This window comes from Aythya fuligula, chromosome 7 (genome assembly GCF_009819795.1).
Source record: "Aythya fuligula isolate bAytFul2 chromosome 7, bAytFul2.pri, whole genome shotgun sequence".
In the NCBI taxonomy this organism is placed as follows: Eukaryota; Metazoa; Chordata; class Aves; order Anseriformes; family Anatidae; genus Aythya; species Aythya fuligula.
In genome coordinates, this window is record NC_045565.1 from 32,650,090 (window position 1) to 32,794,268 (window position 144,179).

The window sequence follows — 144,179 nt, forward strand, 5'->3', positions numbered from 1 at the left end:
GCTTGCTCTGTAGTGAACAGGAGTCTTTCTCCTGTCCTTTAATGAACAGGAGACTTTTTGAACAGGGTCCTTTTTCACCCAGCTCAATGACTTGCTATGAGTAAGAACATTACATCTTCTTTTAAGCATATTTGGTCACTGTTGACTTTTCCAATATTGGTGCCAGCATTTCTCATCTTGTTGGAAAAATTTTAAAAACCACAGTGAAGACCCTGGCAATGCTAGAATGGAGGTTTCATGGTTGTAAGAAACCTAAAACTATCATGTATTCTTCTAACACGTGTGTTTGGGAGTGCTGAAACACTGATTTCACCCACAAGTAGATGAGCTTTTTACTAAATTCCACTCCCCTGCCCTCAGGAGTTTTCTATCTTAAATGACAAAAACAAAAGAAGCAAAAAGAACAGAGTAGAACTAAAGGGAGAAAAAAAAAAGACTTCCTTTGTCCCATTATTTTGTCAGCAATTGTAAACAACTTTTATTGTGACAGTAAAGTACCATGAAAGAGCACTGAAGAACTTTATATAATATCCTAATTTAACACTAACTTGTTTTACTTCTCAGTAATAAAATCTTTCTTCTGACCTTCAACAAATGCTGAAAATGCCTTGCAGTTGCTCTATAGCCTCTTACGGGAGCCTCCGTAAGGCTGGGGAATGATATATAACCCTAGAGTACTGGTAGACTGAAAAAGCTTTTATTCTTATTTTTAATAAATATACTGGTAAATATTAACCCTGGCTCTACTCAAATTAATATTAAGAAAAATATCTTGCTAAATGAAGTGTATGGAAATACTTGAGACTTTTGCATTTATTCATTAAAACAAATACACTTTGGAGTGCCAGTATTAAAATAAGGGATGTGTTTTTGTTGGTGAATAGGACCGGCCGTCCTGCTTAGTGCTATAGATAAGTTTGAAAAGAAATGATCCAAAAGTTATAAAGACATTCAGAGGCCAGCAACAGAAAGCTCAGTACACACAAACCTCAGCTCCTGAGAGTAGACTTATCATCCAGCCAGCTGAACTACTACTGGGAAGAGTTGAGAATGAGCAAGTAAAACCACTGCAGTGGACCAAGCAGGGGTTCTGGGGTGGTTTTTGTTCTCTGACTTGGAACAGTAGGTTTTGAAAGCATTTTTCCATTACAAATACACAAAACAACAACAAAGAGGCCCAGCTTTCAAGTCAATGTATAAATATCAGCACTTGGTTTTGAAGCTTGTGGTCCTTAAAACCTTATATTTTATTTTCAAACAGCATACCCCCTGCCAAGAAGTTACATTTTTTCCCTCTTTAAATAAGCAGCTAGGGTAATGGCATGATGAACAAATTTCATTTCTTTCTGCTCAGTTTTTTCCATCTTTAATACAGCCTCCAGCAGGCCAGATGGCACCAATGCAATTGCTAGTAAGTCAATACATCTGGCTGCATTCCTGAAATGACAAATCTGATGGATAGAGCCCCAGCTCCTATACAAAGCCTCTTTTCAGAACGCTCTCCCTGGTACTTGTCTGCTCTAAGCAAAACCTAATGTGTGAAAACAAAATAAAATTGAGCTCTTTCACCACCCCACGCTAACGTTTCGTTTGCAGTGTTTTCATTAGCGCTGCTCGCTCGCTGCCCTGCTCCTGCTCCTCAGCCCACGTCAGCAGGGAGCTCTGCTCTGGGCACGGGACAGGGCTGGTCGGTGGCCCCCATGCTCTGCCTGCACTGGAGCTGCTCACGGTTCAAAGCAGGTTACAATAAACACTCTGGGCTTTTCTCATGAAAAGCAGCAAGATTGTTTAGGAAGTCAGCCTCGAAGAGAGAACACGCTGGGAAAGGCAGGAATGAAGCAATTGCTTCTTTCAGCCTCTGTAATCTCTCATCAGGCGAATTATGAGGTAGAAATACACGCGACCTCTTCCCATCATCAGGGCAGCAATCTGTCAGCAAGGCGCTGCGCCCAGGCAGCATATATAAGGCATCCACAGAAGGTACAAGGACTCCTTAGCCTTGCACAGCATCTCTGGATTATTTACACATCCACTAGTACCTGGAGGTGGCCAGTGTGACCAGCAGAAGGATCCATAACAGAAAGCTACAGGCCACTGTGTAGCAGGTGTTCGCCAGCAATTAGGCAGCATTTGGTCTTTTTTTTTTTTTTTTTTTTTTCTCTCCTTAAATATAATTTGGGAAAGCAACTACCACTGAATAAAATGCAAAGGCACAAAGTGTGTCACTGCTCCCAAAGAAGAGCTACTCTTCCCCCATAGCTATTTTGCAAAATAAAGTACCACATGAGGAGCAGGGCTCCTAATTTGTGTCGTGCCATGTTTATTAATCACTGATGCATGACAGAAGTTATTTCTACGTTCATGAAGTCACTGCCATGATAAATATCAAACAACTGACAGTTTCAAGTCCCAAAGTCCAGGTTACTTAAACAAGAAGTGGCTGAAATTCTGCTCTCTAGAGCAGTCTGTGAAACATTCGCCCTTAAAAATGAGTGCCTTGCCTCCTGAGTAAGCCTGCTGAGGTCATTGAGATGGCTCAAGGAGTAATGAAGGCTCAAGAAATCAAAATACACCATCAAGAATCTAGAATCTGTAAACATGAATCACAGTAATTAGCAGCTAGTGGAGACCCACGACATCCAAGTGGGTTAATCTGAAATGGTTCCATCCCAAATACAAATCATGCTTACGATCCTCAGCAACCCCATTGAGAGCATTTCTGTCTGCAACCTGAGCTGAATGCAGTCTCGATCCAGAAAGTTAAGAGTGCAACAGACAAAAAAGCCTGATTTATTTGGTACAGTCTTCGGGCATAAGAACAAAAATGACGACAGCGAAGCTTTTCCAACCTTTCTACTACGCACCCCAGCTATGATTCCTTCAGAATTAGACTTTATTCTTAAAGGAGCAAAGCAATCCAGGCTGAGCATGTCAACACGCCTGATGCAGCTCTGCTCTCCTCTCTGGACAGATAGCACTGGGCATCCACGTGCAGATCCTCTTTAAATACTCCTGCTTTATTCCATATAGCAGGCAGCTTTCAGGATTTATTCTACTTCAGCTATACCCCACTTAGAGAATGAAACTACTTGCACAGGGACATTTTGTGTAGGTCAGTATTGTCAACATTAAATCTCTTCTTAAGTTGATGTCATTGTGTCAGCTTTTTCTACAAATAAAAGTGATTGCAGCCACAGCTTGCACTCAGCATCAAGGATGTGCAGCATGGATACAGCACTCATCCACATGATTCTGTCCACAGGCTGGCAAAATATATCACAGTATCCTCAGTCCATTTCCCATATGTGACTGGGGAAGACAGGAGTAGATTTTCTTTTTGTTTTTAATTTCTTACTAGATAACATGTCTAGTTCTATCAGATTCACGTTTTTCAGCAAGCAGTGAAAATAAGATCCTTGGCCTTATCAGTAAATTATGTGTAAACAAATTCAGCATTACTTTAAAAAAAGCAGTGCAAAGAATACTTCAAATACCTCAAGTATGTGCAGCCAACAACAGAAAGAACAAAGCATTTTTCTTTATCATACAAACTGAAATATGAATATCTACACATAAATACACATATGTAAACATCCAGGCAATTGGTTGCTGTATGCTTTTATCAGAAACAGAAAGGATATCTCAAAGTTTTCACCTTATGATAAAAAAACACAGAAGCCACCACAGACATATCACAGCCTTGTTTGCTCTAGTGAAGATTTTCAGACTTATGTGCATACCTTTTCTTTTTTCCCCTTAATCTGATCTGAAAAGGCTCATGCTTGGATATCACCTCCATACTCTCACCTTGAGCTTTTAGCTTTCACCTCTGAAGGTGGACTCTAAAGTAGCAGAAATTACCGGGAACTTCTGCTGCTTCTGAAGTATCTACCATGGTGCAATCAATAAGAGAGTCCCACTTCCATAACCTGTTATACTAAATACCACCAACCATCAGAGATCTGTACGACAGCCTGGAAACATTTTCACCTAAAACATTAAAATGAAACACTGGTGATTATGGAGAGAGCATTTAGAAGAGGGAAGAATCAATGGGCAGTAAGGGAGACGTATTCAAGTGATGGCCTCTAGGAATGAAAGAATAAAACCAGAGACTGAAGAGGCCTTATTTATTCTTAATGGCTTTGCATCACACTTCTTTCACTGGCTCACTGTTTGGGGATCTCATCTATTAATCATTATTTCACCTTGCAACCTACTGTGACTATTAATTCCTTGACTTTTAGATTCCTTTAATCTCCCTGGGTTGCTTCTCTGGTTGTCCTTTCAGAATATATTAAATATGGATAATATATAACTTTTATTTATTTTTCCATTCATACCAAATGATACATTTTAAATTGCTTTATTTTCCTGTGCAACTTTTATTTACCAGTGTAATTGTTCCATGGATTTACACCATGTAACACTAGGGCATTCGAGAATAGCATTAATCCATAAAACTAAAAATAGAGAACATTTCAGAAAAAGGTTTCAGTTCTGAAGAATCCAAGTTCTTCTAATTTCCAAATATATTTCAGTAAACTGTAGATATGTTGTGGAGTCTGTCTAAGCAATTTTTCAGCACCACCTTCACATTGCACAGGCTAGCCACACATTCCACTTTGATCTTCTGAAATCAAAACTTCACTGGCCTCATCACCCCACTTAACTAACCTAGTGAAAACAGTGAAAACACACTGAGAAATTGCTTTGTTTTTGAATATTTATCTGTTGAGTCATATATCGAGGCTTAGTTCTGCAGAAGGACTCTCAACTGATTAAGTCACCTTTCAGGATTTGGCACAGATCAGACAGAAAAGGACAGCTATATTTTGAAAGAGATTCAAACAAAAAAAAAAAATAAAGAAATGACTTGGATGTGTTAATAGCAAGATGAGTATGAAAAATACAAGTTTTATAAAATCCCATTACCCTCCTTGCCCCCCCCCCCCCCCCCCCCCTTTTTTTTTTGTTACATTTAACGTGCCATATTAGGGTGATATGAACTGTGGAAAACAGATGGTACCCAGCCCTTGGTGTTCTAATTACTGGAAAATTTGCATAGCTGAAAGTGACATAATCCAGGTGAAGAGCTATTGTACATTACCATTCGAACATTATTCAAAATAATAAACATACTGAACAGGATTGTCTTCCGATTAAGTAACTAGACAGGAACTCAGGAGAGCATTACTGCTCTTCCCAGATCTGACACAGGCACCTTGTATCACTGGGCTTGCTAAACTTTCCTGTGTTCTACCAAGCATGGTGCAGCCCCAACCATCAGATCAATGTGGGCACTGATGCTTTATAATTAGCATATCACAGGGATTCAACATCATTAGCAAAGGTAACGACCATATTGACATGCAAAATCACCAACCACCTCCAAAAGCTTCACATCTCTTATTTTCTAGTCTGAGTTGTGTTAGAAAAGTATTGAGGGAGGCTATGTGATTTGGAAGGTAGCTCCTTAGCAAATATTTTGACTGTGCTCAGTAAGCAGATGCACAGACACAGCTGATGCAGGTGTGTGTCTGTTTTTCTGTGTTTTAAAATCTAAAGTCTGACTCACAAGCCTTTATTTCAACAGAGGAAATGTTGCTGAAATCAGAGTTTGGGGCATTGCTCTGTTGGGTTCATTTTCTTAAAGCCCTGTGTCCTAGATACTTTTATTCCTGGATCTCAGCACGTAACACAAGGCAGATAACCAGCTTTGACTCACATAGGCTGATATTTTGAGCACTTCTGAGCTCTTTTGTATTCGCTACGTTTTGCTGCACAGAATGCTATCTCTTGCTCTCGTTGCACCTCCTCAGGTGCAAAGTGTCCTGGACTCAGATGTCCTCCTTCATGAAAATGCTTCTTGGCATCTGATACCTCAGTGTATCTGTGTAATGGACACCGTGTTATCAGTACTGTTCAGCATAAAGAAGCCCATTGTTTTGACATAAACGACATTATATATAAATTATTCTCCAAAGAAGGTGGCTCCAAAAAAAAGTAGTATATATGAACATAGTAACAAAGTACACATCCCATTATTTGGGGGTTTGTTTCAAGAGAAAACAGAAAATTGAAGATCATATCTAGACAAGAGTAAACTCTGGCTCTTATTATTGCCATAATCTCTGGCAATTATTAAAGAAAGGGAGGGGGGACTTTTCAGGGTCCATTAAGCTCTAATCATACCTTAGATTAAGGGGAGAAGGGAAAACCACAAGTCTAAGATTATTTAAAGGGTAGATTTCATACTATTAAGAAATTTAAGACAGACAGGTCAGGCTGAATTCTATTTAATTTAGAAGATATTCATCTCTTAAGTGTTAGTCAGAGGTCTCAGGGTACTGTGTACCCTTCTTATACCTACACACAGAAAAGTGAGCAGAAAAAAAATCAGAAGAGGAATACAGTCCTGATTAAGGCCTTGTTTCTTCCAATCCTCCTCTCCCCCAACCTCAACTTAATAGTCGAATTTACAAGTTGCTCATCCAAAACATGCATTTAAAATATATTTAACTTCCCCTAACTTGCCAGCTGACTATGCCAACAAACAATACATGCTGGGAAAACATTTACTTGAAACAGCATGGCTTTCCAGAGAACAGATAAGTTTTAAGAAATTATTTTAATGCCAGCTGCTGGGGAAAGGCAGAAATCATGTGGTCTTACATTGGTGCTCTGTGCTACTCCTCCAGAGAAAAATGTTTGTTTTCTTGCAGAGGGAAGAACCTCTGTCCGAATTCAGATTTATGACAGACAGAGAGTTATGCTTCAGTGCCCCATGTAACATTAGTCTGGGCAAGTTTTGCGGCTCCGTAGGAGTATTTGTCTTGCATTACTTCAGCACTTGTGGAGCTCAACCAGGCAGTGGCCATCTGCATAGGTACACGCTGCACCAGTGCCTGCGGACATGACCATGATCTGCTCCCCAGGGCCTCCTCTAGTATAAGATACATTGCTGTGCTGTTGAAGTATTGCCTCCTACTGAAAATAAACCTTTCAACTACTCAAAATTTTTTGCAATAACTTGCAGCGATGAAGTTCTTTGATCAATTTTTGTTGAACGAGATAAGCAGGAAAGTGTTAGAATTAGCCTGAGGGATTTAATGATTTAGTGTAAAAGGCTGGCAGCCTTTTCAGAGCACAGGTAGGTTACCCAAGGGCTAACAAGCTGACTGGCACCCTTCTCTTACCAGCCTCAGCACCAAGTGATCCCTTGGTCAGGCACCATCAGGTGCAATCCCTTGGTCAGGCACCAGCCCACACCACCTCTCCTGTAGGCAGAGTATTTAATGGCCTGAACCAACCCTCAGGCAGACCCACAGGTCTCTCTCCCCAACTCCCAGCCATGCCAGACCAGGCTTTGCTGCCACTTATCAAATCCCCCTTCTGTGTAAAGACCCAACCAACACACACCAGTGCTGGGACAATTACAGCTTTCCGTTCTGTGGGCTTGTTGAAATCATCTCAAGACAAGGTCAGAGAGGGAAATGTCGCCTCTGAAATGGAAGGAGGTTTCTGTAGCACATTATCACATAATGTAGACAACAATGACGGCACAGGCAGCAAAAGTTTGCAGCTGCGTTATAAACTCACTTCCATCCCCCCTGCCTAAGAATAAGTCATCCAAACAAGTCCTGGCAGTTTTGACTGCTCAAGAAACTTTATGGCTGAGAGCTGCACAGATGATTTACTGCTAGGTCCCCTTTCCCCCTTCAGCTTGCATTAAACTAGAAATTCACAATTGTTTAATGGACAACAGCATACTTGCCTTTACTTTTTTTTTCCCCCCTTCTCATGAGAAAACTTGTTTTATAGTGCTTGTGAAAGAATTTGTGATGCCCGATTACAACACAGAGCTATAAATTCAAGTCTTAAAAAAAAAAAAAAAAAAAAAAAAAGCACAGTGTCTGTCTTTTTGTGCTCAGCAGTAACACTTGTTTTAATGAGCCAATCGTCTAGGTATGAAAACACATGACTGCTGAGAAGATAAGACAAACCACCCCACTGCATCCCTGACGTCGTCGTGATGGATGCTGTTCTAACAAAGCACATAGCTGATGCTCAAAGCTGTTTCTAAACTTCAGGGCAGCTAGCTTCTGCTTGTGAAACAGCCTGGAGTATAAAGCCAAAAGTAGGCCATGATGCACTAGGGTACTTCAGAAGATAACTGACTTCAAGAACACAAGTGCAATGCTTTCAGTGGTCAGAGATTTAATTATGGAATTATTATAAGGTTCTCTCTTACTTTATCATTCATTTAGCCAATAAAGACAATACAAGAAAAAAAAAATATTTCTTTGTTGACCTGAGTACAAGACAAAGGTAATGCAACCATCACTTTTATGGAAACAGGCACAAACAGTGAGAATCAAAATGTCACAAGGGAACATTAACATCTATTCAAAGGGAAGTCTGCAGGCTATGTACAGACCACCAGTTACAGACCCTTCTGTCACACAGGCAAGCTTTTATAGCAAGCACACTTCCAGAGAAGCCAACAAAAGCCAGCCAGGGTCAGCCCACAAAGAACTGAGTAAAGGCACGAGATTGATATTTAACACCATCTAGTAGGCATATCATTTCTGCTTTGGTTTCCTAAATCAATATCTTTTTCTTTAAGCCAGTTGTCAAAATAAGATTTAGCAATGACAGACTTAGGAAAAAAATCCCTTCCTACATTGTTATACAACAGAAACCTTGATAAACGTGTTTTAGGTGTTTTAGATTGAATATTAGGAAGAACTTTTTTACTGAGAGGGTTGTGAGGTATTGGAATGGGCTGCCGAGGGAAGTGGTGGAGTCACCATCCCTGGAGGTCTTTAAAAGATGTTTAGATACTGAACTTAGCGATATGGTTTAGTGGAGGACTTGTTAGTGTTAGGCCAGAGGTTGGACTCGATGATCTTGAGGTCTCTTCCAACCTAGACAATTCTGTGATTCTGTAAAAATTATATTGACATGTTTCCTCACAGGCATGGCAGGAATGAGCGTCCGGCAGTGCCGGGCACCTCCCCTCCCGCACAGCCTCATCCCCATCCAAAAATGTCTCCTCCCAAGCACTGTGCCGTCGTGGCACACGAGGAGCACAGTGTCCACAGGCTCCATCACCCAAATTTCTCTCCGCAGACGGCTCTGGGGGCTCCCACAGGCCGTGCAAGGGGAGCCCGAGGAACTCCGGCACTCAGGCAATACCAGAGGTTGTGTGGGGACTGAGGGCAGGGCCGGGGGGCTGTGGCAGGGCGGGGGTGCGGGTGCCAGCACATAGCATATGTTACAATAGGGGGACTGCTTTTAAGGCAGCCACGGGCAGCGCTGCTTCACTTTGTCCTGAGCCATTGGCGAGGTGAGTGAAGCAGCGGGGGGAAGGCTGGGCTGGGCCAGGGCCGGGGCACAAACACCAGCCCCCCGAGGGCTGCTGAGCCTGCAGCGAGGGCCCAGCCATTCAGGGCAGGGCTCGTGGCTGTCACCGCCAGCCCCGGGGGTCTGCGGCTCCTGCCCCGCCTCCCTCAGCCGCCAGCCAGCTCCCACCCAGCTGACCCCCTTCTCTCTCAACTCTTGCAGACCATGGTTTCGGAACTCTTATTCGTGTTGACTTTCCTGGGCTTAATTCAGAGCACACAGAAAGTTGGCGATGAACTGGATGAGGCTACAACCGCGCACTTCCAGCAGCGTGCAGAGGAGCTGCAGGCTCGCATGATGCAGCTGCTGCTGGAAATCGAGCAGATGGAGCAGGAGAACGGCTGGGCGCGTGTGGGAACCCTGCTCCTGTCGCTGCTGCAGCACTGGCAGTTCTGGGTTGTGACCGGAGAGATCATCCTGTTCTTTGTGCTCTGCCGCACGCTCATGAAGTTCTGCCGTGAGCGGCGCAGTGCAACCAGGAAAGACACCTCTGGAAGGAAGGACGATGACGACTCCGAGGAAGACCCCAATGACATTCTGGATGCCCGGAACACCTCCAATGAAAGCCTCTCCATCGAGCTCGTGCTTGGGGTGAAGCAGGACGATTCGGACACCTACCTAAGCTTCGAGTAGTCAGAGGCCAGCGTTCGCAGCAGCACGAGGTGGCCCCAGAGCTGCGCTGTGCCAGAGATGCTGTTCTTCAGGAAACACCTCGGCATGCTCGGCACACCTTCCACCTCTGACATCTGCAGCTCTGTGTCTGTATGCTGGTAGGCACCAAATTTGCCACCCATGCCTCAACGACCGCTGTCACCCACCTCCTGACCTAACCACCATCATCATGGCAAGCACGCACAGGAGGGATTTCACCAGCGATGATTTCGGTGGCTGCCAAGCTGAAGGAGTGACACCCTGCTTGCCACATGCCCCAGAGCTGAGCACACTGCCCATGGAGACGATGCTGATCAATTGGGAATTGCTCCTCCATGTCCTCTCCGCAGTAAAACCACCCCTGGGGGAGGCACACCCCATGCAGCTGAAGACACCGCTGCAGGGAAGCTTAAAGCAGAGACTCCTCTTTCCACCTGGACAGTGACCATCTGGGCTCCTGGGGAGCGTCCACTCACTCCAGGAGCTCTGAGCTCTGCAAAAATTGCAATATATGTTGTAATTTGTATTATATTGTTTATTATTTATTGTAATATTGTTAATATTGTTATATTGTTGTAATATTGTTAATATTGTAATATTGTTATTTGAACAAACGCTTTGTCTGTGAGTGTCTGTACCACACCGGGTCAGTAAACACGGGCGTGAGGTGCTGACAGCTGGGCTGCCACAGCCCCGGGGAGCATTTAGCTGAGGAGCTGATTCCGTGGGCTCCAATTGCACTCCTGGAGCTACAGCTCTGCTGCCTGTCCTGGATCCTCCAGCAGGGCAAGGAGAACAGCTCAGCGCACTCCTCAGTGCCACGTGTAGCCGGTGTGCTGCATGGAGTCTGAAGGGGAGACTTGTGCAACGCGAGGCGAACCATGCCCTGGGAGCCCAACGGCTCCCATCGCAGTCCAAACGCTTCTTAAACTCCTGTCCCAGTGTGTGACCACCCTCTTGGTGAAGAGCCTCTTCCTGATGTCCAGCCCGAACCCCCCCCACCTCAGCTTGACCCCATTCCCTTGGGTCCTGTCACTGGTCACTAAAGAGAAGAGATCTCACTAAAGAGAAGAGATCTGCCCCTCTGATCCCCGTCGTGAGGAAGCTGTAGGTCGCCATGAGGCCTCCCCTCAGCCTCCTCTTCTCCAGGCTGAACAGGCCCAGTGGCCTCAGCCGCTCCTCGTACGTCTTCCCCTCTGGGCCCTTCACCATCCTGTAGCCCTCCTCTGGACAGTCTCCAACAGTTTCACGTCCTTTTTGTGCTGTGGTGCCCAGAACCGCACACAGTGCTCCAGGTGAGGCCGCACAGCACAGAGCAGGGCGGGACAATCCCTTGACTTCTCTTGATGGACTGCATGGGTGATCTGATCAAAAAACAAAACCAAGTTTGTTAAACAGGACCCACCCCTCCTGAACCCATGTTGGTTGGGACCTATGACTGCACTGTCCCCCAGCTGTGCACCAGATAACTCCCAGGAGAATGTTCTCCATAATTTGACCAGGCACTGAGGTGAGACTGACAGGCCTGGAGTTGCCAGGGTCTTCGTTCTTGCCCTCCTAGAAAACTGGCACAACTTTTGCCAGCTTCCAGTTGACTGGGACCTCTCCAGATTCCCAAGACTGTTGAAAAATAATTGCGGGAGGTCCCGCGAATAGGGAACACAAGGTTATGACAGACTTCTGCTGGGTGCTCCTGCAGGCAGGACACTCAACATTGCAATCGCGAATAAAACAGCTTCACAGAAGATCCGGTCTGAAAAGTCGATGGGGCCAGATGGGATCTACCCGAGGATACTGAGAGAACTGGCAGAAGAGCTGTTCAAGCCTCTTTCCATCATTTATCAACAGTCCTGGCTATCGGGGGAGGTCCCAGTTGACTGGCAGCTAGCAAACGTGAAGCCCATCTACAAGAAGGGCCGGAGTGTAGACCCAGGGAACTGTAGGCCTGTCAGTTTGACCTCAGTGCCAGGGAAGCTCATGGAGCAGATTGTCTTGAGTGTCATCACGCGGCACTTACAGGGCAAGCAGGGGATCAGGCCCAGTCAGCATGGGTTTATGAAAGGCAGCTCCTGCTTGACAAACCTGACCTCCTTCTATGACAAAGTGACGCGCTTGGTGGATGAGACTTTCTAGACTCTAGTCCACCCAACTTCCTGGAAGCACTGCACAAGAGCAGTGGTTGTCCTAACAGTGTATCTGATATCGCACAGACTGAGGCATCCCACAGTCTTCCTCTCTGTAAGATTTCCAATCCACATTTTCTGAAGTATTGATGTACGAGAGTTATGAGTAATATTTTACAGTATAATATTCTTCTGAAGTTGTATGACCGAAGTATATATCAACAAAAAGCTAAGATGCAAAGACTCATCACACCACATATTACTAATAGCAGAATATTCCACCACCACCCCCAAACCCCAGAAGAGGTGCAGAAAGAATACACTCAAAATGAGGCAGTTGAATGAAAGTTCCATCTTACAAAATATTTTTCTCTATTAGGAGAAAATAAAAGAAGAAAAAGTATTGCTGTACCCATAGCAGACAGAGCTGCAAGAGAAAGAAGTTGGCAAACACCTACAGAACTGCTTTGAAATTTTTCCCCTTCATTTTTCACTTAATAAAATGCTTCAATTTCAGCTCAAAATATTTCAGCTTGGCTTCTTAGAACTGAGAAATGTTATTTTTCCCATTTTCTGGTTTCAGGTTTTCTTCTCCCTCCTGTTATTACTTTCCCTTCTCCAGAAAGGGTAAAGAGGTATGAGATACTAGGAATACAAAGTCAGACTTTTTAATTTGTGTAAGATTTTAAAGCTAGAAATATATATTTTATATATTATATATATATATATTAAGCCAGTGTAAAATTAGGATTAAAGAAAAGGAGGTTTTAACTGTTAATCTCTAGATTTTTATTAAAAAAAAAAAAAAAAAAAAAAAAAAACCACACTATGTACAGATGCCTTTCTGGAAAAGGGAAGATATAACCTAATCAATAGCATTCCCACCCAAAAAGAGTCAAATTGATTAATTTAGTTGATGAATATTTTATTCAAGTCTAAATATCTCAGAGGTCTTGGGGGAAACAACTTGTTTCTTTTTCTATTCATTGTGACAAATGCTTGGCTACATCTGAGTTTTTGCTGTTGATATTAACAATTTCTGTTTCAGACTCATATGCTACCGCTTTAAAAACAACGGGGTCTTTTCGGTCAAAAAATATCAGTGGAACAGTAATACTTATTTACAACCTCTTCTCAAATTTGGTTTACTCAAGATAGAATGGGACATCAGCAATCATTCACAAACTGTAGGTATGGATAAGCCTAAATGATTTTGAACAGCAGTGAGGTGTTCAGAGCAGAGATGATGCATCAGAGATGATTACTCCAGTAATTAAGATAGTAGTAGACTGTTTTCCTCTTACAGATAAGCCATTAGAGGCTGCATGGTCATATGCATGTAATTTTGGATCTGCATTCAAAACAGACTTTTGGCTGTGGTACCCCATATTTGCCCATATGCAGGAGTGACTGTAAGGATGCACAACAACATTGTCTCACACCTACAAGGTCAGGATGCTCAGACACTGTACTTTGCTCTTACCTTTTTATTCCCTCTCACACACATTGTAAATACACATACTAGATCTGCACTACCTACTGGTCTCCCAAGCCAGCTGTACATGAAGTTAAGTCTTCTGTACTAACAGAGTTAGCATTAGTTGAAATAAAATCTAGGACTTCCAAGTCTTATTACCTCTCAAAAAATTTCAAAGAATTAAATATTCAAGGAAACAGAGAATGCCCTTTTTAGAAATGCATGAAGAAAGAAGAATCATGGCATGGTGGAGGAAAAATAGCATGCCTATTTGGAAGGGAAGCCATTAAAGTAAACAAGATACTCTCATTACAAAAGTATGCGAACAATGGTTAGTTTCACTTTAGTGAACTTTCAAAAGACTGCCTGTACTCATAATACAAGGTGTACCAGCCTTAGAAAGCCATCCATCAAACAAAGCAAGCTCAAGATCAAGCTCAAGCATTTGTTAGTCGAGCTTTTTGACTTCAGCTGCACGCTTCTGAACTAGAATCTGGTTTTAGCCTGGATCTACAACCTTTAAGGTTGAATATAATGTCCTGCAACCCACCACTCCATCCCCCCCACACCTCCTGCTTTCATAATACAGGCTTCACTTTTACTTGCGACTGGACAAATACTCTGCAGCACACATTTCTGGCTCCTAAGGAAAACATTAGGGAGTGGGCGTGCTTCCTTAAGATTGTATTGTGCTTAAAGATAAGCCAAGCAGAAAACAAAGAGCACATTATAAGCAACTGGAATAGTGGCTTCTGAAGTTTCCAACACTTAAATAAGTTTAAAGTATAGTGGATATTAATGACAAACTTTTTTGGTTAACAACTGTACCATTGCTTTTCACTGGATGAATTGGCAGGGGACAGACCTTTCTGATAATGATGCATTTAGCCAAGACTGTGCTTATGATACTAAGCAGTGAGGTGAAAATCAGTGATATTGTAGCACATGTCTACTGTAGGAAATACAACCTAGAATAGAGATAATACAGATACGTTTACTTCGGTAAGCGAGACACCAAGTTTATTACTTTCCAATGCAGACCAGAGCTCCAGAAAGCCTTCCAAGAAGCCGATCCATTGAAATGGAACAGTAGATAGATAAAATGGGTTAGACAAGGCATGCTCTAAAACTGAAGCACATCATTTACTTATTGCATAGTCATTATTAAGGAAGCCTAGCAAGCCCTTTTCAAAAAAAAAAAAAAAAAACACACACAGAACTCTGATGTTTGCGAAAAGCTTCTGACAGCTGGCAAGCAGAGCATCTTTCTAACTCAAAGAGCCCTTTTCTTTGTCTCAAATTCTTTTCTGTTCACATTGATATGAAATTCTTAAAAATCTCCATTTCCTTTCTCTAGTCTGCCAAAATAGCTATTAAATGCAAAGGTGGCTGATTAAGGTCTCAAAGGAACACAAAGTTTGGCATGATTTTAGTTTTAAGTGATAGACTCTGCAAGTTAAACCATTTGTTTTAAATTCCATTATCTGAAATATACTACCTTAGAACAGCTTGTAACACACAGGGAAGATAAAGAGCAGAGATTTTGGGAAAAAAAAAAAAAAAAAAAGAATTCTCCACCTACGAAGACTACATTCAGATCTGCTATTTGGAAAAGGAAAAATCTCCTCTATCTCCTCCTACCTTTCCACTGTACTGGTTTGTTTTTGTTGTTTTTTTTGTTTGTTTGTTTGTTTAAAGTTCACAAATGGAAACCATGAGGGACAAAATGGAGGACAAAAAATGTAGCTTCATAATTTGGTTACATGCCTTTGAAATGTTTAAAATACATCTTGTAATTCAGGTAATTATACATCAGATAATCCACACGGACTCTGTTTTGGGCATGTTATGGGGGTACTATTGTCAAAAGAAAGATTGAGAACAACTGACATGGTGTAATAGGTGGTTCTTTGCAGCCTCCCAATAAGCAGAGCAGGAAAAGACTCAAAAAAAAAGTCACATTTTAAAATTAATGGCAAAGGAAATTTAAAGTGTCATGGATTTAACTGTATTAGAAGGAAAAAAAAAAAAAAAAAAAAAAACATTTCTTAAAACTTATGTTTCAAATGTCCACTAGACAGAGACAAATACTGATTTTGAGAGACAAGACATCACAGAGAACATGCAAAGGAAAGCACTGTGATTAGAAGCAAGACAGTTTTCCCTACTCCACCAAAACTGCATTGAGTCCAAACATTTATCACAGGCAATCTAGGAAGAATCTTTCTTGTCACCATACATCAATTCTTTTACAAAGGTCAAAATCACTGACAGGATACTGGATGTTGGATCTATCATTTTCAGCAGAAAATCCTGAAGAAAAGGTTTTAGATCTTTAAGTATAATAAAAAGGATCTAAGACTTCAGCTGGTCTAACACCTGGCTAAATGTTAGAGATAGGGGGGATGGACAAGGTGTTTTATACATTCATGTTGAGCAGTACTGAACTGCAGTATTCATTTTTATCCTCAGAGGAGATAATGCTAACTACTACGCTGAGCACTTTAGATCCTTATCATGCCATAAGGCAACGTCCTGGCAAAATAAATAGTACCCTTTCAATAAGTACTCCTTCTGGGAACACACATAAGAATTGAAGTGATTATAAAGTAATTAAATATTTAAATCTAGTGTTCTGGGATTGTTTTGGCATTTCTTGTGTCAGTAAGAATTGCTCTGAGCTACTGAAAAATCTGGATTAGAAACAGGATATGAAAGAAAATCTATTTTGCAAACAAAGGCCAGGCTGGGATTTGCCACAGCTTGAAACTAGCCAAAACACTTCCAAATCTCACCTTGAAAGAAAATTGAGATTTGTCTGTCTGAGGAGAAGGATGAAAACTGTTGGTTTGCTTGCTACACACAGCCCAAACTCTCACCCTACCTCTCCCTGCATTTTTGTGCACCATGACAGCAATTCAGACCCCAGACACTCTTCTGAGTAACAGACATTCCCAATTTCCCTCTGCAGGGCCTTGTGTCCTCCAGATCTATGGGCAAGTTCCAAGTCCAGTTTCTGCAACAAGCCTGGTCAGATATGGCAGAGAATTTAAAGGCATGGCATGTGTGCACCTCCTCTGCAGAGAAAAAGTTCTTTGTTCAAAGCGTGCTGCCTCTTCTTCCTCTCTTCAGTTATCTTCATGTAGCTTTAAGTTATGGCGTATGTGCTCTTTGCACATTTCTTCAGCTTAAATATGTATTTATATCTGGCTGTAAGACAGGTCTTTAATAATGAGATTTGTATTAAAAGCATCAGCCTGCCATCTAGAATCTAGTTTCTATGGCCCTGCAATGCGTAGTATAACCATAAGTAAGCTACTTTTGGTTTGCACTGTTGTCTTATTTCATCGAACTAAGACACAAAGTGAAGATCTCTTTTGTGCCTTGATACATGGGCTTCATTTTGCTGCCTATTTATTCCATGCCCCAGAGCAACACAAAAATGGTGAAAAGCAGATACATGGATTAAACTCACAGTATGGAAAGAAACGTTTGAAGCAAGATCCACTCAAGGGATGCTTTAAGGAAGCAAAAAGGAATGATCAAAGTACGTAACTTCCTCAAGTGTTATTTTGTTAATATTGTCATGGGTTGGAGAACTCAAGGTATTAAAAAGAAACAGCCCTTTTTAACGTATGAACAGATTCCAGGCAAAATTATCCTAACTGAGCCTCTGCACATTGCAGGCTTCACAGCTCCATGCTGCTGCTCCTCCCATGGGAAGCTTCAATAAAAAAAAATTAAAAAAAAAAAAAAAAAGCTTTATAACCTCCTCCTTAATTGCCACTGCAAAGTTTTTTAAGGTGTTACAGTAACAGCATGGCATCTTCTACCACACTAGGGATCAGGCCTTTAGTCTAAAACCTGCTGTTTTACATGTTTAAGTGACAACTGCTTCTAGGAAGAGCCTCTGAGACTGGGGTAGAGAGAAACAACAGTGGTGATTTCTGTGTGTAAATCAGGGCAGCTTCATTCTTTCTCCCAAGCATGCTTACAGAAGTCTCTGTCCACATTCTCAGCTTTTTACAGAGTGATGAGGAGGAAAGGAGAGAGAATTTCATTAGCAAATCTACTCTGCAGAAGAATTTTAGGAGTTCAGACAAATATCCATTAGAAACCAGCCAATAGTTTAATTTGCCTCTTCATTAGAAAGGGAAAGAAATTGAAGTGTCCTAGATCTTTGTGAGGTCTCAACATCTCTCGAGCTTTCCAAATAACTGAACCTGAAAGACATGGGTGTCAAAATAGCTTGCATATTTTTCTGTTTACTCATAGTAAGTACAGACCACAGGAGCAAGTTGAAGTCCTGCTTTTTCTTTACCCAGTTTTTCAAACGAAGCAAAAATTCTCTTTCCAAGGTGAATAAACTTAAGCCATAAGTAAAGTCCTGCTTAAATATTGACACAGAACAGTATATTCTCTACTACCCACTGTTTAGTTAGCAATTAAAGTATTAGATAACAAGGCACATGTACACAGCTGGATGGAGAACCCTCAAATTTCTGAACAGTGTCCCAGTTTCAAGAGTCGGCATGGAATCAAAATGACCCGTATCTTGCCACTGCTAACCTATTTAGATTAAGTACACAGATACTAAATTCCTCACATGATTTATTGACTATGTAATGCTAATTTTCATACCCACTCAATTTGTGCAGTCTCATTTTTTTGCTAGGTACTGTGTGAAGCAATTTATCCAGCATATGACAATATTGAAGACGAACAGGGTCATTGACTTATTCTTGGTTTCTCCCCAGCCCCAAGAATAACCTGTGAATGTCCCAGTAACTGGACAAAGCACGTGCTTTACTTTGCAGATCGATAGGCAGAGGACTTGACCAACATGTTGGACTACAGAGCAAGGCCTCAGTCCCAGGGCACCTTCCAAAACCAAAGCCCTTTTCAGAGGTTCTTACTTTCGTGCCCCACACATGCACAGGCCTTCCCTATGCCCCTTGTTCATTGCTCACCACTTGCACTGGTGCAGCAACTTGCGATGCTATGCTGACAATTGTGTTAGCACAGTGATTAAAGTTAGAAAACTGAAAGCAAAATAAGGGGCAACTGTTGTACAGAGCTATTTCTGTTGAATGGGATTCTTAAGGAACAGGAGAGAGGTATCTATATTCCACTCAAATGCAAAGGGAACAGTTGATCTGATGCTTCATTACAACATAAAAAAGAACACAAATTTCAGCATAATTCACCCAATACTCTCATAATTGAAGTATTTGAGACTCAACATCAGAATATAACAATGCACTGAAGCTTTATTTCATGAGATATTACTCAAAGAATGGCAGCAAAGTTATAGTTAAAAAATGACATATTTAGCCATAGTCACACTGATGAGGAGAGACAGTCGTAAATAACATTTATGCCCTGACAAAAATAAGGTTCTTAAATAATGTTCTTTCAGTGCTATTGAAAAAGCTAGCTTGCAGCTTGGAACGCACCAGGTTTCTGACTCATTCCTGTGAAAACTCAATAATTATTTTAAAAAATAACCAAACACAGGTTGTATAACAGAAATCATTGAAGTATACAATTCCCCAAATACAGCTGTGAGGTCAGGAGGTCAGACCCGCTCCCACTCACTTCCCTAGCTATATACTGAAATATCTTTACCAAATTACACAGCAAACCAAGCACATAAGACTGTTTGATTATCAGTTGAGCATTTCACCAGAATTGCAGTGTTTAATAGGCTTGCGCAAGGGATATGAGGAGAAGCTGAGAGACTTGCTTAACATGCTTGTGTGGTGCACAAGTCTCTGAACTATGGGGTAGGCTTAGGGGACAGAATGACTGACTGCATGGGCCTTGCTGCCTCCAGCAGAAACGTCTGGTCCTCAAGGGAACATAAATTTACTGTTCTTGTTTTCATATCCATTTGTCACAGCAAAGAATGTATGTGGCCTCCTCCCAGTGCAGTTCAAAGCTACATGGACTGAGCGTGGTGTACTGGGGCTGCTACAATAAAGTTGGAATTGTTCATTCTCTGAACTCTGTGTTCACTTAAATAATTTGTGAAAAAGAGATCCATCACAGAAGAAGTCACAGTGTATGGTCCTATTTAACAGTGGGTCTTCCTTAGGATAGCATGAATTTCACAAAGCAGCACTTCAGGTATAACCAGGAACCAAAGGTAACACAGCACAGGATCAAAACCTGGTTTCTTCAGAACAAGAATTTGGCTTTCTGATGAGGAAATTACCTTGCAGCAGTGGGGGAGAACTTGAAAAGGGACAGCAAATGCTCCTCTACAGCTACGAAGGACATACTTTTGTTCTGCCCCTCCAGGAGCCCTGAAGCTCAGGGGCAGCCCTCTCACAGTTTGCTCACCCTCAATCTTCCTTCAGTGCGGCAACACTTATTACACTTAATTAAAATCATCTACAAGCTACAGGGGTAGTCAGAGCAGATCTTTCAAGGCCCTGTGTGAGCTCTTTTCTGGCAAAGCCCCCATCCCAGGATACAGGGCTGAATGCTACTTTGACCTGGTAGCTCTTCACAGGACCACAGCTCTGAGAGCAACCCTGCTCCCTTGTCACCTACCAAGGGGACCTGTGAAGCAGCAGAATGAGCATTTCAAGCATGGCCCACATTCATGAATGGCTCTTCCCAACAGCAGTGGCCCCGGCCTGGCTTTGGCAAGCTTCCTTTGCTGTGACAAAGCAGCAAAGTTAAACACTTTGTAAGAGCCCAGCCAAGAAAGCCACTTGCAGATACGTGCCCTAGCAGTGAATCCCTAGCCCTCCATGCCCCCATACCTCCAGTCTCCAGCAGGGACAAACCCCCACACTGCACAAAGCCCTGGGGATGCAGTCTGTCACACTGACACAGAGAACACTGAGTTTACCTCTAGATGCTGCGTTGGCAGGAATAGTCAATACAAAGGGTTTGAATCTGCTCTCCCTCCTCCCAGTGAGAATCAATAGTAATTTAATTGGAATATAATGAGCCATTAAAGCCAGGATCAGGATGACAGGATGTATACAACAGAAAAAGCATAACATAAATTGTAGACAGTATTTAATTTCATAATTGTTTGACAGGTCATCTTTGAATGAGCTCTAGGCACCCTAACCTGTGAAAACATATTTGTATGTATTACTAGAGAGCATGTCACAGCATTAGGTGCAAGCTTATAACAGAACACAACTGTAAAATAAAAAGAGATGGATAAAAAACTGACTTAACAAAGAAACAGATCCAAACGATACCTGGCTACTTGTAAATTCTGACTAGCTGCAATGACGCTTATCTGGCCATATCAACATCTATAACCCCATCCCTCAGAGAGGGATCAGATGAGCTATTCCCAAAGATCACTTGTTGTCTATCACGGTTTCACAGAACAGCTTGGTGACTAAACTATAGCCACTGCTATTGCAGTATTACGCCAGTTGCCACAGTGACCAACCTTCAGCGACTATCAAACACAAAATTCAGTTTTACTTCAGCACTAGTTAAAGGAATAAACTGATAGGAGCTTAGAAACATCATACTATTGCTACGCAAGAATAAAAAACCTATATTTATATAGCTGTTGTAAGAAAACATATTTACATAGCTTGCTTAAGTTTTCGTTCAAGAGGAAAACAGGTGGGACAAGAGGGTTTGATCACTTCACCGATATGAATATATAAGATTATCAGACATTAAAATTTTTACTTTCACATTCCAGAGTACTTATTTTCCAGCCCTGGACCTCAGCAATATCTCCCGCTTTTACAGAAATAAGTACTTCTACACAAGGCTTCAAGGGTCCTTCCCAAACAGGCGCCACAAAGCCAAGCTACTCAGTCCCCCAAACGAGCCCCCTACCAAGCACCCACTCGGTGCCAACAAAGCAACACAAGATAAAAGCATCACGGCATGGAGCCAGCAGCCCAGCAGAAAGAGCACCTTAGGCAAACAGAGACCAAGCTCTCCAGAGCTGAAGCACCACCTCAAGCACGCAGAGACTTGCAGCACGCTCACGTGAGGATCTAGGGACCGGTGGGCACACTCACCTCACAGGCAGGTGGACGTGGTCCAGTATGAAGCAAAGCCAGTCCCAGGGCAGATGTGAGTCAGCCGTCCAGAGCCCCCTCCTCCAGGTGACCCCCTCCAATGTGAGGTCCTGCTTTCATCCCTGTTGGCATACAGCCACCACGCTTTAAATCTTGCAGCCCACGAGGCCAAGGCCAAGTTCCACTGTTACAAAGAAGAAAACAAAAACAAAAGAGACTGATCAGCTCAAGGAGAAAGCTCAGGTACATATATTACCACTCCTCAAGAGCTACTACTGCACCTTACCTCCTGTGTCCTAGCACCACAGCAAGACAACGACCCCACAGAGGCAGCCCTTAGCCAGCAACAACCAACTGCAGCCCTTTTGCAATCACCAAACCATGCAACGCAGTGCACCTGCTCAACCTTATTGCCAAAACCCCCACCAAGGGGTGGCTGCTCTCTGCAGAGGCTTTTCACCCAAAATAAATAAATAAATAAATAGCTTTCATTTGTTCTTTATTTTACGTTTTTAAGAAAGTAGCTGAGAAGTGCTTCTTCTGAATAATAAATGAAGTAAAAGTAGACCTCTTTGTTTCTCTCTGGAATTTCAAGTTTACTACATAAAAGCATCAGCAAAGCAGCTGCAACACAGAAAAATGAAAGACACCCCAACCTCTAAGTATTCCTAATTACACAACAGACCCTATTAAAGACACTAGGAACAAGCATCTGTTCTGAACACAACCTCATCCTGCTTTCAGCAAATACTTTTGATATCCATGTTGCTTTGGAGCTCCACATTGAGCTGGTGTTTTTCATTTGATTAATAGTAATAGATGCAACAACAGCTTTAGCATGTGAAAGATAGGTATAAATAGGATAAAAATCTAATCATGAGGAGAAATAAAGGGGTGTGACAAGGAGTTCACAAAATCACTTTTAATAATGGTTTAAAGCTCATATAGGGGAATATTATCAAACACTACAGCATGGCATCTGCAGTCCCTGAATATACAGATTGCCTCTGAGAGCACTGACTCAGACTGGCACTGAGGCCTGCTTATACCATCTGGAAGACATCAGTAGATTGGCACTTGTTGGTTTTGATCTTTTTTTTCTCCCAATTAGCCATTTCCAGGAAAGACATCAACATGATTTTGCTTATAGAATCATAGATGCAAGAAAGACTTTACATGTAATCTAACATTAGTAAATGCTGAACTCTTCCTCAAACCCTGCACATTTAAAAGCTAGGTTAAAAATGTCTCTAAAAATAATCTCACCTCCCTTGAACTGTTTCAAAATGTACAGGCCTCCTGTTAGGCTGTCTTCCAAAAGCAAAAGCTTAGAGAAGATCTTGAAATCTATTGTGCTCAAGGTTATATTCAAAACTATGAAGTAATGATTTGCTTACTACTTGATATTTTCACAACAGAAGAAAATCCTGAACACCAAATACAGAATTTGTGTTAAAGACAGCTTTTTTTAAAGATGGAATTAGTTTATAATCAAGTGGCCACAGACAGAAACCATAACAGCAACTTAAGCCTGCTTTAGACACAGAATGTAGGAGGTACAGCTGGTACTAAGTACTTTTCACAGATTCAGCATGCATGCATTGATGCAGCCTTCTTTGTTATTCATTTATATTACTTTATTCATTCATATCTGCTGAAGCTCTCATTTACCTTGATAATTCAGACACTTAAATTGTTAGGCTTCCAGAGATTCCTTCCAACCCCAACCATTCTGTGATTCTCTAATTTTAATATGACCTCAGGATCCATGCCTTGCACATCCAATAGCTGATCAATACAATGATAACATGTGCATACATATTTCAACAGAGTACAGGTGAAGGCTTGTTCTTTGGCTCTGGGATACATTTGGTAAAGTTTGTGGGGTTTTTAATTTTTCTCCTCTGAAATATATACCTAATCTGGCAATTTGTGATTCTTGCTTCTCCAAAAGGATAAAGGAACACAGATTTACCAGACTGGAATTGGGATCCCAGCTTTTGGCCATTTGACAGTTAACTAGCTTTGAAAAGAATGCATATTTAGGAGTAGAACAAATTCACTGATTGCCCAAATGAATGCTTCAGATAATAAAGTATTTGACAGATTTAATTCACCTGAATTTAGAGAACCCATGGGCAGATTACAACCTGACTGGATGTTCTCATTATTAAAAACAGGACAGGATTTCTATTCTGACATTTCTCTTTTTCTCTTCTTTCACCAACTGTTTATAGAGCTGCTCAATGCTCTGTCCTAAAGCTGTTTCATCTGGCACTGACTTGTAAACACAGAGCTGCTCCCCACCCCATCTCCCCACCAATATTTTCCAGACACTGCGACCAGTTCTTCTGCCCCTCTCAGACCAATACCTCCAGGTGTTTGGGAGCAACCTTGGGAACCAGCCCTCCCCATGGCTTGAGACCAAGCACACAAAGGTTATCTACAGTAACCTTCTCCAGTGGCAGCAAAACTGTTGTCAAGGCCCTCTTTTCCAGTTGTGTGCCTGACATCTCCCACCCCTTTGATAGCACCTACTGATTTAAAAATTGACGCAACTGCTCTCTGAGTTGTTCATATTCAGCAAAAGAAAGGAGCAATTATAATTCTCTATAGTTTTCTTTTTTTTTTTTTTTTTTCAAAATTAATCTTGTGTTATTATTACAAGGGAAAATTATTGACATTAATCCCTTCCTCGTTATCACTTCAACACCTGTTGCAGTCAGGCAGGAGTGCTGCATTCACATTTTTCTCTCTTCTTTTTAGGGAGCTGGGCAAGCATCCGCAATGCAAGCATGGCAAATGCAAAGCATAGCTTCTGCTGAAGCCACTGACTTTAAAGGTTGTTTTTCTAAATGTTCAGAGATGGTAAGAATTGAGCTCTCTTAGTGTGTGAGTGCCAAAGAGGTGGAAGCAAGGCCAAAGTGAATTCTATTCAAAATCCAAATAAATAATCCTGGAATATTTTGGCAAACAGTTGCCATGTCTAGTTCATATCTACATTTCACATTGCCAAACTGATGAGGGACTCCTGCTGTCTACAACATTGTCCAGGAAGACATCTTCATATATACTATGAAGATAGGAATATTCATATATTCCTATATATATATATAATATATATTCATAGGAATTCACATATATTATGAATATATATTATGAAGATGTCTTCCTAGACAATGTTGAATTTGGAAGGTGACTTGAAATTTACCAAAAAAAATAAAATAAAAATAAAAAAGGAAAAAATATCCAGAATTAATTGACAACCATTAAAATTTATTTCTCTATATTTGCTATGGAGCTTTTCCTCCTTGGGACAATTTTGGCATGAGCATCATTTGCATTGGCGTGGAGATGGGCCCAGGCAGGTAATCTAGGGCTGCAGGATGTCCTGCTTGCACTGGATTCATTCCTGTTCACAAGAAGATAACCCATTCCATGGCTATGGGTGGGCGGGGGGTTGCTTGACATAGGGCAGTCAAGATACCTAAAACCCCTTTCCCACAAGCCATCTCCTCCTCATTTACACAGAAGACACTAAAATAATACTGCTGATAAAGAATAAGCTAGATGTGTATACAGAACATACCTTATCCTCCAAAGAATGATTTATAGTACAGATAGGGTGTAGTGACTCAGAGCAAGGAGATAACCTTTCCCCTTCTACTTTAAAACATGCTAGCTCCAACTCATTCTCATAGCCATGGTTACCTTAGAATAATTAAATTGTTCTGTAATAGTTAAAATAAGGACAACTTCTTCAAGCTGGAAATCTGCTTTATATCCTTAACCACTTAGTTTTGCAACTACAGTCAGCTGGCATCACTTGTTTTACTTGTTAACACCACCTGATCTCAGTGTGTATGCCAGGTTATCAAAAAAAATAATAAATAAAATAAATAAAAATGCAGTCATGACTAAATTGCTTTGGATGTCTATTTAAACTTGCAGAGTCCTCAGCAGAGTTACTGCATTGTTGCTGGCAGAGAGCAGGATGCCTCATCCAGGAGCTGTGCACTGGCTCCTTTTAGGCTCATGAGGTTGCTGACATTTTTGCTGCACTATGTTCCAAGTTCATATTATTATATCTGTATTTTTTTTAAAAAAAGTCATAGGTATCCAGATATCCTGCTAGTCACTATTTGAAAGTGAACATCCCATGAGAAGAATTTATCTAAAGGCTGTTCTAATAACTTAGCAATCATTTAAAAATTTTGGAGTGTTTTTTGCATGTTCCTCTTACAACATCAGTGTTGAAACTACATTTTTTTATAAACTCATTTTCCTCTTTATCTAAAACAAAATGTTCTATGCTGATCAAATTGAAGAGCCAGTCTTTTCAGATACAAACAAGATGCTTCTATGCTGTGTGTGAAGATTACCTCCATGCAGAGAAGGCAATGCCTCCAGACAATTAATTCCATCCTTATCAATTAGCTGGTGGGGTGGAAGGAATTTTATCTGGTAGAATTGGAAAGGGAGCTGCTCTGAAAACTGGAATATTTTGCTAATTGACCTGACAGTAGGGACACTACTGTGTGTATACAAGATCTCAAACCATTTGAATAACTCCTCTGCCCAAATGTAAATAAAGCACAACAAAAAATGTCTAACAAGTCCATGAATGTTTATATTAATTTAATTAGATCTCAGTTTTAGGATGAAGTTAAGAGCCTAACAACACAGATAAAAGTATAAGCCCTCATCCAATGAAAAAGTCATCCAAAATATTTCTTTACACCATATCTTTCAGTAAGTCTCATTAGAGGAGCTGAGAAGAAAATAACTTCTCTAATAAAGCAATTATTCAGATATGGCAGTAATGGTAATGGTGTTCTGGTAACACATCGTATTCTTGAGGACCTTGTAGACCTTAGGAAAAGATGGAGAATTTCTTTTGCTCTTTGGCTATCTGCAGATCGAAGTGACAGATGTAACAGCAGCATATGATATTGGTCAAAGAAAACTAGCCTCAAGTGGGTGCTTTTCACTGACTGCCAAAATGCAGCAGCCTTGAAATGTTCCTGTAAGAAGAGGAAGATTTAGAAGTGTCTCTCTGATTCCCACTGTTCCAGCTGCTTCTCAGACTTATGGCTTCAAACTACAATCCAGCTGCTGGTATTTTCATTCCAATTAAGTTCTGAGTGTTTTTTAAACAAAATATTTTCATAGAGTGACTATTAAGAGATTTCATCATGGTCTGATTTCAAACAGCAAACGCTTACTGAATTGCTGAGACTGAGTCTGAGAGATGAAGAAACGTATGTTTGGAGATTATAAAAATGCTAAAAGGATTTAACTTGGCAGGCAGAAGCCTGAGAGCTAAATTTGACTCAAGGGATGCCAAAGTATTGAGGGCTGTGATAAACAGTAACCCAGACCTCGTCTGTAAGCTGTCCATTAATAAGGGACCTGAGGGACACATTATGAAATTAATAATTGACAAATTTAAAACATGCATGCAGAGCCCAGGTTATATGGTCAACACAGTAGCAGTCTTTAGAAGATCATATTGCAGAGGCACTGGAAGGTGGTTATTTGTTCTAAAACAAAATTGAGATTCATTTTTAAGGAGGCCAAGTGGCAGCCAGTCTGGCCAGGAGGAAAGCTGCGTGCTCCTGCAGCCAGCAGCACTGACATGGGTCAGGTACATGTGACTTAGGGAGCTTCAACAAGAACAGGGGTCCCTTTGGGGGAAAAGAGCAAATGTGAGAGAATGCACTTCTACCCCATCAGCTGCTTCTTCCTCTGCTGCTGCTGCCGTAGGAAGAGCAGCTGTGGGTGGCTGGTGCTGGACCAGGGAACAGAGAAGGTGTTCACAGAGAAGGTGTATATTATAAACATTCTTCCAAAGGACTTGGTTTTGGACTTTTAGTGCCTTTTTCCAAATCCTCTCAGCAGCCTCTCTGTGGAGAGACAGCAGACATGCTTACCATATCATACCAGTTACCACAAGATTCCAGGAGAAACCAACTCTTAAATCTATTAAATCTGAGAGCCAATAACTGCTGCAGCAAGGCAGCTCCTTTCTGTAACTCCTGACTGTGATGCCCAGAGCCACGTTAGCTAGGACACAGCATGGCTGTCAGCTCTGGAGCATCTTCCACACAGCTGGGGGCATTGTGTTTCTGTAGGAGTGGCTGAATGTTTAAAAGAGGTCGTTCCTTTCATGTGAAGCTTCTCTGTAACTAATTATTATCATGAAATGGCCAAGAACATGGGTGATAAATACACAGTGATAATTTCCTGCAGATTGATGGTCTCAGTATTTAAGATGGCTCACAGCCATCTACATGCACATGGCCATTCCACCTTCAGGAGAAGTTTACTGGTATGTGATGCATGTTTTTCAAAATAGTGTGGTAAGAACCAAGCATCGCACCCTTCAAATCTTCTTTGCCTTTCAAAGAATAGCACAAAATGGGGATTTTGAGATGGAGACAACTTCCTTACTGCGTCATTCCAGCACCATAAAAAGCTTAACCATTGAGCTACTGGCAAAAGGCCGACTTCCAGTGGCATCAAACATACTGAGATTTTGCTGAGTGAGATCCTTATTACTTTTTGAAGTTGTCTTGATTACTTGCTTCATAGCAGATTCAAAACAGGAGTTCAGATAAAGATGGGATTATAATGAATAATACATTTTCAAGCATAACTACTGATCTTTCATGACTATCAACCACAGAACTAGGTGCCAGAAACACCAAAAGATTTATTAAGTGACCTAACACACAGATCAAGAAAAAGGCAAAGGTGTTTTGTCATTGTTGTTTTCTAACTTTCCTTGTTCGTTTTGGAAGTTGAGCCTGACCTTTCATTGTCAGAAAAGCACTGGTTTATTCCCATTGGGTTTAAAACCTCTTGGGATATCCCTTTCCCAGTGTGTGCACAGATATATTCTTGATCTCCTATATAAATTCAACTCAGTATATGTAGCCAGCATAAGGTTCACAGGCACTAATATTTCAGTATCTTTCCCTTTTGTACTATATGAGGAGTACATTTTAATTTATACATGCTTCTAACTGCAACAGATATAGCAACAGCAACAACGCTATTGACACTGCATTTGTTAATGCGTCTAACCTGAAGGAATACCAAGCATTTCTCCTCAAAGGTTGTATAATGGATGGAAGAATATAACCTAAAAATGCTTGGAAATCATTACATGACTATTGCAGCTAATTTGAGGAAAAATAATTGCATTCACTACTAGTAGTAGTAGTAGTGAAAGTAGTGAAAGTAGTAATTCTAATACTAATGTTACTTTCACTCTTCGGTATTTTTCTGGAAGTCTGTTGCTGGGGTATGGCTGTACACGGAAACACTGTGGAAATCAAGAAATCCAAAGCTATTTAAGAAAGTGTTTACAAATTCAGCGTGCTGCTTTGACATGTTGGGATCATATCTTTGCTATGAATTAATTAGGTAGGAATGTTCCCCCCCAAAAGGAACATGCCATTCATGCTTGCTGTTCCACTCAGAGTGAAAGCAGACATTGTGCCTGCAGAAACCATAAAAACGTAGTGACTTCCCACTTTGTCATTTGGTGTTCCTTTTACCCCCACTTTTACCCCAGGAGGGAAAGCAAACCCCTAGCTCTGAAATGGCGAAGAGATTCTTGGCCCTTTATTGCCTAAATAATACTGTTAGAACCATTTTATTTTATTTTATTTTATTTTATTTGGAGTGACTGAAACAATCTGGAAAAACTTCCATCTTTTGTTTTCACTCCATGCTTCTCGAAGCCCCTGCTCCAATGATGTTTGTCAAAGATTTCACTCGCAGTATCTGGAAACTTCAGCCGAAGCGGCTGATTGTGCTTAATTGCATTTTGGTTTCATAAACGCGGTGCCATAAATCTACCGACTGTCAAACAGAGGGGGCTGATGAACGGAGCAGCGGCTGTCTGTAGTCGAGTTACAAAGAAGTCTCAACACATACGCAAGCCTTTGAGGCCGTATGTTCCCCAACTACTGATGTGGCGTGCACTCTGGCAAGGGCTGGGCCTGCGGGTGTGAGGGCGGCAGGAGGAGGCTCCGCAGGAGACAGCAGGCCCAGGGCTGCGGCCAGCAGCTAAGCACTGCTGCCGTACTTCTCATCTGCCTGCAACCGGCGAAACAAAGCACGAGGAAAACCACAGCAGATTTTCTCTTCTTGTTTATTGCCCTAGTAAAAGGGAGTTCAGCTCTGGTATCATGAAGCTGCGAAGCCAGGTTGTATACGTGGAAAAATACCGATCGCAGGCTTTTAGAGAGGCCGGGGAAGCGATGGTTTCCTCAAGCCTGGATCCGAGTGGCATCCTTTGTCTTTAGGACAGTGGGGATTGAAAGGGAGACGAGGCACGAAATTCTGGGGTGATTTTAAGACTGGTTGGAACTGCCCTGTGTGTAACTGTTGTTTCCCAATTACTAAGCCAGATGAGGATCCGCAGAGTATTTGTGAACAATGATGCAAAAAGTCAAATGAGAGGAGCAAGCAAAGCACTGCCAAATAGTAAGGGAAAAACTGCTTTTAACTTGCATAATAAAAACATTTCTCCTTCGGAATTTCTTCTGGTTAGTTACATTTTTATTGAATCTTCCAAAACCCTGTCATGATTACATCTATTATATGACTACCGAACATTTAAATGACATTAACATCATGATTTAGCAATCTATAGGGCTGGACCCACAAAAATTCTTATACAGATCCAGTCTTTACAGATAATTAGAGATAAATAATCCATTTCTACTGGAAAATAGCCCCAAAAGGCTACAGAATATTAAAAAACAAACTAATGGATCACACTTCATTGAACAGCTGATAAATAAGTAGTACATCTCCTCTCCAGTGAGTAAAGGCTTAGATTACATCAGCTGAAGAAGTCTGCCATTTGCTATAACATCAATCAGGAAAAAAAGCCTTGGAAATTTTAAATGAGAAAAATAGAAATTTAGGAAGACAGGCATATTTTTTGAATTTACAGTTCTTAGAGAAATTCAATTTCTTAGCAGAAACCCTTGTTTTTCCCACAAATCTGTGATCTGAGAAATGCAAATACTTTTTCAAAAATCTTACTGAAGAATAAAGATAGCTACTAAAGCTTGAAAGAAGAACGTGGATTCATGAAAGAAAATGCTTCAGAAAAGTTGGATACAACAGGCAAGTTATATGCTTATTTCAACCCTGTTGGCAGTTCCACAGGAGATGAGCACAGAGGCACTCAGGTTGGTGGCTTCCCAGAGCTGGTGAGGAGGAAATGAGCAGTTTCACAGGGAAACACTTTGAATTAAGAGCCAGTAGCAGCTGTGCAAGGTTTCTTCCCTCACCTCATAACGTATTAGCTTTTTGCTTGCTTGTTGCTGACTATCACTCTCCTTCTAGTTGAAAGCCTCCGCATGTATCTTCTGCACCACTGGTATGATGCCTGCACCAAAACCATCCCTCATCTCCCAACTAGTTTTGTGCACGTGGAAATCACACACTGTGGGCCCTGTCTTCTCCAGAAATAACAGCAGTACTTGTAATAATTTTGGTGGCAGGAGGCAGCTGCTATTGAGAAAGCTGCTACAGAAAGCTTGGGTGGAGGAAATTTATAAGAAGTCAGCGAATGCATTTTGTGCGAAGAAATTCAGTTCTCTTTCAAGGACTCCAGGTATGATCCAGCCATTCAGAGTGAAGAATAAAGGTGTCCTCCTGCTGCTGTGCCCGTTTGCTCTCTGGGAAGCCTCAGCAGAGGCAGGCTGCAGGGCCACGTGGCCAGCGTTTCCTCAGATGCACTGGCACGAAGCCTCTACCATGATAAACTGTTCCCAAGTGCGACTGGCACTTAGGGCTTAACACATCACACTTGAAATCTTTAGGAATGATTGTCAGGGATGATGTAAGAAGATGCAACTCCATTTTCTCCAGTGGTGTCACGCCCTCTCCTTCCAGACGTGGATGTAGCCCTGACCGTCAATCCCATCTCAGATCCCCTACCTTCTGAATTTAGTAATATAGTAAATTCGGCTTTCAGTTTGTGCATCTCTGTGGCAACAAACCTTTGGAAAGGAAAGTAATGTATGCTGCTGAATAGACCAAAAAAATAAAAATAAAAATTACAGCTGTGGCAGGGAAACATGTCTAGACAAAATACTGCACCTTGGCTACCTTTTCCTGAGATCTCTTTAAAACTGTCCTTGGCAGTATTGATTTTTTTTTTCCCCATAAATTTTAATTCACTTTGGTTCCAGTATAACAGGCCATAGATTTCTCCAGAAAGCAGTGACACCAGGGCTCTTATTTGCTGCTCTGTGTCTCCATTCTCTCCCTATTGCCTCAGACAATTCAAAGGCACGATGCCATAGCAGAAGAGATGAGTTGCTCCACTGCCTCAGGGAAATATTAGTCCTCCTTGGAAAGCCTCTGTGTCTTTGGAAAAGCTTGTCCAGTAACACAGCTCTGCCAGGGCACATGGTGATGGTACCAGGCTCCTCACAAACCCTCCTGAGGCACTGGCTGCTGCCCTCACTTCCATCAGGGGTACTGGGTATATTGTGCCACACCTGGTGCATCAGAAATTTCCTCAAGAAATTCTGGTACTTGGAGGGGGGAAGGGGGAACAACAACAACAACAACAAAACCGATCTTCAGCCTGAACTGGAAAGAAAACATTTTAAAAGCAAAATTACTTGCAGGACTTGCATGTCACTTTGAGTTAGTCTTACCATTCTGTTTGGACAAAAATCAAAATACTAAATTTTTACTTTGGCTTTATATATTATCATCTCCTATTAAATAATTTCAACATAAAGTGACATCATTTCCTTCTGACAAGATAACTCTGATAGAGTCATGCCATTCTGATAAGGTCAAAATACTTTATCTTTCTCAAGACACTCATACTTTAAAGTTTTTGACAAAAACTGTGCAGTTTTCCACTGCACAGGAATTCAGTCAGAAAGTCTTTGGCCTGCTGTAATAATCAAAGGCAAGCCAGGATCTGACTCTTAAAATTCAAGTGCCTTGATAGAGGACAATCTCAGTTTCATTAAGTGCATAACTACATTGAATGTACTGAACAATACATCCCCCTGACAAATTCAACACGAGCCATTCCAGCTTTCAAGAATTCCCCTGCAGACCTGGGCTACCTGTAGCCAATAATGCAGATTTGCAGAATCAGAGAAAAGGCTAACCTGGAAGAGACCCTGGAAATCATCTTGGCCAACCTTGTGTTGAAAGCGGGGCCTTAGATGAGATTATCAAAGCCCTGTCAAGCCAAGTCTTGAAAATCTACATCAAGGCAGAATTCATCACTTCTCCAGACAGCTCATCCCAACGTTACATTGCTCCCACCGTGAATCTTTTGTTTTATAGCACCAGACAGAAATTCCCTGAACCAACTGGTACTTCTTAACCCTTGTTGTATCTCCAGGCACACCTGTAAAGGAAACACCTCAATCTTCTCTCGTTTTAGGAGTTTCATGGAAAACATGGTTAATAGGAGCGTTGTGTGGGAGGCGTGCTCTATAGAGTCTACCGCATTTAAGCTGCACGTGACATTCAGGACACACATTGGTGAACGTTCAGAAATATACAGACATGTTTACAGGCACAGAAGGGCTGACAGCCTCTCCAAGCACAAACTGTTGGAGGTAATTTATGCTTTATGTCTCATCACAGCAAATTTATTACATTTACTGTGGGGGGGAAAAAAAAAAATCAATGAAATATTTTTATTATAATTAGATGAATTTATGCAGATAGAGAAAACCTCCTGACTACAGAATGGACAGATGACCTGCTGAAAGTACATGTTGGCTGGCTTTTTTTTTTTTCCTTCTGTAAAAAGCAAATTGCTTTTTTTCTGTAAAAAGTAAATTGCAGCCAGCTCATCCAATTTCTGGATTCTGCTCACTGTGGAACCACACGGGACCATGGGACAAGCTCAATGGCACCCATTGGTACACTGCTCCTACCACTAATTACTTTTGCCATCAAAGTTATGCCATCCACCTAGCCAGAAGGTGCCTTGTTCCACACTCCAGGCACTGGATCTGGAGCTTTTTATGGGAGAGTTCTTTATTATTAAAATATGTTTTACTCTAACAGCAGTTAATCTACTTTGATCAAGACAACTCAATATTCTTTTGGATTAACTAATTACAGTGAGATCACCGAATCTTTCCCTAGAAAGATGCCCTCCAGATCTCAGAACCTTGCGGTGCTCTTTTCTGAATACCCTTTCGTGGATAAATGGAAATTACTGGCTTTCTACAGTTTTACACATGTTACTTCCAGAAATAAAATGATAAACCTACTTGCCCTTTGACAACTTTGAAACACACACATTTCAACTTACTCTTGTAAAAGCTAAACATAAAACAGATACTGAATGATATCACATCAACAGATAGCATGACAGAAGTTGTCTTATCTACTGAATATAGCCCATGGTACTTGCTGTAGTACAGTAAAACAGTGAAACAAAAACAAAACAGGCAACAGGAACTTATTCATGGACTTAAGCCAAAATAAACCTGGCTTCTACGTCTATATATTCTCATACAAAAACAGAGTTGATTTGAATCAATACCTAAATGAGAGACAAGACACAATTAGATGCTGCAGGAAGCAGTAATTATACACTGAACATAATCCTTACTACCCACATCAATATAAACTCATTTTCTAACATAGAACTATTCTTCATTGTTGCTCCTATGTCATCAATGGCAACTATTTTTAGATGAGACAGCAATCCAAATTCCTAACCTCTCCTTCTCATGAAAGAGCCAAAGGTAGTCGTGGTAATAAAGAATGTATCTTCTTTGGATAAGCACAAATGCTGGGGTTTATTTTCTGCTGCTTAGTTTCCTCTTGCAACTCCATGTTCAATTTTCTGCTTTTCCAGCAGAAACTGAGTGCTTCTGTGCCCTACACTCCAACCAGTGTATTCATAGAAGGAAATTAATCAGCAGGCAACAGAGAAGAAAATCTTTAGATAACAGAAAAGAATAAAAGCTTAATCCAGGGATTACACTATAAAATTGGAAAAGGCAAATGGTGTAATACACTTCAGCCAACGTTTGCAAAATTGTGGTCTATCTCCAAGGTGAAAATCTAACACTTTGAGAGCTAAAACAAATATGAACAAGCAAAAAAAAAAAAAAAAAAAAAAAGCCTATAACTAAACCAGCTCAACTACACAAACTTCCATTATTTAACAGCTCATTTCCATTAGGTTTGTCTTTACATACTTTTATTTTTAAAAGATATGGAAATAGTAAGCTGCTTTAAAATTCATCTCAATATGAGCACAGCAAGATTTATGATCTCCTCATGCCCTGTAAGAGAACCTTAAAAACACCGTGTCATTAAGAATACTGAGGTTTCTGTTGGACAGTAGCTACCACTGCTGCTAATAAGGCTACAGCTGACTAAATAAACAAGGGAATATATTTTGTCTACACCACGAACACTTCCAACCTTTCAAAGCATTTTCCAGCAAATGCTGCCTCACCTCACAAATGCCAGAGATTGTACATATATTTACTCAAATAAGCCATGTTATTAATAAGTCGACATTTTATAAGGCAGAAGCAGAAATATTATTCCAGAAGGAATTGCTTGGCAATGGAAGATCTATGATAAGGACAGAAGGAAGCATTTCTGGATGTGTTCCATCACTTGGTGCTCAGGAAACCACTTTGTATGACACAAACGATTAGGAAAAATAAGCTGCATGACATTTATTTTGTAATTTTAACATTAATATTTGTAGAAACATTTTATTGTCAGTACAAAAGTTAACAGATTTTAATACTTTTTACCCAATTAAAAAAAAAAAAAAAAAAACCATAAAACAGTGTAATTTGCATTCATATTGCATGGCCGTATCAGTGTAAGTGTTCTGAAAGTAAAAACACAAGACTTCCGTACAAAGATACAAACAACAGTGATATTTTAGCAGAGGCCAGTGCTATACCTACTGTTATGGAATGGATCAGAAGGAAATACTGGAGTCAGCATGAATTAATCCCTTAAAAAGATGCTGATATTCTATGGCAAATTGTCATTATAAACAACTTCTCTCTTTTTAACTTAAGTTACAATAGAGGGATAGTCTAAAATGCAAAAGATCCAGGCCAAAAGATCTGGAACCTATTATTCAACCCAGAGAAGAGAAATCTAGTTAATTTGATGCATGTGCAACTCAGGGTAGAAGCTCAGCTCCTTTTAGAGCAGTATGTTCTGCTATGGTTATAGACAAATTAATGACTTTCATTGCTTTAAAAACCCATTTTAAGTTTTTCTTTCTTTCTTTTTTTTTTTTTTTTGGTGAAATGATTCTTTTTTTTTTTTGTCATTGCCTAAAGAGTTAAGTTGTTAAAGTGACAGGTTTTGAGAATAAAAGACATTCTTGTTAAAGGATTTGGTTCTGATAATAATCATTTGACACTGCAGTTTTTAAACACAAATAAATCAAAAGTTTAATTTCCCCAAATTAGTTATATACTGTAAATATTTCTTTAAAAAAAAAAAAAAAAAGATCTGAAAACTAGTAAAGTCTGAGCAATATATCTACTAGTTCTCTGTGCTGCCTGCATAGAAATGCCATTTAAATTACAAAAACACAACAACCCTATAAACGATTAATTGTTTTGTACATTACCAATTAGTTAATAAATTAATGATATACCATTTTCCCTGAAAGCAAAGTATTTTCCACCTTTGGATGGTGAAAATTAAGAAATTCTGTGTAAGAACAGCATTTAGCAAATAGCTGTTAAAAAAAGAGACTAATTTGCTAGGTGGATTGGGACATCCATTTTTAAATCAATACAAAAAATAATTCATTGTAAATATATATAATATATATTTATACATATTTTGAATATATTTACATACATCCAGCACCTATATACTGCATTTGTGCTCTGTAAGTGTGTGCCAACATATATTTTCTCCAAATATTACAAAATAAACAAGAAAGGCAGACACAGAGTTTGCCTCAAGTCCAACTTGTCCATTGTACAAAGTCTGTTGCAGCTTATGGTAAGCCAGAAAATTGAGAGGGATGAGGATCTAGATATAGCTCATAAACATTCTTCTTTGTTGGGAATATTTATTAAAAGTTGCAAATTTTGAGATTCTTCTGTAGGATCTGACTGCTTTCCTCCAAGTTTTCTTTTTTCCTTTTTTTTTTTTCTTCCATATTTCATATGTACAAGCAGAAACATTAAGGTCCTGGAGAAAAGGTTTTGTTTAGTATATGGTAGGTAGCTTGATGTTCTTGTTCCTTTATTCCTCTGTATGATTCCTTTTCATGTTTTAACACTTCCGTTCATGTGTTGGTACTTGGGAAGACAAGGTTCGTAAGGCATTGGATCGGGAGAAAAAACAGAGTCATCACCTGAAGAACACGAACTCCTTGTGTCAGGGTAGCTAGGTGAATACTGCTCGAGAGGTCCACTGAGGTCCAGATACTCCTGCAACAAAATAAATTGCATTTTTAAACAGTGCATAAAACTGGCAAAAGCATGTAACTACTGCTCAGATTTGGCTTGATCACACAGTGGGTAAAAGAACAGTTTAAAAATGACAGACATTTCCTTAAAGCAATTGCATTCAAAACTGCCTGTTGCTCAAATATCTAATGAAACAAGGAGCTCGAACAAAGAAAGAAAACACAAACCAATAACACAGTACTTTTGTGAAGTCCAACATCACCCGCATTAGCCGCGTCAGTGGAATAAACATGCCAACCACATCAAAAGAGGACTTCTCACTTACAATGATAAAAATGAAATTTCATCCTAAATAGAACCATTTTTCTTTAGCACATGGTAATGATTTGGAGAGGGAAAGATACTTCCAACTTTATATTCCTTTGGTCAGTTTAAATATCTGTTTTATATTCTGTGATATTAAATTTGTGTTTAAACATGCAGTGGCATATGTGCAAAAAAGAATTAAAAGGAAAAGAAAATTAAATTCTCTAGATCTGCCTTCTTCTTGCTACATTTTCTTCTGTGTGTGCGCACACGCCTGCGTCCAAGAGTAGCCATCACCAAAGCAGTCATTAAAAAAGGAAATAATATCTGCTGAATCCAAGTTTTGGGTTAAGGCTCTTTTGCTAGAAACAACAGTTTTGGCAGGAGAATAAAGTTATTTTTCCCCTTGAAATGTTCCTTCTCTTTCAACTTCTAAAGGCAGCTGCATTCATTTAAATGCAATCTCTTCATTTGCTAAACCGCAAGTTATGATCATACAGACGAGACAAGTCTTCCACCTCAGTCACTGTTTTATGCTGCTGTGCTTAGGTTTGGGGTAATTTTGTTCTTCGGTTAACTTTTTTTTTCCCTAAGTCAGAAATTCAATCATTACCATATTACTCCCTAAATATGGGCATCATTTTAAAAGGGAGGAAAAATAGAAGTTTAAAAATGCTCACAAAAAAACAGTCAGCAGCAAGGGAAAGCAGTTCGGATCGATGATTACTTCTATCTTGCTGCCTAGACATTCAGAGATCCACAAAGCCAATCTTGGCATACATTTATGTATAAGCAGCCCAGTCTTATGTGACCAGAAATGATCGAGCACTTTCTAGACAGAAGAAAGTATTCCAGCATTTAAAGAAACAGCTTTCTCTTGGGCTCGCAGACACAGCTTGTCGTATCAAAAGACTTAATATAATCCAGCCATGAGTTCAGAACTCACAATGGGACCCTTATCTCATCTCCAGCCTCTCCATCCCATGTAAATGGCCACAGTCCCATTCAGGGGCATACGAAGTCCCCAACATCAGGATGGTTCCTGGTGCTGATACAAAAACACAGCCATGAGGCTGACTCTTGGTGACTTCTGCTTATGCAGCTCTTGGAAACGGTGGGTGCTACTCTGGAAACATGGGGAAGAGGGAAAGATTCAGCAGGGTGAAGAGCAAGACTCTTAAGCAAAAATAATCACTTTCAGAAATTCAGAAGATGCTGTTGGGTGACCAGTTTCAGAGTTGATGAGAGTTTTTCAGGCTGATGCTGTATCAACAGTGTCATTTGGTGGTGGGGTGGGATGCAATTGTGGAGTGGATAGGCAGTACGGTCACACCAAGGCATGAAGGAGCTGCCCTTCAGCAAAACTGCAGATTACTCAAAATCAGTGGTATCAAAACCGCAAAAGCTATAGACAATGGGACACACTGGAGCTCTCGTCAGACACAGTCAGAACATGACAAGGTTTCAGGAACATCAAGTGTGCTGCAAAGAAAAGTGAAGTTGTTTGCTTTCTTTATCCAGCATAAACAGGACAAAAACAATATCTTAAGTTGAAGGCTTAGATATTAGGAAAAAGACTTCAAAAGGTAAAGCTAATGAAACAGAGCAAGGGACTGTCACGGGGTGATGCACAAACACAGCACTGGAGATCTTTAAGGACAGGTTACACAAACATGTCAGGGATGACAAACGTATAGTGCGTCCTGCTGCACTCTGATCAGATGGACTGGATATGTTCCTGAGGTTTTTCCAGTCTGTTTTCCTATGATTTGAGCCCAAACTAATTTACATAACCTTAAAGGCCTTTTCAGGTTACCTTTGAGATCTTTCCAGGTCTACAAGCAGTGCAAAATTGGGAAGGCAAGATGGTTAAACACACAAGAGGAAGAAATATCCTCTCCCAGGCTTAGAATTGCAGCCCAGAACCTCCCTCTTGAATTCACAAACGCAGATCCAGTCCAAGCCACCAAGCACTCTGCAGTGGCAGCCAGCCCACCGCCAACTGCCCTTGTGAAATCGTGTATAAATTAGGCAGAAAAAGATTCAGCTGGTATTGGATGAAGGGAAAATAAACTGTAATGGTACACAAGCTACAGGACTGGCTCAGTCAGGAGTATGTACTCCTGCCTCATGCCTGAGCCACTGCTGAAGGTGACACTTTTTGGAGTAAGCCTTAAAACAGAACCCAAATAAATTTATAGCTGCTACTGAAGCCAAAGAATCTTTTCAAACAGAAACATAAGCCTACTACACTAGGCTAATGATGTTCATACAAAACGGCATCTTCTTACTCAGGTTCTCCTGTCACGTCTATAGCATAAAGGCTTTCCTAAAGCCTCTTATTTTATTGTTGTTGTTGTTATTTTCTGACAATTCTGAAAAATCAGAAATTAATATTGGTGACATATATCATGTGATCCAAACCTTCTTTTCCCCTTTTTTCCCCTACATAAAGAAGTGCTATAATCACAGCAAATACGAAAAATTTGTTCTGAAATGGTCAAAGAATTTGTTGCAGTGCCTTGTCCCCCTCCTTCTCATTATCTGTCATTATCATTTGTCAGAAATCACAGGAATTTGTAACGCATTTCTGGGACACCAGGATTTTCTCTCAAAAAGTATCCACCAAAAGAATCAACATTTCCATTACTTGTGATCTTCCTCAAAGGTGCGTGTGATTTAGCGGTACGAGAGCCAATTCCTGTGTGAATACACTAATCAGCATGTTCATTGCTAAAACTAATAATATTCCAGACCTCTGTAAGAATGCCATTCAAATGAAACCTTTCTGCATTCATATATCCCAACCTGAAGCAGTGTGAGGCAGGACCTTTGGATAATTGGATGGCTGTTCACATGCTCCCTGTGGGTTCTTGTTCCCTCCGCTGAGAGCTATCTCAGTGAACCTAATTCACTCTCAGACACACAATCTGAAATCTACCATTGACGATTTCTTCTCTTCTGACCTAGATATCATGGCCGGGAATCAGACTGAGCAGATAAATGAAAAACACCATGAACAACTCTCCTCTCCGTCACATGAAACTCATGTTGAAGTATAAACATTGCCTCTCAATCTGCCACGTGTATTCCTTGGATACTGCTCCACTAAAAACATCAAAAGATGCAAAGAGAAATAAACAAAAACATTTTAAAGATGTGTTTGTTTTGTTACATAAACCAAGGCATAATGGCAAGAGACTGAGTATTTCATAGGATGCATAGTTTAGCTGCGTGTAACCTCGGAGGACAGCAACAAACAGAACAAGAAGAGAACTTGAGCAGGATTTCATAACTGAATAAATTCCATCTGTCTCCTGAACCGTTCATCCTGATCAGCAGCTTATGGAGGGAAACAATTTACCTACCTCGTTAGTTGTGAGAGTGAGAATCCGATCCAAGTCTTCTACCAACTGTTTAAAAGTTGGTCTCTGTGAAGGCACAGCATGCCAGCAATCTCTCATCATCATATAGCTGTAAGAAACGCACATTTTCTTGGGTTAATTAAAATCACACGTCCTTCTCATAAGCCTTTTCATATGCAGCCAGTGTTCTTCATCACAAGTAAGGCAGTGAGCAGCCCGCAGCCCTACACATGGACCACTGTCTTTCCCAAAACCATGCAATGCTGTCACTTCCCTTGAAGGTGCATTTCTATTTCTGTTTCTCTACTTGGCTCAGTGTCTAAATTTCCTCTTTGTGGACCCAATTCCATAGTCTTCTGTGACATTTCAATGGTATTAAATTACATGTGCTTAAATATTTTGTCACATTAGGGATTGCAGCCTTTGTGAAGAAATTAAAATGAGGGGGGAAAAAAAGTAAAAACAGTCAAGGGCTATACTGAAATAAGAGAAAGGGAAAGCTCTCTCACATTAGCACTGGTAAATAATGCAATGTTAATGCAGTTCCCAAATGCATTTTGTTAAGTAAAAAAACCAGCCTGATGTAGCTTACACAGGATTAGTGGTGTGTGCGCCATTTCAGAATTTTCATATGTTATGAACTAAAACCAAAAATAAGGGTGTAAAACCACTGACGAAGTTTAGATGATCTCTTCTCTTTTCGAAGGGATACAGAAGGGTGTGTAAAGAATTGTCCTCTATCAGAGATTGCCTGGAGACCCTTCCACGCCGTTTCTTTATGTATTTATACACATGCACATATATCTACATGTATATGCTCATATATCCACAATTTCAGAGGCAACAATTCTGAAAATGCTAGGGGTGTGAAATGTGTGATTGCAGGACAGTTTGCACCCCTCGGTCCTTGTACAGCAAATAAGGGTCCTTACAGTTCATTGGTGCAGTTGGCAGGTTTATCCATTCGATGCCCTTCTTTCAGCAGCTTAAAAAGTTCCTCCACTGGGATTCCTGGGTAGGGCGATCCTCCTAACGTGAAGATCTCCCACATTAACACACCAAATGACCATCTACAAAACAAAGACAAAACTGCATTAGTCCATCTGCCTTACTGCTGAAAACAGAGAGGTTTTTTGCAATGGCTGCAATGACGGTCAAGACCTCTTCAAAAAGATCTAAGCTTCTCTTCATGCATCTGCTCAGCTCTGAACATCACGGATGGGACATCAACGTGTAAGCATATCAGGTGCATCGGCAGCACACAGGATAGAGACTGACCTGGGCACATTCTCAAACACATCCTTAGCCTCTGTCCGGTGTGCTCTGGGCACTCAAGTTTCCAGGCCTACTGCAAAGAACTACATCTTCACAGCTCAGCTATTACAGAACATCCATACTGTCGAGCTGGTTTGCAAGTATAAGGCGGGATATTTTGGAAAAAGCAAGCTGTTCAAAACTAAAATATTTTGCATTATTCTGCTCTTAAAAAACAACTTATTAATTTTAGTCAGGAAACAAGGGAGGGTTAATTTCAGAAAGTTTTCCTGCCTGCTTGCCACCTCCTCCACGCCTGCCCCATCACGTCGCGCTGGCAGCCAGGGGCTCTCTGGCAGGCTGCTTTGCCAGGTGAGCACAGCACAAAGCCTGCCCTGGCTCCCGAGCTCTGCAGCTCTGCTAGCTTTGCAGCAGTATTTTAGTAAACTGTTTGCACACACTTACAATAATATTATCCTTAGCTGCCTTCAAAGCCACCATGGGGCCAAAAGCCTCCCAGCTCCAGCCCTGAAATCCTTGTGCTCGGTGCCTGTTGTGTGCTTCAAGTCCTGAACCAGTGAAGCAGTTTACTTCACATTCACTTAAATATTTTGTCAAGATGTTATTTTAAAGCAAAAGTTTGATCCACCCTTAACGTGTGTATATAGTTCCCTTTATAAATAACATAAAGATGGCAGGAAAAGGCTCAGTAAATGCTTTTCTTAAGGAGAGAACAGCTTAGGAAGAACATCCAAGTTAAAGGCGGAGGAGACACCTCTTATTTTCTCCTTGCTGCTCTTTTCTATTTTAACTCTGTGCTGACTTACATAAGCTTTTACACCTGTGCTGGGCTGCATCCAGCCCTTTACGGTTAACAGCTTCTCTCAGAGAAATAAAAAACGTAAGATCTTCATCTGCACTGCATAAAGAAATACACATCTTAGAGCGTAACGCGTGCAAGCAGCGAGGATGGGCCTAGGGAACTTTAATGGGAAGCAGAATAAATCTGAGCTGTTGCATCAGCCAGCTACACCGCACACTTTAAAAGATTTTGGAGCAACAGAGTCCAATGATTTCCTACTACATGTGAAGCACTGCTGGGAAGCAACGACGTCTCTAAAATCAGGGAAAACTCTTCTGGAAAACCCAGCCTATGTGTTACTGTAACTAGTCTTAGCACAAAGTTTGACAAGAAATGTTCAGGATCTTCTTTCTTTATTTTTTTCTTTTCCTTTTTTTTCCCTTTATTTCTTTCTTTCCTCTCTCTCCCTCCCTCTCTCTCTTTTTTTAACCTGTAGGAAGTGCAGACTATGTCAAAAGCCAAGCAAATTAGATAGACTCTTTGTAGCTGCACATCCGTAAATAAGTTCAAGGGGGGAAACTTCCGCACTGACAGAAGGAGGTTAGCATTTTCCACCTTTCATGTGCTTTGAAGCTGGGCAGATTAGTAACAGAGCACTGGTTAGCAGTCTACCATAAAATCCTCACTTTCTAAGGGCAAGTCCTGTTCCATCTATTAATATGTGAAACAGAATGAAAACACTTAAAGGTAAAGGACAGCAGGGAAATATATTTTCAAAATATCCCAAACTTTAACAAATACAAACCAGCTTCCCCTTCTGCCCCCCAAAAGGCACTCAAATAAAACCACTTACACATCACTTTGATGCGTGTAAACTCTGTCAAACAGAGCTTCTGGAGCCATCCACTTTACTGGAAGTCGTCCCTGTACATTTGGAGGGGAAGGGAAGAAAAAGTAAAATTAAAGCAATTTGCTGGATGATTTTAACACTGATTTAAAAATATATATATATTAATCTATTCTCAGGGATTAGTTTACTGATGCAAACAGTACATAGTTTACCTTTAAAATTTCCAGGGGAAAAGGAATAAAATAAAATGGGCAAAAAAAGGGCAGATCATTAAGAAAAATGGATATGACACTGAAAATAAAATTAAAAGCACTGAAAGCTCCAAAAATGTTCCCATACTGTTTGCAAGTAGAATTATAGGATAAGCAGATCTAAGAGGAAAAATCATTCAATTCCATTCCACATTAAAGTACAACACAATAAACCTCTGAAGAACAAGAAGCTGATTATTGAACCCAAGAATTTCATTTTCATTTCCACCTTCTGTAGTGGCCCAAAGCTTGCAGCCACAACTACCTGTTGCTTTACATAAAAAACTCTGCTCAGAACCCAGAAGTCACACCAAATTTGATATGAAGTGGGTTCAAATTTCCTCCAGCACCAACAAACCCATACCTGGTTGCTCTGCCTTTTGGAATTATGCAGACAGATATCACCATTAATAGCTGACTGCTTATTTTTCATAAATGAAACACGTAAGATGATTAAGTAGTGTTCTATATAAACACTATATACTATTAACAAAGTCTGAAGAACTGAAAGAGTTCTGCAAAGTTCCCATCTGAAACTTTGTCTCCTTAATTTGGTACAATAGTTAAAAGGTTAAAAATAGTGACAGAGGGGGATAGTAAAAATCCATTTTCTCAACCTCTAGCCCCAGTTTGATACTACTGCCATAAGTATTTTTACAGCAAGTACAGCATTACCACACATAAATAGGATTTTTATTACAGTTACTACTATCACTGTTTATACAGTGATTTTCAAGATCCAAGAGCTGGTGCAAAACAAGCTAGATTCAATTTTCCACTTATTTCAAGTGATTGAAGGCAGGGACACAGAAAATTAATACTTATATTCTAGCAATTATAATAAATCATAAAAAATAAAGCCTATTTGTTTATCTTTTAGCTATCCATCACTGTAGGAGAGGGACAGAAATGCTTGTCCTTGATCCCTGTTTTCTGTCTGTGATTAAAAGTGAGTCTGCCGGGCAAGAAGCCCATTAAGATTATAACCATAGTTTTAAAGTGAAACATTGAAAGAAACACTTGTTTCCAGAGATAAGAAAACCATCCACTTACATTAGTAGTCTTTTTATAATAATCTATATTGTTGATGTCTCTGGCTAAACCAAAGTCTGCTATTTTCATGACATTGTTTTCAGTTACCAAAACATTTCTCGCAGCTAGGTCTCGATGGATACACTGGAAGGAAAGAAAGACAAGACAAAAATGCGTACTGAAATAAACTGTTGTAAAAATTTAATTATTTCTACACCACAACTCTGTCTCCTTTATGGATTTTAACCCAAATCCCAAGGTGTGAATGCCACATTTACTGTAAGTCCATGCAATATGTATATTGTAGTTATTCCACTGCAACCCATCCACATCCATCCAAGTGCTTCCAGGTGGAACAACTGACCAAAAGTCTCTTTGAAAAGTCTAATTTTTAAAACCTTGTATTTTACTAAGGCTTTTGGACGGCAATCCAAAATGTTTCAAACTGTTTGTGATTCACTTTTTATTACACATGCCCAGGTACAGGTACCATAGCATTTTCATTACAGTTTCTTCTTTTAAATTACATTGGATCAACAGGGTTAAAACCTGATAGTCTGGGTAGGTACAACCATTTTTAATATAAAAGGTCTTAATAAGAGATATATCTACATATAGAATTTAAAGCCAGATGTCTAGGGTGTGTATATTTACTTCAACCATGAGACTACAACAATTTCATTTGGAAAAAAAAATACAATACGGGTTGGACTGTTTGCTTTTTAAACAGCTCTGATACTGAAAGCAAAACCAGTATCTGCTCAGATTTTTTCCTTCATGTCAGCATTATCCTGAAAACTTGCAACTGATATTCCTGACACTGAAAGGAAGTTGTGACTGCTTTACATACTACTCCTATGTTTTAGCAGCTTTAATGGGGTTGATACAGGGTGGCACAGCACGGGCATTGTGAGAAACATTGCATTTGGAGTTCTCCCAGGACATTTCACTTCTTTTTAAGTTAAATAGCCTTTTCTCTCTCTTTTTTTTTTTTTTATTCCCCTGCTCAATTTTGGTTTATTCTTTGTATTCTTTGTGTTCTCCTCATTTCAGGATGTGCACAGACATGCTGGACTGAACCACTACAAGAAGAAAACAACAACAAAAAAAAACTAAAAAAAAAAAAAAAAAAAAAAAAAAAAAAACACCACAACATTTTACAACACTCGATGTTTTTCTCACATTATACCTTGCCCCAGCAATTTTCTGAGATCTCTCAGCCTGTACAGGGGTAAAATGAGTCTACAACGTTTCTGCTCCTTGCTGGGACAGCCTAGGGCAGATGCCAGGAAAAAACTGCTTCATCAGTGCCTTCATGTACATAGGACCAGACAACAGCACGTGCTTTCAGTGTCAAATTGAGCTTCTAATTCAGCATCAACAATGCTACGGTAGCAGAAATAACACAGGCTTCCTGCTTCCCTGCCCCAGTTCGTAAACCCTACAAGAACATCCTCCAAGATACCAGAAACTCAATGCACTTGCCCAGATACAAGAAGCCAACATCCTCTGAGATGCCAAGGCATCTTGCCAATACTGCCTGGTGTGGCAAAGGATCTAGAGCACATCTTCCTGTTCCAGAATAGCAGACAGAGCATCTCAAACACAGTGCAACATTTCTGCATGAGTCCAATGAGGGAGCCAAACACCAGTATCTCCTCTCAGGGTATCTCTGCCTTCTCACACCCCGCAATTTTGCAAGTGAGTCTCCTCCCGTCTTCAAAACGGTGCCATTATTGATTGCCATGCCTGGCAGGCTTCACAGCCAGCTTTCTGGCCCCAGTGATTTGCTGTCTTTTTTGCAGTGGTCTGGGTGAGCCCCTGCATCTTAAGTTTCCCTGTGGCTCTTGCACTCTACCGGCATGTCAGACAAGACACATCAACAGAATTTTAAAAAGCATTCATCCAACTTAGAAACAATACCCCATTTGCAACGTACAACTACTTGCAAGGCAAAAACTGGAGTAGGCACCCACATATCTTTTTCATATATTAAAACTATATTCTGAGAGATTACTGTGTGTTTTTTAGGTTTTGTTCTTTTTTAAAAGGGTCAGTGAGCAATTTATTAGATTGAAATAACAAGAACACTGCCCTTCTCACAGTTCCTGCATGGTGGAAATACCGTGAGAAGACCAGCTCTCTTATTATTCCAGCTCAGTAAATGGATCCCTAAGGGGAAAAAAATTGAGAAATACAAACAGAAATGGTGGGATATCTGAAGAACTGGAATGCACAGTTTTTCTATGTGCTGCCTTTGTTTTCCCTCTTCCCCGTGCCTTGTGCAATGCCTTAACACTTTGTCAAGTTCAACACAGCACCAATCAGGTGTTTTTGCAAAGGAACTGGACCACAGATGAAATGATTCTGCCATGTGCACCTGTGGGAGAACACACCTTGAAGTGTCCTTCAACAGCACTTCAAAGCTTCTCAAGTTTTGCCAAAAATATATTTTATTCCTTTCACAACAATTTTTTTTTCCTTGGGACATGGTTCATTTCCAGCCAAATGTTTCACTAACCTTTGGAAAAGATATCCTAAGGTGCTTTACCTAATACAATACTCATGCTAACTCTATTAGAGGGTCTTGTCCTGGAGTCACACATCTCCATGTTTACCCTACTGCACTGAGAATTAGTTTCCAAACAAAAGAATAAAAGCAAAATTGGACTTTTCTCACCCTCAGTCTCTACAAGCGCAGAAAAACAGTAAAAACTCATGACTGGAGGCTCACGATCAGCTCTACTCTTTGGTTAAAAACAGCCCCATGTTTGGGAGTGGACTCACCTGGAAATTGGTATAAATCCCACTAACCTTGCAGGAGGTGCTTAGCATCAACATCTGATGCTCTGGTTTAGACACTGGGTCCAAACTCAACCCAGGGTGCGTGTGGTTGCCTGCCCACCAACCCACAGCATGCTTAGATGGTCATACAGGGCTAGTTAAGGTTCCATGACTGTAATTTAATCAAGGTACTCGTTGAAAAAACTGTTTGAAGAAAAGCTGAAGCAATAAGTGTCTAGGGACATGACAGGATAAATAAACTCTTTTGACAAGCTTTTTATCCTGACAAAGGCCAGCTTCAAGTACAGTGCATAATTTACAGTGACTAGTTCACTCCACTTATTTTTGTCTCTTCTGTTCACAATTTCTGCCTGGTCACCTTGTGATCTTCTGCACTCTGCCTGTTATCATTCTGTAAACCCTTTCAGTAACTGAATTAATTTATTTTACATCGTTGTGTGAGCCTATTTGATAGGTCTGATTGCAAACAGAATGCAAACGATGCCTTACTGTCTCATGGGTGGAGTAATGTGACTTTATAACCAAGTGATTACCTGTGCTTATGAACTCAAAGTGCAGATAGATATGCGATATTTACTTTAAATGATTGAATCCAGACCTCATTTTAGCAATGTTGTTAAACATTTGTATAAAACTAAGCGTATGAATTTTCCCACTGATCTTCTGTATGGATTATGCAACCTGTTTGAGAAAGGTCCTTCTCCCCACGAATTCTTGACCGTACGCAACACAAGAACAAAACCAAACTTAAAAACAAATACGCACCAAGTACTTTGCATGCTATTTACTGAGTTCTACCTACTTTTTGTGAAGCCAAGTACTCCATGCCTCTTGCCAGCTGGTAAGTGCAGGATACCAAGTCCTTGAATGTCATCTGTTCCTCTGGCACCCTGTTAATATCAAAGGAATACTCCATCCCAGGGGGGCGGCGTGCTCGCAGGTACTCACGCAGGTTTCCTTTTGAAGCATATTCCACAATCACATAGAGTGGACCTTTGGGTAAACAGAGCCATGGAAAAACCGGTGTAAGGTCGAAAGGTAAAACGATTTTCTGTAAAAAATCTTCCAGTGTTCTATGATAAATGAACTGGATTAAGAAATGTTTAACTGCAAAACCAGTAAGCACAACTTGAATGAAAAGGAAGTCCAGTGTTTGCTAAGTGGCTGGCCAAAGCTACATAGCAGCATAGTGGTAGAGCTACAATTAGCAACTGAAGGCACCTTAATCCTGACCCACTCAGCATCTATTCCCTCCAGACCATGCCATGGAAAGCAGACATTTCCAGACGCAAAATATCACTAGATCTCAAACAAGGTGAAAGTGTTACATTAAATTTTCTAATTTCCAGATTTTTCATGCCTTTCTGCATGACTTTATTTACATTACATAATTACAGTTTAACAAAAACACTGTGGTCTACAGAGAGTAAAATTACTCATTTCAAATTCAAGGGACACAAAAGCAGAACTGACAGTTCAGAATGACAGATGTGGGTAAAGCCACTGGAAAATGCCATTTTTCCCTACAGCAAGGGATTAGAGTTTTCATATGATATAGTACCCTTTCTCATATTAAAGCTGCAAATATAATGAGACACAGAAGTTAAAATATCGCTGCTAAGCTAGGGAAATATCTAAAAATCCCATCACGGCATGACTGTTTCCTTAAAAACTCTTGGAAATGATGATTAATGAGTTTCAGAGACCTGTGTGAAAGTTCTGGCTTACTTTCTTTTCTCTACTCACCATCCTGCGTACAGGCGCCAAGAAGATTGATGATATTTTTATGCTTTCCAATCATCTTCATCATCTCCATCTCTGATACCAGGTCCGACAGATCCTTTTCTGTAGCATCATCTGCACAAGACACAGGTGCAGTTCATATTTTCTATCGTGCCAGCTTCTCTAAGGCTCACCAGCTGCTATAAAGTGTGTGCTTCAAAATGTAGAATATGCGATCTGTTTCCTGCTATACATTGTGCATTATACAAAGTCATGTGTTATGCCCTAATGAAAAATCTCTGCCTCTTTGATGGACTGACTGCCTCTTCAGTCATATGTTAAGAGTCAGTAATACAAGACATAAAAATGCTGTCTTTAACTATCAACCCTTAATAACCGTGCCTTTCCTAAAAGCTAGCTTTATAATTAAATTCAAAGCAAACAGACCCCAACCACCTACTCTAGGATCTACGCGAGGACTGCTGCTGAACTGAGCTCAGCTAAAAGCAGGGAGACCCACGCGATGCCAATACATCCAAATACTCGCGGCTAAAGATAAACAGGCTGTCAAGAGCCCAGATTTACACCGCAAACCACCGAAGGCTGAGGTCAGCTATGTGCACTTTGACCCCCCTACACTGACAGAGCTCAGATGCCGCAAAGGAAACTTTTCGTGGCTAAAAGCAGCCTCGGACCCTGCTCGGCCAATTTTCTTACCTTTCAGCATCTTCACGGCCACAGTCACCGCTTCTTTCGGCCGGTCTTTGTCAATCCCCACCGCTTCGGCCATGACCACTTGCCCAAAGCAGCCTTCCCCCAGGGGTTTACCCAGCGTCAGCCTGGAGGTGTAAACAGGAGATTAACACACAGCATCTGGGGCAGGGGCGCAGGCAGTGAAATTCCAGAGCTAAATATAAAAACCTTTCAACAACTTGCTGCGGCACGAAGCGCTTATCATATGGAACTAATGAGACGCGCGGCGCGCATCGGCTTTCACGCACGCTGCGGTCTGTTTTCTTAGGGACAGAGCAGGGAGTGTCTAATACAGGCAGATCAGTTGCTAAACCCAGCTTTTAAGCTGCCCTTGTGCTTGTAACGGGAGAGGCCGTGCTCAATGGCTGGCTGGAGGGATGCACTGCTTGCAGGGGAAGAGCTTGCAGAGAGCATCGGGCTGCAGCCGAAACTGAGGATGCAGGAACAGGCAGCAGCACCCCTGCCTCTCGTGTCATCGTGGCCCGTTTTCTTCTTTGTATGTAGCCCACAAGGAGATGGAAGAAAGGTTTCTTTGCGCACGCTGCCATGTGTTTGCTGTCAGGCAGCTGATGGTTCGTATGGCAAAGGGTGGTATCAAAACCGGGTGGATGTTTTAGGTTTTACAAACTCCTGTGGTACAACAGCAGAGAGGAAACACTCAAATGTACTTCCAGATAGCCTAATTTTAGCTCAAACTTCACATCCTTGCTTTCTGTTTGGGCATGCAAACCACACACATTTGCTTAACAATGTCCTGTGCTGAAGGGATCACGCAGGGCAGCAAGAGCAGTGCAGCAGGCAGCAGCTGCAGGCAGTTATCACACACAGTTATCACCCCGCTCCTCTCCCCAAAACTGAGGAGGAGGTCAGGGGCCGCCTTCTTGGGAGAAAGAGGAGGGAGGACGATGGTGAGCGGGGAAACGAGGCCGGGGATGGGCGTGCAGGGAGGGGTTTGTCCCTGGGGGATGCTGCCGTGAAGGCACTTGGCAGGGCTCGGCGTCCCCTACACGCTGCCGTCTCCGCATCCACCCCGTCCACAGCAAGATCGCTCTTCTTACATCTTCACGCATTTCCCCAGCACTTTGATCCTTTAAGGGGCGAGACGGGAGCCTTTATCCGCCCACAGCTGGCTCTGGTACAGTCTATTTCTTGGCTGCAGGCTCGCTGCTGCCACGGATGTCATGGCTGAGGGTAGCAGAAGACGCCTCCTCCCTGCAGCACCCGGGCTCTGCTCAGAGCGGGAAGCAGACTGGGGGAAAGTGGAGCCCCGTTATCATCCTGTGTTGATGTAAAGACCCTTTTAAGAGGAGCAGTCACTAACTGGGCCAGCTGCCTATGCCACTGCACTTTGTGGAGCACATCCCCGGTTGCAAAACTCAGCTCTAACAGACAGGCTTCAATCCCAACTCGAGGAGGATAAAAAGATAAAATACAAAAAATACAATATACAAAAAACGTCTGAGCCTCTAGGCAAGATCTATTTTTTGTTCCAGCACAATGCTCACAGATTCTGTCTCCTTTTGCCACAAAGAACATTGTTTAACTCCAGAAGCAGGGCTGAAGCAGATGTCATGGAGAATGCTGAGTGAACTTGATCCAGTTAATGTTATCCAGTGCTGGGGCCAGACTTGGACAAGCACTTTCATATCCAAGTTCTTACGGTCGTGGCTTCCCATAGCCAAAAGCAGGATTCACAGATCCAATGCAGGTAGGGGCTGGTTGCCAAAAGCACAGACTTCTGTCCTCGCCCATGAATCCCAGGGGGTTGTCATACCATCAGCAGAAGGCTGTTAGACCGAGGCTAAGTGGTTTGCAAACCCTCCTTGCTTATCTGCTCAGGGAAGAGAGAGGAGCGAAGGACGATTCCTCCCCAGGGCAGCCCACGGACACTTTGTCAAGCACGGTCTCAGCCGTGGTGAGAACTCCTCAATCTGTTTTGGATTGGTTTCTAAAGCAAACGCTGGTTTAAAAAGGTGCAAAGACTGAAGGGCAGCATATGCTATGCTGAGGTCATCCTGCACTTTATCCAGAACTGAAATTGAATTTAGGATCTTGGCAGAGAACAAACATTTGCATTGGAAACTGGTTAATTTATGTGCTATTGCCCTGCTAGGACTAAAGTAACAAACCCCTCATTGTGTGCCTCTTGCCCCCCAACCTAATAAACTGCCTCTAAATAGCCTCCTTTCATTGGAAATCTGCTCCACCTACATTTGTGCTGAATGTCGGTTTTTAATGTTTAGCACTCTAAAATTTTCCGCATTTAGTGTATCCCCCAAGGGTATGGGCTGACAGAAGTATGTATACAGGCCCCCACTGTTGACTAGAATCCTGCAGGTGGCAATTACTGCTTTTTGCACTAATTTTCAGCTACATAATTAAAATAATTTCCAGAACAGTTGTCAGGAGGTTCAAAATTACGGCTCTGCTATCCAAAAGTTACAGTGCTGAGCTTTCAAAGAAAACTGTTCATGATAAAAGGTGTTAGTTTCTCAAATCCACCTAAAGACTTCTTAAAATTAGCATCAGGTTTCATATATAATCCTGGCTCTACCTGTATTACTATTATCTATTTTACATGCCAACTTTATATTAAGCAATATGATCATAGCTCTGATTATTCGGCAGCTCATTTTGTATGTTATTCAACAGACTTCAAAGAATTATTTAGCCCTGTTAATTTAAATGTATCAAAATTCAGTACATTCTGCTTGAAACCTAGCCCTTTTAAACCACAGAAATTGTACACACAAGTACATAATATGCAAAATGCCCTGCTAAATCAAAAATGATCACCACTAATATAGGTTAATACTAAAGCACCAGAAAAACCTTTCCATAAGATCTAAGTGAAAGAAAAGTTTTCTAATACCATATTCCAGACTTTTGTCTATCTCCTATTTGACATTCTATTACATATTTTATAAACATTGACCAATAATGTACCAAACTAAAAAACATGGTTTAATGTACAGAGGTAATGCTTGGGCAAATCTGCCCTTTAACTACGGTTGCACACTGATATCTCTCCCAGTCTAGATCATATACATGCATATTTTAAAATAAAGTTTCAGATTCACTCCTAACTGAGGAGTTAGATTTCAGCAGAGTATCTGAAAGCCTTTAAGAACTCAGAAAATAAATCAGAGCAACAGGCAGAGAAAATTCATCTTCCATTTAAAAAAATAATAATTCAGATAATTGAATTGGATCTTGATCCTCATAGAAGGTTCAGGTAATTGAGATTTTCTTTCAGCTAAAGAAACCCTGAGAGACTTTGGAAAGAAGCTCCCTCTCATACTGAGTCAAGTTGTATAGATACACGTAGGTAGCACTAAGGGAAACGGGCAACATACTTATCTCTCGGAAACTCCCATTTCGGGTCTTCTGGCAATTCGTATTCCGAGACTCCTGCCAGCATTGGGGCATCAGCAGTAGAGGAGAGGCGAGTAGTTATCCTCACCAGAGGTGTGTTGGAGTTCATGGAGGAGCTCGAGTCGGCCGACACCTGTTGTTGCAATGCAAGATACAAAAAACAAAAAGAGGAAGAGATGTAATCTTGGACCAAAAGCTGAAAAACAGCAGTACATGAAAACCAAGCCAGCTAAGAACAGTGGTATGAGGGACTGAACCTCCAGTCTTGTTTGGAGTGAACTCTTCTCCTACATTTACACCGCCCCGTAGGCACAAAACTGATTGCAATCGCTGCCCTGTCAGTCTGTCCCATGAGCTGTAAACCACTGAACAAAATTCTAAAATACATTCAACTCAGAAGGGAATTTAAATGTATGTTTCTTATAATTTGATGAATTATTTTTTTATTTTTAATCAAGTGAGTATTTACATCACCACCCTCAGATACGTAGTGGGCAGCTTCTACTGTGAGCAGATAAGCTCTCTCCTACTCATTTCTAGCTTCCCACATCATCATTCCTTTTTTCCAAATCAGTACAAAATTTAATAGCAACACCTAGAAATACTAGAGTGAAATTTTCATTTTTTAATTTAAAAATGGCATTTTTACAAAGACTCCCCTGATTTTTTCCACCAGTGCCAGTGACCACGGTCACAGGCATGTTACTATGTAGAAAATGGAGGATATCCCTTCACATGTTTTCTAAATGTTTAATATTGAAAGTATCAAAAAAAGCTATCACAACAGTTGGGGTACCTCAGTTTTCAATGAACTACATTCTTAAGTGAATATTCTGTAAGTGAGGCAGAAAAGAGTTCATAAAAAAAACTTTCACGTCCAACACTTCAAAATGTAATTCACTTTGGAGAATTACTTGTCATCGTCCTTAACAAAAATACATTTTCCTGAGAGCATCAAAGGTAATTAATGATAGCTGCTTTGAAAGCAGAAGCACGAGCTATTCCATCCATGTAATAAAAATTCTGTTGGTGAAAATGGTGCATTGTCCATAAGGTTCTTCTCTTAAACCTGCCAACAGCCCGCTGCCTGCAAAAACGCATACAAAAAATGCTTGTATTGCCACCATGTCCCCTCTTGTAAGAGCAAATCCTCCTTCTTTCTTCAGGTCAGGAGAATCTGTGCCAAGCCTGTAGCTGGTGGCCACAGTGGGATGAAGGTCACGTTGCGATGCAGTTGGTGGTACCCATCCTCACGTCAGGTGGCAGAAGATGCTTCTTGTCCAGCATTGTCAGGACCTCGCCCCCAAGCTGGAAGCCTAGACCATCATCAGTATAACCACCCCTCTTGACCTTTCTCCTTGTCATCTGGAGTCAACTTTCACACCAAGTTTGCTTATGTAAAGTGTCACCAGGTCACAATTTAGTTTCAGAGGTCGTAGAGCTAGGTAATAAAAGCTGTTATAGGCAAACAGATCCTAATAGCGTTAAAGTGCAAGTCAGCGATATACAGTGATACGAACACAAAATCCTCTTGTCTCTGTGACACCTGGTAATTTAAGGGAGCACGATGTTGCACTCACATCCAACTAACAATTACAAACCACCGAGTTACTCGAGCTTCTCAGCATGGGGCTGAAAGGCTGTTGCAACCACATCGTGCTCTTACACAATGCATTTTGACAGGAGGAGGATATGGCTCTCAGACTTCTCATCATGATTTTGACAAACGTTTGGCTTAGAGGTCTTTTTCCAGGTAGACAACTCCAAGCCCATCCCATCAAACAGGTTTGGGTTCTCGGCGCATTTTCCTTGGACCACAGATTAAGACTGGAAAGGGGTTTCAGAAAGTACAACGTGTTAAGGACTGCTTTCAAAAGATTAACATTGGTAACCAGTTTTGCAGCTGACTGACAGACTTTCCTTGACACCAGAAACTCCACCTTCTGCTTGCATGGAGATGTATGTCTAGGAACGAGCAAGTACAACCGCACAAATAAAGCATCCATTCAAACACGAGAGCTGGACCGCCTTCCCCCTCGCCCATCCCACTGTCGTTAGCATTAGTGTTTGCTTTCTGCAAATATAAGTACCTGGCACATTCCTCTAGCATAATAAATACAGTGACCACTTGGGATACAAACAGAAAACAGCTATTAATGTAGACTGTGTAGCCATAAATAAACCAGTAAATGAATACTGAACAGAGCCCTTAGAGAGGGGCGCTGCTGTGCCCAGCCCACGGAGAAACACACCTGCAGAAGCTGAGTTGCTTGCTCAGAGCTGCACGGCAAGTCAGCAGGAGAACCAGGCCCATAGTTGCATTTTGACTTCTTTTTTTTCCCCTCATTTTCATGATTTCAGCTTTAAAATGATGCTGAATGAAATGAACCACCAATAAATGTACAAACAGCTTTGCAACTCCTCTCTCCCTGAAGTCTTCCCCTGAAGTCCAGTTCTCCTATTTCCAAGATTTTTATTCAAGATTTATTATTTATTATTTTAAACTTCATGTTTATGTTCTTGCCTTCCTTTGTCATCACAGACAATGTTTTTGTGGGACAATATGAAGGCATGGAATTGAAACTGCAAAATTTAGATGATACCCCTTGGGCACCAGAAACAGACCAAAATGTCCCGGGGTCTTTTTCTTCAGGGATATAATATTTTTATTAGACATTGTCCAGATCTCTGCAAAAGCTCCATCTTTCCACTAGCTCTTACACTCACAATTCAGAACCTTAGAGTAGTAAAAACTGGTAAATGTAAACATGCAATAAACCGAAATACTCCAGTGATGCATTTCAAACACAGAAGTTAAATAATAATAATGCTATAGGAAAATAAATGAAAGACTTTGCCAATTTCCCTTTCAACGCAATTGAACATGTTTACTTCACATAATAAATGGACAGTTGGCTGGAGAGGCTGCAGCTAACCGAAGTACATTAGCTTGGAGAGGAACGATGAGAAATCCAGAGGAACTACTCAATGTCTGGGAGAATTAAAATGGACTGCACTCCCAGGGAATATTCTTCTGATTGACTAACTGGAGCAGTGCAAGTGGTTACAGGAGCTGAAGGGCTATAAAAGTCTGCTCCAGAAAAGACTAAGCCAACCCAGGCTGGACTTCAGTTGGAGGAGATTTTCTGTTTTCAAATGGCCTTTTCCCTTTTATGCAATAGTAAAGAATTAACCTTTGAACTCATCCTTTAAGCATCTCTTTTCATTGCTTTAGAGTGCACTATAAAACAATGAGGAAAGCCCTACATATTTGAAGGTCAGTAGATGTGGTCAACTTTAATCTGCAAGTGTACACATAAGTAATAGCACGTAGAAAGCCTTTTTCCAGCCTGCAACTTTCCCCTTTCCACCTGCAGCACCACCCTCCAGACCCTTACCATGCAGGTTCAAGAAGCAGTGATGGTCCTGCGAGGAACCCCACATCTCTTTCTTCTTGCTTTCAAGTATGTGAGTGCTTTTTTTTGGTTTCAATGCAACAATTCAAGGCACGTAGGACTCAGGGGTAACAAAGGTCATACTGAGATTTTAGAGCAAGCTTTTAGTTATACAATATACAGACCCATGGCCACTTTGGGGTCTACCAGGTGCCATGAAGCAGCAGGTCAAAATTTGGTCAAAATGCACAACCTTTGTGGGCAATCTCCCAGCCCACCAAAACATGCCACTATGCTGTTATGTTGGGATGTGACAAGGGAACAAAGCAGAACTGGGACAGAGAAGTAAAGGTTCACCTTGATGTGGGCGAATGAGCCATCCGCATGCTCTACTCACTGCATTGGTAACGCCTGTTTTAAGCAATGATGCTACACTGAGAAGACATTTTGGGAGCTTGATTAAAGCAAGGAGGGCAGAAGTCAGCTCGACAGAAGCAGAACGCTGAACGGGCCGTTGTGCTATATGTCAACCTCAACAGGAGGGTAGCTCTCCAACATAAAATGTTTCTTGTGTGCTTTCTTTCCACTTCTAGGAGGTCAGAACCAAGAAGAATATCAGCCTCAGCCAGATCCTCAGCCCCATTCCTGGACTGTGGAAGGAGAAAAGCCCACTGTCTCCAAACCTCATGTACCAAGGCATTGTTACATCCCCATTTTAACTATATATTTGTTCTTCAGCCAACATGCTGTATTTAATCAGCTTTGAGATAATACTTCGCAAGCATTTCTAAGCAGTGGAGCATTTAAAACTTAAATGAATCTTTAAATGCCATGTGGCAAAATCAGCTGCAGAGCAGTGTGTAATTGTCTGTAATTGATTATGAAGGGTGTTTTCCTCCACTGATGATTTATACCATATCCTGAAGCTTAGATCTGTCAGTTCTGGCACTCATGCTGTGAGTTTTTAGCAGCCATGCAGTGATTTCCTATAATTGTCAGTCTTTTTGAAGGCTCTGCTATAAAAGTTAATTTGAAGTCATATGCATATATGTATATAAATATAGCTGGTAAGAAATGCAATTAGCTGTTGATAGAAATGCCCCATCTCAGCGACAGGATCTAGGAAAATGTAAGCTAAATTCACTAGATGGAATCTAAAGATTCGTGATATAAGTACTAGCATTTGAAACACTTGCACATGCACAATCCTTTCATGAAAAGATTGACTTTCAAAGCACTTGCATAACAGCAATAACAGCAATATAACAAAGAGTACAACTAGGCAAGTCAACAGTCTCTATATAGAGAAACCCAAGGATAAAGCAAGAAACTAAAGTACATACTGCAGTAAATCCCTTGAAACACCTCCTACTACAAGTTATCTATTAATCTTTGCATTTCAGAGGCTATTCCTTGAAATGAATGATACTTTTACAGCTCAACACTACATGCAATACTATGGTTCTTTACTTGTTCCAGATTACTCTTCTTTTTCTCAGGCTCCAGATGCCACCATCATTTTGAATACAGATATCTGGGTTGGTGAACCTCAGTCTTACTTTAGACCAACCAGTCCTTGCTCATCACAAACATGTTCACTGTGTGTTTATGAACAACCACAGTACGTATAAATTAACGTGAATGTATTTAAAATACTAAGCAAAAAAGATCATTCCTCCTTTCTAAGACAAACACACACAGATAGTATGAGCAGTATGTATGAGTGGTCCAAAGTTCACAAAATCATCCTATCAACAACTATTCTTTACCCTTCAGTTGGAAAAACCTCTCACATAAAGCCCATGGTGCAAACCAGCCCGCAATGCTCACTCCTGCAAATCTCTCTTCCCACCACCTCGCGAGCTGGTGCTCCCATGCAGAGCATGGCTAATCCCAAGGGAGCACTGCAGCTCTCTGCTTGCTAGATTTCCCTGTAAGTGGTTTCTGTTTCAAAAACCAAGTACCAGATCCGAGTGAGGCACAGGACTGCAGGGGGAGGGAACTGATAATTCCTGACTTCATCATGACCCTTCCTATGAATGCGGAGAGAACCACATTTTGGCAGGAAAAAATGCCTGCATGTGGGGAATGATAAAATCCTGTAGTAGCTCAGACTAAATAGTCAGTGTACGAGAATCCAGGCCTGCAAATCAAACCATATGTTACTCAGCAAGACTCTTATCCCACTTAGACGAGATGGCATCATGGCCATGCAAATGCCTCCTCTTGAACTGGTATTATTTTAATATCCAGATCCTTAGGGAACTTGACCTCGAAGTGGCGAGCTTCCAAAACAATATCACAAATACCCCAATACATGGCCTCATTTCCCTGGAATCCCAAGAAATCACATCCACTGGCCCCGGCTCTCTGCCACGCTCACACCATCTACCTGTCACAAGCACTTCCCCTGCTCACTCGCACTTATCCTCCCAACAACTTGGCCACTTTTTCTGCTCTTCCTCTGTACAGCACAGCACGCAGCCAAACGAGAGCCCTCTGCACCCACGCCTCTAAATATAGGGTCTGTGACAAAGCCCTACAAGGCTGTAAATACAGTTATCTGAAATACAAATAAACTCCAACCAAAAAGCAAGCCTGGTGATACAACAAACCAATCTGAACTACCCAGAAGAACACACCCATTAAATAAAACGCCTCCTGGATTACTTTTTCTTTTAATTATTGATTTGTGACAATGGTTCTGAAACTGAAAACCATCTTTTAAAAGATGCAGAAACTAAACTGCTGCAGCCTTACAGGCTGGCAAGACTGATAACTGAAAATCTACGAAATCTTCATGGTTGATGAGCAAGTTTCCAGGGATTGCTGGTCTCATCCTGCCTTTATAATCCAGAACAATCAGTGAGATGACCAGTGAAATCATAGAAACAGAAATACAGATTTCTTCTTAATATTTATAGTAGCTGTTTTCCTCTGTAAAAATATGACAGCAGAGAGCCCTTAAATGAAAGGGCCTGTAAATGAAAGGATAGTCAGGAGAATTGAGAGTGATGGAATTTTTGCTCCTGGGTTGAAATAGGATTCTCACTTTCAAACGTGTATTGTTTTTCAAACAAATAGTCCCACTTTTAAAAGCAAAATGCCTTTTTTCCTGCTAAGAAGTTTGAGGAAAACAAAGTTAACCGATAAAAACTGACCTGACAAGCATGTTATAAGACAGAGATGTTTCCCTCTGTGAAAACAATAGCTTTGGAGAAGTTCCATATTGCATCATTTAATGATAAACAGCAAAACTGTGGGCAGTGGTTGGCACTGGAGTCACACGCACTGAAATAACACTTTCCCCTCAAGGAACCATTTTCAACGGACACAACTGAGCTCACACCAAACCCTGGGCATTTTTTAAGCCATCAACTTATCTCCGGGTTATGATGATGCTTTTATTTTCAGGCAGAAGTCTAACACATGCCTTTTATCTAAGCAGCTAATATTTATCTTTCTCTTTCTACTTAAGCATACAACATTTGAAAAGCCGCCTTTGTCCAGAAATCTACATTGAATTTTAGCCACGGAGATGTGTAAGCTGAGCTGAGGGCTTCTCACTCTTTGCAATATACTCAGAGTACCTCTCCTCTCCAGTGATTTTCAAGCAAATGCGTAAAATCACAGAATAAATTTAAAATATGGCAAAGCAAGTAAAACAAAATAAGAATTTTTTGCTAAAATATATATATATTTATTATTTTTTTTTCATATTGGACAAAGCTCCTGTCCCCCACCTCAAGGCTTTGTGAGACACCACCCCTTAGAGGATGACAGCTGATGCATTACAGGAGGGATTCCTCTGCTGTATTTCTAACCAAGTAGATTCAGAAAACAAAAACACCGTTTGAAATCCCAACACCAAGCTCCACCCTAACTCTAAGCACATCCAAACTTTCATATACCCACCTCTACTGAAGAACTAGTTTTAAGGTAGGGTATTACTGCGACAGCGCTAACGTGCTGGACAGGCTACAAGAACCACCTGCAGAAATGTCACCCCACTCATTAATGTTGCAGATGAACCAAACCCTCAGATCCACACTGCCCTGACCAGATCCAAACCCCACAAAAGGTCCCTGTTGTTAATAACGAGGTGAACCAAAGCCTCAGCTGCAGACTGCCCTCAGCCTCGCAGCGCTGGCGGTCTGGGTGTGGGTCTGGCTGTCTATTCTGAAGACTCACTGCAAGACAATCAAAACATATTAAAAGAAGTCTTTAGGAGACGATAGTATGTGGGAATCAGGGCTGTTTTGGCAAGCGATGGCCTGTGACAATGCCAAAGGCCTGTTACTTGTTCAACTGGTTTGTTGTTCGTGGCGCTGCCCTCTCCAGAAATGCTTGCTGCCAGTGACAAGCGATTGCAAAATCTACTTCGTGCAATCCTGTTGTGTGCATCTTACATCTGGCATTCGCTTTTGTTTCTCACTCAGAAACGTCAGAATCTTAACCAACTGCCTGAGATCTGATTTAGTGTTTCCCCTATTTTTATTTTATTACAGTCTTTCTATTTTGAGGTGGATTCTGGATGCTGAGCTATGAAATTCTCTCCCCTCCGTTCTTAAAATTTTTTCCCGAAAAACACCTCTCCGTATCTGGTACCTAGTTACTACAATAATAGTCACCTTAGAAACATTATAAATACACAATTAAATAGGATTCTGTTCCAAAGTCCATTTAAGTCACTAAAAAATTTTCCATTGACTTCAAAAAGCTGTGGGATCAGGCCCCAAAATACTTCAAATAGATTTTTTTTTCCATCTATAGACTGCTAATACAGAATGTATTCCTTTTTTTTTCACATTTCTGCTCTGACATCCCTGATTTCCTTGCCTTGAGACACACACTGCTGCACTGAGACGTGCTTTCTTCCCATGCCAGCCTCCTAGGTGCCAGCCTAAAACCATCCCTAAATGCGGTTTGGTTTAACGCTCATTTATGCCCCTTCCAAACAAAGCTCCCATCAGAAGGATGTGCTGGCTTGGTGCTTTGGTAAAAGTTCTTCAAACTCTTTATCTACTTTCTGTTACCTGTCTGCGCAGAGGGATTCGCTTTGTCAGCTTGTGGACAGCCGGCTGGCTGCTGAAGTCGGGCTTCTTGGTGGTGTTCTTCATGCGGCACAGGATGACCGTCAGCACCATGCAGGCGATCAGGAAGACCCCTATGCAGTAAATTGCTATTTCCAGGTAGTCTGGAGATGTCGGATATTCCTTCTCTTTTTCAGGAGCTGGATCGCAGGTTTTCGGGAGGGAACAATCACACCACAGAGTTAGCACACAGCACAAGTATAGTTCAGCACAGTGCTTGGAACAACATGACATGGTAAAATATCAGCAGTTCTTGCTGTGACTTCGTGACACTCAGAATACTGTGGATATTTAGGCTATTTTGCAATCTGGGAACAATGCGTCTCTCCAGATCACTGGTTTAACTTCTCATTTTGCCATCGTGTGTGCCTGTGTACCTAAGTAGGCATAAATAGACACGTACTTGTGTCTGCCTGCTCAGGTAGACAAACACACATCAAAATATTGAATGATCAAGTCTAATTTCAGGGGAAAAGAAGGAACTGAAGTATTCAAACTAGGTTCAGGTTCATTTTGTTGCTCAAGTCAAACTTCAAAAGCACTGTAATTATTTTTAACCACATAAAGGCACGTTTAAAGATGTAATACTGAATTTGCCAGCCTGAAAGAATGTCTCAACTCGCAAACAGAAGTTGGGGCTTGAGTCTGCATTGCTTGTCTATCCAAAATTCTCTCTGGGAGCTTATAACACAGAAGGAAGGTGGGATGGTCCCTCACCATGTTTCTAAAATTTCACTGAATTGCTAACAGCATGTCTTAGTGAGTGCTCCTTTGTCAGCCACGCTACGGCTGGGTATTTTAAGGAACTTCAACAGCAGTTGCTAGTCTATGAGATTAGGTTTTAGTGGGAGTGGTTCTACCTAGCTGTTACTGTGACTGAAACCATTTTGAAATCGTCTTTGAGACAGTTATATGTGCAAACACAGTCCCCTAATCCCTTATCTGGGATTTACCCCCCAGATAAACAGCATTCCACAGCAATCAGCAGTCACTCCACAAGCAATGCACGTTCAAGCTGAAATTTTCTTGTGCTTTGTTTGAGGCTTATAAAATATTCCATTCAAGAAAGTCGGTTAAAGTATGCTGTTCAAGCACTTGCAAAATGCAAACACTGCTAGCAAAGCAAGCTTTACACTGGTACTGCCTGCCTGCTTGGTGACAGACCACGCAGGCTTGGTGTTCACGTATGAGTGAAATGTAGTAATGTTGCCTCATTCAGCGTATTTTAAAAAGGGGTAAGAAATTATCTGCAGAAAGTTTCACTCATGTACAATGAATCTCAGCAATATGCACATGCAGGTTTTGTACTTCTTACTCAGGATTAACAATTAATAAATGGTAAGCACAAGATGACCCAGCAAACCTCAGGTGGTTCACATTTTTTCAAAGGAACTCTTAAGGCAGCTGCCAACAGTTATAAACAAGAACATTTGACTAGTGTCAAAACCAACTATGGTTACATCTTCTAACAGCTGATAACAATTTTCAGGCAATAAAGCACATTGATGTTTGTTTCTTTTAAGGACAGAAACATCATCAACCCCAGAACAGCAAGACATGCTTTGCAGTAAAAGCAAATGACTACTTGTTTTCTTAGTGCATGCAATGTTTAAAGATGCATGGAGCTGATTCCCAAGATATGGAAGGCACTGCTTCTGTACATAATCCATCGACATTAAAATTAGAATTTTCATTTAAAATTTGGATGATAGGTAAAAGTGAATTTCAGCATATTGAATAGCTTAGGTACTTTGACAAATTAGTACACGATTATGGCCAAATCAGTCCCAAAGCTTCTTAAGAAACTCTGAATTTCCTCCTCTTGAAGTTTACAATGATTGATGTGGTGATTTTCAGTTATCACACTTAAGTGAGAAGGAAGCGCAGCTTCCTATTGTTTTTGATGAACATTTAACAGATGTAAAAAATAATTAACTGCAATAGCATTTTACTTTTTAAATGTTTTTGTAGTTGCAAATTACAATGTCACAAGACAATCCATTGGCTCGAGACAAGTGTCTTTAAATAAATATTCATATAAAATCATTGTAAAAACATTGAGGAAACCTGAAGTCATTTTCTGAGACAGAAGCTGTGCTAATTCTGCAGCAATCAACAAGGGAAAAAAAGAGGAAAAACCACTGAAAGAGAGCAGTGTATACCTGGCAGAACTGTCAACCATGCAGTGTGAAAGGATATCCCAATAGAATTACCCGCCAAGCATGTATACTCCCCAGCATCCTCAAAAGTTACATTCCGTATATAGAGAACCTCAATTTCTTTGTCCGTGGTGTTAACACCGGCAGCCTAGAAAAAAAAAAGAGGGAAGCAAGAGAAAAAGCTAGACATTGAGAGAATTCTTGTGGACAGGGAGATGAAGCCACAGGGCTTTGCACTTTGGAAAGGCAGAGGTGGAGAGATGCAAAGCTCCTTCCCCATCCACAGTCCCTCATCCAAAAGGCGTTTACCAACAGGTCCCAGCTCACCTCAGAAAGTCATCAACACCCTTCACCAGACCTAGACTCACCACCTAGACATGCATGCAATCAAATGACATGGAAAAATTAACCCACAAAAGTTTTTTTTTTCTTCTTTTTCAATAAAAGAGTTGAAAGAAAAACAGAGAGAAAACACAGTAGGACAGAACGTGGCATCCTTCACATGTAGTTGCCTGTTTCAGAGGAATAAAAATATATTCTGAAAGGATGAAAGAAGGTAAATTCTGCTCCCAAGGCTACCACTTAACAAATGTCTCCAGCAATCTGTGGTACTTGCATCATCCACTGCACTAAAATGCTGTACATTTTGCAGTGTTGCCAGATCTCAGAGTTCAATCTGAAATCCAGTAATATTTGATGGTTTGCTTAGGACCACAGTGGACAGGTCACGTAGGAAGGTATCTATGCTCGTGTTCAGAGAGGATCAGTTGTGGCTCTCAGATGTAGAGAGAAACTGGATCCCAATGGTGCAAGAACCAGGGAGGAGAAATATATATTTTTCTAAATCTTAAAGAGAGAGAGAGAGAGAGAGAGAGAGAGAGAGAGAGAGAGAGAGAGAGAGAGAGAGAGGAAAAAAAATAGACTTTCTTTCTGCTCTTATTCTGGACTTGCTAGATCTCTGTCGTGACAGGTCATTACATGGCTAACCAGTGAGTGTATCAGTCTTTATCCAAACTTTTACAAATAGATTGAATCCAAAATCCAGAGGCTTTTAGACCTGGGACTTTCCAGCTGTCCCAGGATGTGCACAGCAGGGCATCAGTGCCAATGACTCTCTTATGGAGACTTAGGGAAATTATTTTAAAAAGAGATGCTGTTGGGTTTTGTCTCTGTTCCATTGCAAAACATCACTTTGAAGTATGTGATGAGAGAATAAGCAAATTTTTACTAAATCATTTTCAAGTAAATTTAGTTGTGAGTCGTAGACACATCATTGCCAATCTGTATTGTTCGCGAAGGATTATAATCCAAGCAATAATGGGCAAATACAACTGGGAAACACTCCCAGCCCTGCAGCATTGCAGGTGATGTAGGAGGCCATAAGTGACTCAACTGACCTGGCCTATGCTTCAGTGGCTACTTACGTGAATGTTTCATATCTATATATATATACACACACACACATACACCCGTATGTGTGTAAAATAGGTAAATACACCAATTAGACTGTAATTATATTTCCAACAAGTACCCTGTATGTGAATTGCAGAAGTATGCAGAATTAAGAACAAAACTGAACATAAATGTGTACACACAGAGAAAGCAGATACAAGACAGAATGAAGATCAACATCAGAAACCACAGCTTGTGGTGCACACAGAATATTGTGGGAATTTTTCCATGGCTGCTGGTTTAATACCAGTTGCATCACCAAAGGAGGATTACAAATATACCACAAGGCCAAGGAGTTATCCTACAAGCTGCCTGCAGTTTCCCAAATCACCATTTTTTCCAGCTTCTACATCCAGCTTTCTTTAAAAAACATTGTTACCTTGTATACTCGGCAGAACAGAGAGCCAGGCAGACTGGTTGGCCTCCCCTATATAATTGGAGACCTTACAAATATATTCTCCAGCGTCCGCCTCTGTCACATTGTACAGTGTCAGCACTTCAGCATTGGAACTATTTATCCCCGAATGCTAGAATAGACCAATAACACAGGAGAACAATGTAACTGCTGCCCAAAAAGGACACAAATCTGTCTACGGTCCCACCACCAACACATCATATGAACACGCCTTCCACTTCACGCAAGCATCAGGGTCAAAACGTTGAGGGTTTGGGTTTTGCTTGTTTTCTGCTTATTTTTTTTTGTTTGTTTGTTTTGTTTTTAAATCCAAAGCCACACCAACCAGCTCAGAAAACTCCACAGTGCAGAACAACCCGGTGCCACTGATATGCCACATCACACTGGGGAAAAACAGACATCTTTGAAGGCTCAGCATGCGGAAAACCCAACCCTCCAACAAACTTTTGGCAGCAGGTGTCACGTAACTACAGTCTTTGAAATAAATAGGCTGAGGGAACATGAAAGAAATGGAGCACATACTCCCAGTATGTTATGGATGCACTCTAACAATATATAAACGTCAATAAAGATCCTCAAGAGGGTTTTTGTTATTATTTTTTTCTCAATAAGTCATTCCTGGAATGTTTAGATACAGGACTTCAAGGAAGTGTAAAAAAATGTGTCTATAAGCTGCATAATTAGCATTTAGACTACCAAACGTTTATCTAACTTATTTTGTTTCTGACAAACACTTCCACTTTCAAAAGAGGTTCAGATCTCGGAATTCTTGGATTCACATCAACTAAATACAATGCTTTATAGAAGTTGTCACCACCGCTAGCATCTGCAATGCCTCACCTTTAAAACCTGGAGATACGGCAGTCCATCTGGTCCGTATTTACTGCCATTCTTCTCTACATGCTTTATCCACTGAATATGAGGTTGAGCATCACTGTAGACTTTGCAGACAAACTCGACGTCACCTCCGACTACTGCAGAGGCGTTTGCAGGAAGGCCAGCTTGGAGGATAGGCCTGTGCGGTGATCGCTCTGCTCAGATGGGGAGGGCGAGTGAGAGGGAGCAAGGGAGAGAAAGAGAGAGAAATAAAGATGCATAAATAAGCAGAGCTGCCAAGAAAACTGTAAGTGAACTCGAGCCAAAAAGCCCTGTAAGCCTGTTGGCTGACTCCTCCGAAATAACACTGCAGCCAAAACGTATAACAAAAACTGCAGTTCAAAGGAGATGACTTGAGCACTACACTTGTAATATAAAGAATAGCTATTTGGGGGGAGGGGAAAAACCTTGCCTAAAAGGTTTACGCGTTTTTCATAGTCCAATCAAGCAAGAAATAAGTAAAATGCCTTCTTTTCTTTTTCAAGAGTTACTGTAATAAGTACCTCAGAGTTTTGAAACATACTAACTGGACTAAATCTCCACAAGTTAGGAAGGAAGATTAATATATATATATTTTAAAATGAATCAACAAGGTATTGAAATAAGAAGGAATTTCTCAAAACTAGCAGAAGCCTCAGCACTGGAAGGCACCATGGAGGACACATACCAGATAGCTCAGCTTCTCAAAGCACTGATCCATAAAACAGCGACAGTAAAGCATGAGCAAAGCATGGATGGGAGGGAGCCTTGCCCTCAGCTATGATGATGAGGCAGCTTTCCACTACCCTCACCAAGCCTGAAAGCTGCTCAGATCTCCTGGGTGGTAAGCAGGGCACCAGCCCAGCTCCCAGTTCTCCAGGGCCACCAGCAGCCTTTTTTCTGAACAAGGCAAGTGGGCAAAGCAGAAGGACTTTTCATTTGACCATCACATAAGGGAAAGCCCTCCAAATGACAGCACTAATTACCAAATCTTTTTATTATCCAGTGAGCAGTATGGACAACACCACTGGCCCCCCAAAAAAACCTTCAGAAAGATGTGGCTTTCCATCATCTAAGTGGGAACTCCCTCTTCATGAAAACTTAACTCTGCCTTTTCCTTTTACAAGAATAAAAAGTTAATAATGTCCTATGTACACATTCAACCTATGAATCTAAAGTGAAGATCCCATTGCTCATCACTGCCTGAGCTTCTCTCCTGCTCCAGGAATTCTTTCGAAGATCAGGAAAAAAAGAGAGTGAATCTAAATATTTATTTTTAGAGGCTGTACACTGGAAAAGCTTTGACGTTAAGAGCCAAATCAACTGAATTTCAAATCAAGCACTCCTTAAACATACTAGTTTCCAATAAACTGTTTCACAAGCAAACATTGCGAGTGTAATAGCAAATAATGATGCCCTTGGAACAATGGGATCTTTCATACAGTCCAATATATTTGGCATGCAGCAAACATCTACTGGGAATTTATTCACCGAGGCTACGCTGGCAGCATACTACAAAGCAGCAGTCTTATTTTACTTGTGGCAAAAGTGCATTTGTATTGCATTTATTAAATTATTCCATGGCTATGCATGTCATTTTCAAAAGATCTAGGAATGATTTAACCTTTTTTTTTAATTTGTAAATTACAGTAGAACATATAAATTGCTATTTTACAGTTCTGGAGAAACCTTTTTAAAGTTTCTCACCTTATGCTAAATAAGCTCTAATTTCACCTCCCTCGCTCCTTCATTTGGGTACAAAAACAGCAAGCAAAATCTCTCTTTAATAGAAACCTTACACCATCTTCCAAAACTTATTACAGCTGCCTTCAGTATAAAATGAAACCTTAGAGAATGTTATTTAAAATGTTTTTTAGAAGTCAGTAGGCCTCATGTTTCATTTCTCCACATCAGGGTTTGATTTCCTTTGTGACCTTACTTGCTGCCCTTAAACAAACCAGAGAATGAGGCCCGAAACATCTTGGAAAAGTTCCTACTATGCCAGCATCAACACACGAAATGTGTTTAGTTTATCCCGATAGCCATCAATGATTTAATCTTTTATTGATGACTGTCAAACGTTTCCTCTACCAAAAAAAATAAAAGGTCAAGCAAAGAAGTAAAAGGAAAGTTCTTGCATTCTTGTCCCAAATTCCTTAAAGTCTAAAGAGAGTGGGTGCACATACAGGTAAAACACTTGTGAAATTTCTTCTGAGGGTAAGAATTTAAAAAAAAAAAAAAAAAAGTTAAAAAATGAGCTTTAGTTACCCTCCAACATGTAGAGCATTGACTACTGATTGCTCAACTCCCCCACTTCAGCAGAAGGGAGTATTCCTGCATGCACACAAGCAAGCACAAAAGACCATAACATCATGATGCAAACTCAGTGGGGTTTCATGACAAACCTGAAGTCCAAGGACCCCAAGAAAGGCCATCAGCATCAGGGAAAATAATAAAATATGGACAAACTTCCACTAATTACAAACAACCAATGATAATTCTGTACAGAACCATTTCATGGCAAGTCATTTCAGAATGTTATCCTGTCTTCACTATTTCTCAGCAAACCATACACATTTAAGGACTCTGTTTAAGTATAGGTACTGTCACAAACCATATCCATAAATCTCACATCACTATTTCACTTTTAAAATACAACTCTTACATTTGTAAGCAGCTATCACCACTCAAACAACTGGCTACACTAATATTGGATGGAAGCAGCGTTTTCCTTTTTATTACATACTAACCCAAGAGTTAACGTTGCCTAAAAATATCTTAAAAGCCAGTAACATTGATTTTATCACTTGCCTTAAATAATACAATGATCATAATTAGGATCATCATGAAACTACAGTGACTACATACGTCTCTAGTCATTTCACTCAGTTAATTTTTTGATATGAAACAAGTTGACAACCAAGCTTGCAACTCTATCACTCTATTGATCTCAATATTCCCCTTCACTCACTGCTGTTGAATTGAATCCGAACCTCAAGAAATAAATATTTGCTATCTGACCGCTCAAAATTTAGCGTTCTACTTTCACTGCTAACACAACGCATTTCAAAAATAAGTCAACAGCATAAGCTATAACACGGAAAATTGCCCCATAGATTAGCTGTTTTCAAGCATAATGAACACTACATCGCAAAGACCATAAAAAGTAGTAGATAATAATTTTACTACCATAAATATTAGTTACTTAGTGAACTACAAACAGATTACAAGATTTTTCATAGATATGCTCTGCTTGCTTAAACAGTCTTTTCTGGTTCAACTGAAAAGTTATGGATGTTTAAAAATGAAGTATATTTTCTGTATATTGACCTGAAAGTGAACCAAACTAATAATTATGCATACATCTCAACACATTATATTTCATTTTTGTTAGCATTCTTCCCAAAGAGTAACTTTGTAAGACTTTTAGACAGAAAGCATGCTCGATTTTGGATCCCACTTTAACAAGCAGACACCAGTTTGCTTTCTCCAGTTTGCAGTTTGACGACAAAAAAAAGGACAGCTCCGTTTGAGGAGTCAATTATCTACAAAAGGCAGAGTGGAACTGATTGTTCATGGGAGGAATATCACATTCAAGGCTACAAATATCTAACTAAATTTTACACCACCATAAAAGTATCCAGGACTTGAGCATTTCTGCTCAGAATTGCTTTGGCAATTCTGCTTGCTTATCTATAGGCAAACAGACTTGCTATCGGAAAAGACGACTGACAAAGAGAACTGCTCAATGACTCAGAAGAAACTGCTGTTTAGGCTGTTAATGGCAAAACTTCAGAATACCTTCCTCCAGGAAAGGAAGCTACAAGGAATCCAAGAAAGCTGGAAAATACCAAGTTTCTTAGAAATGCTCACAATGGAGGGAGCTGCAGAGGAATCTGCAAGCCCTGTAGGACACGTGGAGATGGGTGGGAAGGAGCTCATCCTGCCACCAATGGTGGAAGAAGAGGATGGAAGAGCCACCCTTGATGTGACTCCTGAAGCCCACACACTTCCCAAGGAGGTCCTGAAAATGTTTAAAGATCCATCTCTAAAGCCCCAAGAGAGGTGGTTCCTACAGAAGCTCCTCATCTTTGATGGTTGGTTTCATCTTCCCCAATTGTTTTGCTGACCAACTGCAGGCAACACAGAGGGAAATCAAGGAGGTGAGAGACAGGAACGGCACGATGCAGACGCATGAGATGAAGATGCCAGGGGAGGGAAGACAGTGAAAGGGGCCAAAAGAATTTCACAGCCAACAGCAAACGGAAGGCCAGATCCCACCACCCCAGTCCTAGGGCAGAGGGGTACAGGGATGGAAACACAGAGGGAAGAGAGGCTGCCTGTCGAGCGTGCCAGCTGAAGGAAGATGTAGGACAGGACTTGTGGCTGCCAGAGGCTGAAGGGGAGCGTATTGTGACTGAAAAATTGCCACTGCCGCTACTGGAGTGCGCTGGCAGGGAGAGGAGACAATAACCCCGGAAGGGGTGAACTCCGGGTCCTATCCAGAGGCCAAGTCTCCTTAGCAACCTGGCTGTGCCAAGGGCTGAGAAGAGCTCTGGTAATTGTCTATCCAAGCCTCCCTGTCACCCCAGGACAGACAGTTCAGGACCTTTCATGGGAGCTAAAAGCCAGAACCAAAGCCCATTGAAGTCAGGGGAATAACTCACATGGAATTCAATGGGCTTTGGAGGCTTTGGATAAGGCAATTGATTCATTTCAAAAAAATGAAAACTACTCTTATTTTCTCCTTTTGAATGTGCCTGTTTCCTCTCCTTGCAAATGTGTGATTCAAGTGCAAGCTAAGGAAATAAAAGCTGAATAGCAAATGCAAGAGTTCTGGGGACAATGGAGAGACCCTCCATTAAAATGGGAAAATAAAAGAAAAAGTAATCCGATTCTTTTCCACAATTTTTCATTGGACAGACACATTCTCCAGAGCCTTTAATATCAATTTTGAAATGTTACTGAAAGCTAAGGAGTCATGACAGCTGACACTGTCAGAGCTCCCTCCAAGGATGCCTCCAAGTGTGGCATCACCGACCACTGTGGCGTCAGTAACCACTGTGGATCAATAGCCTTTGGTAGAGGTTCTGCATATCCAGCCATCATGCAACATCTATTGCTTTGGAAAATGTCAATTATCCTTTAAATGATGCGTGTCAAAAATCATCCTATAGTCTTTTATGCTAGACTGCAATCACATGCACTTGCCATGGCTTTGGCTTCCCAAACTCGCAGGACTGACTCTTCAGCCTTTTCATCACAGGCTTTTCTACCATACATTTGGACTGAAATATTTCTCCCAAGTTTCATTTTCACCCTGTAGGCAGATGTCTCCCAGTGCTCCCACTGAGCCATGTACCTAACATGGGAGGTGCCAGAAGGCAACCTTCAGCCACAGTTTGAGGGAACAATTCTCTCTACCTACACAAGTCACTCGTCCCTATGCTCATTCAATTTTTGGCATCCCTGGTGAGACTGTACACATGCAAACTGTTACTGCTGGCTCTGATGATTTTTTTTTTGGAGGTGTGGATACCTACCATCAGGTGAGGGCATATAGTAAAGCCATTGGGCTGAGCACAGTAATGCCTGTCTGTGATCACTACCAATATGGGTTAAATAGCAACCATTAAAAAAGATAAATTCTTATGAATCTCTCACCATTCAGTGAGCAGAGACCATTCATGTTTCTGTCCTCTTCTGCCTGACAGACAAGGAACTGGTTTGGAAGGAGAGGCATGAGCGTCACTGTCCTTCAGGAAAGACTCCTCCTAAACAAGCTGCTAATCCGGCCTCAGTTCACCAACACTTGGAGCCTGGATTAACTATTGCTCTCTGAATTACAGAGCGCCTTTGAGGAGAGTTCCAGAAGCAGCCAAGGCCTGAGGAACTGCAAAACAAGTTTCCCTATAAATCCAGCATTATCCAAGTTCATGTGAAGGACCTGCCTTTAAACGACACTTGCTTTCCATACCTCTAGGTGGAGTGGCATAGGAGGGGTCTAACCAAACAGATGTCAGAGTCCCCACAGGAATTTCCTCCTTTGGGGTAGTTTTCTACACACAGGCCAAGCCAAACCTTCACTTCCCTTCTCCAGCAATAAGCAATTGCGTATGGGGGCCTGTGCTCTATGAAGGGCTGGAAGGAAAACACTGCTACCTCCACTATTTGCTCAGCGGTGCGGAGGAGTAAGGTTGGGCGCTGGCTGCTCTTGCAGAAGATCAGAAACAACCGAGCAGGTGTAGGCAAAATGCCTCTACTAATGAATGTCATACACGGCGTATATGTGAGCCAGGAGCTGAGTAGCTTCTACCAGATGCACGTCAGTTTGGTTTCCCTTCTGCATAATATGAAGCGCGGCGTGTTGTTTATAGCCAATTCAGAAGTGCTGCTGAACTGTCATGTTCCATTTATATGAACATACATACACACCCCTCAAATCACCACCCCGGCGGTAATTTATACACACCAAGGTATCATCCACAGTGTGTCAGGGACCATGCTCTCTTCACAAGCTCTCTGCAAAACCAGAAGATGCTTTAAGGCTACAAGGAGTAACAGATCACTGTCATTAAGAGATAAAGACCATCCCTGGCAAGAGCACTTGACAAAGAGCAGGAGCCCTTCAGACAGACGAGCAGAACAGCCTGTGGATCAGACCAGCATTACCAGTGCTGATGAAATCATGCCTTACAAATTTTGGCATCTTTCACCAATAGGTACTAGCCAACAAGCATTTGTGCTATCCAGCATTCCTGTGCAGCAGGAGTCTCCCTGTGTAGCATTTCCTATCAGGCCAACGCTACTCAAAGAAGCAGCCGCAGAGCCAAGAGCTCCAAGGGGTGTCACTGCAGCTGGAGCTCCTGGCCCTCACACGTCAACCCAGCTAGGCCCAGAGCAGCACAGGGATCTCGCCATGGGGCTAGTGATGGGGCTAACCCCCTCAACCACTTTCTATTCTCCCTCTCTGCTCTAATTTAGGTGCCTTTATATAAAGTTCTTTCCACAACTGTGTCACACACTTCGTCAGTGCTAATTACAGGGCCCAAACGTCCATCAGGGACCAGAATCAGAAATCAGCCTGAAGTAAGATACCTAGGGATCAGGCCCCGTATATTCCCTGCTGTCACTGAACAATATTTTCTCATTAAATTAAACATTTTAACAGTCATTATTAAACAACTTGCATCCTAAAGGCTAACATTTTGTCACAGACACCACAAGCAGGCATCTTCCTACCGTTAGCAAAGCGTTTACCATCCCATCCAACCTCCTGTGCTACCTAAACCCTCCTTCTAACCAAGAGCAGTCGAGTAGAAGGCAGTGCCTTTTTAAATCTTTGCAGAAACAAATCATGTATTTTCAAACTCTTTGTCCTTGGCTTTACCACCTTCACCTCCAACTGGAAGTAATGGCAGTGTTTTTCCAGCAGGCAAAGCTCCCGCTGACGTTCTCCCATCTGTCTCTTTGGATAGCTCTACAGCGTAGCTTTCACTTGCTGTCCTATGTGCTTTTTAGCTAAAATTCATCTCTGCATAACACCTTTACAGCATCGGTTCATCTGCACACCTTTTCTCATATGGCAGCAAGCCGGGAGGAAAAAAAAAAAAAGCTGCAGCAAGATTGATTTGGCTCGGCACAAAGCTTGATGTCGGTGGAAACAGTAGAAAAATCACAATCAGGACTAGCTAAAAACTATCCCTTCAGCTCACACATATATGGGGGGGAGTTAAATGAGACAGAGGAATCCCCAGCAAGACGAGGGCTAAGGCAGACGACATGAACGATCTTGTTGTAAAATATGAAACCATCAAAAGGGCTTTAGGACCAGTTTGTCCTTGTTGTCAGGCTGACACAGCATGAGTTTCACCAAAACTGTGGGACAAAAAAAGTCACAGCAGAAAATTGTACAGTGCTAATCCTGGGGCTCCCTTTCAATACCCCTCACATAGCACATGCATAAGCAAAAGCTTCATGCGTGTCTGAACAAAGAGGGGAGAGTCCTCACTTTGGTGTGAGAAAAGCATGGGAAATGGAACAACGAGGAGCTGAAATTTTCATTGAAATTCTTTCCAATGTGACCTAAAAGAGACTACAAGAGAAAATGAAAAACTATTTGTAACTTTCTCACAGACAAGTGGTAAAATTTTATTGCTCTGGCCATTTCCAGAGATTGCATTAATTTTTATGTGTGGAGATATCCTTCGTACTGTGCACAGCTCCCAGCACTCAGATGGTCCACCACAACCACAGAGACAACGCTGGGGTTCAGCACGGCTGCTCTGGGCTCCCCAGCAGGCTCTGCCAAAGGTTTACCATATGCCTGGCAAATAGCATCTCTCCTACAGGGATGATGCCCTCTCCCAGCTGCAGTGGGTTTAACTCATCAGTGCACCCACTGATGCCATAAAGCATGCAGCAGGAGTGACTTTTGCTGCTGTTATTGTGACTTGACTGCATAGTTTTTCATCTTCCAAATTTCCTTTCCTGCAAGCAGGTCTGCCTTTAAAGTAAAAACGAAAAAGATTATGTAAACCTTCCAAAACTTTTTTTTTTTTCCCTGCAGCACACTCACTATATTGAGGTACAGAGGTTTGAAATTATCACAAGGACATCACAAGGGATTTTACCATCACATGGATGAATGTCCCACCACAAGAATGGCAAAAATGGTAAAAATGGCAAAAAACAATTCTATTCCAACTACTATAAAGTTGTATTGAGTTCTTCATTCAGATCAAACTCTGATAGTATTAGTATTTTTTCTTCCATGAACACAAACAGTCAAATTTTTTAACACATTCATGCAACCTTTTAAATAGCAACCTGAAAAAATAATCATAATATTTTATATTTACAGAGCAGTTCAATATTCAAAAGTGCTTAACAAACTATGATTTTTAATGTGGCTTTTAAATTATATTTGCATTATATTTTACTTCATTTTTATGTTTAAATGCAGCAATTGCTGTTAAAGCTGCACCATGGGAGCACGAGTAACCCAAAGATGACCTAATGACTCAAAATCCAGAAAAGCTATAAAATCCAGCCACCTCTGGAATTCAAGTGGCACAGTGGTTTGCACAGCAGCAAGAGGAGAGGACACCCGCGTGCAGGCTGTCAGGACAACCTTTTCTGTACCAGCCACAGAATTCCACATTTCACTGATTTGTGCACCCTTTGGTACTCCCAGGTGTCTCACACTCTTATCTATCTCCCTCCGGTACCTTTTCATCAAGGTCTTTTCTCTCCTGCACTGTGAAACTCTGGGAAGAGCCCTCCCACCTTGTCACTGTAGCATTTTTCCAGTCCCGTTGTCCCCAGCCTCACTGCAGCCATACACAACTCTTGATAACTATCACTTCAATCTACAGTTCAGTGCCATCTCCATCCACTTCCACCACTGCTACACCTCTTTTACCCTTAGTTTAATCCCCCAAACCCAACCTTGGGGGTGAGTGTCCCTGGAAACACTCGCCCCCTAGGGCGAGCATCCCAGTTAAAATTCGTCTCACCAGTGGTGAGTGGCAGTGGGATTATCTGCAGGCACAGATGTGGCTTTCGACACGTGCCAACTGCACGTTGAAAAACACAAGTCTGCCTAGCATCTTCAGGCAGCCCCTGCGAATTCCTACTTGTATTTCCACGAGTGTGATGCTGCATGAATTAGGAGGCATGATTAAAAATGATAATAGCAGGGCTGAAACAATATCCTGTTCATCATTCATCAAAAGGAAGAGAAATACCTGCCTTGGGGCTGCAATAACAGAAAGTGGGACAGGGAGACCAGTCCTCCCACAGCAGGCTCCGCAGGAAGCGCTCCAAACATGACAAATGCAGTGCTCACCCAGCAGATGAAGTAATGACACCAGTATTTGTCCATAAAATGTAATTTAGCCAGACTACTCCAATGAAATCAGAAGCTCTAGCGCTATAAAACTAGGGTTTGGGAGTATTTTTGCCTTATTAAGGAAGGCGGGCGGAGGGAGGCGCGAGCTTGCCTTTTCCCTCAGCTGAACCATCACACTGCGGCCTTTGTTTTCGGGAGTGAACCGCACAGCCTCCAGCACTGAACAATTTGCGTAATTTCGTCTCAGCTACGCGCACCTTGCCAAAAGCCTAGTGCCAGGTGTAAAGTCCACACTCAGGCTTATCAGTACATGAAACAAAATCTTCTTCCCTCTCGGCCTAACCAAACACCTAAGGGCAAGCATCGGCGTGGATGCCTTCACGCTTGCAGCCCCTGTCTCGTCATGTCCTGGGCCGCAGGCACCTGGGTGAGGATGTCAAGCCGAAGCTTGTCTGTGCTAGGATCGTCAACAACTACAGCCCCATCTGCTAGAAACACAAGCTGAGGCTTGGTAGCAATACCTGCATTTAACTCCTGACAGGCACCAAGTGATGCAATGCACAGTGCAGGTATCTAGCTGGTGTCAGTGTCTTTTCCAGATGTAACCTGAATCCTAAAAACAATCTCTGGAAATTAATGTTCTGTGGTTAAGGCAAACTAATTCTGAATTTTGACAAAACAACGTCTTGGCAAAACCAAATGAATGAATTCAGGAATGACAAAGTGGAAACTTCTTTAAAAATAATATTTATATATATATATGTATCCATATCATGGTCACAGCTAGAGATTCTGAGAGCATAGGAAAACCCAGAAATAAAAACTAACTAGAAATAAATGCAAGCCAAGTTTTTCTTATGCCTATACTAAAGGAAATACAAACAGTGAATAAGTGTCAAAATCAAAAAGAAGATTCCATTTTAATGAAATCTTGTTTGTTTAATAACATGCTGTAAAAAGCATGAGTAAAATTCACCCTTAAGCCCCCTAAACCTCCAAGAGTTCAGAATACAAGTGCTTTTCTGCACACCCACCAGGAAAACCACTCATATGCAGAATTTCTAGGGCACAAGCTTTAAGTTGAGAGTCATTTAAAATGCTTCCTGGGCTAGAATTTATCCTTACCATGTTTTTATAAGAAAATACGAACTACTGCTAAGGGACAACTGCATGGTACTATTCTACATCTGGAGCTCATTCCTGAGTGACGTGAACCGAAGGCATGGCTATCAGGTGAAATAGAAACTCAATGTACAGCTAAACTGGTTGCAAAAGGACTTTATATATATATATGTATGTATGTATATTATATACATAGTATATCTTATATATTATCATGTGTATTATATATATATATATTATTTGTGACACGTTATGTTCGGTTTTATAGTAAACATTAGAGTCTCCTCACTCCACATTCTTGAGAGATGTGTCGTGCCATGGCAGCTGCGTGCAAGACCCAGTAAATGAGGTAATGTGCAGAACTCCATCTGAAACCAAACCAATCTTTTGTTTCCCTGGATGATGACATTAAATAGGACAGAAATGGCTACCTGCACCATGCGTGTTAAAGACTAACCTTTTTTGCTGTTAAAATATAAATTCAATTAGTTACTTCCATGCTCAAACAGAACTGCCGCTGCTGAAACAGTACTCTAGCGATAATTGCAATCCAAGAGTGATCTAATTATGTACAAGTCTCAGTGGCTACATTCCCACGTTGCTTCCTACAACCCGGATTCACTACAATACGACTCATAAGTGCAAACCACATAGTTTTCAATCATTCTCCCTTAAGACTGTATGACTTTATATATGTTTAATGAGAACCGAGTTAGTCTATTAGCAAGCTTACTATAAAAATGTGAGCTTCTACCTGCCATTAAACGCACACACAAAAAAAGAAAAAGGCACTTGAGCTGCATGTAAAAACCAGCTGATGGGCTGAACTTTACAAAGGAAATAATTCTTTTAATTAAAGAGTTGGAGGAGGATCCAAATACTAGCTTTCTTTTTTGTTCTGCCACCAGCTTCCTGTGTGACCCAGGGCTAAAAATTTCATCGCTCCACAGCTGGTTTTTCATCTATAAAATGGACAGTGACGTTTCCTTCCCCCCAGTCTCTGCATTTAGGTTGTAAGTAATTACTGTGCACTGGCACAATGCCTTGGGAAACAAATATCTGATATTAATTGAAGCCTCTGGGTAGTACTGCAATGAATAGCTGGAGACCACTCCTCTCCCTTCCCAACAGCGTTTTGCATGGCCACAGTTCGCCACTGGTACCATCAGCACATCTGCAGAACCTGCAGCCTGCTCCAGTCCTTGTTTAGGGCAGGAGGGGCGAAGAGAAGGCAGCCCATGCAGGTGTCCTGAACTTTTAAAGAATAACATCGTCCAGCACAGAATATCCTGTCCAACTTCTCTGGACTGTTCCCTGCTCACGCTGTCAATGCAGACAAGTATTTGGTGTTACACAGAGGAGCTGCTTTATTCGGCAGTATTTTCTACTCCCATTGTAAAAAATTCAGTATGACTCTTTTGCCAGGTTTGTAAATTTGAATGAGACCATCTGAGCAGAGCTGACTGTTTTAAGAGAGTTATTGCAAGTAATTACAAGGTAAAAACGAGAATACTTCACACCTAACATTAGGGCTGAAAAACTTCTCAGCCCTGCTGGCTCCAGGCTTTTAACTGTCGAAAGAGCTCAAGGTTTGGAAAGTAATTGGCATCAAGTAATACTGGATATTCCTAACTAGCATTGTGTCATTATTTGGCACGATTTTTGCTGGGATACCTCCCAAATCTGTGACATAATCAGAGGGTTCTCTACATTACACCATATAGTCAGATGCTCGTGTATAATACATTACCATGTTTAATACCATTTGCTATTACTTACACTTAATCAACTCTGGAATCAGTTAAACCATGTAGGAAAAGCAATTGCAGAGGCTTTCAACTGACAGTTTTCCACACACAACCTGGCCTAAAATTAACGACCTGAAGTTTGTAAGATGCGGTCTACATATGCAATAGCCTCTAAACAAACATCCATAACTCTGCACAACCCTATGGGAATGGAAAAATCATATGAAGAAAAAAAAATAAAAAATAAAATAAAAAAGGCAGAAAATTAACTTCTGTAGAACTGTCTTAACTAGAAAAAACAGTCAGAGTTTCCCCTTCTGGCCTGTTGTAATTTACTGCTTCAGCAATTTCTTGCCCAACCTCCACAATTATTGAAAGCTTTCAGCAACAGAAATGGACAAGCTCTCTAGCATCAATGCCCCTTTCAGATTAAAGTCCCTGCGCAGCATCTCTTGAGAGACTCTCAGTAAATTCAATGCATGGTATTAGTTATCTTAGGGTGCACAATCCCATGTGTGTGTTTTCAAAGTAAACTAACAATTACACCCTTTCACTCAAACTAAATGCAAAAAGGGAATAAAACGATGAAGCATGCTGAGCTCCAAAACACCAGCTGTGCTTCGCAGAAGTGACTTCTGGACATTTGCTTTCCCATTTCCTAGGGTCTAAGTATCAGAAAATGCTGAATATTCCCCCAGGGAAAATCAGGTCTCCCTTGGGTGCCATGAGTAAGACATGGGTACCCAGCACCCCAAGTCGCCAGTTGCTTTTGAAGAACTTGACCTCACTATTTACTTTTCTGCTTCCCTATAGGAAAGGAATAGACATTTAAATAAATGACATAATCCTTATTGCCATTCCATTCATTCATGCAGGTCGCTATAATTTACTGCCAGGAAAAATAAACTCCTGCATAATATTCCTCAATGTAAGGCATTCAAAAGGCTCAAAGGGAGAAGAGGTGAGAGGGCTTCTGACAAATATTTGCTCAAGTGACTGCATCATCCACGAACACATTTGCTAGAAAGAAAAACTGGGTACAGAAATTTACAGTCACCATGACTGGGACCTCAAAGGCAACAAAGAGAAGGATCAACGGACAGAAGGAAAGGGGGATTTTTAACTATTTTTGTTTGAGCAAGGTAAAATCCCAATATTGCAAGAGACTTCTTCATCTCATGCACCCTACTAAAAGCATCTTTTAGCAAAAACAAAATTGAATCAATCTAGGATCCTCTAAAGGATTAAGCAAATAGCAAAAAACCTCCACAAATCCCTCAGCTAGCCACTCCCTTACATTCTTCCCCTGTAAGTCCAGCCAGGGCAAGCAGCTCCACACCACAGCGGGGCACACAGGGAGCTGTGTATTCCCAGCTCTGGCAGCCACTACTGTACCATCAACAAATGGTATTGAACAAGTGTTCAAACAAGAACACTTGTTTGACCTCAACAACACGCATGGCTCATCCTACTGAGGGATGACAAAATATTGCTAATGCTATAAAAATCCTCAGTCTGTTTTTGGTGTTATCTACCTAAAGAACAGGGATAGGAGGGTTGGGCGGTTCAGACCGTCTTTGAAGATTTCAATGTACAGGTAGGGCTGCAGTCTCACAGCATCCCCATCACAAAATTCTCTCCCTCCTGCTCTGCTGCACAAATCCCCTTTAGATTTGGGCGTTTCTGGAGATTTAAGTGGTCCAGGACAAAGTAAGGTACTAGCAAAGAGCATCTAAAACAACTCGAGGGAGGCATTTTCATTCATGTAAAGAAACAATCTACAGAATGCAAAATGAAAATTTTGTCACTGCTTTGTCCAAATGCACCCAAACTTACGATAAGATTTGCTCTAGAAAACAAGTTGGGCTTCCAATCACCAGACAAAAATCATTTACAATAATCAAATTTATTTTTGTTTTCAGTACTGATTGACCAAAGCTTTATTCCCAGAGACAGTGAAGATCAGATCATCCCACAAGCCTGGGGAGACCAAAGTCCATTCAGACACACTTCAGAAACTGCAGCTCAGGTCCCCAAAATTACTACAGTCCTGTTATAATAGAAATTACTACTAGTCCTGTTATAATAGACAACTGATTACTGTGGATAGCAATCCCTGCAGATTCCATAAAACTACTCACACCCATCCAGGCTAATCAGCAAGACTAGGGGTGAATGGAATTAGCTCCTGAGATTTCAAGCCCTAATTTAGCTAAGCACTTTAATAAATGTGTAAGCCTTATTAAAGTCAACAGGATTTTGGTATTAAGTTAATATTACTAAGCATGTGCTTAGTAGTGCTGCTAAATCACAACACTGCTGGCTCCTAAGAACTCACACAGCTTTTTAGAATTTGTCCTCAGGTGAAACACGTCTTCCCAATTTTTGCTGTCTGTGTTTCGGGAACGGCCCATAGCCCACATAACAGGCTGCATTCAGATCTGCTGCAAATGCCAAGTACCTTCTCTGCAACTCCAGATCTGCTTTGGCTTCCCCAAAGTCAATATCTAGCTTTCCTAAGAGGATTATTTCAGCTGTAGTAACCAGCCATCTCAAGGATCACTTGACAGTTTTCACAACTGCAGTTATTAAAATTGGTGCCAATACAATCGTACCAGTAATAATTAAGTTGTAATACTAATAATTAAAATTGCATTAGTATTTACTATTTGTTCTTCAGGAATACGCCTTTAGGTGTATCCCAGCAATGAGCAATTAACAAGAGCTTACTTGCACACACAGATATTACAGCTTTGCCTAGGTACGGGCAGATTGGTCATACAGACACAAATGAGACAAATGAATACATTAAGTTACACAGGAATTGTTATGCAATGGATTCCTACCTTCAGACTACCATCAAATCATCTTCAAAACTGACACAAAATGTATCAGCCTAGTCCTAAATGTTTTCTTGAAGAAATGCAGCCATTAATTAAAAACATCCCCACGCATTTGACAGGTTACTTACCGACAACGTCAAGGTGGTACGTGTGATTGATGGAGCCGTACTGGTTTTCCACGATGCACGTATAATTTCCTTTGTCGGACGGGACTACGCTCTCCATGATGAGACTCCAGTGCTGGTTGCGGACCTGGTGGGGTTGCAGACAGAAATTGAGATCTCCCCTAGCACCGTGTCCCCATTTCACCCTCCAAAACAACAGTTTTTGCAAATAAGTCCATCTTTTGTAGTCCAAGTTTAAAATTAGTCTCTTTGCTGCTCGTTTTACAGTTCCAGATATTTGAATGCTTTATTTATGCCTGATCAGGTACAGCACAAGTACAGCAGTTTTCATGTACCCCATTATAAACATATCCCCTCCCTAATTTGAGCACTTCAGACTTCAGTGCACATCCAGTCCTACCAGGCTTACGACGATGGCACCAATTAGCAGCAGTCGTTGTACCAGGCTTACCTCTCAATCCACTCCAATGTGAATTCATACCCTCCAGATATTTCTCATCTGTCTCCAAACAATCATCCTGTAATATTAACTACCCACAAGCAATATGGGATGGATATGATCCCCTAACATCCCAGTCTGCTTTGTGCTCTAATAGCTCAATTACACAGCCCGCATTTTGGAGAAACCAAGTACAAAGAGGGGCAACGCCTGGGCTCCCTCCTAAAGAAACAGCGGGGCCACATCTCTTACTGCTATAGGGCTGAAAGAAATGAAGGCCTCCTGAAAAAATGCTTGAAGGAAACCCTCACTGAAACAGAATATAAGGATATATGCTTATTTCATACAATCCTTCTCGGACACAATGTATTAAAGGTGCTGATTCCTTTCCCATTTGAACTCAAAAGGAGCGTTGGCAACGGCCTCGCAGAAAATAGGATCCGGCCCAATACTGGAAGGATATAGAGTCATCCAGTACACATATATATTCTCTGCATCATAAATTGGCTCCCAGAATGACCTCTTGCTGGCTATCCATTAATCCCTTGTTTCAGCATTACATTTTTGACAAAGTGCTCAAAAATCTTAACATCATGTAGCTGTAATGTACAGCTTTTAAACTGTGAAGTACATGTTTTAGCAAATGGAATAAAATACAATCTGGTACAGTAATTTTAATCATCCAAATGGAAAGTAGTAATTCAGTGCCGTATACCAGAAAAATTTATTGACCATACAGTGACACTTCCAGTAACTACATGTTCATGAAAGTTTATTACAACCACAGGTTTGAAACCCTGTTTCGTGCTCGCCTATTGTATAGGTCTTCCTCCAGCAGGAACAGGCTGCTAGGGCTGCATCCACGCTGCCAGCAGCCCTCACACCTGCTGTAGTAAAAACACCTTCAGCCCAAAGCTGAGAAGAGCCCTCTCTAAGGGTCTCCTGCTAGCTAACAATTGCCCATGGGGGCTTTGAAAAACAAAGAAAATGTGGGTGAGCCCCCAGCAGTAGGGGGAGGGCATGGATGGTGACCAAATGTCAAATAAATGTTTGACAACAGGACCCCAAAATCTCCAGCCCAAACTTAAGAGTCCCTCTCCCCAGCTCCCCCTTTTGGTGGTATGCATCAGACCAATACATTGGTGTTTTTTTGTTTTTTTTTTCCACAGCATCAGGAGCTCAGAGAGAAGTTTACAAAGCCAGAGTTTATCAATACTATTTTATTATCTCCTTATTCTACTAAACGACACTCAAAGACAGCATTTGGTCAGGAATAACTACTATCATAAAGCGCTGGCAAATAAGAAATACAACAGCTATATATATTGCATATTTTACTGTATGAGCTCTTTTGGCAAAGACTTGGTCAAAGTTACCTGAACTTCTACAATTTGTAACTTGTAATGGCAAAAAATCAGAATTAGACCATTTTTTAACATATTTGATTGCAAAACAGGAGAAACCGAAGACGGATCCAGAAAAGCTACAGTTTTTGTTGCACTTTAAGACATCAACTGACAGGAAAACGCAAGAAATTGTGTGGCATTCAATAAGAAAACATAACTTACAGCCACAAGTGGATACACTGGATGGCAACATTAAAAACTATTTGTGTAATTTCCCTTCTTGCAACTCCAACGAGAAAGAGATAATATCTTTATAATAAAACAACAGCTTAGGCCTCTTTAGTTTTGAGCTAAACAACTGCTGCGAAGGCCCAAAGCATTTATGACACATCGTCACACAACTGGATTTATGTCACGAGTCTGGATTCAACTAGATTCAGCCTGCTGGCTTGCTGCTTTCTGGTTACAACTGCAGAGCCCAGCTGAAGGCGCCTTTTCTTCCCCTGCTGACAGCTCCCAGGCTGAGCCCCTCAGTCCAAGATCCTGCCACATCCCTGCAGCCACCCCGTAGGTGACACCGTGACCACGCAGGCTGTGTTAATGGGGCCTTGTAGAATAAGCAGCCCTAACCACCTAGCCCCAGCAAGGGCTCTCTTCGGTGCCGTTACTGAAAAGCATCACCAAAACCACACCAGGTCATGTAAAAGCTCGTTTCAAAGCAGTGCTTCAGCAGCACCCAGACCCTGCTTTCTGCATCTGGATGAGCTGCAGCAGGGATGGTCTTTTTGGGAAAAGCAACCCAAAAGAGCCCCGTGCCTGATGTTGCAGAGGTTAGAGGTACCTGAAAGGTGCTCTCTTAGGGAAGGCAGGTTAAAGCCCTCCTGCTGATTTCCCTGGGTAATAGCAGCTGGGTCCATTTAAAAAAAGATGACATGAGCTAGTCTGGAAGGCAGAACATATTGGGGAGTTTGTGTGAACCAATCCACTAGCAAGGGGAGGAAAAAAAAAAAAAAAAAAAAAAAAGACAACACACACATGAGAACAGAAACAAATCACTGAAGGTGGGAGCATCCTCACCAGGCAGATGGACTCCGGGAAAGTACAAGTGCCCACAGCCAGGGATTTGTCACTTTTAGAAAACTTCTCCAGTTCTTCAACCTGACTAAGCCAGTTATTATCCAGTTATTTCTGCTACTTTGTTTCCTGAAGCCCTGCTATTAAGTTTGTTCAAAACCCTTGAGAATACCCACACAGCCCATCACATAGCCTTCAGAGTAACCCTTCCAATTTGTCATGGCCTTTTCTTTAAATAGGGCAAAATTCGGGGAACAACTGCATTCCAAGTATCGTGAATCATAGCTTGACCCTCCAAATGCTTCGTTGCCATAGTGTAATAACTGTTTTTGCACTGTCTTAACAAAAAGAAAAAAAAACATGGTATTTGCAATACCATTTTCATGTTGCGTCCGTGCTTCACAATACTTAACCCCACTCCCCAAGAGGGCACTTTCTCCACAAAAGCGTTAGGATAGTAAATATAATCTCAGTATGGGTTTTGCTTGATCAGGCGTTGACACTGCTAGCATATTACTGAGATGCTTTTTGGGGCAATTTCCTGCACAAATCTTTTTTTTAACCAAGCCTTCCAGACAATCTCTCCAAACAATTTAATTTTTAAACTAAATCATCAGTATCAAATCTATACAACTGTATCCTTTACACAGAGCTCGGCAGTGAGCAAATCCAAACTAGAAACAAAACGTAAAAGGGTGAGGAAAATCTCATAGAAATACTTGGCTTTTGGAGTATCATATAAAAAAATGTGGAAAGTTCTGCTTAATTTTAAGAACACAAAACATCCCTAGTAACTGCATATATGATGAAAAGTTATCATTTAGCAAAAAAAGTAATAATAATAATGGTACAAATGGATCAATTTTAAATGAATTTTTAAAAAAATCAACACAATGGCAGAAATCAAAATCTGATACCCCACAAGAATCAGCACGGTTCAGGTAAGCTGGTACAGCTCAGGCAAAGAGTACACGTGCAGAACATCCACACAAAAGCCCCAGGTTTCTGCGGTTCCTATAGAGTCACCTTTCTTCCCTTTTCTCTGTATTTGCCTGGCTGAATTTAAACGTGTTAAAGACCACTGCAGTGATGAAGCTTATCAAAATGCATATGTGAAAACACCCACCTGTTAATACTTAAACAGTAGCCACTGACACAAGTACATTTGCTTTCTGGGTGGTGTACAGAAAAGCGAAGGCTGCTGTGGTCTCACATAGATTATGTGGTCTCACGTAGAATATACACCCTAACAAATCTTAAAATGCCTTAAAACACACAAGCAAGAATTATCACCACTTTTGAGAAGGCATAAAAAAAATCTAAAAAGGGTTTGGAAATTCAGTAACCATTCCCCTTCTCCTCACTGGGGGAACTTCAGATATGCCTTGAAAAATCATAAGAGGTTCGATTTTGAATTTCACCACCCAGAATTAGTCACAGCGGAGGAATTTCACTCTGGGAGCTATCTTGGCCAGCGCATACGCCCTTCTGCTAGCCTGCCTGAATGTAAATTGACTCAAGACATTCCCCAGTCAGAGGGACAAAGTGCTACAGGCCACTATCTGATTGCGATAAAGAGCATACAAGGAAGAGATTTCCTAGCAGCAGGAGAGAGGTGGCTGGAGGATTACGGGAAAACTTTGCATTTTCTTTCCCTTTCTTTGCTCTTAAAGTCATGACCATCTCTTCTGAAAGGACCGGACAGTGTTAGGTCAGCTGGTAATGGCAGCATGACTCAGGACAAGCCGGTGTACAGGAATTATCGTGGGTTGCCATTACAGCTGGCTGAACATGGGCCAAGAAGGGAAGACTCACTCCTTTCTGAGGATTCCTTCACTGCAAGTTTGTTGGTAGGCGGTTAACAAGAAAATATAATTCTCCCCATTCCACAATAATTTTGGCTAAGCCCGAAGAGACCACACACAGCCCCTCCATTAAATAGAGGACACAGCCTCTAGAAGCTCTGGAGACCTCATTCTTTAACAGACATCCATTGAAAAAAAAAAAAAAATCCACCTTAAAAACACAGGTATTCAAGACACCAACTGAATCTGGAACATACTTGGGTTTGGTAAGCAGAATGACAATAAGTAAATGCTTCCCGATCATTTTAAATGTGATGCATTTACAAGCAACAAAAAAGCCTAAAATCCACAGCTGTTCTCCCTCTTTTTTTTTCCTCTAAATAGATGTTAGAAGTTTTATGATTTAGAATTATAGGTATATACTTCACTTATCCAGCTGGCTTTAAAAATTGGCATCTGTTGTTTCTTCCCAGAGCACATACATAGCTAGGAAATTGTACACATTTCATATACAAAACCAAAATTTAATTTGTGCCACTTTGTGTGTGTCTGTAGCAGAGTCTGAATGAGCTTACCCAGGTGCCTGACACAGGCTAGCGGTGGCAGTAGGTTTACCCCACCACAAATCAGTCTCCCAAACCAGAGAGAGATCAGGTATCTCCATCCTGTCTTGCAAGACACTGATTTTCCTTCACGGTTTTCAAGAGTAATATCTGCATTTCCCCTTCATGAGACGTAAAGAGTGCAAACAATGTCTCTGTCAGTACTGAAACAGTTACTATTATTTTCCAAGACAGGATTAAGGGTTTTTTTAATTGGCCTTTTTTTTATTTTTTTTTAAATAAGCACTGTGAGAAAGGTGAAAACCACTGAATTGTAGCCAATTCGTTAACACTCCATAGCATTATGAAAGGCAGAAGGTGCTGCCAGGTGTACACTCATAAGCAACAGCAATTTATGGTGTAAGCAAACAGATGGAAAAGTCTACTTAGATAATTAGTGTTCACGCGGGGAGATTTTCTGGGCTTCGTTCTCTGCTAACACAAATGTTGGAAAAATTGACACTTTCTACAGTAAATCTAGTTAGAGAGGAAAGGAGGCTATGGCTTGTCCTCCTCTGCACTGGAAAACATATTTTTTGTACCAAGCAGGATCTGAGTCAACAGCACATGAAGCAACATCCACGTTCCCTCCATCAGGGCACCAGGGGCATGAGGAGCCATGGATGGAAAGCTCCCAGAAGAGATCCAGGTAGCTCAGAAATCTGGGACAGGATGGTGAGGGGCATGTATGAACAGCAATCTGACATCCAAAGCCATGCACTGCCATTCCAGGGATAAGATGACCCAGTTCTGACTTCTGACCTGCCCTAGGCAGATACCTGGAGGTTAAAGGTCCGTGCACTAAGCTAGAGAAAGAGCTGGCCTCCCCGAACCTCTCTCTTAATCAGTAACCACCAACTTCGAATGAAGCGTCTAATCTGAAGCTATTTAAAATTCAAACAAACCCCTGTAAGTAATTGCTGTTACTTTCCCTCAAATTCTGCTTCCCATTTCAGTTTCACAGACCATAAACTCTATAGAAAATAATAACTTTTGACTTCCGACCCTTCCGTTATTAAACTGCCTATAATCACCACTGCAGATAGTCATGGTTTTAACAATGCAGCTGAAAACAAATGGAGTAAAGCCTTCACGTTGTACTGTGTTTTGCAGTGTCAGTCTTTAGTTTTCCAAATAAGTCTTTATAAATAATCCTTAGCTGAACTGGTATTGAATTTAAGAAAAAAAATAAGTTAAAGCTCACCAACAGCCAGAGAAACCACCCACCCTTCCCCAGAAGAAAACAATTACTTTTTTTTTTGCTTCTAAATTTGATCCAAGCCCATTAAAAAAGATTTTCTGTTGACTTCAGCAACTTTTTTTGATTTCTTATTCAAGCCCTGGTCAAGAACAGCAATTGCAAAATAACATAATGAGATCTTACCTTATAGCCGCCAATACGATGTTCTTGTTTAAATTCTTTCCCATTTTTCAGCCATCGCATGGTTGGTGTTGGGTTTCCCATGGCTGGGCAACGAAACTTGACAGTGTTGGCCGCTGGCACTGCGTGTAACCTTTTCTCCATTTTGTCCGTATGAGTCCAATAGGGTGCCCCTGTCGGAAAGAGAAGCATCCAGAAACGTCAGTGCTCAGCACCCGAGCTCCCTTTCCAGCCCCTTCCACAGATGGGAAGAGCTGTCCGTACTTGTTTTAGTGGGGACAGTGTGGTTTAGGAATGGAATATTTAGGAACAGGAACGGAAATCACATGCTGCAAGTGTCGACCAGAATCTTGCAAATGGCTCAGTCTGCAGCTTGGAATGGATAATTTATGACAAAACTCCAATAACTAACCACAGATATCCTTTGTTTTGTGGATGTCGAGTAAGGCAGTTTTCAGCAGACCCCACTGATCAGGGAGGCTTGAGACCTCAAATTGAGTTACTGAGAGAACTCAGCAAACTTTGAATTCTTCGACCCCAGTTTTGAAGAGAGACAAAGGCAGAAGACCAAAACGAAGCTTCAGTCCTAACCCTCTCCCCACATGTTTGAAGGGAGATCAGCACACCAACCTGCCTAGGAGCCTGCTAAAGCTTACAGACCAACACGGCGAACCTAACTGTGCTGGTGAGAAGCCATTAAAATTTATTTCCAAAAGGAATATACTCTGAAATACTCTTAACCAAAGAGGAGGAAACCAAACCAGAAAGAGCAAAACTCAGCAACTGATTTTGTCATTTTTGTCAACGCAGCGCATCAAAATACACATCTGCCCATCTCCTTTTACCCAATAAACTTTCACTCAAAATATCCAAGATCGCCCCACGCTCCGGAGCCACGCACCACTTTGGCTACATTGCACGGTACCTTCCTGGCATTGCTTTGGTTGTATCCCCATAACAGCTGAAAAAAGTTAAATATTCAAGATCCGTTTAATACTAGGAAACATTAATTCCTTCTACAATGGCATTTTCCTGAAGCAAATCAGATTAGCGTGGAATTTTTAGGACTAGAGGGGTCCAGAAAAATAACTCCATTTCTCTCAGCCCTGTTTCATTTCCTTCATTAGCAGCCTTACACTCCACTATAAATAAACTCTTCCGCTCCTCAAATATTTATTGCCGTTCTTACAATCAGCGCAAACCCAGAAATCCTGCCACCCTCCTCCCTAAATAAAAATACAGCTGGATAGAAAATACAGGAATAAATCCTTTAACAACATCTCTCTCTGTATAAAGAAAACATTCCAAAAGCAAGCCTTAAAATGATGCTAAGAACGATAAGTGATTTTTTTTTTGCCCGAAGTAGCAATTAGTGTTAAAATTAATGAAGTAGAAAAGCAAAGCAAATTTGTGCATGTAATCAAAACAGAAAATCAGGTAACTATTGGAAATTTAACTACCGCGCTAAGAAATTGTTACATGGACTAAAGTGAATTAAGAGATGCAAGGAAATTCACCGTTAATGCTATTTGCTAAAACCAGGATCGCATTAAAACAACAGAAGCCTTTAAACAAAGCCAACCAAAGGAATTACCAACTACACGCGAAGACCAAATTGCATTAGGTCTGTACCAGGTGAAGGCAATTACAGGTTCCTACTGATACATTACAAGGGTATTTTCCCTGGATGGCTAAAAACATATCACAGGGCCTACCCATGGTGTCCATAAAGCCAACCGAGGCAGCTCAGGTCATCAACCACCCCAAACTGGTTATACTGGAGTCTCAGAGAGCCCAGTACAAGAAAGACACGGGCCCAGCTCAGTGGGAAGCTCCCAGCAGAGCACAGCCCAGGGCCAGGGCATGCGAGTTGGTCAGGATCTGGCCACCAACAAGCAGCTCCCACAGCCAGGCCACTCCACGCAGCCAGGTTTTATACAAATAGTATAAAAGTACCAGCTTGCAGTGAATTTGTGAATCAGCTTTCAGTGACAAGGAACGCACAGAGAAACACTTTGCTCCATGGAAGAGGAGGGAGCAGAGAAAAGGCTGGGAAGGTGCAGGCGGGGATGAAGAGAAACGGACAGAGAGAAACAGGAGGGAAACTCAGGGCTGGGAGGAAGGACCGTGCTTGGAAAGCTTGCACAAGGCTCACATCAGCAGGCCCTGTAATGTTCCTGAATTACAGGGGAACTCTGAGGAAAAACATGCGGACATCACATGCCGAAACCACGGCCTGCAAGCGCGTCAGGATACCCTGCCATTTTTCACCGGGTAGCAGCAACGCGTACTGGCAGCTCACCAGGGTGGTTAAGGAAAAAAGAGAAAGGCAGTGATATCTGCAAGCCCTAACGCTCACACCCCTTTCGTGACACGTGGCATTTCTCCTCACAGATTAACTTCTCAGTGCCTAAAAGCACCTTTTCTGCTTTTATTTCTCTTGAGGGCAAAACCACCCATATTTGGTAAAACGAAGAATAAACGTAGTTTACCAGCACACACCAACCGCTGCTGACCCCATACAGACCATCTCCATCCCCCCTTTGCCTATGGGATGGGTGAAGGGCGGCAGCACCCCTGGTAGGAGTTCCCACTAACATCGGGGCCAAGCCCGGCACAGCAGCAGCGAGCAGCAGGGGAAGGGGTGGGAATTCCTGATGGCTTTTCGAGCTCTCATTAGGGAAGAAAATATCCTGCTGACCCGCACCGCGCTCCGCTGCAAATGCATTACATCTAATCAGGCAAATCTCCTGCTTGTGAAATTGAAATTAGGCAGCCCAGGGGACCACTTCACTTCAGGATTCCCTGATTATTATTTTTTTTTTCTGCACATATCTAATACGAAGAAATACAGGAGAAGCCAAACCCCAGCCTGCCTGAGAAGCACCTTGAGCACGTCAGTGCACCTGAAATGACCACCCCAAGCCACCCCAAGGTTTTCGGTACACTTTTGTTTGACCTTTAATTAAAAACCACTTCTAGGCAGCATCCAGTTTTTGCTGCTCCCTTGAGTGGGTTTCCACTCTGCAGGATCTGATGAATTCGAACCTTGTTTTATCCTTTCTGAAATTCTTCAAGGCATGAAAAGCACAGCATGTGGATTACATTTAGATACTTTTTGTTCTCAGTGCCAATTTACCGTTGCTTGGCCCAGAAGAAATTGTTTAAAGGGTGATAAGGAGAAAAAAAAATCCGCCAAGCTTCCAGTCGCCTGAGCAGAGTTCAAGGCGGAATAGCAGCATCTTCAGGGCTGCTCTCTAGAAAATTCCTGTCGGTCTGAGCAGCTCAGCCTGAGCGCAGCCATCATGACAGCTGTTGCCTTGCCAGCAGTGAGCACAGAGAGCCAGGACAGCAGCATCCTTAAAGTCAGGTCATGATGACGATGAGGCAACAAGTACAAACACAGCTTTCTTCACTGCCACCAGCAGGAACTGACGGCCAGGCTTTTAATAGGTCAACATCCATAGAGGTGAACCCCCAGCACCAAGCTAAAGCACATCTTTAGGGCAACGAAGGTAAAAACTGAGTTGCCAGCAAAGCCGTTTTGGGGAGAGAGAGGCCTGTTTTGCAGGGGAACCAACCCTGCACCTTTGCCACGAGCGCTAATCACTCCAACAAAAGCTGGAAGTAATAAAAAGCTATTCAGGATGCAGTCTGGAACACATCTAGCACGGTGTTTTTTCAGACAGCTGAAATCTCTGTCAAGCTAGGAGGACACCAAACGCAGAGTGAAGTCTTCTGTGAACGCCTTTTACTTAAAAACACACACAGGCCGAACGGGCACGTGTACGTGCTAATGCTCTCGCCTCCCTGGAGCAGGCTGCTGCTGAGCCACCTCCAGCCTCCATCCTTCGGGAGCACTTTTATTTTTGGGGCAGCCTTGAAAAGCAGCCTAGATTTCCTCCTTGGTCCCTCTGCCTGCCTTTGAAAACCTTGGCCTCAGAAAACAAAACATGTTTGTAACGGAGGCAAAGCAAATTAAAAAAAAGCTTAAAAGAATACTTCCACTCGTAAATAACACAGCTCTAAAAGGTTTGCTTTGGTTTTAAATATGCAGGAATGAGAATGCCAAGGTTGAGTTTCCTGTGGAAGGCACTACAGCCATTTCCTGCCTCATCACATCATAATTAACATGCCAAGACAGCTGGACTTTATCAGAATTGTTTCATCAAAAAGCAACAACCTTTGAAGACTATGGCCTTTTGTTTCCGTCACTGAAGACATAACCAGGCCAATTTCCACCGCTTATCCTTAATGATCACAGCTGTAATTTGCATGTAAATTATCAGTTAAACGGTTTTAGATCTGCGATGCTCAAACTGTGATTCGGGAAACCCTCCAAGAGCTCTCCTCTCAAAGAGTAGCAACCAGGGACTGGTGGGACTCTGAGGTCCCCAGGCTCTGCCCAGGAAGGTAGTAAGGGATCTTTGACCATTTCACACCACTGCCACCCCACAGCACTCTCAGGATGGACTTAGACCACTCCTCAGCTCCACCTTCACTCTGCAACCTGTCCTGAAGTTCAGCTTCCCAAATTAGATCAGACCTTCTGGACACGGCATAAAACCTAGAAGGGGAATGGCCAGGAATACTGGTGGGAAGGCTTACAGGATATCAAGCTCACAAGCTTCAGCAGCTTGCAAAGGCACCAAACCAAGTCCCACCCCAAACTATCATGCGCCTCTGATCTTGCCAAATCACAACCATCTTTCAGTAAAGTCGTATTAATCCCAGTTACAGCAATGCAAGCTTTCATGGAAAACTGACTGTTTGCAGGGCTGTGGTGCCACAACCCTTCCTCTGGCTCCCGCTCTCACCGCTGAGAGCTCAGACCCCAAAAGGCCAGTGGTGCTGTGCCCTGCGTACATCTGCAGCCTGAAAGAAGAGCCAAAGCCTGTGGACACCTTACTGAAGGGCACTCTCAGCAGGATTTGCTTCCTTAGTTCTACAATACAAGGGTTTTTTGCACGCTCACCGCCCCCCAAGATGTTTGAACACACACGTTTCTGAGGCATCTTTCATTCTGAGCAGGGAAAGTGTGTCTGAGCCCTGCTAAAGCACACAGCCCATCCCCGGCAAACAGAGGCAGTCAAAGGCTTTTCACCAGCTCCTGACTACGGATGGATTAACAGTAGCTTGAAATGATGCTTGTATTACAAGAGCACAACCGGTGTTACAGCAGATACTGCAGGATAGCTCTCCCCGTTCAGCAAAAGGCAAGGAAGTTACCATGATGTCACACAGCAGCTGCCTTGAAATCAGGTCCTCGTCTTTTTTCTCCCACTATATGCACTTTAAAATCTGTTTGCTCACTGTTCATCCCCATTAGCACAGCTTGGAAGCACAGCAGTATTCCCTTGCACACCAGAAATATTGTAAGCCCTTTTCTGACAAGCACCAACGAAACTCCGAAGCCACAACAGATACAGGGATGTTTCCTAAAAGGAATGAACCCATGAACCCTTTTCAGGGGAACACTAACGCTGCCTGGGCTTGGGGGTTTTGCCTATACAACTCCTTTTAAAAGCACTGTCCCTTTTCCAAACTCGCCAATTATCTCTGCCACCGCATTCCTTTGTCCGAGCAGCCTCCAGCTGCTTAATCTCAGCCACTTCAGGCTGCACCTGTGAATCGGGCTGGGTTAATCACACTAACAGATGGCGGGGCCACGCCGGCAGCTAACTACTTCTATCATTTTAAAGAGCATCTAATGTTTCACAGCTTCAGAGCAGGGGCAGTCGTATACAACAGTAACTAACTAGGGTGGCTGAAACGAGGCTCGTGCTCCATCATCCGAACAAGTGGCTCAAGTCCCGAGGATCGCCGCCGATCGCTACCTGGCTGAGGAGCAAACGCACTGCAGCCAGCTGACATCTCTAACGAAGGCTTTCTGTGCTCACGTTATCGACTTTCCAAAGCACGAGCAACAGCAAACGATCAGCCAACCAAGGGGATTTTGCAATAGCGCATGGGGGCATAAGGAACCAATATGAATTTTACTTTTCTTTCCTTAGTGACTGTTCCATTTAGAGCCTATTAATAGCTTTCTAAATTCTCCAAAGGGACTGAAGTTTAACATCCAGCTAGGTTTAAGACTCTTTTAGCCCATTTTCATCATGCGTAAGTAACACTAAATGTATTTTTAGTGCTGGATTGCTTTATTTGTGACAAACCTTGAGGTCCTTTTTTAGACAAAAGAATCCCATTGTCTCCAAATCCATCCTCCCCAATGAGATTTCTGCTTAGGTTAAAGACTGAGGGATTTGCCTCGGTGCAACTTAATTTTTAAAGTTTCCATGCTACCTTTTAACGAAGTGAGTTGGATCTTTGTTTCTTCTGTTAGATTTCAGTCCAGGTTCAGGGAAAGGGAAAGTCAGATTTCTCAAAGATCAGCTAAAACAGACAAAGACTGAACTTCTATTTAGGAAGATGGGAAACTTCAGAAATGCTAGCAAGAAGGGAGACAGAAAGTACAGACCAGTAAAGCATGTTTAGAAGAATATTAGTTTATTTTTTTCTTTTCTTTTCCAAGTTATGAACCATGTGAAACAGAAAACAGGAAAGGACAAAGATACCACTACTTGACAGCACATGCAGCTAACAATCGAGAAGCTCTGAAGGCAGGAGAGCAAGCAACTGGACGTTATTTTCCACGTGGATCTTGCTAGTCACCTCCGGCAGTTTGCTGTTACTTACTCATCTGGTTGCTGTCATTCACAAAGTCTTCAGACCCATCATTGTCATCTTCATCGTCCCCAGAGGAAAGAGCATCTGCACATTAAAAATAACCAAAACTTTAAAACAGCATATTTTACAGACAAACCAACATGCTACATCTTAGTTTATCTATCAAGGAGAACAGATGTCATGTTAGTTGCACAGGTGCTATAGTAAAAGAAAATGCATAAATTTATGTTATTGTTATAAAATTCTAACCAAACTAGCTAATAATCCTTACATGCTACAAAGCTTTGAAAGAGAGCTTAATTCCAAAAAATCTTTCAACTAAAAAATCTTTCTTCTTCCTTAAGACATTCAGCTGACCAAAACTGAGCGACTCTAGAGTAATTTGTCTCTAAACTTAAAGCAGTGCAAAAGGATGTAGGACACCCCTTTTCCTCTTCTGATGGAGGGAAGAAAGCTGACATTCATTTTAGTGGCTTTATCATCATCGTCACCACAGTGACCATCATTTAATCCTGTCCACAGAGGCATAGAGTCAGGGGGCTACTCATCAGTAGCATTAGTCAGCACAGACCCCATTAAATAGAAGGGGTATATACAAACGGATGCCATTTCAGAATCAGGACAAAGGGGAAAATACCCAAAATACCACAACTACAGATCCAGCTGGGCACATTGGGTTTAGCTGAGTTTGTTTCAAGTTATATCACAACGTGTCTTTACATCACATTTTACAGCTTCTACATGCAAAACCTACGTTTAGCTCACTCACCTGTAACATTTACAATGAAGTACAGAGTATCACTGTCTAGGGTCCTAACAGCAGTGCAAGCATAGAGGCCCGAATCTCTGGGTGAAGCATCCTTAATTTGTAAGTACTCCCCAATAATCACTGTCCTATTGTCAGGCCCCAAAGGGACCCCATCCTTAGTCCAACTGATCATGACGGCGTCTTTCAATTGACAGCGCAACTCAAGTGGTTCTCCTGGAAGTGCTGAGTGTACATCTGGCTGAGAGATTTGGTATTTGGTTGGCGGCTCTGCGAAGGTGGAAGGAAAGGAGGAAAAAAAGAAGAAAGAGGGAAAGGAGAGAATTTCCAACACAAGTCAGTGACGACCCTTTTTATCCACAGCAATCAAGTTACGTTAAATAAAGTTTCATCCAGATTAGCCCAGGCATCTGTCTTGTAAAACTGAACCGCATGCAGGTAGAGGTAGGCTTTATTTTCAAAAGGTTAACCACACAGAAAGCTCATTCTCCTTTGAACGGTGTCTGGTAGTGTCCCTTGTCCCAAATGCCACACAAAGTCACAACTCTTCCTGCCAGCCACAGCGAGCCAGCCCCAGAGAGACGAGAGCTGCTGGGCCTGAGGGCTCCACAGGAGCTTGGAGGAGGCAGGAAGAGTTCAATAAGCAAATTCAGTTCTATATCACAGCGTTTGTGTCTGAAATTCAGTATTTATCCTCCCTCATCTGACTGTAGATATAGGGTTTTCTTAAACTTGGAAAGAGCTGTTTTAGAAGAAAAGAGTAGCCAAAAAAAACACAAGGCCTCACTGAGCCCGTAAACGTGAGGTCCTATACACAGCATATACGATGTCCTTTATTTTTCTCCCTGCACCTTTTCCAAAGCCTCTACACTTGCCTTCTGCACTGCCAACTCTGCTCCAAGCGACAGTAATTTTTTCCTTTATTTTTTCCCTCTTTTCTTATTTCACAGCCTCTCCTGAGCAGGCACAGCAGACGCCCAGGAACACAAATGAAGCTTTCAGAGGCATTGTGTACCAGACATTCAGAATGAAACGGCTCATCCATCAGGTCCCCTTTGTAGCCAAGTGTCAGGAAGGATGTCAAACCACAGTCTTTTTCCAGAAAAAAAAAAAAAAAAATCCTTGGAAAATGACATCTGCCTGTAGTTACCACAGCTTCATCATCCCCATAGGGCAGTGGGATGGCTTGGTATGGGGTGGAGGGACTCCCCCAAGCCACCCCCATGAAGCAGCCAGGCTGTGCCACACATAAGGACTGTTTTTTTCACTGGTTTCTCCTCAAAACCGCAACAGCCCTCTCCCAATATCCTCCTTCCAAGGCTGGCATGAAAAGTAAATAGAGGAGAGAAGCAGGAACACACTTTGTTTGCTCCTGGGGAGGGTCACATCACCCAGCCAGCTGCTGCCCAGCTCTCACCCCCACACAAATCCTGCCACAGACACCAGCTGTGCAGCCGTGTGTGCACACAAAAATAAAACACACTGCTTTCTGTATGTTGCCCAGAGTCTGAGGGAACACTAAAATAGGCAACTCCTTGGTGCCCACCCTTGCTTCTAAGAATACCGAACCCAGAAAGCCACGTCCCTCCTCAGCGTGCTTGTTCCTTGCATCACACCTCCAACAGAAGACTGAAACAAATATCATGTCTGGGGTAGCCTTTAGGTGAGAGTTTGGTCATGCTGAAGTTGTCCAAACAAGCAGCAGCCACCAAATGGGACACTTGGGCACTTAAATATTTTGCTGATCTTGAAGTTCGCTGCACTTGAAACCAGGGAGCCCAATTTCTCCTCCCACTCATTTGGGAATCACATAATTTCAGGGAGCTCAGAGGTAGCTTCCCTGAAGCAAAGAGAGAACAGATCCAGGGATGTGTCCCTACAAAGCCAGCAAAGCTTCTCAAGCCTCCTTCCCTACGGCGAGTTTTGTCAGACAGACCTGGAACACATCGCACTCAGACGATGGCCAGGAGAGTCCTTTAAGCAAAACCTGAGCAGGACCATTGGTGGAAACTGTAATGCTTCTCAGATTCAGGTTTTATAACTGGATCTCTACGTTTTCTGGAGTGCAAAATTCCATCTCGAAGCCCAGGACAAGCTACAACACAGCTTTACACATTTTACAAACTCATTGAGCCTCGCCGATGCAGTCAGGAATCCACGGATCTGTGGTGCAGGTGTTTTACCGAGAACCACGCTGTGCTGGTCCAAATCTCATTTCCAGCAGGAGCACGGCCCATTGCTACATATATTTCATATCAGTAAGGAGTATGCTGGAGAATATTTTTAATTCATATTCCACTGTCAGATTAAAGTTAAAAAAAAAACAAAGGAGCTGAAACCAGCTTGCTAATTTACTCAGAAGTTTATAAGACTTCTTTGCAAGCACTCTGCCTGCAAAGTACATTTCTTTTACAGAGTTTACACTGTGCCAACAATGTACAGGAGTCTTTTAAAATGTCTTTGTTTAAACTTTTTAAAAGCCACCATGGGTGAAGATAGCTCAGCCCTCCTTCAGGTGCTTTAAAGGCTTTGCTGAGCAGCCCCAGGACACTTGTAGGGTGCTCACATGGGTTGCAGCGGCCTCCTGTGCAGTCTGCCCTTCTTCCCATACAATCACAAGGAAAACTATTTTGTACCTACCACACTTGACTTCATCTCTTTTTAAATTACTAACCCCAGGTTTACTCTTTCAACACAAATCCAAATCCAAACTCAAATGCAGCTTTAAAAGGAAAATTACTTGCAAACCAAAAAAAAAAAAAAAAATTAAAAAGTCAAGCGGGTATTAGAGTTTGGTAAACATTATCCTCCTGCATTTCTTTCTCTTTGGAGGATCAGGGAAGATCCAGCGCTAAGTGTTGTCATGAAATAATGAAGTCATGTTTGGAAATAGTGAGCTCTTTCAGGTGAGCATTTGTGTTGCCAAACTCGAATGTAGTAGCACTTAAGACTGTCACTTTTTATAATGTTTGCCTATAAACTTTTCCAGTGCGGGTTTGAAATGGTGCCCAAATGCAAACAGAGAACAGGTGGGATTCGGAGGCATTAGCCCGTCCAATAGCTTCACAAAGCAAACCAACGAGTTGAAACTGTTCACAAATTCCCTGCAGCACATAAATGCCTAACCCTGCAAGGCAGCTCCCCACAGGACCCTGCACCCGTTCACAAGCATTTGCACACTGGTCTGGGATTTAGGGTCAAGTCCTGCCTCACTTGCACCTATATAATCCCAGCAGTGCTGCCCCTGAGGCTTACATGAGGATTATTCCCCCATTTCCACATCTTCTGAGCATAACCAAGAAGCTCAGCCTGCACTTGTACCCATCCTCTGGCATTTGCAGAAGCATCCCCTGAAGTCTTCCCAAACTGTAGGATCCTAAGTGCAAACAACCAGCTATGTCTGAGGAGCAGAAGGAGATGGCCCAGCAGAGGCCAAGCAAGGCCTGACAACCCAGCACCACTTTCATGCTCCTCCTGCCTAAAGCCATCCCTGAGCCATCACCGTAAACCTTAAGCCATCATCCAACACGTTGGGCTCCCCACAGCCCCAGGACAGCAGGGCACAATTCCTCAAAGGGGCTCCTGCAAATCCTATAATTGTGGCATTAGTTCCTACCACCAAGGTGCTTTAACTCCTGCGAATAACACCTGCCTATCACCCTACGAAAACAATCAAACAACAAAGGCATGTGTAAAATTTCTGTTGATGTTCTTAAACACTGGAGGAGGGAACCTTGCTTCTGCTGCTGTTTACTCTCAGCTACATCCTTGTTTGCAATAGTGCTGCACACAATGTGAGCATATTTAAACTTTAGAGGTGGAGCTATCAAACAACACCCCATGGAAACCCAAGCCACTGTTAAATAAGCAGACGAACTTTTTCTTTGCCTGGTCATACGGTCTCGCAGAATGGTTTATGCCATCCAGCCATCAAACGGAGTAAATATTATTTGTATAAAAGCCATGACCACAATAAGGGACTGGGACATTCTGAAAGCTGTATTTCATGTTATTATGAGGTTCACAGTTATACTCCAAATCACGACTCTATTCACAACTGGTCACTGAAACGAGAGATTTATACTTCCTTAGGTTTTAAATTATTATTATTTGTTTCCATTTATTAAAATGTTAACAAAGAGCTACTTATCTCAAGGCTCAAGGCATTTAGTTACTTAGTTACAGAGCCAAATAATTAAACAATCAGCTAATAGCTAACCCCAGCAAAGATTCTCACACAACTCTCCATAACACAAAAGCCTCAGACCCCATCAAGCCACTTTCACTTCAAAAGGCTTTAGTAAATAACTAAACGCTCACTACAGCATGCCCAGAAGGGTCAACAAACCTGACCTGTCAGGAATCCAAGAGGTTCATTGCACAACTGAATGTCCCCATGGGGGATGCCAGGCTGCCAACCACTCCTGCTGCTTCTCCTACCCCTTCTCCTGTACCGGTTTGTCCTGGAATTGAGGAAGATCCAGCAAGACCATGCTGGATGAGCATCACAGAATGGGATGTTGAACTAGGAGAACAGCCACAGGCCCCAAACCACACTCTCCCCAAGAGAGGACAAGGAAGCTCAGGTGTTGATCTGGTTAGCAACTTTCTCATCTGTGGTACAAGCTTCGCCATCATTAAATCGGCAGCCTAATATGAACAGTAGATTCGTGTCTTCTGGTAGGATGATAGATGGTAAACTCAACCTACAAAGGCAAAATCCACTGGTTCAAAACTGCAAAGAGTCATTCCTGGCTGCTGTGACTATCTCTTGTTAGCTAGCAGCAAACTGAAGTCACAAAGGCTGAGCACGTCTCCTTACACAAAAGGGGACAAAATAGTGTTTGCAATTCATCCATCTGTTCCTCCAAAGTCACTGGATTCCTGCTGTCTCATTTGTGTGGCGTTTCCGTCAGCTAGCTGCCAGCTATGCCCAGCTCTGCCTCGGCCAGGCACAATCAGGAAGCCTCTGTGCTCTGATAAAGTACTTTCCTTTCAAAGTTACTCAAGTTCCTTCCATAGTTTTAAAGCACAAAAATCCCTTGTCATTATGAACAACGCTCCAAAGAGTGGGAACCATTCCCCCTCTGATGCTTACAAATGTTAATTTTATGCCTGACGAAAACGATCCAGGCCTTGCAAAAAACCTTCACCAAACACACGGCACCAACAAGCAGGAGGTACTTGTGACAGCCACAGGTGGTGGGGTCTAAGTCTTCAGACCTTTCTCTAAAACAAGTTCCCAGCTTGCTCTATTTGAAAACACAGTGACTTCCACAAAATGTTAAGCAGCAGACTCTCCAAAATAAACTGAGGTATTTTTTCCTGGCATCTTCTTTAACCCTATTACCCTCGCTCTATAAGGACCGAGTCCTCTGATGGCTGCACAAAGATGAAACCAGGAGACAGACAGGGGAGATCTGAGAAGCAGGAGGAATCCTTTAGCCCTGGAAGTGAAAATTTGCAACCTGAAGCAAGCATTGCCACATCACATATGCGTGGTACTCTAGCAAGTGTAGAGCTTCCAGCTACCCTGACCTGCTCCAGGCCTACAGCATCATGTCAACTCCTATCTAGTGTTACATATACTAAGACCATTAAAAAAAAAAAAAGAATCTCCTCCAATTGAAACACTTGCCAATGTCATCACTGGTGAGGGAAAACATTACACCACACTAACGTGTTTTCCAAAGCTTTGAAGACTTAGAAAAATAAATAATTCTGGTGAGCAACGAGGAGTTCCGTCCCTTGCGGATCCCCCGGTCATGAGAGAAGCTCTGCAGATGCACAGACAGGAGTTACCCCCACGTGCTTACATCTATCTGCTGTGTGTCATGCCCTTTAGCAGGTCAACAATTACAGAACTGTGGCTCCTCTAGGTAACCACCCCTGGTGGGCCTACATCAGAACAAAGCAGTGGAAGCAAAAACGGGCCGCAGGCGGTGCCCTGGGGCAGGCCCCACTCTCTCGGTGTGTTGGCTGATGTGGCACCAGGTCCACGAGGCATTACAGCACAGTACCGATGGCTGCAGAGCAGCTGGGTTGATGTCTCACACCCCATTTCCATGTTTACAGAAAGTAGGCTCCTTCTCAAAAGCAAAAAAAAAATAAAATAAAAATTGTACATGTCTAGGCTTCATGCAGAGATTAAAATTCCTACGGCTTGTTGCCTGCTTGCTCCTACCTGTCTTTATAGCTGTGATCCTTGAGTTACGGCTGCACAGCCACGCAACACACGTCAAAAATGCCAACTATCACATGCTCATGGGCTTGGCTGTGTGCTTTATGCTTGTGGAAGCCAAGCCAGGGAAGACTCGGAGCATGCCAAGTTCAAAGTAAACAGCAGAGAGACCAGCACGGCCACCTCCTGCTGCTGGGAACTGCCCTGCGATTTCTTCCTGTTTGTCCCCATTCTTCACGGTCTGCTCCTTACAGGATGAAGACTTTTTTTACACAATAGACACCGTAGGACTTGTCTCCAGATACGGGACAAAGCAAGAAGCAGGGTAGCATCAGTACATCTTCTGCGTAAAGGCTTTGTAACAGGGAGGGGGAAACCACCCCCAAGTGGGAGTTGCCACACCAAAAACCCTAAAATCATTGCACTGCATCTAATACATCACTGGTACAGTGAGAAGCCAGGGGCCATCTTCAGGACTTGAACCTTTGGTTCCAAACATGAAATCTTTGCAATTTCTGTTCAAGTCAGAAACTCCATTAGCTGCACAAAGCAACAGAGTGCTGGCCCCTGTGCTAAGTAACTGTACTGGGGAGTACACTATAAACCTAACACATGTAACACAATCTCAAAAATAATTAACTAATCTTCAGACTCATTACAGAAGATTCTTCATGTAATCTATTATACAATACAAGGGGGAAATGTATCACTTTTTTTTTTTGCCAGAAATTCAAATGAAGAGCTAAGGAAAAAAAAAAAAAAAAAAAAAAAAAAAAAACACTTCTATATCTTAAAGGTAGATTCTAAGAAGAGACTGGGATCATTTCCTCACTGTTTTTACTTTCAGCAACAGCAGAATATCAAATCATCCTGCCCATGTTCTGCATATACCCAAGTAGCAGATCAATTTAACCAACTCCACTGTCCAGCTTAGTATTAGAGTCTGCTGGGAAAGGCTCTGTATAGGATAGGAAGCCTTGGGAAAGGTATGAACATGTATGTTTAGCTGCACAGGGTTTACTATTTTCCATATTTTCTTGCATCTGTTCCAAAGTATAGCTTTTTTTTCCAGGTCCCTTATTTGCATTTCAAGAACAACATAAAAACATGACAGAACAAAGCACAAATCCAAACAGAAAAACACAACACTTTTTTCTTTTCCAGGTTTGCCAAAGGCTGTGCTTGGGACTATTACTACTCAACATGCAAAAGGAATAAATTACAACTGAGAGGTTAAAAATTGCACAATTTCATGTTCAAGTGCTAGTTCTGGATGCAGAGAACATCCATCCAGATTCCCTATAAGCAAGTCAGCAGTTGTTTCTTTTGTACGCGGTCCCATTTTTACTTGACTATACAAATCCTCTTAATTTTAGCAGCTTGTCTGGAAGTCTCATCTTGCTTATTCCCCCCTCTGCCTCTGAAATCCATCTTCCCCCGCTTCCTAAAGTGAGATTTGGAAAAAGAGCCACTGGAAACAATATCCCCAAAACATCCCCTCAGCGCTTGTATAAGTCCTCTCCTCATCACGTATAAACCGTAGGATGTTCTCCAAACACTTCAAAATGACCAAGCTTCAAGGCATACCAGGCTCCCTTTGAACTGAAAGCAGTATTTAGTCAAAAGGCATCCCAAAGCAGCTCGGGGGTCCCTGGCAGCTCGGAGGAGAAGCCAAACAAGCCCCGAAGTGAAAGGCAGGCTGGTGATGTGCGCTTCCAGGTGGCCGCAGCCATTTAGGTGACAAGGGTTATTTTTAACTTGCAGGCACCTCGGCCGCTCGTTGTTGCAGCAGTCACTCCTGGGCGCTCTGCCACGCTAATGGAAGATGGTTCGGCTCTTTCTGAATTGTTAGGAGAAGGGCTATTAGCGAGCAGCGGCATGCTGCAGATTTATTACGAAGCCTCCACGCTCAGTCCTGCACATCTGAAACACCTGTGCTCCCCTGCGAGTAAACAGTATCAGCTAAATCTGGATACTTTCACACTAATACCTAAGCGTGATTGTTTTGCATGATTAAACAACACTTAACACAACCGAGCTCGAGAATTGCTCAAAATTAAACTTTTTTTTTTTTTAATTATTATTTTTTAAAATGGCTGTGTGGCCTAAAGCAACGCTCAGAATTATAAATGTTACTTTCCTTGAAACGAATTAAACATTGCAACACAGAGACACTGCACAGGGCTCTGCGCAAACTGGCAAAGCCGGTCCCATGCAGCGCCAGCTGCTCACCACGCACCTCTCCGGGCCATCCCAAAGAATATAATGAACCTTAAGCAGTTTTTCTGCACCACATCTTTCCGTTATGTGCAAGAACTAAGTCGCAGCACGGTGCTCGGACCAAGTTCTCTTCCAGCCAACCATGATTTAACCTCCTACGGACTTGTCCTGGTCAGCACAGACTGCATGAGAACGCCTGGCTCCGGCTCCAAATTCCAGCCCAACTTGGCCACAACGTGGACGAGCCCCCCGGGAGAAAGCCTGAGGTGATAACTACTACGTCTACTATGTCACAAAACTCTCTTCCAAACAAACTCATGAAAAGCTAGGAGGGGAAATAAAAAGAACAAAAAAATCCGGATTTTCTCCTGCCATCTCATCCTCCCTTTCCTCCTCTCCAGTCGCCCAGCGCGTCGCAGTGCCCATCCTAGCAAACCCTCCTAAATGAAAGCTATTTCCCTCGTACAAATGGATTTTCCCCTCCTCTTGGTCCACGTGGGTTTGCGAGAAGGCTGAAAATCGGTCGATGTCCCAAACCGATGAGCCAGTTCTTTTGCGGGGGAGGAAAAGCAATAATTACACAGAACTTGCAACAACACGCGAGGCAGGGAATTAAAGTAGGTCACATCTATGAGCTCCTCAGCTTCTCTGAGGTTCACCAAATATGCTTGCACTACAGTGATTTTAAGAATACAATTAAAATAAAAATAGCATGACAGCTGAAGGAAGCCACACGGTAGAATTCAGCCGGCGCTGAGCTTGCCCTCCTGTCCCTCTCTCTGATACGGATATTGTCATTTGTGAGGAGACGAGCAGCAAAAGGACCTGAGCCAGCAGAAAGTGAAGTCCATGGGGCACGGCTCCGTACCAGCTGCTGACTGCTCCGAGGCTCTGAAGCAGAACCAGGAAAACCAAAGCTCAAATACTCCCGAATAAAAGGGTTTCTTCTTACCAAAACAGATACTTAAGAGATGGGATGGGACACACCGCAGATGTATGTTAATCAGTAAGTGATTTATAGCCTGTTTTTAGAAGTTTTAAAAATATATATATCTACATAAATATTTACTCCTGGTCCTTTTACCGAGCATCTCACCCAGCAGCTGGCACTCGTCAGAGGCGCAGCCCCCAGTGCCCCGTGCCTGCACCCCCAGCCCCGCTCCCACAGCAGCTCCCCGTGCACCCCTCCTCATCATAACAGGAGCCTCAGATCTGCTCTCATTTTAGGATGTGCCTCTATTCAAAGTCGCTCCAACTTCACTGGAAATCAGCTTAAAAGCCAGCTCTGCTCAAAGGTAGCTCTGATTCTCGGGTACACGGTGACAAATTTAAAAGAAAAAGCCACAGTCAAGGGGCACAGTGTGTGCTGAACCTCACCTCCAGCCTGTTCAGATCGCATCCCAAATTGCCGTAAGGATAATTTTACCCCGCAGGCTCCGTGCCAGGTCGAGCACTATCTGGCTCCCCACTGCCATCACAAGCACACGTTAGGGTACTGTGACCACCTGCACCAGAACTGCTCACGCCTGACCCCAGCCAGCAGCACAGCACAGCCAACACCAATAACCAGGGATCCAGGCCCTCATTCATGTTGGCGCAGCCCCCTTCATCATTTCAGACGTGCTTTGGGTTCCTGCTGTCTTTTCCGCAGAGATTTTGCACTTAACTCCACCGATATAAGGATGTAAGTGTTCTCTTCTGGTTAAACCAGGTGCACCACCGCAAGGAGACAAGACAAAACTTGCCTAAGTGGGAGATGGCTCTTTGAAAATCCAGATTTATGCTGCTGCAGAGTGCTGCTTCCAAGAAGTCTGTTTTCACTGCAAAGCTTCAATCTTGAGGTCTCACAAAACATTTAACAGTTTAAAAGCTGACAGCTAAGGGTAGTTAATTAGTTCTCTCACGTTTCCATCTCTACCTGAACTTGATAGTTACTCTAAGAAAATGCTCGTCTTTGAATTTAATTCCTGAAAGGCAAGTGAGCATTTCTACTGAAGCTGGATACAGAGACACACTCATTAAGAGCTACACCATGGTTGTTATTACAACACCAAACAGTCCATCATCGCATGCATACACAACCTTGCATAACTGGAGTTGTCAGCATTTTCATGGCTAATTCTGCTTTCGAAGGCTTGCAACTTGCCTGTAAAAAGTTACTACAGCCTGAAATTCACCACGTGCTCTCTGCCAAGGAAGAGTTATTACTAAATTAGAAAACCATGCTGCCATTGGGTCAGTCACTGGTTAGGGGTTTTATCAATACCTGTGTTTAAATAAAAAATAAAATAAAAATAAAAGAGGTAAAAACTCAGCAGGTTTGAAAATCTTCAGGCTCCAAAAATCACTCAAGGAACCCAGTTCTTCAGCCTTAGCTACCCCCTGCTGCCCTGTCCCCAGAAAAAGAAAAAGCTGTGATTTTAAAACATGGCAGATAGGCCTGAAATGTCCAGTTATTTGTGCTAGTTTACCAAACTGTTACCATGCTGACACATCATGAGCTTGCACCAACACCACTGGTAAATAACAACCCTACCCACGCCTCATTAGTCTCCAGCCCGTGGAGCTGCTGAAGGATGGTGGATTGGACCGATTTAATCTGGCTGCTTGTCCAGTTCCCCACGATCTCAGCTAGCAGTTCCCGCACTGGGCCAAATAACTTAGTGAGATGTAAGCTGTGGAGGGCATCCAACCCGAATCTGTGCGGGTGTCACATTCCTCCGTAATGGGCTGTGATAATTGCCCTTCCTTACAAAAGGAGGAAAAAAAACACCCTCTGATTTAACTAATCAGTTTGAGTTGTTACTCATAACTCGGGCAGATATCAAAGCCACTGCTCTTTAAAAAAAAAAAAAAAAAGTAACATTGCACAAGAATCTTGGGTGGATTTTTCGCTTTATTTGCCCTACCAAAGTGGAGAAAGCACCCTGGTTCCTCCCAGCTCTGCGACCTCATGGCAGGGGCAGGGAGAGGACCTGGGGTGGGCACACCTGCTGTAGCCCTGCAGGGTCCCTGGGAGCCTGAGAAACACCTCGCAAGACCCCACAGCCTCATCCAGGTGGCTCATGATGGTTAACGAAGCATCTCCGACCAGCCTGTGCTGGGACCACGTGAGACATTAGCCTTTGAGCACTCTCCTGTGGATAAAGCAACTTTTTTTTTTTTTTAATGAAGACGTGTGCACTGCTCTGGGTATGGCACTGAACGTGTTTGTATGTTGTTCCGTGTCCACAAACGGAGGTAAAGCTTGGGTGACAGAGCATTACTCGCTTTGGAGCCCAGCATAAGCACGCCACACCACTCATTACGGAAGGTCTCACTCGCTGCAGCTCCTAGGAGCCTCCCAAACACGCATTTAAGGCCACTTCAAACTACCGTGTTTTTTCACAGGACGCGGAATTAGGCTGTCCCTTGTGGAAAGCTTAAATGAGTCCTTTGAAATTTGACCTAAATTAAAAGAACTGAAACACATTGTTATTGCACAAGGCGAGGGCTCCGAGCGGGTGCTCCAAGGACAGCGTCAAGGCACTGGATGGGGGAAGAGACTAAATTAGCTGCCCAGCAGAACGATAACACACAGCCTGGGCAAGGGAAGGTCAAGGGAGAGCTTGCTATTTATCAAATATATGTCTAAACTAATTATTCAGTTCACAAAGTAACCCTTCAACCTATGTGTGCGGTCAAAGCCCTTGTGAAACGTTGGCTGTCAAAGGCCTTCGCGGGCTGGGTACACAGAAAGAGAATGGCTCCTTTATACACGCCGGGGTAGACTTATTTCTAAATATTTAAAAGCAGAAAGTCTTTATGCTCCCTGGGATAAAAAACCAGTGCTGTAAACACTTGATGCGAGACAGAATTTGATAGCTGACAGTCCCCAAACCAGCTCCTGCAGGCCCTGTTTCTGCTCTGGCTGCCCACCAGCCTTGGGTTTTCCTATCGCTGCATGAGAAAAGAAAGCACCACAACCACTAACAAACAGATTCAGCGCGTGTCCGCGATAGCAATATTGACATTATCATTTACAACGGCTCACGATACCATCTTCAGGGTAAATATTTTTATAGGTACCAGAGTAGTAACAGCTAATGGTCACAGTCCCGGCGCCCAACGCATCCAGCAATTTATGACAGCACCTTAGGGAAGCGTGCTCCCAAAGGGATCAGATACACTGTGGGTAACCAAAGACAGCAGGATCTATCTTTTGGGGTATCTATCTATCTGTGTACACATGTGTGCACCCAGCCACGCAGCCGGTTACCCCAACATATAGTTACTGCTTGTGCTAACATAGGTACGTAGCCTGATACTCAAGGAAATGGTTGCAAATATCCCTAAAGTTGTGTTTAGCTAAGAGCCGACAGCGTATTTTAACCCGAGGTTATTTATTGCAGGCAGCAGAACAAAAAGCCACGCTCTCAATTCCTGTTAATGGTGCATACGGCTTCTTGAATATTCTGACTCACTAAGACAATAAATAGCAACAATAAAAGCACTTAACACCAAAAAAAGACAAAATTCAGGGCATGCCCATGAAGGAACAGATCAACATATGTCACAAAAGGTCACAGCCCTGGCGACCTTCTCAGCTGGTCCGAAATGTCACTGCTCTAATGACTGCACCGTCAGCAGCCCCACCGAAAGCACACATTATTGGAGCACCTGACCCCCCTCAAATTAGCTCTGACCAAAATGTTTGGCATTTACTAAACTAAAAATAATAATAATAATAAAGCAGCTTTGTCTTTGAAGAGATTTTTAAAGTTTTTTGGGGGTTTTCTTTTCAGCTCAGAGAGCTTGTGGGTGGCAGTGATGGAACCCAGAGAAGGTGATTATTTTTTTTTTTAAGGGGTCTAACGAAGTACATAAAGGAGGTTTTATTTCCCAAATCTCAGATATAAGTCCTACACAATTCACTGTATTCTGCAGCATAAAAGCTCTTATTATACCATTAACTTAGAAGCTTTTTTTCCCCTTTCTGGTAATGATTCAGGTTCTCACATCTAAAATTATCTCATGTAAGTTAACATTCCTACCCAGGGAAGAAGTTTTAAATAGTTTTTAGCAATTTACACTTTGATAAAACCCAGATTCCCACCCACTGGATATTCATTGTGGAAGAAGCGTATTTTTAAAGTGTGCTTTTTAAAATAATAGAGCTATTCTTTCCCTGAAAAGTTATCAGGCATAAGTCAAAAATGTTACTCTTCTCCCTGCAAAATACTGCACCAATCATGCAATCACATTCTTTCTGATTTAACCCTAAAACGAGAGGACCTCACTACAAGCAGCTAATCTGAAACCAGAATTATTCCTGATTTTGTCATCCCTCTGAAAAGCCAAAAAGGCACCAGATGTGCAATTAACAAATCATACGGTAAGTGGTGATGAGAGTTGGGCTTTTTTTTTTTCTTTAATTCTCAAGTTACCCTCAGAAGGGGAGGGGAAGAAACAAAAAAGCCTCGCTATCAACAATCTCTGTCCATGACAGATGACAATATTGCTATACTGTGTTAATTTTTTCAGGAATGCTTGCTAGGGAGGAGGGCTCATCGTCTCTACATAATTCTTCCCCTGCCATCAATAAAAATGTACTTGGAACGGATTCTAAAAATGCGTTAGCTGGTGACGTCTATTTTTAGAGGCAGTGGATAGAAACAAATACGTTTTGCATGAAAATGGATTAAATAAAAACAAAGCTGTATCCCTGGACATGAGTAGCAGAACATGTAAAGGCCAAACTCTCTCCAGAACGCTCGCCTGATGAAAAATGTTTTATGGACAATTGCATTGTTTTGACAGTTGAGTTATTAGAAATGTAAGCACTCTTCCAATGAGGGATAAAAACCTCATGAAGGAAGCCTCGCTTTCCCCCAAGGTGTTCAGAGAGCAGAAAAGATCCCCCATAGCATAGTAAAATCAATCTTAAATACAATAAGACAATGAAAATAGCAGCCCTTCCTTAGCTCTGAGAAGAAAAACAACTTGGAAAGTCTGAGAAAGGGATATACCTACAGGAACGTACCAACAGGTGCAGGCTCAAAATAGGAGATTTTATCAAAACATCTCTTTTAAAGCAAAGATTTCAACAAGTTTTCGCTTTCACAGTAATTAGCTGCTATCCTTGCCGTTCGGATCTCCACGTCTGCACTTCCAGAGCTTGCAAACCAGACAGCGTGCCAGTTGTTCTTGGATATTGACAACACTAGGAAAACCTGTAGCAACCAGCTACAAACAATAAAGCCATGACACCTGCTTTTGCAGAGTGCCCTGCAAAATTAAACAACCACGGCACATGATTAAAAGCAACTGTGATTTTTTTTTTCCCCTCTCTTAACCTTCCAGGTAGCTCAAATCACAAAGACATCCAGCCGCGTCCTTGCCTGAGCAATATGCTACAGGTATACAAGTGCAACAGACCGGTTTCCTTAAAGACCCATTCCTGAAAACTTTCATCTGTACACTTTGATTATACAACGTGATGACAGTCCCAAGTGAAATCACTGACACCACTTGCTTGCACAAGATTAAATAAACACATGCTTGCATGAACATAGCCCGCGCGTGAATAGGAGAAGTTGGAAAACGTAACTGTTGAGGACTCGTCTGTTACTTGCCTGGTATTTACCAAAGCATAGAAAGGTGTTGACTTTAATTTCAGATGTTGAGGCATTTCGAAATAACTTCTTTTGCAGAAATAAGCACTCTAGAGTGATTTACCTTCGGGTTCCAAAGTGGCGTCTTCGACAACTAAGTTAAATGACGGTCGAGCCAGGGAAATTCCAGCCATGGTGACCACCACCAGGCATATAAGGCAACCCGAATCCCAGCCGACCATCTTTTTAGAGTAAATTCCTGGTCCATTTCCATATCTCCATGTGGACTTTAATCCCATCTGAGCACTTCTACAGAAGCATGGACAGGACGCGGTGCCTTCGGCCAGGGCAGTGCCTCCTCACCAGGAGCGGCGGCTGCTGCTGCAGGGAGGAGAGATTTAACACGGTCAGTGCAACCATCCTAAATGCAAACCAAAAAAAAAAAAAACCTTACAAAGCCCTAAAAAGAGCTGAGGTGAGAGGGGGAGGAGGAGGAGGATGGGAAAAATAGTTTTCCAGCTTTGAGAATATGTGAAAAGTGAGTGACTTTTCATTTTCTGTTAGCAGTTTCCATCATCACCTGAGGCGTAACCAAGTCCTCCTTGTTTTCACAAAATCACTTCTCAGCACATATTTAGAGAGCTATTTTACTGACAGAAAGATATACAGTTTACAAAAAAAAATAAAGGCACACACATGTGCAGGCACATAACCTGTAATGCTACAAAATTACCACAATTATACAAATTATGTTCGTGTTATTGTTTGAAGGTTTATGTAAGTTTGCCTTGTTTTTCATTCCTTTACCTAGGCAGTTCTGCAGCCAGCTGAATTTTCACTAATTCAGTAATTTTCCGCTATAAAACGGCTGAAAAAAATACTCCTTAGGCTCTGATAATCCATAAAGCTTCATTGTGCCTCAGCAGTTCCAGCTCTCCTAGGGATGCACCTTCTCCTACCTCAGCTCAGTGTCCTTGCGACATCTGAGAGCCCCACACAGGTAAAAGGGTCCAGTCCTTGCAGAGGCACTGGTTAAGATTGGTTAACTGGTTTAACTAGCAATTAAAATCCATTAAATGTTGGGTATGGGTTGCACAGGAGACCTCCCCAGCACCGTTTTCCGTTCACACATGCTGAACTGCCCAGCCTGCTCACACAGGTTGCTGTTCCCTCTCGCTCAGAGATGCTTTTTAATAAATGCTTTTCAGTTGGGGGGCAAAAAGTTTAATTAATTCCCCATGAAACTAATTTAAATAGATGGAGGTGACTGCTCGGCATTGCTGCCACAGGAAGAGAGAAGAGGAACAGTGCCAAAGCAGCTTCAGGGGACCTGCTGGCACCACAGCAAGGAGCTGGGCGGGCGGTGAGAAGAGAAGAGCATCCTCAGAGGGTGACCGAGCAGCTCACCCAGACAAGCACACCTTGTTCTCCTCCCCAGGAATAAAAGATGGTACCCCTCACGAAATGGGTACGTCAAGGGACTGCAGCAGTCCTTCTGATCTGGCCAGTGATTCACCTGAGACGTAATGAAACCCAACTGAGGCTCAGAGAGCGCTGGTCTCGAGGGAAAGACCAACGTAAAACCTCTCTTCTCCCTTCTGCCCTCACCCTTTCAAAAGGAAAAACAAAAAGTAAGGAGCCTGTCATTTGGATGTGCTGCGGGTCCTCAGCATCCAGTACTCAGAAATGTGGACAAATGTTCCCTTTTTGCTGAGCCAGCCTTTAAGGGGTTTATTTGGATTTCCTTAACCTTCAGCTGAGAGCTGGAACACCCGACCCCTGTCCCCAGGGCTACGGGCAGACGTGCTGTGGAGGTGTCTTGTACCTGGGGTATGCAGAAACCTACAGAACTCCTGGGGTCAGCGGGAAGGGGTTTTAGAGGATATAAACAGCTGAGGAAACAGCTCACACACAGTGCCCCAGGGGAACCCCCGACACTTTGGGGCAAGCTTGTCCCCCTCAGCCCCACGCTCTGTCCCTGCGGCAGGGGCTGAAGCAGAGCGTGGCCATGAGCTAGCACCCACCACATCTCCAACACCACCACCACCAAACCACTGCACAGACACTCACGAGGAGCTCGCTGAGCACTTCTTGAAGTGAGGGCAGAGCAGGTGTGGAGGTGGCCCCGATGGGTCTGCCTTTGGTGAGGGACCCGAGCGAGCCCTCGCGGCCACCGCCACCTGACTGCCTGACAGCCCCCGCTCTGCGGCTCAGTTTATCCAGCTGTAAAGCGGGCATAAATCCTAATTAACAGGCTGCCTGCGATGCTCATTTCATTTCCATAAATCATCCTGAGAAGCCTGATTAAAGGCTACGTATACAAATGCAAAAACTTACTCACATTTTCGCCAAAAGACAACATACCAGAACGCTCCCATACACCCCAGACTCCTTTCCCAGCAGCATTAATTCCACCTACATCTCGGCGGAGGAAGATTTTTAGGCAGTGCTCGATGCTCTGTAAAGCACGTACAGGGCTGCAGCCCTCGCCACAAGCCGCGGACTATGGCACGAGGCCACCTGACAAGGCGGCTCCTCACCTGGAGGTTTCTGCCCGCTTCTGCACCTGAGCATCTGCCAGCAGCAAGACGGGGCTCTTCCTCCGCGGGGCGACAGAAAAGCCAAAGCCGAGGCTCACGAAGGTGCAGCAAAGGAAAAACGGGAGCTCGGGGCCCATCCGTGGAGCCGCCAGGCTTTACCACCGCCACTGCGACCGCGGTGCGAGGGCTGCCCCTTCCCAAACCAAGCGGAGTCCAGCGAAGATGAAACGAACCCAAATTCTTTTCATAGCTCAATCGCCACAGTTGCTGGGGGACGACTCCCTGGAAAGACCTCCTGCGCCGGGTAATTATGTACCTCTATGGCAGTGTTTGGAACACAGCCCCAGCATGCTTTTTGGCCTCCACAATTCTGGCTTCCTGACTACAATACCATAATCCCTCCTGGAGTCTCAGACTCAGTGAAAGCCACACGTAGTGTTTATTTTTCCCCTTGAAAGGGAACTCTGTCTCTCTTCTCAGCCTACACTTCGGGGAGGAGTTGTCAGCCTCCCGTGATTGATGGCTCTCCTTGCCACTCGCTCATCAAGTCAATTTTCACCTCGTCACATACCTGCCCAAATTTCTTTGCCAAACTGACAAGCATGGGAAAGCAGACGGGTTTGGGAGCCCAACCAAATTCCTCCAAGCTGTACTTCAGTTTGAACGCGCTCGCACACAAACAAGTAGTACTTGTTCAGCAGTGGCATTAATTAAATTCAATGCTCAGTGTTCTTTTTAATCTACTTCCATTGTTGTTTATAAGATGTTTATCACTCCCCAGGGAGAGCACAATTTGTAGAGTATGTTAACCAAATCAATACAGGGCTCCTCTACGGCTCTTCAGCATCTTTCTCTGTTGAGCAGGGAATGGGAAAAGCTGAATGAAACGGGGCTCACACCCCACAAAGCAGCACCCAGCAGCCGAGTGGCTTCACCCCAAACACCCAGGTGGGTAGAGCTCTCAAACTAGCACTTATTTATTTCAATATTTACACCTATTTACACATCGATGCATATATATGGATGCACACACGGATATATCCGAGTAGCCTCCTCATCCCGGTTCAGCTTCCAAGCAAATCTGAGCATCACAGCTATTAAACATTAATTCTGGGGGACTAATGAGAACCGGCTGGCAGCTTCAGTACTTTTGCATTGTTTGAACTTCTTTCATTTGCTTTCCAGGACTATCCTGTTTTTCTCAAGTCTTTTGCCACTAAGAGATGGGGGGGGGGGGGGGAACAAAAAAAAAAAAATCTGCATTTTAATTGACATTCCAGAGAGAGAGAGAAATCCAGAGGCTGCTGATTGCTGTCTATTCAGCCCAAACAGGCTTTTCAGATGAAAATGAGTAAAGGCCAGTGGAAGATTTACAGGGATTTGGTACAAAGGAGACAATGAAGTTTTAAATGTTGATAGCGTTTCACACCAAGCGCATAATGGCTCCCTGTTTGAACGGGCCGCTTTGCATTTAAATCTCTCCATATAGCCAGATAGAGCCCAGCCAGGGCTTCTCGCCCCGGGACGGGGCTGTTCCTTGCCGCCGGCCCCTCTCCGCTCCGGGGGGCTGCTCAGCTTCATCCCATCCCGATCCCATCCCCATCCCCACCGTCATCTTCATCCCCAACCTCCTCCTCCTCCTCCCGTCCCGTCCCGTCCCCGTCCCGCTGTCAGCGCCGCGAAGCGTCCCGCGGGGTTTCGCAGCAGCGGCAGGGAACGGGCGGAAAAGAGGGGAGAAATACAGCAGAAATAAGGCAGAAAGTGGGAAGAAAAAAAAAAAAAAAAGAAAAAAAAAGAAAAAAGAGGGAAAAGAACCGGCAAAAAGCGGGCATGGAGCAAACCCCGGCCGGCAGCGGAGCCCCGGGGGACCCCAGCCCCGCATCCCGCCCCCCGCCGCTCCCCACCGGGGACCCGCAGCGGGTCCCGTCCTGCCGGGGTCCCCCCGTTTTGCGTCCCCTCGTTTTGTCCCCTCCTTTCTTGTCCCCCCCCCCCCCCCCGTTACCTGCAGGCGCGGAGCTCCGCGGGCGGGCTCGGCGAGCGGCGGGGGGCTGAGGGGAGGCGCCGGCCGGGGCAGGGGCGCTGCTCCTCAGCGTGCGGGCAGCCCCGGCCGCACAGCCCGCAGCCCCTTGCGGGGCTCGGGGCTGGGCAGGGAGGCGAAGCAGCGGCCGGCCCGGCGGCCCCGTGCCCTGGCTGGGCTGCAGCGGCTACCGCCTCACAGGGGCGAGCCCGCCGTGCCCGGCGCCAGCAGCCTCCTCCCCCGAGCGGGCATCGCCGAGCAGAGCAGCGCGGGGCCCGCTCCGCTCCATCCAGCCGCCCGCAGCTTTGTCAAGCCGACAACCCCCTTTTTTTTTTTTTTTTTTTATCTCTTTTTTTTTTTTTTTCTTCTCTCTCCTCTTTTTTTTTTTTTTTTCCCCTCCCTCTTCTCTCTCTCTCTCTCTCTCTCCTCGCACACACACACACACACACACACTCCTTCGGCTCCTTCCTCCCTCCCCCGGTCACTCCCCCCGCTGCAACCCGAGCCGTTTCCTGGACGGCGCTGCGAGGCTCTGCCCAATCGCGGCGGCCGCGGTGCGGAGCCCCTGCCCCTATTCCTGCCCCTATTCCTTCCCCTAGCCCTTCTCCTGCCCCTTCCCTTGCCCCTAGCCCTTCCCCTGCCCCTGTCTTTTCCCCTGCTTCTGCCCGAGCCCCTGCCCCCGGAGCTGGGACGCGCATCCCGCAGCCCCCCACGAGGGGAGAGCGCGGCCCCAAAACCGGCACGGCCCCGGGTTGCTGCCCAGGAGGGGTTTGGGATCGGAGGGTTTGGGATCACATAGCGCAGCTGGCAGCCTCACAGCCCGCTCCGACGGCCCAGACAGCCCAGCTGCCTCGCAGTGCCCTGGCATTTCGGGCTGACCCCACGCTGCACCTTGCTGTGTGATGGCTTTGCAAACAGGATTTGCCCGGGCACCCAGATTTAGGACAGTCCCTAATATTACTATGTAAAATTCGGTATGACTTAGACCGATATTTTGCTTTGCAAAACGTCGACTTGAGATACCATTAGCTAAAGGGTTGCTAATACAGAGCCCGTGTTGCTGCTTGCTTTGTGGAATCAGCTTGACAGCCGAATCGATAAGTGGGGGCTGCCTCAAATTAAATCACTGTTGATCAATTTAATGTTACTTTATTTAAGCATAGCTCGACTGTGCATTTTATACACTGCACGCAATATCGATCGAGGGGATTGTCGAGGGCTGTGGCTGCGCCGCACGGCGTGACCCCGTATTTACATACTTCCAGGCACCAAAAGCACAAAAACAAGTTTCCTGGGTAGTACGCACTCACCTCCCAGAAAGTACTTTCCCACTGTCACCAGCAGCAATGCGAGCTTTGTGAGGGGCAGCAGACAAATTTGTAATTGATTAGAAACACAGGTTTATTTTTTTTTAATTTTTTTCTGTCGTTCCTAAAGCAACAGACGTTTGAAAGTTCTAATTGAGAAGCTGCGATGTCACCGTCAAGATCCAATTTTCCCAGCTCCAGGCATGTCCACTGCCCATTGAAAACATTGTTAACGCATTCTCACATAAATTATTGTCCGGCACAGGAAGCTGCGATACCTTGCCCCATTCATCGATATCTTTGCATGCTCTGAAAGAAAAGGAAGCATTCCACTAAAAATGACAAATCAGAACACCTATTCCCAATGTCTGGAAGCACTTGGCAGAATTTATTCTTTTTCGGGATGAAAAGATAGCAGTCTATCAATAGCACCCTATTCTCCCCAACGAGCCACATTCTCTTAAAGTGGCCCACAGCGGCCGAACTCCTCCATCGGAGAGAAAAGCAGAAGCATGTTTGGAATTAGAAGGGGGGGCGGGCGGGGGGATCAATTCTGTCATCATATTTAGGCTTCAAGAGATCTCAGTGGGCCCAGGGAGCCTTTCATAGCAGTTAGGCTGCTGAATGAGAGCATAATCTCTTTACAGTTTTTTCCTCCTCCTCTCAAAGTGGCTGGGATCTTTTTTGTGAGCCCTCCTGCACGTGAATGGTGTGGCTAATAAGCCTATTAATGAGGTTCCACAGAGGAGTGTGAATAGGTAAATAAGCCCCAATCTGTTGAGGTTCAGGAGCAAGGGCAGTAAAGCCATCATGAACTAAAGGTGACAGTTTGAACTGAAATAGGAACAACAGCTCCAGGTTTCAAGCGAAAGAAAAGACAGACAAGGCGCACATTCAGGCTCCTTCTACCCCCTACCGAGTTCTATTTTCTTTCCCATTCTTCCTCCTTTATAAAATGTCTTGAGTAGTCACCCATTTTTTCAAAAGCTCTTGAGACGTCCTTTTTCATCCTGGCAATGATACATCAATAGGGAGGAAGGAAAATGAGGACACCAATGCTCCTTTGCCCCGCCGGTTTCAAAAGCACGAACAGTGCTGTCCCCTCGCATATGGGAGCGGGGGAGGAGAAAGCAACTTAAATTGAATCTTTCAGCGCTGCCAGCCCTTTGTCACCGCTGTCAGCTGGGCCCTGGTCCCCCTGCCGCACCGCACGCAGCCAGGGATGGGGTAAAATGTTCTCCAGGGGCACGGCACCAGGCAGCTGTGGGGCCATGAGGCCCGGCTAGGCCCCGTGAGCACGGGGAGGTGAGGAGATGCGCTAGTGTCCACCAGGCATCACCATTACCCAACAGGGTAACCCATCCTAACCCTAAGCACGAACCCATCCTAATATAAAATCTGACTTCAGGCTGCCCCTGGGCTGGATCCACCAGAGCTCAAGCGAAGCGCTTTGAGGAGTGAAGGTGGAAGTTTAAGCAGAAGACAACTTGTGTCTGTTGAGATGAGGCGAGGCAGGCAACCAATTCCCTCAGATAATGAGGGAAAGGTCACCTTAGAAACAAACACAACACGCAGCTGCTGAGCACTCCTCAGTCCCAACCCTCACAGAGTCTCTGACCCTTTGTGAAGTGCTGGTGAAGTCAGGACCCACAGAGACCTGGTCCTGCACAGGAGCTGTGCGAGGGAGAAGTCACAGCTCCCACCACACCACAAAGGTACCTGATGGAAGCACATTCTCCAGGTGCTGGACTTGCTAACATCCAACACTTCTACCAGATAAAATAGGAACACAACACAGGAAAAAAGGAAAGGAAAAACTACACATTAAAGCTTGAGAACTACTGGGAAAAAAATTATCTGCATCCTAATTGAGCCATGAACATGGCTGAGGACTTCGCTTCTCCACAGACGATAATGGGAAAGCCACATTTCTTCCCTGCTATTTCTGTCCAGTCCAAACATTTTCTTGACCATGCTGGATACAATTAAATATTTGTCCTTTTTAATTATTTTTTTTTTTAAGTTCTTCTGAAGCTAAGTGCCCAAACACCAACAACTGTTTCCCAAAGTGTTTATGTCTCCTTTTCCTGGCAGCTTTGAACTGTGTTTTTTAGGGTGCCAAAGGAACCCACTTCTGAAAATCTGGTCTCAGTAGATTGCATCCTTTAATTTTCAGAGATAGGCAAAGTTGCTCCATGTATTTGTCTGAGTCCTGAGGGAAAATCACTTCATGCTGATATAAACACGAACCCATCCTAATATAAAAACTGCTACTGAGGAACTTCCATCTCTAGTCTTCTCTATGTTACTTCAAGATGCTGCTTAACTGAAAAAATGAGATAAGAATTTCTTTCATGTCACTACATTCAGTAATTATCCATGAAAGTACGAACCATTGTCTACCGAGTTCTTTTGCAGCAAAATGTGCATAGGAAGGGGGACTGTCATAAAGGGATCGTTTTACTGGGTGTTTATCAACAACAAAACTTGTTTTGGTTGAACTACAGCATGTGGAAAGTTAACTTCTTTTGCTTATTGATTTTTGATCTTCCTCTCCTTTATGCACAGCAGAATCTTCTAAGAGAGATTAATTCAGGCAGTACTGAGAAAAGAGATTATTTTCACCATTGTAGTGATGTTTTGTAATGGCACTTAATGCCAGCACTCCCTCCAGATTTTTATGCCCTGTAGCCATGTAACTTCTGTGGTACGCCTCTCATTTTGTACGTCTTAAGGAAAAGATTCCAAAAAATACTTGTTGTTATTAATAAATGTTGTGAGATATATTTAAACAGGAAATGTGGTGTGTTATGATCAGGGTATTACACTGGGGTACAGGACATTTGAAGCTTTCTATCCTTCTACATCAGTTTTCCTATACAGTCCTGGGAAAGTCACTTAATCTGCCTATGTCCAAACTTTCTAGCTATGAAATGAGGATAATAGATGTTTCCTGTCTCCCACCCTTTATTCATCTCATCCATTTAGATGGTAAGCTCCTCATTTCTGACCATGCTTTTATGCATGGCTTAGAACAATAAGACACTGAGCTCGGCTGGAACCTCCAGGCACTTCCATAATGCAGATATTGAGTACTAAATTATCAAAATAAAAGAAAATCCTCAATTTATTATGTATTCCTTCATAAAAAAAAAAAATAAAAATAAAAATGTTAGAGTGTCCTGGTAGAGCATCTCTGGCTGCTGTGGTATAGCATCTCTTCTAAGACAGGGGAAAGAAGCACACGTTGGAGAATAACTTTAAAAAGTGAATCCCCCTAAGCAGAAACCATGTGAATAAAACCCTTCTCAGCGCTGAGCAGGGCACAGCAAGACAGAGGCAGACTTACAAAAATGAGAAGACAAAGGCTGCAAAGACCATTTGTCTTTCTGTTACAGATCTTGAATACATTTGGCTTGTTGGCCCGCGCACTTTCTGTTTCCAGTTGATCAATACATGCTGGTTTGTTTCACTAAAGCTCTGTTGTCTAACTAGACCAACTGGTGGTTGTGGCAGCTTCCCCTGCAACGTTACATCAGATGGGATTTTTCTCTGGTGACACCACAGGGTTCAGTGAGCGAGCAAGAGATGACTTCCAGGCACAACCTCAGAGCAGGAGGTGCTCAGCGGGGCTTGCACCAGGGCTCCTGTTACAGTTTAAGCCCTGGGAGTGGCAGAAATCTCGATGGCAGGGATCCACGGGGCAGGCACTGTGCTCTTCCTCATGGGCAGGGTCCCAAACCCAGGGCACCATGTCCCTGCAGACCCCTCCTGCTTCTCACCTCCTTCACTGGAGAGCCACACTTCACATCTCCAACTCTCTCACAGAGGCCCAGTCACAGCCAGGCATGGAGACTGCAGAAGTTCAAAAAATAACATAAAAGTCTTTTTTTTTTTTTTTTTTTTTTACTTTCTACAGCCCTGGAGCATACGACAGTAATGCAGTACTAAATGCCTGAGACTATTTCCCTGTCTCATTCTCCTCACCCCTCCAATGGCTGTAAGTAAGAAGTCTCACCTCATGTTCCCTCTTCCCTTTCCGGCCTTCACACATAATTTCACTCCTCCGTCTCCTACCAGAGTTTTCGCAGAAATTTGCTTCATCCCCTGTGTGTCTCCTCCAGCGAAAGCCATGCTTTTTGCCACCCCAGTCCTCAAGGTGAGAGGAGCTCCTGGCCCCGTGTGCCAGGTGATTCAGGCACCCACCATTTCACCTGAGAAACCGGACTGCCTTGGAGAGAAGCCACTGTCCTGCCCAAGAAAGCCTCCGTGTAAACAGAGGTGCCTCGAGGTTTAACAGCCCTTGTTTGTTAACTCCGTAACCATGTTCACAAGTCCAAAAATGAGGTGAAAAGGTAATGGTCTGGCAGACAAAGCTCAGGCACAGAGATTTGCTATTTGATATAGACACGTGGAATTCCTTAAACAAAGGCCGTAGGTTGTACCCCAGAAAGGTTTCCCAAGTCACTGCAGGCCCAAAGCCGCCTTCACGCAGACCCAGACACACTTTTTTCTCCTTCATATTTCTGTGTTTTAAGGGGAGGATTAGAGGACAGCTCAGTTTGCATGAAATCTAGACTTGGATCGCTGAATATTCATGCCCACAGCAACGAACGTTCATATACCTGTGAACACAAACAGCATTTCAGGCCTTGAAGAGAAGGCCTGCTTATGATTTACATGGCCAGGTTGAGGTCCCAAAGATCCTTCCCGTCTCTCAACAGGTAGCACCGTTTGTATCAGTGCTTGCTGGATGAGAAAACCCAACAACAATCACGCAGCTCTTCTGATGCCAGCTGAGCAGAGAAACAGATACTGCGGGAGGCTTCCAGGGCTGCTAAATGCAATAGATCAGGAAATGTTTTACATTGTGGATACAAGCGAGGAGGCCAGAAACTTGATTACAGGGGAGACTTAGTTAAATATTCACTGGGATTCATTATGTGAAAACCACTAGAAAGGAACATGTTTCTACAGGAAGGGTTGGGCTGCTTTATTCGAGCTTCTGTTGTAAAAGGCTGCTGATGGCTGTGTACAAGAGCTACCGTCCTCTAGTGGAAGGAATATGGCAGGTCTGGTGGATGTGCAGGAGCTCTTCTGCTCGCTCTTATTGTTAGCTAGGGTTACCGCTCCTTTAATTTGCTAAATAGAGCCTCGCAGAGCCAACGGGGCTTGATTATCTGACGGCCTTACATTTGACAAGCAGGTAACATGAGCATTTTGGGCAAAAGGAATGTTATAAACAAGATTTCTAAAGTCTTGAGTCTGCTGCTCACTCAGTCTGAAATAATCTCGAGCGCAAAGGCTGACAGCAAGCTGCACAAAAGCTTTGAGGCTGAGAAAGCCACACAGCACCCTTGCTTCAGCCCAGCCATGGAAAAGTGGTGTCTGGGTCCCTTCATCTGGCCCCACCAGCGCTGTTTTGGACAGATGCTGGTGGACAAGCACGGTGCTTATCCCACCTCGCAGCGCCTGCTTTCCCCTTGGCCATGAAGTGCTGAGTGAAGACCGAGTGCTGAGGGACCTTGCTGCATGCTGCCTTCCAGCTGGCTGTGTACAGCAGGAGCAGAGCTTCCTGGCCTGCGCTGCTTGGGAAGATCAGGTCCTGAGAGCAGAAACACAGGCAGAGTGGTAAAACATCCCCGAGATCCCCCACAGTGGGGACACAAAGCAGCATTGCACCCCCAGTCACAGTAGCACTAACAACAGCTTTCCATGGCGTGCAAAGGGTGAAATGGCATGCTGGCCAACAAGGTGTCTACCCAGTTAAAAAAAATACAAGGCAAGTCCTCTCCTTTAAATTTTATTCCCTGAAGCCTTACATTCAGCAATCTATCTTCTGAGGGGAAAAAAAAAAAAAAAAAAAAAAAAAAAAAAAGACTCCTGGTCCCAACCTGCTCAGCATGTAGCAACAGGCTCCCAATTAAATTCTGGAAAACAGAGGCTGAGACATTTTAAGCAGAAACTACTGTGATCTGCAGGGTACAACGAAGAGGGAGCTGGGGGGAAAGCAAGAAGTGAAAAATTAAACCAAAAGCAAAGGAGCTGCATTTGGAATTGTGCTCAACAGGAAAAAAAAATAAAAAAAAAATAAAAAAAAATCACTTACAGATAAGAATTAACACGCTGTTTAACCCTGTCCCCACAAACAAAGAGACGCCAGTAACTACAAGCAATAGTCAGCATTAAATTCATTTGCACTTAAAACCTTGTATATAGGAATAACCTGGTGTAACAATGCTGGAGATTGCCCAGGCAAATTAATGTCCAGAAGGGTTTTAATTCCACGCAGGGCAGAAATGCAGGTTTGGGTCTTGTCTAGGAAGGAAAAAAAGCCTGTGAGAGTTGCAAGTGTTTGCTCCATAGCAGGTAAAAGGATGACAAGAAGTTCACCAGGAATGAGAAACACATCCTTCTGCTCCTCTAAAGTACAGGGTGGTCTTTGGTTAACCCCACCTGCCACAGGCATTGACTTGCAAAAGATCCCAGCGGAAAATTATGCTGTGGTTCCATCATATTAGAGAGATCCAGCTGCTTCGTCCTCCAGGAAAATCTGTCCAGCCCTCAGCTACATCACATCCAAGCTTCAGTACCGAGGCCTCCTCTCCTCAACTGCTGAGATCAACAAAGGGGCCCAGGAGAAAACTCCTCCTCGTGCCTTGTACCCAAAAACCTGACAGAACTGTTACCCACTTAGAGCACTTCTATTAATGGTGAAGAGAATGAAATTAAAGTGAATAGAGGGAAAAACAATTTTCTAAGATGTAGTTGTCCATGTTCTTGCCTGCTGCGCAGAGCTCCAGCACTGGTAAACGTTCAGAGCCAGAAGCGGTGCAGGGTCCTCAGGAGGTGGTTATGGCTACTGGCGGGTTTTTAATATGGGATTTGAGCAGCAAGGGAAAAGAACACTGCTGAAAAGGCCTTGGGACATCTGGTGTAGGTTAGACTTGCTCATCAATTTACACCCGCTAAGGTGCCGGCCCACCAGCCAAAGGGCCCTTCAGAGACAGCAGAAAGTGAGTGGTTGGCAGAACTTCCCCCACCTTGCTCTATGCAGTGAGGAAGCCTCAGGATGTGCTTCGTGCTCGGGAAGCACAGCACAGAGAGCCAGCAGCCTCCTGGGGAGGAGGATGATCCTCCCAGGGAGGCTGTGCTAGCCGGGGGTGCCAGGGGTGGTCTGCCGGGGTCGGGGCTGAAGGCGGTAACGGAGCCGTGAGGAGAAGCAGCTCGCAGCTGTTTGCATGATACATATCTCGCGAATAAATAAACGCCATCGCCAGTGCTGCCACTCTCTAAACATCGATAGAGACATGCGTTCACTCAAAGCATTCAGAAAATAAACAGAAGGAGTGCTGCTTGGCTGAACCCTCCTCCAGCCAAGAGCCAGCGCTGTGAAGCTGTCACCTTTCAGCAGATCGGAAGGTCTCGTATCTGCCCTCCCAGACTCCCAGTTCCCAAGGAGTGTTGTCTCCTTTTTTTTGATGCAGAGACCTCAGAAGCTACAGACCTGGGGGTTCAAAAATGATGTGCATTTTTCTACACATTCTATCAGGCAGGAGGTAAAGAATGGTTAAGTGAAACGCAAGGGAAGATTAGCTCAAAATGCCGCAAGCTGTAATTCAGATGGATTACAAAATAACCTCAGTAGTTTCAAGAATGTAACAAGAACAGCCTTAAATCAGCACAAACCGACTTGCTCAGCCTTTTTCATCTGAGGATTAACGTCAGACTTTCTTCTGCTGTGCTGTGGCAGTAAACCATCCTCTAGTCTGTTTGGGGAGGGCATCCATGGTCCCAAGGAAAGGGGCCCATAGCTGTGTGGGATGCAGGGGCTCCGGATCCCCTCCGGATAGTGGGCAGGGGAAGGCTGCCACTGGGGACAGCACCCAGAGGCTTGGGGTGCTCTGGAAAGGCTCGGTGGGTGTTGAGTGCTGGCTCCCTCTTGCTTCTTCCTCATGCTCTTCCTCATGCCCTCACCAAAAATGGGCAGCCTTTGGATGCAGCCCTTTATTCTAGGATAAATTGTGGAGATTTCTTGATAGCCAGAAAAAAAATAAATAAATAAATGAAGCAAAGAGGCAGAGAGAGAGAGGGAGGCACCTGTGGCCTCTGGGGTAGATTTCTGCTTTACAGTCGCATGCAAGCTGCCCAGGAGACACACCCTGTCTCCCTGGAGTACAGATAAGCTCCCAGGGACTTCAAAGGGATTGCTGAACCAGACTGCAATGAATTTCTGCAGAAATGTAATGTGCAGCATATGTCTGAGGGACTGGAGAAGAGCTGGGGTGGTTTAGATTAGATAGTGCTGTTTGGCTTTTGAGGGGCTCGAGGAAGTGAAGGACACGTAATTGTCTTTTAAAGTGTAATATTTGACTTCGGTTCACCCACACTGCAGAGGGGCTTGCAGATAAGCAATGGAAAGTATTTCCGTGTGAGGGCTGGGTATCTAATCTCCCAAAGATCAGTTTTCCATTCAAAATATCATTGTGCTGGGGAAAGGCTTGGCTTTACGCATTTGGTTTTGTCTGTCCCTATCCATTTATTACTGAGTGGACCCGCTGCCAGGGAGCACCTCAGAGCCATGATTTCCTGTACTCAGACAGCATCACCGCACGGCAGGGTATTTAGCAAAAAGGGTCTGGAGACACCACAAAGAGCTTTGAGAAGGAGTTTTCTAACAGTGTTTACATGTATCCAGCATTCCAGGCCTTCTGCATCCTACAGAAATACCAAAAAAAAAGGTATCGGCAGCTGGCTGGCAACACCATCTACTTTGTCTACAATTAGGGCTTCTGGCCACTGCATGTGCCTCATCTACTGGAATTTTAAGGATTGTCTTTATCGTTACAAACATAAGCTACAAATATACAGATGTTTGTCATGAGCTCACCATGTACTCTTTCTCTATTTTTTTTTCTTTTTGATTAGAAGTCAACAAAATCTTTCAAGCTTTCAACATATGGATGTGCTTCTTCTTGTGACAGAAGTGGCACACAAATAAGTAAGGGCACACCCTTACTCACTTTCTCCTGAGGTGAATATTCCCTTCTTGATATAAAGGAAAAATTGTTTTCCTTGAAGAAATATGTTAGACCACATAAACGATGTGAAAAATCACAGTGAATTTGTTAGCAGAAACATTTGCTCTAGAGGTAAGTATGAATTTGAAGAACAGAGAGCCAGAGTCAAGCCTAGGACAATAAAGATTGACTGTTGGTTCCAGAAAGCATTTTTAAATAGTGTTTCTCAGGCCAACGTGAAAACGTCTGCCCGGCAAAAATTATCTACACAAACTTCTCAGTTGTGTGCTTTGAAATTCATTGTATAAATCAACACACTGCTCGTCTTCGGGGTATTCTTCCCAACTTAATATGTACCCTCCTGGTGAGCTACAACCTTAAAATGCCACCCCGCCTGTCTGTGCTGATGAAAGCCATGAAGTCAGAAGAACATAAGAATTTTCCCAGCTGCCAGCCCTGAGTGCCAGCCAGGGATTACAACCCAGCAGAGCTTTGCAGGTCTGCATTTCATTGCCAGGAAAGGCAGCTTCTGCAAGGAACAATCTTCTGTCTATCTATTTATTTTCAGTAAACACTGGCAGATAAACATATACAGTTATCTCCAACATATTTATCAATATTTATCAGTAATTTTTTTTTTTTTTTAATGACAACATGAATTATTCTGTTAGTTTAAATGAATACTGGGCAATAGTCTCTAAAAAGTCATATGAATTTGTGAAGCTGTTTTATACATAATGAAGAATAATTTAGCATTGGCAAAATGATGAATCCTGGCTTGATAACAAGTCAAATAATCATTTTCTGGTATTTCATCCCTTGAGCGTTACCTGCTTTTCACAAGACCATCACATGAAGAAAATAGCTAATTCAGTTCTCCTCTAACCCGTCTCTGTTTAGAATAAAATTAATCTACAACATTTATTAGAATTATTTCTTAATGTACAAAAGAGGGAATCTGATGGAGTTGTGACACAGTTTGAGTGCTAATCAATCAGAAAACAGAATAAATTTAATGTAAAATCATAAGATACACTGGAATCTCTACTCTGATTTCCTCAAAAAAACACCTTCTTATCTACTTTCTGATTCTGAAGTATTAACAGAAGACTCCTCATTCACACACAAGACAAACAAGTTTCCCAGTCCCCAGCTCCCATACACATGCATTCACTGCTACCATTAGTGACAGAGAAAAGACAAATAGGCCGTGCAAATGGGCCTCTCTTTTCCTTTTTCTTCAGGGTTCTCATGTAGGAACAGCTGAAATAATCATGGAATATCCTGAGTTGGAAGGGACCCACAAGGATCATCGAGTCCAACTCCTGGCTCCACACAAGGCCACCCAAAAATCAGCCCCTATGTCTGAGAGCAGTTTCCAAACACTCCTTGAACTCCTGCAGCTCAGTGCTGTGATCGCTGCCCTGGGCAGCCTGTCCCAGTGCCCGACCACCTCTGGGTGCAGACCCTTTCCCTAACCCCCAGCCTGACCCTCCCCTGTCCCAGCTCCATGCCGTTCCCTCGGGTCCTGTCGCTGTCCCCAGAGACCAGAGCTCAGCACCTGCCCCTCCGCTCTCTGTGAGGGAGCTGCAGGCCACCATCAGCATTTTAGCATTGGCAAAATGATGAATCCTGGCTTGATAACAAGTCAAATAATCATTTTCTGGTATTTCATCCCTTGAGCATTACCTGCTTTTCACAAGACCATCACATGAAGAAAATAGCTAATTCAGTTCTCCTCTAACCCGTCTCTGTTTAGAATAAAATTAATCTACAACATTAGGCCGCCCCTCAGCCTACTCTGCTCGGGGCTGAGCAAACCAAGGCACCTCAGCCAGTCCTCGTATGTTTTCCCCTCTAGGCCCTTCACCATTCTTCATAACCCTCCTTTGGACACTCTCCAACAGTTTTATGTCATTTCTATACTGTGATGCCCCAACCTGCACACAGACCTCAAGGTGAGGCTGCACCAGTGCAGAGCAGAGCAGAACAATCCCTCCCTCAGCTGGCCAGCAGGGCCGTGCTTGATGCACCCCAGCACACTGCTGGTTCACGTTCAACTTGTCATTGACCAGAACCCCCAGACCTCTTTCTGTGGGGCTGCTCTCCAGCCTCTTGTCCCCCATCTGTACATCCAGCCAGGGCTGCCCTGTCGCAGGTGCAGAATCCAGCATTTGCTCTTGTTCAACTTGATAGAGTTGGTGACCGCCCAGCTCTCTAACTTGTCAAGATTTTTCTGCAAGGCCTCTCTACCTTCAGGGGAGTCAACAGCTCCTCCTAATTTAGTGTCATCTGCAATAAACACAAGGGTTCATCTAGGTCATCTAGATCAAACTATTTTAGCAGATCTTTACATTGCCAAAAGAGTATGTGGGGTACTCCTGAATTGCAGGTGATGCCTCTATGTGGTTGTAACAAAGACCATCTTCTTCCTCTCTTCTTTCTTCTCATCATAAACCTGCTAACTGTTCACCAGAGCTGTGAGAGCACTACTTGCTCCTGTTCCCCACAGCATTTCCAGTAATATCTCCAGTTGGGCCCATACTGGTCCCAGCTAAGCTGCAGGGGACCGTGGATGCATGGGGACAGCTCGAGCAGGTAGCAAATCTCTGAATGCAGGTACAACTACTCTGCAGGGCACTGGCTGAAGAAAAGGCAGCAATCCTGTCCTGAGGAGGCAGCCCTGGGGCCGGGGAGCTCTCCGCCATGCCAGACACAGGGGCTTTTGTGAAACTCACTTCTACCCAGCAGTATGCTAGGGGAAGAGTAGAAAAAATATACTTCTTAATGGCTCAAAGTCATTACCATTACTTTATTTTGCATTCCTGAAATACTTAAACACATGGATTGTTTTTGCAGGAAAATGAGTAGAAAGAAGGCTGCTGTACTGTGCAGTTCATTGCTTGGCCTGGGGTATTTCCTGGTAAATTATCCCTCTGCTCCAGCATTCTACCAGGTAGGCTCTGTACTGTTTCCCAGGACAAGGAAAGAGATTAAGAAGCTCTTCTAAAGGTGATACAAAGCCTTTCAGGTCAAACACATTTAATGTCAGTTCAAAGTTACTGAGAAGCAGACACAAAAAAGAAAAAAATGCAGCCCAGGAAAAAAAAATAATCTGAAAATATAATTTGTTCTCACTTTTTTTGTTCCCCATTCCTACAGGTAGGGGAGGTTGAGTTAGCTAAGATTCAAAACATTCAGGTAAGCAATGCTTTCATATAGTATTCTAACACTTCACTTCACCAGAGTGGAGGCTTGCAGGATCTAGTCTGAACTCTTACATTGCCTGGGTCATATGTTCGATCCCAGAAGCTCCAGCACCAAGACCATAACTTCTGGTTGAACCAGATTGTTTAGAAAAAATAACCCCATCTTAATTTAAGTTTTCAAAGAGAGAATTCATCATGTCCCTAGGCAAATTGTTTCAGATATTAAATTCTTCAGTGGCCAAGAATGCACACCTAATTATTGTCCTGTATTCTCCAGCTTCAGCTTTTAGCTGCAGAACCTCATTATAACTTGGCTTATTAAAGAGCCCTTTCTCCACGCAAGCAGCCTTAAACTAATGTTGTGTCCACACAGAGAAGAGTGGGGTAATGCACAAGCAGTTATAGAGTGTTTGCACAGAATAAGATACAGTGTAAGTTTACTATGCAGTAAATTCCTGAGCGACCAAAATTAGAGTCGGTCCTTTTCTTTAGACACAGTTACCATTTGCAAGAAAATAAAGCATGGTCATTGTGGCAGGGCATGCTCCTAGCACGCCCCAGCTATGCCACCTGTCCGATGAAGGTGCAACACATCTCCTGTTCTGATGGCTCCAGGCTCACGGGTAGAAGCAGCCTTGTGGCCCCAAGCCCTCAGCCCACACAGGGTGGTGGTGATGGGGTTTCTTCCCACCACCGAGCCTTTGTTCTTAGAGGTTATCCCCATATGCCACGATCTCATCCATCTCCCACAGCAAAACCTAGAGTTACACCACTATATCACTACTGCAGCAACTTTCTTTTTCAATTAAATAGCCCAGTGCGCTTAGGAGAGAGAGAGAGAGAGAGAGGTGATTTGCAGCAAATGGGTTATAGAAGCAGTCACACAGCAGTGCCAACAGCACCCAGCAAGTCCAGTTGGAGCAAAGCTGTGCTTCAGCAGCCCCCTGGCCCCGCAACACGGTAGGAACATTGGCAGCTGGTGGCACAAGCCCCCGCAACAGCCCCCATCCCTCCTACCAGTAGGGCACACGGAATCAAACATTATTAAACCACAAGATGCACACAACACCGAAGCCCCGCAGCACAGCACACAGGCAAGGAGCTGTTGCCTTCACCACAAGCCCAAAGTGCACAGACGTGGCCATGCATAGTCACAGATCAGCAGGAAAACGCGCTGCACGTAGGCTCTTTCTGTGACCATCTAGGCTTGACAGCACGGGGAATGTTTATTGTGTTTGGCACAGAAAATCTGAAAATAAACAATACACGGTACCTGATCGTTATTTTCCATTCAATATTTGAGCGCTAAAGCAATGAAAGGCGAGAGAAGGCAAAGCACAGCTCCAAGAGGTGTGTCTCGGTGCCTCCTGCGTGTTGCAGCTTGACACTGGGTAGCAGTCAGGCAGAGAGGCTGCCTTGCAACTCCGAGTGATAGCACACCACAAAGTTAACTCACTGCATGCCTCGTGACACACTGCACGGGGTGAAATAATGACAGGCACAACAACATCACTGCACTCTCATTCCTTTACGCTGCGACACTCAACCGCGTTGCAATGCTCTGTGATTCATTACCACTTCAGAGCCATGCGTGTTGCTGGGTGAAGGACAGGTGAAAAAGTAGACGCGTAGCTTTGGGCATGGCAAGTCACTGGTTTTCTGTGTAGAAAAAGTGAGTTTGGAGGCCATAGTTTCAAGAAAAGCTCTGCTCCAAGGCAGGATGAGCTCCTCTGTGTCAATGCCACATTTTTAGGAGGGATGTGTGGGGGAAGCTGCATTGGTAACAAGCAGCTGGTTGATGACATCCCAAATCTACACAATCATGGACAGAGAGTCTGCATTTTAATCAACGCAAGGTACTTGAGGTGCTGGAGGGATCCCAATGATAAGTATCCATTTACCTATAATTCTCATAATCTCAACATCATTGTGAAAGAAGCAATTTATTTCCACACACGACTCATTATTAAGGCTGACAACAAGCAAATGTGTTTTGCCTCTGAGACAGATCCAGATCCAAGAGTTCTGCACTTTCTGATCATTTTTATATTAAAAAGATGTACTTCTTGGCCTCGTATTACAGAGGCTGCTTCTTGCATGTCGAACGGTGGAAGAGGCTTACAACATATTTCAGCCACCTCAGGGGACTATAAAACACAGCAGCCTTACAGAAGTTGGTTACGGGCTGGTGCCTTACCTAAGTCACCTCCTGATTCACTCCCTCCTTCACCTGGTTCCAGACGACCTTCCACTATTTTTAGGCAGTCAACAGCTGCTTATTTTATTAATTTCTATAATAAAAGGGTACTCCATGATTTGGAAATTGGGTCTTTTTAAGGCTTCTTAAATTCTTTCAGTACTGCATAGAACAAATTAAATGAAATGACTCAATTCTTTGAACTTCCTTTCGGTAGGCTGAGCAGTAACAAGGGATGGAGGGGACATTGCACTTGAACAAGCCAGCAGTCTCACCCCAGGTCATGGGCAGCTTTTGGGCAGAGGAACAGATAACCCTTCCACCAGGGAGGCAGAGGTTTTTAGGGATGCTGTAGATACCATCGGAAATTGGAAGGGGGTTGTCAGTATGGAGAGAGACAAGAGGAGATATCCCAGAAGAGTCTTGGGGCTGGATATTTTTGATATTTCATTAATATTCACAGGAAATTAAAGCATGTTGATGAAATTTATTGATAGCATGAGATTAGAAAGGACTGTCAAATAGAGAAAGATGGGAATACGCATCCTGGGAGAATGAGATTAGAACAGATTAGAGAAAAATAGACAATTTAGTACTGGGATGAATGCAGTTGTGCGGCTCAGGATTAACAATGACACTTTGTGCTAAGCTCATCAGCTGGCAATGACATGGAAATGTAAAAGACGTGGAAGTTAGATAGAAGTCAGAAAGTTTCTGTTGATGGAGATTCTGAAAAAGCTTTCCAGGTGTTGTAGTGAGGGCACATTCCTACCCAACCACAGTCTGGAGCTCCACACATCAGTGGGTGCTCTTGCTAATTAAACCTTTTCCATGATGACCATTACTATTTTGTAGGGTTGTTTTTTGTTGTTGTTGTTTTGTTTCTTCTTTTTTTTTTTTTTCTTCTTAGGATCACCACTGTAGTTAAGCCGAACAACACGTCTCCATAAATACACATTTCTTTGCAAAATATTTGTACCTAACTGTTCAAAGCAGACCTTCCTCCAGACTGCAGCATCTTCTTTCCCAGCAGCAGAAATTTGCCTCGTCCTCAGCAGCTGCCTGAGTAAACTTTCCTCTACAAACAACCCAATTGCCGAGACACCAGCCTTTGTGTATATGAAACACTCTTACACTAAACACACCACGTACTTCAGAGGGAAAAGGCAAGGTACGCGAGGGCACCAGCTTCTGAAGTTTCTGCAGTATGGTGAGATGAAAGGAAAAGACATCTGTAAGAAGATGGTGTGATAGGCACCGAGCAAACCCGAGGAGGGACAATGAGAGTAAAGCTGGGGTGTGAGTGAAAACAGGACTATGCTGCAGTACGCACTCCCTCCTAAGCAAGTTATTACTCTTGGTACATGAAGGCTCCGTTTCTCCTCCTAGTAAGATGTTTCCAGCAAAACCTGGGGTAGAAATAGAGATATTTGCAATGCTTTTATTACCATTATAGTTCATCCAAGATGATGTGTCTGGTTTGAAAGTCACAAAAAACATATTCTTGTTAAAAATGCTGCCAGAAAGCTAAATGAAAACAGCCCGCTGCCGAATCCTGTGTTTGCAGCATTACCAGTGCGTTTTTTCAAGGGTGTTTATATAGACTGAGTTTCATTTAACAAGGCAAAAGCCGGAGCTCTCACATACTCCATTATTTCTCTGCAGGTCCTTCTCACCAGGGTTAAGTCTTTACACTACTTCCAAGCAAAGCAGCCAAGAAAAAGAAGAAACAAATGCTACTACTACCGAGCACAGAGGCCTCCTTTGCAAGAAATGTGATTTACGGAATGAAGTTCCTGGCATGTCTGCCGCGGGCTGTCACAACGTGTGCCTAAAAGCCGAGGCTGAAATCTGATCCCCGCTCCTTCCAAGGCACACTGGGGCTTCTAGCAAGTTCTGCTGAAAGCACAAGCAACCCTTTAGTCAGGAGCTGGGCTCTTTCTGCCCGTTGCCCCCTCCTGATAATCAGTCGTTGCCTCTCTGAGAGAGGTTTGGGGTGGGGTCCCTCCTCTTTTCCTACACCGCTGGTGTTAGCGAGCATTGCTTTATTGAAGTTTCGGGAAACTGGAAAATATTTCATATAGTTTGGAGAACTGACGCGCTTGGAGAGACAGAGAGCAAAGCTCGCCCTGGTACCTGAGGTTCTCTCTCTGTTTGTGGTCTGTAGCTCTCACTGCCCACAAATTGTACACCTGATTGCCAGGAACCGAACCACCATGGGGCTGTTTCTCCATAAGCTGCCAAAATGGCAAGCAGGGAATAGCGCCCTGAAGGCTCCCTGGCATTTGCTAGCCCTGAGCAGCTGATGCAGAAGATGTTTTCAACTCCTTTCTGCAGCCCTCTAGGAGTTCCTTGTCTCCTATACGAAGTAAACACTTTTCCAGCACGGAGCTTTTCCTCAGCCATATTTCAAACCCAGAAAATACTTGACCTTCGATGAACATTCCTCCTGATTTTGCTGCTGTCTCTAAAGCCAGTGGGACGTCAGCATGGACACATCCTCACAGTCCCCCTTGCGATGACAGAGACCCCACCACCACAAGACCTGGGTGTCCCCAGGCCACGAGGTGGCCCAGCCCTCACCACAATTTTGTCTAAAATCCCACGTATCAGCTGCAAAAAGCATAAGAAAGGAGAAATGCTGCTGCTATTACCTGCATGATGAACAGGCTTTTTCTAGCAGTAGCTGCCGGCGAACTGACAACCCTTTCCTCAAGACAGAGGCAGACAGAAATGAGTCAAACGAAGTCAGCCTGACCATGGACTTTGCATTCGCTTCAGCAGGTTTTGGCGCTGACCCTGCTTGAGCCACAAAGTTTTGAAACTCGTGCGTTTCTTCATTCTCATCTTTCAGTTTTACAGTAGACTTTTCTTCCCACAGATGTCTCCGAGGCCTTGTGGGACGTGGTCCAGCTCCCATTAAGGTCAATGGGACTGCTGCCACTGGCTTCCCTGTGGGTCTCAGCCCTCTCCCATTGTATTACATTTCCAACTGCAATTGGAGACAGCTTATTTCCATTTTTCCCCTCTCCTAGTGCCCACAATGGGCAAAGTATTTTCCAAACAGAAAAGAAGGTCCCACTGAATGTCCCTGAATTCTCTGGAGATACTGGAAAAATCCTTATAATTGAATACATTTGACATGCAAGATCACAACTGTTCTTTCATAATGTCTTTTTTTTTTTTTTTTTTTTTTTTTAAGGCTTCTCTCCCATGTAGTTTTACTGTAAAATAGCAGGGATTAAATCCTGATTCTGCTAAAGCTTTGGAATGGGAGTTTTTCCAGTTTGCTTCATTGGGGCCATGTTATCCTTCTCTGTCTCAACCCTTAATGCTACAAGAGCACTACAGAGAACACCCTGGCAGGAACGAACGGTGGCATAAGGGTCACTTTGTCACTGCCCATCACACACGTGTCCGACAAGTAATCAAAATACATCAGAAAGATCTGCAAAAGGAATGGAAATGCACAAAAACTGTGCCTGTCCTCAGAAAAAAAATGAAGTTTTGTAGAGTTCATCAGGCTTGAGGAACGACATGCACAGCCTGGCAGCAGGAATGGCAGGGCAGGGTGTGAAACACCCCAATGCCACGAGCTATTTGGGACCCCACAGGGAAGGTTTGAGAGATGCCGCAGTGCTGAGAAGCGCTTGGGAGTGGAAATGTTAAACAGAGTTGTGTTTACAGAAGGCCTCATCCTCGTATTAACATCTGTTTGGATAACCTGTTCATCTTCGGAAAAAAATTAGTAAAGCTTCCCCCAGACAGCAAACTAATAAAGAGCAAAATGTTAGTTACTCCGTCTGATGTGGAGTTTTAAGAAAAACTGCTACGGGCAGGTGTTAACCTTGAAGCTCTCTCTTAAAAAAAGATACTTTAAAGACATCACAGACATCCCAAAGTGGGGATTTTGTGAAGGAAAAATGAATTTACAACGATGAAAAAAAATAAAAAGTCATCTGTATGCATGTAGTTCTCGGTCTCTTTTCCATAACGAATTGATTAAGGGCTTGTATTTGGGACTCAAACTAGTTATCTAGGAAGATCCAGGCAATGGCTGCCAGCCACCAGGCAAACAACCAAGAGGGACCGAGCCCCGGTCCTCTGCCTGTGCTCCAGGGATCTGCAACATCTTGCTCTCATTCCTGAAGTGAAAGCAGCTCGGTTACACGCTGCATTCACAATCCAGGCTTTAATGCAGAAATGGCTTTATGGATGCTCCTAGCTACCCAACTTCTTCCACAGTTTGGGGAAAACATGTGGATTCCTTGGTATTTTACATACACTACAGCACCACATACAAATTGCATCATCTACCAGTGCCACTTCACCACTGCCATACTCTACCTCACCTATAGTTTTTATTGATTACCCATATTATTTCATATATCAGGACTTAACACTCAGCATCCTGGCAGGGCTCTGTGCCCCTCCAGGCTGTCCTTTCACAGAAGATCCCACTCATAGTGCTGCTCCATCACCCTTAATGGCATCAATACTGCTTTTTTTTTTTTTTTTGCTTACAAAACCCTAAGACCAGGCTGTGGTTGCTGGTAGCTCCCTGGCTTCCAGACCAGCCTCTCCAAGCCATGAACCCTGCGCTAGCGTCAGGCTTACACATACACCCCCACTGTGTTTACCAAGGTAAAGTAAACTGCACGCATTCTTTATTTACCAGAAAAATATCCCCGTTTCGGTGGCACGGACCCAAAGTAGGATCTTTGAAACCACTTCCTGCTGCTGCTGGAAAGCGGCAGAGCCAGGATGTCTCCAGCCACATCGGTCTTGGCTGAACTTGTAGCTGCTGTGTGGGACTTGGAGCATCCTCAGGACTTTGAGGCACCTTGTTGGAGAGAACCTGGGCAGGGCTCCGCAGAGCCAGCAGTAAAGGAGAGAGATAGGTGGGCATCCACAAAGATTCAGTGAATGGAAGTATTTCTGTAAGAAATACACGAACGACGCCTGGGCTATCTGGCTTGTACAGGAACATGGTAACTGCCTTTTCTCTCCTGTGCATTTTGGTGGGTGGGGAATAAAGAAACATGCAGCATATCAAAAGTGCAAATGCCCCAGGAGGAAGCTGCTTCTTTTCCTCTGCCCCAACAGCCACCTGCCCGGTGGACTAGAGTTTGAGTCCTGGAAACGCACCATCCTTGGTGTGCAGATCTCCCAGCTCAAATGAGAAGGCAGGTGGGAGATCTTTTAAGGAGCACCATGCTTTAAGCTGATACACTCAGAAGCACCAGCAATGGTGGCAGATCATCAGCCACATGAGTCAGGCATCTCCAGGGAATCCAAGAGGGAGAAATACCCTTTGGCTATTTCTGTCACGTATTTAAGCATGGCTAATGCTACTTGGAAGACAGAGAGTATTTTTATATGTAACTATCAAGACAAGCTGGACAAATACCATTATCCATAATTTAAAAACAAAAGCTGGAGCCCCAGCTTAGCCAAATGTTTATTATACATTGTTACTGAAAATGTGTAAGCCCCATTGAACCTAATAAAACTGAAATATATGCCCACATTATTTGTTCAGTGGGAATCATCTCAGGGATGTAAAGTACTTCCAGTGTTCATGGAACTGAGCTAAAGTCACTGTTCCTGCTCTCTCTCCTGTTCTCATTACTTACTCATTAGGCAACTTCTTCACTTTTTCCTCCATCCTCTGTTAATGGCTCTCAGCTACAGCTGTAAACAAGATTCCCCTCCCATACGAGGGTACATCATGCTCAATGTGGGCAACATAAACAGAACCAGTTGTGTAAAACAAATGGAAAAAGTACTAGCAAAATCCCTATATCTAAGAAAACCTACACTTTTTTTTTTAATACTCAAAAAGTAGAAAAATCGAGCATATGTGGCCAAAAGTAATTATACGCCTTCTAAGTTTATTAAAAGTTGGTGTTGTTGCTCGTGAACATACTGAATGAATTTTACTAGTTTCCCATAGCAGAGCCTGGGCTGGCATTGCTTTAGAGAGTTTACTGCAGAAATGTCAAGCATGCACTCATCCCCCCAACTGCAATTTAAATCAGACAAACTAGACTAGACATCTAATAACAAGCTTTGTTCACTCGAGAATGGCAGCTATGGAAATATGCCTAGTTTTATGTGTTATTACATGCACAATCCGAGAAGGACACTGAAAAAAGCAACAAGCGCTGTTCTTCCTTTGTTTGTTTGTGTTTTTCTGTTCCGTTTTATTTTTAAATGACCGGTTTCATGCTACTTATTTGACCAAGAAAGCAAACAAACAAAACACAACACATCAGACTCAGTAAAAATGTCTTCATAATTCAGTTTTTCCTCTCATAAACTGCAGTTTGCACAACTAGACTTTTCCTACTAATAGAAGCTGGGGACACGTATGGAAACTGGAGTTACCAACATTTGAAAGTAAATTACAGCTAATTGTTTTGGATTAATTTATGAAGGCAATATGACATGGTCTATATGCAGTCCCAGTGCCAAAATAAAGACCAAGCACAAGTTATAGTTTGTTTCTTATGTAAAAAGTAATATTTAAACTTTTTTTTTTTTTTTTTTTCCAGCTATGTTTAAAAGATGGTCTGAAGACATAGGAACACTTTGTAAGGTCTGCTGCTGCTCTTTCTTCAGGGTGGTTCGCTATTCCCTCTTTTGGAAACCAAAAGCCCCTTTTCTGACATCTGACAGCCTGACACTTTCCACAGAGAAGATGGGGGAGAGGCACACACCCCTCATCTGGGACCCTCTGCTCCTTGGGAAATCAGCTCACAGTAGTCCTGGCATGGCTGGAGATGCCTCCAAAACTGAGTCCTCAAAATGAGCGATACAGCGCCTTCCATAACTATATACATTCGTCTGTTTGTACTCCTGAATTCCTATGCCTAATTTCTAAATATTTACCCTAGCAAACATTATCCAGCCTGTGGAGTCCAGCTGCGAGCGGCACCGTGCCTCCCTCCGAGTAGCTGGGCCGAAGGCTTTTCCAAAGGCCCCTGGGTGTCCAAAGCGCTAGGCCTGCCTTCCTCCAGAAGAGCTCCTTATCGTAGTAATGCGAACAAAGGTCACAGCAACAAAAGGAATAAACGTGCAAACAAAGCCATTAGCAGTTTCCAAAATAAACTCCTACTCTCGGTGGCCAGGACTGCAGCGTGCCACATCGGCGCTGCGCAGAAATGCCTGCTCACATGTCAGCCAAGCAGCTGCACAGAGCTGTGAGCCAAAGGAGCACTCATCTCACCACAGAAATGCCACCTTAATTAATTATTTTGATACCAGTAAGCTTAAAAGCATTAAAGATAAGCACAGGGAGATCAAGAGAAGGGTTTTCACCTGTCAGCCCACTTCTTTATTGCTCTCTCTAATTAATACCCACATCACACAGGTGTCGCTGAGAGAAAAGCTCTCCTGGAGGAACATATTTCTGAAAGGATGTGCACGCAAATTACCAGGGAACCATCTGTGCCACAAAAATTTCAGCAGAGGTGCAGCAGCCAGAAAGAAATCATCAGCGGTGAAAGCAAACATTCTGATTTAAGATAGGGCAAAAACGTTTGAGTCAGCTCTAACGAAGATTTTCCCCGATTGTTGTTTTCCTTATGGAGCTGGTGGGGACACCTCGCCCCTCTTGTGCTTGCCCAGGACAGGCCACTCTCTGCTGGCCTCCCAGCCCAGCTCCTGCCCACTTGTAGTCCTTGTTGTTGTCCCCTTTTTTTGCCTTCTCTCCCCTTAGCACAGGGAGTTTGTTTTCCTGCTGCTGTGGTTTTCCCTCTCCTTCAGACAGCAGCAGACATCTCCTGCCTGGCTCAGGCTCCATACTGCTCTGATTCACCCAAGTGAGACCTGAATCAGGTCCTCAAAACACAAACCCTTTCAAACACAGGCTTGTCCTCATGCTAGAAATCTCCCAAACACCTTGTATCATCAAACCAAAGATGTGTTAGCACACTGCTCTGACTGTCTTTCTCAAGTTTCTCTCTTAATCTCTTACCTTCACGTTACAGCCTGGGGAGCAGGAAGCGTGTCTCCTCCTAGCTGGAAATGGCCCTGATGCATTCTGGCAGTACCAGAAACAAATTAACAAATCCCTGTAAAGCCTAACCTGAAACAAGCATTCAAACAGCTGAGAAGGAATTAAATAATTTATAGTGAATGCTATCAGTGGGGCAAGCAAATTTACTGGGGCTGCAGGTTGTATTTCACTGATACGTTAAGTGTCTGATGAGAATTAACACCCTGCTAACTAGCTTTGAAAAGTAATCCCCATGTGCCACCACCTTCATTTACTAACAAAAGGGGAGCAGAGTAGCTGGCAGCTGCTGTGGTCATCAGTCCAGGAGCAGGAGATAATTTCTGTTTCATCCTCATCGTTACCCAGATGTGTGGACCATCCTAGAGCAACTGTCTGCTCTTCCTCACTCTCCTTGCTCCCCAGCCTCCACATATCAGATACCACACACTTCAGGCCACACAGGTGACTGTCTCCAAGTATTCTCTCCCCTTTGTCCACCCAGCAGGAAAGGTAGCCAGGTTATCCATCTGGCCTGGGCACCTGCCTTCCTTGGGCATGTTGTGACCTCCAAGGCCCCAGGAGGAGCTTTTCCACTGCTGGACTTAGTTCTGCAAACTGACTGCCTCTCCTAGAGCTGAAAATGTCCGGTCCTCTTCAAAAATATTCCTCTGGCTCTTCTCAGCTCATGCCTTTTACCTCCTGGAGCACTTCCAATGCATCTCTTATTTTTATGCCTCTAAATCTTGATCTCTCCATTTGGAGCTTCCTCTCGGCCTACCCTCACCCTCACACTGAGTTCAGACGTTTCCCCTGGGATAAGCAAAGCAAACACCCGTTTTTGTCCCCAAACATGATTCCTGGCTGACCTCCCTGGCCCACAAGGCCTTGGTCTGTCCCTGGGACCCCTCTCCATGCCCCAGGCCCCCTCCTGCCCCTTGCCAGGTGGGTGCTCAGGTGGCACCTCCAGCCCTCTTCACCCTCACAGCTCCCCATGCTCTTCAAGAAGCTATGGTTAAACTCAGTAAAAGAGTCTGATCTGGCTAAGGTCAAAAGTATTACAAAAAAATCCTTGAAAGATGTGAAATATAAATGACTAATACAACCAAGCAGAGAGTGTGCAACAAACCTGCAGGCTCTGGTCAGAGGCCCGTGGAGAGCTGTAACACCTGAGAGGTGAAAATGTGCAAAGATCCATGCCAGGAAGCAAAACTGGAGAGAGTAATCCACGAACATTCAAAGTTCAGTTTATTTCAGGGAGAGGTGAGGAGAATAAATGAAAACCATTGTTGGAGCCTTGCATGAAACGGTTTGCAGATTTTATTTATTTAACTTTAGTGGGTCCTTGGACTACTTTTTCCACAAGGCATGTGTCTTTTCATTAAAAAGGTGGCAAGGCACAGCTTTAAAGAATATTCTTCAATACTCAAGTAATTTTACCTGCATAGCAAGGAGCAGTCAGGCTTTCTTCAAGCCTGCAGAAAGAAACAAAGAACGAGCTCACACCTGTGTCCCATGCCAAAGTAAGTAAATAAATGCACCGTGAGTTATGGGACATTCATCCTCTCAGCTGCGTTTGCTTGTTTGCTTGCCTAGCTCTTTTTCTTCATGGCAATGGGCCATTTAAAAAACCCTTTATCTGCCACTGTTTACATTAAGATTTCTGTTTTACAAAGAATGTCACCGAGAGTACAAACCAACCTCTTCAAGCCCAGCTGCCCGATGCTGGGTTTCTCTGTGCATACCCTCGCTCCTAGGCAGTGATCCGATTTGTTGGAGTACAGAACCCCATCGGAGCGTTTTTTCTCAGATGTTGTCATTACCTTTCCTCCACTGTGAGTGCCCCGGGCCAGCCACCCACTTTTTGGTGTGTTCAAAGGCTGCCCAAGCTGCTCGAAGCCACCCAGGGGATTTCTGGCTGTATCGATCCCGCTGGCTCTGCCATGCCAGGAATCCTGCGGTCGCGTTGCTGCCTGATAACCGGGAACACAACCAGATGAAACGAGATGAGGAGTGACTCAGGGGATGGGGAAAGAGGCAGAAAATACCAGAAAATAACCTCACCAGCATCCTACGCTAGCTTAGCTGACTAAAAGCCCTTTCTGTCCACATTCTTCACCCAGCATCAACTGACAGGGCCAATAACGTTGTCATGTGCCAGCCTGCACAAGCCCAGCTTTGCTCATCTCCCCTCATTCATCCTTTTTGCCGCTGAATCGCCCCGTTGTTGTTTCAGGTACCCTTGCAAGCCCTGGTACAAACCCATCCCTCCTCCTCAGAGCCCCCATTGTCCCCGTGGCTGTTTACTGCCGCCCCCCTCGCGCCGCGCAGCACCAGGCCGTCTGGTGACTGGCAGCACTCAGCGTGGCGGAGACGCTGCCCTCCTCAGCAGGGCCCTGAAACAAACAGCCCGTCAGTGTCTCTTTGTGAACAAGCTTCTCGAAGAACGGGCCGGATAAATGTGCTTGCTGCAGCAGGGGCTTCTCTCTGCTTCCCGTTCCCTCACAGTGTTGTAGGCCCGGAGACGAAAGAGCGCGGCCTCAGCTGACTGCAGCCTGCAGGATCACGCAGTGACGCCACGGCGCCGTATAAGCGACCGACAGCCCCGGCTCTGTGTTCTGTTTGCAATATATGTTCTCATGCCACGTTGTGTAACTCAGTGATCCCCGGCCAAAACCCTAATTCAAAACAACTAGTGGGTGGGAGGTTTTCAAAGCGCGAGAGCCTCATGGAAAGAGCTGTCAAGCACTCAGCACTGGCCTCACTCCTTTGTGAACCAGGGTTTCACCAGCAGCTTCTGTGACAAGGGACCAAGCCAGGACCAAGCTCTTAGCAAAGGGCAGACCAATTTGCCAGCTTGATAGAAAGCCTCTGTGTGGCACTTACTGTCCTCTGGTCAGAGGAGGAGGCGAAGGAGCACGGAGAGTCATTGTTTGTGCAGATATCAAGGAGCAGAAGAAAGTAAGAGTGGATTAATAGAGCTTGGATGAATAAAGCTTGGATGAATAAAGCTACTGTGCTTTTATTTTTAGTTGCATGAGACAACCTTACATAGTCATATCCCTGAAGCACACGCAAACAAAACTTATCCCAGCAGAGCAGGAGAAATACAACACTAGGCAGAAAAGGAGGGAACCAAGAGATGAAAAAGTGAAAGAACTGGGTCACTCCATCCGTAAGACAAAGCCTTACCTTAAATTAACTGCATTCAGACTGTTCGTAGTGTTGAGCGATGACAGTTTGCAATTGTTTTACTCCTAATGAGTGGCAGAATTGGATGGGTGCTCTGAGCCACCCGCTTCCTGCGGGACCGACAGTGAGGCCGGCTGCCCTCACAGCTCCGACCAGCTTTCTGGTGGCTTTCTCAGCGGCGTGGTTCGTCTGAGTCACCGAGTTTACCAACAAGTGATGAATCCGGCCTTCATTCATTTACTTAGTTCCTTTTTTAAATCGTTTCTATTCCTGTCCTTCTCAACATCCTGTGGCAATGAGTCCCACAGTTGATTTTGTGGGGGGCAGAAATTCTTCTACTTATGTTACATGTTGCTTGGTCTTGTCACTACCTGTGCCCAGTTTGGTTTATCGTAAGAAGAAGTCAACTCTGCTTTTGTGGCTGTTGTGCAGACTGGATCAGGTTTCCCTCCCTTGCCAGATCAGTGTGAGAATTGTTCAGCAAGCAGCCTTGGGGAGAGCATATTTCCTCAAAGTGCAGGCAGCAAGGAAGGAGGCAAAAAAGAGACATGAGGCCTAACGTGACGGGAAGAGCAAGGCTGGGGGAATCGAAAAGGTGTGAGGCACGGCTTGGGGTTGAGTGATTGATGTGAGGTCTTACAGCAAAGACCAGAACGCGATGAGTTTCATTTTCATAAAAAACACTGCCGTCATTATGTGGTGGCCAGGAGGCTGCACGGCACTAAATATTGCTGATGTTTAAGAGCCTCTTTTTAAGAGCTCACATCTTAAAATATCATGTGTGGGCACCAGCAGAGCAGTTATTTGTGGTGAGTGGTTACCAACGGACAGAGAGCCCGGCTGCCATAAACATCGCAACTTTATTTTCTGCCTTTGTACTGCCATTCCCCAAACGTGCCAAATAAAACA

The 144,179-nt window shown here is 43.1% G+C and overlaps 1 protein-coding gene across 5 annotated transcripts; it reads right to left on the bottom strand.

Annotated features, from left to right (window-relative positions):
• Nucleotides 1-36,848: 36,848 nt before the first annotated feature.
• FGFR2 (fibroblast growth factor receptor 2) lies at nucleotides 36,849-116,383 on the bottom strand. Of its 5 annotated transcripts, none has more exons than XM_032191093.1 (18): nucleotides 116,332-116,383; nucleotides 111,914-112,170; nucleotides 96,799-97,065; nucleotides 96,039-96,113; nucleotides 89,346-89,515; nucleotides 82,699-82,822; nucleotides 66,990-67,180; nucleotides 64,286-64,430; nucleotides 62,067-62,263; nucleotides 53,617-53,768; nucleotides 50,225-50,346; nucleotides 49,532-49,642; nucleotides 48,588-48,778; nucleotides 45,002-45,124; nucleotides 43,701-43,771; nucleotides 41,724-41,861; nucleotides 40,795-40,900; nucleotides 36,849-37,141 (listed from the first exon to the last, which is right to left on the bottom strand). In XM_032191093.1, the coding sequence occupies exons 2-18, from the start codon at nucleotides 112,086-112,088 to the stop codon at nucleotides 36,977-36,979; spliced, it is 2,523 nt and encodes an 840-aa protein (XP_032046984.1). In that variant the 5' UTR covers nucleotides 112,089-112,170; nucleotides 116,332-116,383; the 3' UTR covers nucleotides 36,849-36,976. The 5 variants fall into 5 exon arrangements, with proteins under 5 accessions (XP_032046984.1, XP_032046983.1, XP_032046985.1 ...); XM_032191092.1 differs by having other exon boundaries at nucleotides 62,061-62,263; XM_032191094.1 differs by lacking the exon at nucleotides 96,799-97,065 and having other exon boundaries at nucleotides 62,061-62,263.
• Between the last annotated feature and the right edge of the window lie 27,796 nt (nucleotides 116,384-144,179).

Excerpts from the sequence above, each read along its gene's own strand:
- FGFR2 (XM_032191092.1), bottom strand. The coding sequence starts at position 112,088 with ATGGGATTAAAGTCCACATGGAGATATGGAAATGGACCAGGAATTTAC. Across the intron at positions 97,066-111,913 it reads CGCCACTTTGGAACCCGAAG|AGCCGCCAACCAAATACCAA; the intron begins GTAAATCACTCT and ends CCACCTTCGCAG. Across the intron at positions 96,114-96,798 it reads CTTCATTGTAAATGTTACAG|ATGCTCTTTCCTCTGGGGAC; the intron begins GTGAGTGAGCTA and ends TTTAATGTGCAG.